This window comes from Dendrobates tinctorius, unplaced genomic scaffold, assembly GCF_039654945.1.
Source record: "Dendrobates tinctorius isolate UK_male_01 unplaced genomic scaffold, ASM3965494v1 ptg000128l, whole genome shotgun sequence".
In the NCBI taxonomy this organism is placed as follows: domain Eukaryota; kingdom Metazoa; phylum Chordata; class Amphibia; order Anura; family Dendrobatidae; genus Dendrobates; species Dendrobates tinctorius.
The window spans coordinates 19,584,584-19,728,762 of NW_027361796.1; the positions used below are offsets into that span (position 1 = coordinate 19,584,584).

Genomic DNA, 144,179 nt, shown 5'->3' on the forward strand with positions numbered 1-144,179 from the left:
TATTACTTAGGTTACTGGATGTAGCTTTTCCACTTTCTAGATTTAGCAATGCAGCAGAGCTGAGAAACCTAACCCCACCCTCGCCAAGCTCTCTATGTACATTATCTATAGACAATGAGCTGCTTATCACAGAAGGGGCGGGTCAGACTTGAAAGAGCATACCAGAGAGTCACAGCAAAGATAATTATGTCTTCACTCTAGCTAAACAACACCTCACAGCTTGATATGTGACACTTAGTTGAATTCTATTTTTTAACCCCTACCTCATGCTGTCCTTGTGACAGATTCCCTTTACGTAAGGTGTAATTCTCACCAAAGGCTGGAGCAGAGAGCTGATAACTCCTATGTGGGTGGGTGCCATACTGGATGGTACTGCAGGTCCAAAAAACCTAACTCTAAATGGTTGGATAGAACCTGTGCTGTACAGAGTTTCTGGTTCTGTAAGGGGGGCGACCGGACCGCGGGAATCTGCATGCCTGGTTGGGAACTGTTGAGGCTGCATCACCTGTTCCCGGGGGGAAGCCTGAGTGTGCCTGATCTTCTCCTGTTGCCTGGGGGAATTCCTGTGCGCTGCTGCAGCTCCACAGCTGGTAATCATTTTATCATAATGACCCTGAGACCCCTCATTAGGCTATCATGATGTTGTAAAAAATGTGAGGCCACAGATGAAAGCTTCTTACCCTTTAACAGATCTTTTTTGGCCGTACCTATGCTGGAAAGATGATGTTGCACACGACGTCTCAATTCCTGGGTAGTGTATCCAACGTAGTTTCGGACAGCTGCAAATTAAAGCATAAACAAGATTCCTAGTATGGCAATTAAAATAGGAGTAGGATCGAATTATTCCCAAAACATGTGGGAGAGAGATTCCACGGTCAACAATCATGTAACGACAAACGTTACACCTACCACAAGGGTAAGATCCATGGATATGACTCCCAGCATCAGTCTTAATGGTTGTTCATTTGAAATGGCTAGATACCAATTCATCCTTGAGGTTGTGCAATCTCCTAGCAACCATCTTGGGAGTAGTTGAGAGCCAGGGTAGAAGTTTAGGTTCGGTCAAGAGGATATGCCAGTTCTTTCTCAAAATACCATAGACATTACTCTACTGGTTATGGTGCGTTGTTATCAAGTCAATGGTACGTCTGGGATTCTTTTGCCTTGCCTTTAGGATTTCTTCTTGTATAGATTGTTGGGAATGCTGAAAAGCTTGCGATACAATCTTACATGGATAGCCCCTAGCCCGGAATCTGTGTGTCAGTTTTAATGACTCATCACAAAAGTCAGCAAAATTGGAACAATTTCTCCTCAGTCTCAAGAACTGTCCTTTAGGTATACTATTACGCAGATGAGCCAGATGGGCACTAGTATAGTGAAGTAAAGTATTAGCTGCTGTTTCCTTTCATTGCAAACCAGTAACTATATGATTATCCCTGATGATGATTTTTAGATCCAAGAAGTCAAGCATTGTGGGAGATATCTTCGAGGTCAATCTAATGTTCCAGGGATTATTATTGAGCTCGTTAACAAATAGCTCACAATCATCAGAAGTACCAGTCCAAAAAAACAAAATATCGTCAATAAACCTGTACCACTGGAGTACAAGATTCTGAAAAATGTCAAGTTTACGTACGCAACTCTCTTCCCACCACCCCATAAACAAATTTTCATACGAAGGTGCACATCTCTCACCCATCGCAGTCCCAGAGGCTTGCCTGTAATAGGCATGATCAAAAATAAAGTAGTTATTATCCAAGACCATTTTTAAGAGATCCAAAAGGAAAGAATCGTGATCCCTAACCCTACTCGAGTTTTGATCCAGAAAAAACGCAGCTGCTTGGATTCCCAATCTATGTTCAATGTTGGTGTAGAGAGACTCTATGTGAAGGGCTGCAATTAAGGTATTTGCCGGTATAACCAATTGATTAAGTTGTTCAATAAGATGCGCTGAGTCTCTGATGAATGAACCTAGGGAATAGACAAGAGGCTGTAGGAAGAAATAAAGATAGATGCAAGGCCTTTCAAATAGACCACCAATACCCGTTATTATGGGCCTACCTGCGGATTCTCCAGGCACTTGTGCACTTTTGGCAACATATAGAAAGTTGGCACCCTTGGTACATCAGTTGTAAGACATTCCTTCTCCTTCTTGTTAATGATTCCCAAACCAAAAGCTGTCAGAATGAGAGGATCAAGTTGCTTTTTGAATACCTCAGTAGGATCCGATGGGAGGACCTGGTAATGAGAGTCGTTCAATAATTGGCGCTTTGCCTCCCTGACGTACAGTTCCTTTGACCAAATCTAAACGTTACCTCCTTTGTCAGCTTCTTTGATGACAATGGAGTCTTGTTTTTCAGGATTTTGAAGACATCGCATCTCCTCCTTGGTCAAATTAGTTAGACACCATTCTTAGGTTTAAGGTTACGTATGTCTTTGGTAACAGTACCAAAGAATATTTGTATAACTGGGAAGAGCGAGAAAGTTGGGGTGGCCTGAGAGGGTAGGCGACCAGTATATCGGCGTGACTTACAGATCCCTCCTCACTTCAAGCAATTCCAATAAGTCACAGAACACCTGTCTGTCGGTATCAGGTAATGTGTCTAATACGGATTGTTGGTGGTAGAGAAGTTTAAACCTACAAAAGAGGTATAGATCCTTGGTAAGTTCAAATTTGTTAAGAGAATTTGTGGGTGAGAAAGAAAGTCCTTTCGAGAGTAAAGAGATTTCACCAGGAGATAAAGAATAAGAAGACAGATTGAGAATCTGCAGCTTACCAGATTCACTAGTGTCTCCATTGTGAGTGTCACCCATTAGTATCTCCTGTTGTTCCTCCTCGTATTCCTCCTGCGGCCCGGTGACCAATCTTGATTGTGCCTCACCCTCGGTCTTAAGGGCCTGTCACACTAAGTGATATCTCTAGCAATATCGCTATAACTTGTGACGTTATAGCGATATTGCTAGCGATATTGCTGTGTCTGATACTTACCTACGACCCGCTCCCTCGCTGCTTATCGCTGATCGCGTGAGAACAGGCTGGACTGTTTCTCGTCGTCAGCTTCCTGCGGCGCTTCCTGTGGAGAGATGAGCGACGAGCGTGGAGCCGGGCGGGAGGACGCAGGATCGCCTAGTGTGACAGGTAAGTAGCGACCCCCGTCCCCAGCGATGTCGCTGGTGAGATCTGCCTGTGTGTCAGCTCACTAGCGACCACTTAGCGATGCACCAGTGATCCTGACAGCGTCATATCGCTGGTCAGGATCGCTGGTGCATTGCTAAGTGTGACAGTACCTTTAGGCTTATGGGATTTGCGTCTCCCCCTCCTGTTGGGCCTTCTTGGTTTCTCACGTCTAAAGATAAAAAAATCACTTGAGACAGGCTCAACATGCTCCACTTGCTGACTCTCACTAGATAAGTTTGGGGCTGTTCTTCTAGTATTACCATGATGTGACCACCTGTACATTCTCTGACTCTCTGACTCCCGTTGAAATTTGTGCTTCTTGCCCTTAATGACCTCCTTCTCAAATACATTAATAGCAGCTTTCAGGCTTTCCCTAAAGGCAGCCACCTGTGACGCAAAACTCTTGCCCATGGACTGGCGCGTTAAAGGAGAGGAGGAGTGTAAGGGGAATGACCGGACTGTGGGTACCTGCATGCTGGGCATGTTGAGGCTGCATCCCCTGTTCCCGGGGGGAAGCCTGAGTGTGCCGGACCTTCCCCTGTTGCCTTGGGGAAGCTTGAGAGAGGCGGACCTTCCTGCTGACCCAGGGAGGTGGGGAGAGAGAAAGGAAAAGTGCGTGAAGCAGGGGGCTTTTGGCATGAACCTGGGGCAGGTGAGAGGAGCGCTGCAACCCATCTGTCATGATCTGAAGTGATCTGACAGTTTTAAAAGCACAGAGTGAACTTTTTTTCCTTTTGGCAAGTTGCCAAGGTGACTTGACTGTCCCCGGTGGTGGTTAGTGGTATCGCACCTTAGGTTTTCAGTTTAAAGGTCTCTGTAATTATGATTCAGGTGTGGGGCTCTATAAATGAGTCTCAGGGTGTGTAATCACTGCTGGTGATATTCATTCTTTCATGGATTCTGAGTTGGTGAGAGCCTGGTGGTAGGATGGAGCTGAGGAGGAGTCCTGTGCAGCTTAGCCAGGGGGGAAGAGTGTCAGCTATGGTGTCTGGACGAAGGGCTGGCATGGCGTGGTGGGGTCGCAGTGATGGTGTCAGCGGGAAGTGTCTGCATGGACTGGTGGAGTGGCGACTATGGAGAGTGGCACTCACCATGTGGGACTTGGCTGCTGAGCTGGACTCAAGCATGCTTGACTTCGTGTCAGAAGCTGAACTCAACTTTGGGACTCTGTTACTAAGCAGCAGCAACTGGTGGTGGACTCTGCTCCAAGGCTGCACTATGGTGAAGGATCCTATTATGGTGATGGATCCGGGTGGAGGAGAAGACGCACGCAGGTGGAGGGCTCTGTTGCAGGAACATAAGCACAGAGCATAAAGCTAAGTGGTGTCCCCCTGTATTGTCTCTTTCCCTCATGTGTGTTGTTAGTGCAGTGGTGGGATTAGTTTCCGCACCGACCAATTCCCTAGTGAGGGTTTAGGGTCAGGGCGAGCAAGGGCGTTGAGGTACGCATGCGGCGCCCGGTGCGGAACCAGCATAGGGAACGTTAGGAGTGCAGGGACACTGGCTCAGGGGAGCTCAGGAGGTCTCCAATTCCCTTTTCCCTATCGCAGGGCCCACCATTGTTAATGTTTACCAGGTCCCCCTTATTATTTAAATTCGCCGTACTGGAGGCGGGGTTTCCAGAATGTTTATTAACGTGTAATACCTAAATTCGCCAGGTGGAGGCGGTGTATCCATCTGCACGTTTTATTATTTAAATTCGCCCCACTGGAGGCGCTGTATCCAGGGTCACGTGTGTTATGGGTTCGCCTTGCGGTAACACCTGCGACCAGACACACAGTGACCATGACACCATCCCTCCAGAGAGAACCGGCGCTGCGACAGGCCCCACCACCTGCAGAGGGGCCACAGAAGGGAAAAGGGCCAGGCATGCTGCAGCAGACCAGAAGGACAGGGACTGCTGTGCTGAGGGGAGCTGTGTGTCCCGTAGTAGCAGCCAGACAGAGGAGTGCTCCGTCCAGGGAGCACCAGCATTGTGCAGTCCAGCATCCGCCATCTCCCGTAAGCAGCAGCGGAGACCAGACAGAGGGAGGTGCAGTGTGCCCGGTGACTACAGAGAGAGTTACAGTGTGCCTGGTGACTACAGAGAGAGGTGCAGTGTGCCAGTGACTACCAGGAAGCAAGACGCAGAACATTCCGTGTCCGTGAGTACAACACACGTGCCCCATAAGAGTGACCTGGGACAGGACAGACAGTTGCACCCTGACTGTGCCAGTAAATATTTGCCAAGCCACGTTGGGCTCTTACAGGATTGTAGCCCGTACCCTTGTCAGACACTACTGCAGGGACCAGTGAGTGCTTCGGTCCCAGAGCATCCGTACAGTGTAGGCCCGCGCCCAAGCACCACCATCGCTGACAGAGACTGTGAGGAGAGTCGTGCAGGGGCCACGTCGCACTCAGACAGTGCCGTGGCCCACGCTCCTCCGGCCACATCAGTATATGGACTAGGGTTCAGTGGAAGGTACTGGAGACCGATCGCTGCCACCAGAGGATGGAGCATTGAGACCCACAGGACCTTCCTGGAAAAGTCACCGTGCCAGCTGTTGTTGGCGCTATCCATTTCATGGACTTAGGAATCATTGACTCTCATCAAAACTGCCGTTACTAGAACCGTTATTCTTCACCTCCCCATATCCTTTGCCATTTATACTGTTTTATCCACTGTTTAACCCTTCACCTCCCTGCGTGGAGTACCCCCCTGTTAATTAAAACTGTTAACCCTTCCTCTGCTTCCTGTCAGTCACTGCATCCCGCGTAACTGCTATCTCACAGTTCCAATATCTTTTCTATCACCAGCATTGCCACAGAATTAATACTGGCGACAGAAACAGTTGCCGCTAGAGCAGGTCCTGATGGATATGTGACAATTACACTTCCAACTGTATCTTAGTCCTGAAAAGGGAAGACATTTTTTTAAATCAGTGACACATTGTGGGGCCATTATACTATTTGGAGGACTATATGAGGGCCATTGCACTATTTTGAGTTCTATGTGAGGACCATGATAGTATTTGGAGGGCTATGTGTGAGCCATGACATTATTTGGAAGGCTATGTGGGAACCAATTATACTGTTTGGAGGGCTTTGTTGGGGCCAATTATATTGTTCAGAAGGCTATGAAAGGGCCATTATACTGTCTGGATGGCTAGGTAGGGGCCAATTATACTATTTGGATGGCTATGTTGGGCGGCCATTATACTGTGTGGAGGACTATGTGGGATGATATAATATTGTTTGCAGGGCTAGAGTGGGAGCCAATCTACTGTATGTAAGCCATTATACAATGTGGAAGGTTGTGTAGAGGGTTGTGTGTGGGTCATTTTACTGTTAGGAAGACTATGTGGGTGCAATTGTATTGTTTGGAGGGCTAGTGGGGTATTTTATACTGTATGTGGCCCTTATACAGTGTAGAGGGTTGTGTGGGGTCCAACATACTGTGTGGAGGCATGTGAGAGCCATCATACTGTTTAGAGGACTAGTGGGGGCCGCTATACTGTGTGCAGGCTATTATACAGTGTAGAGGGTTGTGTGGCATCAATCATACTGTGTGGAGGCATGTGAGGGCTATTATACTACATGGAGGACCATTATACTGTATGGAGAGCCATCATACTGTATGAACCACATCTGCGGTAATTATGGCCAGATGTGGTATGTGTTTTTAAACCCTGTGCACTATGCAGCAACACACACAATCCCCCCGACGAAGCCCAGCGCGAAACGTGCGTTGGGGCTTGGGGACTGACATGCAGCGGACGTATGCCTCACATGGGAAAGCATGGTCACTACAGCACTTTCCCTTTCTTTGCATTAAGCACTTTATTAATGCCATGTATGTCTTTTTGTGCCCTGTATGACATTTATGGGACAGAGCGGCACTCTGAACACTACCTCTTGGAAGGCGGACAAAATTGACTGTGGTACTATTAATTTAGTGTGCTAAATTTGTGCTGGGGATTTGTTGGTTACTTTATGTACCATTGCATAGGCTTTCATTTATGCTGCTGTCACTCTGCTTCTGTGTCATTCATGCCACCTGATCATATTGTAATTTTATTACACTTCAATTTCTATGTATATGTATCAATAAAGAGTGTATATTTTTCACTATATTTACTTGTTTGAGTTTTAATTTTGGGCGTTATACTCCGTATATTCTATATAGGATTATAAATTATAGAGTGAAGAATATTGGGTATTTTCAAGTATTTTATTTATATGATGTGATTCACAATTGATTGTAAAAGTCATTAGAAAATTTTACATATACATTGGAATAGACAAGTCTACAATTACTACTTTTTTTCATAAACAACATGAGAAAATTTCAGATCTGGTTTAGTATAATCCTAGGATGCACTCTTGTTTTAACAAAAAAATATTCTAAGCTGCATTTTAATTTAATTTAATTCTGTAACAAAGTTTTATTTCAATTTGGGACAAATTTACATGCTCAAAGATAACACGTCTAATAAAGGAAATGGTGTTCTAATTATAGTACTAGACAGTTACTGTATTTTTGGCACATTAGAAGTGCGCTTCAAATTAATTGGTATGCACAAGAAAATCTTGCATAAAATTATTCCTGTACCTGTTGTTTTAATTCATGTAAATAAAATCGGTAACATGCCACATTAAATATGTGGACCAATCTGTTGCCTTCCTGTTATAGAGCAGAAATAGCTGAGCAGACTGATACATAGATTTGATATAAAATAAATAGAATTGTCAAATTGAACAACAGGGAGATAACACAGATCCTAAAGCTGACACCAATTTGTCACGAGAACACAGCTGGGGAATCACGCAGATCTCCCGGCTGGTACCAATTGTCAAGAATGAACACTTCACTGCCTCCGATCGCCAGGACAATTATGCAATTGATGAACGAGGTCAGTTATTGGGTACTCACAGTGAATGTATAGTATATACACATCTGATTCCAATGCATGGAATATACAGCTCTGGCAAAAATTAAGAGACCACTGCACAGTTTTATAAAAATCAGCTTCTCTACATGTCTGACAGCCATTCCATTCCAGTGTCAGTTGAATTCCAACCAGAGTACACCTCATTCTACTTAATGTGCTTCTGATTAGGTGATCACCTGAGCCAAATCTTATTTAACGAAAGTATAAAAAAAAACACTGTTGTGGTGTTCACAATCCTTTTGCATCAGGACAAGCTGGATGGCAAAATAAGTGCTAGTAATATCCCCAAAGTAATAGGAATGAAAAAATAACTTTTAACCATGCGAAAGGAGTTGAAAAGAAAAGTCTTGATTGAGGAAAAGAAGGGCTCAATTCTGGCTTTACTAGCAGAGGGATACAGTGAGTGTCATGTTGCCTCCATCCTTAAAATTTCTAAGACGCCAGTCCATTACAACAAGGTCAAGCAGCAGACATTGGGGACAACAAAGCTACAGACCGACAGAGGGTGAAAACGACTCTCCACTGACCAGGATGATCGTCATCTTATTCGATTGTCTCTCAGCAACCGCAGGATGACATCAAGTGAGCCACAAAAGGAATGGCAAATGGCAGCTTGGGTGAAGTGCATGGCAAGAACAGTTCATAACAGGCTTCTAGAGGCAGGGATCAAGTCATGTAAAGGTAGAAAAAAGCCTTTCATCAATGAGAAGCAAAGGAGAGCCAGGCTGAAGTTGGCCGAAGACCATAAAGATTGGACCATAGATGAATGGAGTGAGGTAATCTTCTCTGATGAGTCTATTTTTCATCTTTACCCCACACCTGGCTGTCTAATGGTTAGACGGAGACCTGGAGAGGTGTACAAGCCACAGTGTCTTGCACCCACTGTGAAATTTGGTGGAGGATTGCTGATGATCTGGGGATGTTTCAGCAAGGCTGGAATTGGGCAGGTTAATCTTTGCTAAGGACGTATGAATCAAGCCACATACAAGGTTATCCAGGAAAAACAGTTGATTCCTTCTGCTCAGGCAATGTTCCCCAACACTGAGGACTGTTTTTACAGCAGGACAATGCGCCATGCCACACAGCTAGATTAATTAATGTGTGGATGAAGGACCACCACATCAAATCCCTGTCATGGCCAGCCCAATCTCCAGACCTGAACCCATTGAAAACCTCTGGAATGTAATCAAGAGGAAGATGGATAGTCACAAGCCATCAAACAAAGAAGAACTGCTTACATTTTTGAACCAGGAGTGGCATACAGTCACTCAAAAGCAGCGTGAAAGACTGGTGGAAAGCATGCCAAGACTCATGAAAGCTGTGATTAAAAGTCATGGTTATTCCACAAAATATTGATTTGTGAACTTTTCCTGAGTTAAAACAATAGTATTGTTGTTTCTAAATGATTATGAACTTGTTTTCTTAGCATTATTTGAGGTCTGCAAGCACTGCATTTTTTGTTCCTTTGATCTTTTCTCATTTTCTGAAAATAAGTACAAAATTAAGTGCTTGGAAATTCGAAGGCATGTTGTCAGTAGTTTATTAGTTTATAGTTTATTAGCTTATTATTTTACTCAATAATATACCTATAAAGAGAAAAATCAGATAAACTGAAAATTTTGCAGTGGTCTCTTAATTTTTGCCAGCGTTGTATATACAGTTGTGCTCAAACACTGGCAGATTTTTTCTTTCTTGTTCTTTTTTCAGAAAACATGAATGATAACACCAAAACTTTTTCTCCACTCATGGTTAGTGGTTGGATGAAGCCATTTATTGTCAAAAAACTGTGTTTTCTCTTTTTAAATCATAATGACAATCCAAAACATCCAAATGACCCTGACCAAAAGTTTACATACACAATTTCTTAATATTGTGTATTGCCCCCTCTAACATCTATGACAGATTGAAGTCTTTTGTGGTAGTTGTGGATGAGGTTCTTTATTTTCTCAGATGGTAAAGCTGCCCACTCTGGAGGTCCTGTAAATTCCTGGGCTATCTAGCATGAACTGCGTGCTTGAGATCTCCCTAGAGATCTCCCTTGAGGTTAGCAGACTGAGATGGCCACTCCAGAACCTTCACTTTGCTCTGCTGTAGTCAATGACAGGTCGACTTCGCCTTGTGTTTTGGATTGTTGTCATGTTGTAACGTCCAAGTACGTCCCATGCGCATTTTCTGGGCTGATAATTTCAAATTTGACTCCAGTATTTGCTGATAACGTGCTGCGTTCAGCTTTCCTTCAACTTTGAACAAGTTTCCTTTGCCTTTGTAGCTCACACCAAAATATCAGCCATCCACCTCCGTGCTTTACAGTAGGAATGGTGTTTCTTGCATCATATGCCTTGTTGACCTTGTTAACGCTTATGGTTGTGGCTAAAAAGTTCAATTTTGGTCTCATCACTCCAAATTAGCTTGTTCCAGAAGTTTTGAGGCTTGTCTCTGTGCTGTTTTGCGTATTGTAGGCAAGAAACTTTGTGACATTTGCGCAGTATTGGCTTTCTTCTGGCGACTCGAACATCCCTGCCATTTTTCTTCAAGTGTCTCCTTATTGTGCATCTTGAAACAGCCACACTGCTAATTTTCAGAGAGGCTAGTATTTCAGCTGATGTAATTTGTGGGTTTTTCTTTCCATCCTGAACAATTTTCCTGGCAGTTGTGGATGAAATTTTTGTTGGTCTACCTGACCGTGGTTTTGTTTTTACAGAGCTCTTGATTTTCCATTTGTTAATCACAGTTTTAACATTGCTGACTGGCATTATCTATTCCTTGGATATCTTTTTGTATCCCTTTCCTGTTTTATACAGTTCAACTACCTTTAACCATTGATCTGTTGACAATTCTTTTGCTTTCCACAATCCTCACAATCCAGAAGCATCAGTGACAGGATGAAAGGTGCAAGAGTCTGTCTGGATCCCAGAAACTCACTCAGCTTTTATGCACACACACTGATTTCCAGCAAACAGGTCACAAGTGAGGATGTTACCTTTAGTAGCCATTCAAACCCATTTGTGTCAGCTTCTGTGCATGTTATCAGGTCAAAATCACCAGGGTTTGCAAATTTTTGATCATGGTCATTTGGATGTTTTGGGTTGTCAGTATGATTTAAAAAGAGAAAACACAGTAGTTTGACAATAAATGGCTTCATCCTACCACTAACCATGAGTGGAGAAAAAGCTTTGAAGCGATCATTCAAATTCTCTGAAAAAAGGCCAAGATAGCAAAAATTCTGCCGGGATATGTAAACTTTTGGGCACAACACTGAAGTCACGTGTATCGGCTGCACGGATCAGCACAAGCGCCGTATAGGTCTTATGGTTTATTGAAGGCAAACCACTCCCTTACTATGATTTAATTGGTGCGCTGGGGTATTTTATTAATTTTGGTGAACTTTGCGGTCACTGAGTAATTATTTTCCTATTTAGGTTGATTTGTTAATTATTGATATTTTGAGACTGCATTTATAAGGTTCATATGCATTCTGCTATTTGTGTGATTATTTGGGATCCATGAAATGTTACTAATTAATATTTGGGGTTTAGTCTTATTGTAATTTATTGGGCTCAGTATTTAATGTGATAATTATTTGCATATCAGTGCATTTTTCATAAAAGGCGTTTAATATCCTCCTACTGGGTTATTTTGTTGTTTTAAGTTTATTTTAATATTTATTAATAAAATAATGATTTTAATCTAATTTCTGGATCTTTTTATTGGCAACAATATGATATAAGTCCGTTTTTTGTATGATTATGCTTTGAAGTGCCAGTATGGAATGATTTTCTGTATGGACTAAATATGGACTATATATACTCACACCCCGGTAATGTCACTGCCAAACTCCACAATAAGAAAAGGAACTAGCTGCCATCATCAATTGTTTATATTCGCCAATTATATACCTGTTATAGATAGTCACAGTGTACACCATGTGCAGAATTATTAGGCAAGTTGTATTTTAGAGGATTCTTTTTATTATTGAATAACAACTATGTTCTCAATCAACCCAAGAGACTCATAGATATCAAAGCCTAATATTTTTGGAAGTTGGAGTGAGTTTTTTTAGATTTGGCTATCTTAGGAGGATATCTGTTTGTGCAGGTAACTATTACTGTGCATAATTATTAGGCAACTTAATAAAAACCAAATATATACCCATCTCACTTGTTTATTTTCACCAGGTAAACCAATATAACAACACAAAATGTAGAAATAAACATCTCTGACATTCAAAAACAAAACAAAAAAAATCAGTGACCAATATAGCCATCTTTCTTTACGATGACACTCAAAAGCCTTCTATCCATAAGAGTCTAAGAGTCGCTCTCATTTCATCAGTCCTTAAAACCTTAGAAATTCAGTCTTAAGATATTTCTTAGCCCAGTCTTGATGTTTTATCTTATGTTTCTTGTTGAAAGGTGGTCGTTTTTCAGCCTTCCTTACCTTGGCCATGTCCCTGAGTATGGCACACCTTGAGCTTTTTGATACTCCAGTAACATTGCAGCTCTGAAATATGGCAAAACTGGTGGCAAATGGCATCTTGGCAGCTTCACGCTTGATTTTCCTCAATTCATGGGCTGTTATTTTGCACCTTTTTTTATCAACACGCTTTTTGCAACCCTGTTGGATATTTGCCATGAAACACTTGATTGTTCGGTGATCATGCTTCAAAAGTTTGGCAATTTCAAGACTGCTGCATCCCTCTGCAAGGCATCTCCCAATTTTGGACTTTTCAGAGTCCGTCAAATCTCTCTTCTGACCCATTTTGCCAAAGGAAAGGAAGTTGCCTAATAATTAAGCACACCTTATATAGGGTTTTGATGTCACTAGATCACACCCCTCCTCATTACAGAGATGCAAATCACCTGATTTACATAATTGGTAGTTGGCTTTCAAGCCTATACAGCTTGGAGTAGGACAACATGTATAAAAAGGATGATGTGATCAAAATACTCATTTGCCTAATAATTCTGCACACAGTGTATGTCTTCAGGGATGCTGTTTACAGAGAAAGATGAATGAAACTATTACATTTTATATATTTATTCTAAAAAGTAGGCAGTGTTTATAAAAATGTACAAAGATGTTTCAAAATAGGAACAAAACAATACAGTGTATATAATCACATAAAATAAAAAGGAGTATCAAAAGAAAGTACTAAATCTGTGTCATGGAAATAGCATGAATTGTGGTGGCGTGGAGCATTCATTTTAGGGAAATAGTACAGAACCACAGCGCATTGTGTCTTCCAGAATTGTCAATGGCAAAAACTCAAAATCTGCTTTTATTGGATAAAAATCATGACCACATACCTCTCTTCGGTAAGCTCATATGGTGGCTGGCCATGGGATGTAGCTAGGGTTCCAAATTTAAACCCTTAGTAATCGAGCCAATTTTGACCTTAATGACCAAGCCAAATTTTATTATTCTGACCAATCTCACTTTATGAGGTAATAACTCTGTAATTCTAAGGCTAGTTTCACATTAGCGTTTTATAGCGCAGCGCACCGTGTGCTATCGGCCGCTTGCGCCCTGCTCCCCTATGTATAACACGGTGGGCACATGGTCTAGCGCTTGCATGCCTTCATCAGCATTTTCATGCGCTGCGCTTTTTCCAGGTGTGCGCTAGACGATACATGTTGCATTTTTTGTTCCGTCCCACCTCGACAAAAAAGCGTATGCGCACGGAATGCGTCAAAAAATCACATTACAGTCTATGGGGTCGCTGGCATGTGCTTGGTCATGCGTACGGCAGCGCTATTGAGCGCGTGCGATTTTTGAGTAAACAATGTCTAGACACTGGTTAAACCACCTCCTACACAAAGCAACATTGTTTGTGGGTTGTGGAGATAAAAGAAGAGGTGTTCACTGGCAGAACAATACTCTACAGATAGGCTGGAGGAGAGCAGACATCTACAGAAAAAGAGACAGAATTTTGATCCCAGCTAAAGCAGCAAGAATGTGAGTATTCTTAAACCTAATGTCTCCCTGTCCTTTAATGTATTATGTACTAATGCCTTTTATTTTTTTTTTATTGCAGCATGTCTTCTGGATCAGACTATACACCATCCCGGGAAGAAGTGGCCCAAGCAGAGTGTGATGTGAGTATCTTCCTTCCCTAGATTTTGGGTAAGTATAGCTGCTTTTATATACACATGTGTACAATAATTTTTGTTATTTTTCAGACATCTTTGGACACGGCATCTGAGTCAGAATTGCAGGAGCAGCCACGCAAGTAAATATTAACTTTTTTTTTTATTCTGCCTCTGTCTTGATTTTCATATTCAGTCTTTCTATGATAACACAGTTGTGTGGCATGCTGGATATTTTCAAGCATGGTACACAATTGTGTTATCATGCCCAACAGTGAGTGCATTGTGTATTGTATTGCTCTGTTGTGCTGCATTGACTATTGTCCCTGATGACACTGTTGTGTTTCCTGCTAGATATAATCTAGTATGAAATATAACAGTGTTATCATGGTCAACAGTGTCTGCATTGTGTATTGCATTGCTCTGTTGTGCTGCATTGGCTATTGTCCCTGATGACACTGTTGTGTTTCCTGCTAGATATATTCTAGCATGAAACATAACAGTGTTATCATGGTCAACAGTGTCTGCATTGTGTATTTTATTGCTCTGTTGTGCCACATTGATTATTGTCCCTGATGACACTGTTGTGTTTCCTGCTAGATATATTCTAGTATGAAACATAACAGTGTTATCATGGTCAACAGTGTCTGCATTTTGTATTGTATTGCTATATTGTGCCACATTGAATGCTTGCCATGTTCACTCAGATTTGCCTGGGGATTGTAGAAGTTGTATAACCTTTATTATCGCTCCAGTCTGCATTCAAACTCAAGCCACAGTGGTGATCCTACAAATAATATTTAGAGTCACATGGTCAGGGGTCATAAAGAGTGAAGGATGCTAGTGCATCCCCACATCACTATTTGTAACATCAGGCCAGGTGACACAAATATTAGTTGTATTATCTCCACTGTCGCTGTAAATTGAACACAAACTGGAGAGATGATAAAGCTCATAAAACTTGTGTGTTTGTATAGTCACCTGGTCAGGAGTACTAGTAAATTCATGATGCAAAAAACACAGCATCATAAATTCACTGGTACACCTGGGCAGTTGATTATTGTATTGGAGTGTGCACTCGGTACAGGTATCAAAACAGGATTTTTATTAACATACACACAAGAAAAAATCTTTACAACATTTGATCTTGCCATTCCACCCATCCTACATCTGAGATAAAGTAGACCGCAAATTGGTCCCTCATTTGGCCAACTTCAACGGATGACCTGAGAGGGTGCTGATTGAATTCAGGCAATGGGTTTGCAGCAGGTTCATCTAGTTCAAAGTTACGGTGCTCTTTAGCCATCACAAATTATGAAGAACCTCACACGCCTTCACCACCTCATCCACTGTTTCCAGTTTCAGATTAATAGCTGTGGTGAGAATTCGCCATCTGGAGACAAGAATACCAAAGGCACACTCAGCAGTTCTTCTTGCCCTGGTCAATCTGTAATTAAAGATTTTTTTGGTGTGGTCCAAGTCCCGGCTGGAGTAGGGTTTAAGCAGGTTTTGGCACATTTGAAAGGCCTCATCTCCAACCATTACAAATGGCTGTGGCGGACATTCGGTGATGGGAAGAGGCCGTGGCATGGGGAAATTGAAATGATTGCCATACAATCTCCATCCCATGTCTGAGTTCTTAAAAGCCTGGGAGTCATTCCCACGGCCAAATGACCCGATGTCCACTGCAACAAACACAGCCTGCATCCGCTATGGCCGTGAGTACTGTAGAAAAGTACTTTTTGTAGTTGTAGTACTCCGAGCCTTTTCTTTTGGGTTTGATTACCATCCACTGCTCCCAAACAGTTGGGGAAATTGCAGACTGTCAAGAATTTGTCAGCTATTTCCATCCACTTTTCTGCGGTGGACAGGGGCATAAATTCTGTACAGAGAACATTCCACAAAGCCCGGCAGGTGTCCGCAACAATTCCCGACAAGGTGGATATTCCAATCCGATACTGGAAGTGGAGTGAAAAAAGGCTCTCTCCAGTAGCCAGAAACAGAGAAAGAACAAAAATTAATATTCACGTATATGGCTTTTTAAAACAAACAAGCAAAAAAAATTCATGCCATAAAAATAATTCTGCAGCCTTTTGTTTACTACATGGCAGAACAATATTTCTGCCAGCTTTGGAATAGTACATGTCAGAACAAACAAAATTATGCAGGCATTGGTTTTGTAATACGTACCGAAATGTGACCAGGAGCCATTCCTCCGGAGGAATCGCACGACGGAGCTGTGTGTCCTGTCTCCGGATGGATTGTTGAACACGAGCAAGTAAATCCCTGAAGCTTTGTTGGGACATCCGGGTATAATCAGTAAATTTCTCCGGATTTGCCTGGAGCTCGCTGTAGAGGGTGTGGTACGCTCCACGGCTCTCCCGGAGTTCAATAATCGGATGTATCCACAAACGCCCCCACTGCCGTCTTCGCTGTCTCCCACTCTCCCTTTGTTGATGGGAATCAAATGCGTAAGCCTGAGCCATCGCGATGTCCAGATCCAAGTTAAAGTGAAAACTCTTCCAGCGCAGATCCATGTTGACAACAGAAAAAGCAAGCAAATGTGAAGAATTCGGCTGTAAACAGGGTCTATATAAAGAATTCCCTAAACACACGCCCACTGATGTCCCCATTAGTGGAGTCTGTTGCAAGAATTTTGCAAGGATTTTCTCCTGCGAAATGTGACACCTAGGACAACCCATGTGCATAAAAAATGCAAACGCATGGAAAAACGCTTGAAATCGCATACAAACGCTGCATTTTTTGTCATCATGCGCACGCTTATGCGATTAAATATCGCAGCGTTTACAAGTGTTTTCAAGCGTTTTTTCGTGCGTTTTATGTGCGCTCGAAACGCTGCGCAAAACGGCGCAAATGTGAACTTAGCCTAAGATTGTTTTTTAGTGAGATATTGTACTTCATGATAGTGCTAACAATTATTTGATGTGACTTGCGTTTATTTATGAAAAAAATGGAAATTTGGCAAAAATGTAGAAAATGTAGCAATTTTCAAAATTTTAAAGTTTGTGCCCTTAAATCAGAGAGTTATGTCACACAAAATAGTTCATAACCAATCCACATTGGGATGACATGAGGCTGGGCTTTGTGTAATCAAAAATTTGCCTTATCACTGAACATAATGTTCTGTGTAAACTGAGGGTCCTGTTCCAAGTTTTGTTTTGCCCATTCTGCAAATTCAGCACGCCGATCTGGGTCACCAACCATTCCCATTTTATTTAGGTGTATCCATATAAATGGCCCACCCTGTATATACGCACATACACTCCCTGCCTATCTAGCCCTGCAATCTATATACCCCTTAATTCATCCTTAGAAGGACTGTTGATTTAGCTGGATTTGTGTATTCTATTATGGTATACCCACACTAACTTATAAAGGGCGGGGACCCGAGCTCCCGTCGAATAATCCAGGAAATGCTCGGCGCTCGCCAAGTACCGCGAGTACAGCGATGCTCAGGCGAGTACCGAGCATTACCGAGTATGCTCTCTCATCACTAGTTGTCATACCTAATATTGTTTTGTTTTAGATTTCTCTTTTGTTCATTCACTTTGCATTTTTTAATTGATAAAAACATACTGTTCACACTACTATTCTTAGAAACCATTCTTACTTTGCTGCATTTTTTCCACACCAGCCTAAAACATTTGCACAGTACAGTATGTACTGTATCTGCTCAGTTCCTTGTGCTCTATTATCTGTTCCCTGCACAGGGAACTGTTTGTTTAATATAGCTGGTTCCCTTTAAGGCCTTATGCTCGCAACAGGGCATTGGTCAGCAGGGACGGTTCTACCCTCTGAATATAGGGCAAATATGTTTGTATTATGTGCTGATTTAGTTATAGCACCATCTAGTAGTGGCTGAATTTATAGCTGTGTCTTAAATAGCATTTATAGCCTGTGCCTTAATAGCAGAGTGTTGCATTGTGGGACTGAAGCAATGTATCTGGGATGAGGAAGATGCCATTTTCTTCTGCGTATTTCATAGGACACATGTTGTTTATTTGTCCTCCTGTAACTCCCCTACTTGAGTTGCTATCCGGTAAAGCATATCTGGTAAGATTAATATCTTTTCTTGCAATGCAGTGTTGTACAGTGTTGTATAGCAGCTAGTGCTCAGTAGATGTAATTAGACACTTGTGCATTCCATGTAAAGTTTGCATCACACTGTATACTTCATGTAATTGTGTTAGCTGTATGATCATCTGCCCAATACTTACCCATGTCTTTTGTATTCTTTATTGTTTTACCACATGTTCTATACTTTTCACCAATAAACAAGTTAGACTACAGAGAACAGTCTGCTTATTTTGGAAGATAGAAGGTGATTTATGCTGTATGCTAGATTGCACACCGTGTCAATGTGTATGAAGGCAGAACAGTAAAACAGATGCTAGACACCTGCGATAGCGAATACTACTTAAGGAGCCGCTTGTATCCACACCGCACTGCCTGCGGATACTGCAGCGGCCGCCATACAGTCACAAGTACTGAGAGTGCAGCCCGCCAACAAGTGCTTCATCTTTCCCGGCACGCAGAAGCCCGCCACGCATAGACTGTTTCCCGCCAGTATACACAGCAATACGCAGCTAAGCGCACAATGTCTCGAAACAGCACATCCTCACTCAAAATGAGGTCATGAGCAAGTTCTGGCAGGTCATCAATAACAGAGCTCTTTGCTGTCACTCGTGCCAAGGCCGAACGAGAGATGCATTTAAAGCTGAAACAGGCAGAGCAAGATGCAGAAACCGCACGTTTGCAGGCAGTGAGAGAGACGGAAGCCACACGTCTGCTGGCAGAGAGAGAGGCCGAAACCGCACGGCTGCAAGCCGAAACCGCAAGTCTGCAGGCAGAGAGAGGCCGAAACCGCATGTCTGCAAGCCGAAACCGCATGTTTGCAGGCAGAGTGAGAAGCGGAAACTGCACGTTTGCAAGCAGAGCTAGAAAAACTTGCGGCAGACAAAGAGACAGCAGCTGCAATAGCTAAGGCAGAGTATTTGGAAGCTATGAAGAATCCTGTTTCTGAGAGACACTGCCACATTCTCAGAACAGATCTAGAGCAGCAAGATCCAGCGCAGCACGTCGCAGAGTACGTCCGTCAACATTCCAGCGTGAATGACAGCCCTGACGCATCATATCAATCCGCCTATGCCGATTACCAGCGATCCAACCCCAAACTTCACTACCATAGACGAGAAGACATCCAGCACAGAGATGTCGACCGCAGCTACTGTTCCACTGAGAAGAAGGTACAGCTCCCATCCCGCCTTAAAGAGACACTTTCTTCACCAAGATGGTACTGTACAGACTATCCATAGTCAGAAGCATCTTACAGGTATGGTGATACACCACACAGTAGACATGACTGTAACACACCGGCTTGTACCAGTACTGACAGAGCCACCATGGACTTTGCAAAGTTCTTTGCCCACCGAGAACTGGTTACAAAAGGACTTGTAAAGTTTGCTGACAAACCCGAGAACTATAGTTCATGGTGAGCCTCGTTCCGGAACGCCATTCATGGTATGGACCTTTCTTGTAGTGAGCAGTTAGATCTCCTAGTAAAGTGGATCGGAAGTGAGTCGGTCGAACATGCCAAAAGACTGAGAGACATTAATGTAAATCATCCCCTTACTGGTCTACGTAAAGTGTGGGAAACACTTGATGAATGCTATGGACAGTAGAAGTCATAGAAAATGCTTTATATAAAAGAATTGATGATTTTCCTAAGATAGGACCTAAAGGTTATCAATAGCTTAGAGAATTGAGTGATTTATTGATTGAATTACAGGTTGCCCAGGAGGAAGGAGACTTGCCCGGATTGGCATTCTTAGACACCGCTAAGGGTGTCAATCCGATAGTACAGAAACTTCCTTACAACCTACAAGAAAAGTGGATTACATGTGGTTCACAGTATAAGCAAAATCATAATGTATCATTCACTCCTTTCATTGTAATTATTGATTTTGTAACCCAGCAATCTAGGATTAGAAATGACCCTAGTTTTGACTTTACTCTGTCGTATTCCACTGCCCCTGGTGTCAAACCCAGTAGGACACTTGTGTCAGTCCATAAAACTAACATTATTTCCACAGACCCTCCCCACAATGTGAATAAACCTCCTCCAGACGAGAGTAAGCCTCAGAATGTCAGTAAACATTGTCCTCTACATAAGAAACCACATCCTCTACTAAAATGCAGAGCCTCAGGGAGAAGTCTTTGGAGGATCGCAAAGGTTTCCTCAAGGAGAATAACATCTGCTTCAAATGTTGTGCCACAACCTCTCACTTCGCCAGGAACTGTGAAGCTAGCAGGAAATGTGCAGAATGCAGCAGCACGGATCACAATACAGCCATGCACCCTGGAGCAACTCCACGAGTGTTGTCACAAGCAGAGGAGCACGATGAGAAGCAGAAAGACACCGACTAAGACACCCCTGAGGTCAGCTCTAAATGTACGGAGTTCTGTAAGGGGCTCACAGGAGGAAGGTCCTGTTCAAAAAATCTGCCTTGTCTGAGTCTATCCTGCAGGCCGCAAGGACAAAGCCCTCAAGATATAATAATAATAATACATTTTATTTCTATAGCGCTGACATATTCCGCAGCACTTTATATTTCAGAGGGGATTTGTACAGACAATAGACATTACAGCATAACAATAATCACATAGATTATAGCAAATACTAAGAGGAATGAGGGCCCTGCTTGCAAGCTTACAATCTATGAGGAAAAAGGGGAGACACGAAAGGTGGGTGGTAACAATTGCCCTGATTGTTTGGACCAGCCATAATGTTAAGTGTGTAACAGTACAGACACAGAGGGCTAATGGATGTGTGGGAGGAACGGCCCCCGTCGAGTGTTCGGGCCGGAACCAGGGGAGCCGTCATCTGGGTTCCGGGGGAAACTGTCCCCGGGGGGACAGAATTCAGGGACGGACCGTTGTGATAGACAGATGGGCCAGGGGAGGGACCAATATAAAGGAGGTGGGGAATTCCCAGGACGATGAGTCAGCAGACTGACACAGAGACAGCAGGAGACCGTGGGAGTGGCTGAAAGCGAGAGCGACTCACCAATGCCAGGGAGGACGCTCACCAAGGACTCCAGAGGGAGGGTATCGAGGCGAATATCCGGGACTTGCTGCCCCATTCCAGCCTGCGGCCACTACGGCCCCAGTTCAACCCGCTGCCGCTGCCGCCTCCCCCCAGCCCGCAGCCTACCCGTGGTCACCCGCGGCCGCTGCTGCCTCGCTCCAGCTCGCGGCTGTGGCCTGTTCCCCGCCACCTGCAGCCGCCCTGTTCTCACCAGTGGCCGCGGCAAATACAGTACCGCTGGCGGCCACCACTGTCCTGCTTCGGTCCGCAGCAGGGGCCGGGCCTCCGCTGACCGCGGACTCCCTGTCGCAGCCGATAGCTGCGCAGGTGGCCTGTCATTCGCCACCACACATCGCTGCCGCTTGCCCCAGGCCAGGGGCTGTGGCCCAACCGTCCAAGGACTACGCCGGAGCCTGTGGGGCTCCAGTGTCAACAGCGCGCCAGAGTACGCGGAGTCTTCGTCATTGCCTCAGCAACTGGGCCCAGCAACTACTACGCCGAAAGACCACCAGCCCGAACGGCGAGGGACGTCTGGACGGCTACGTTGACTTTATAATTAAGGACCCATAGTCGGCCATACCGCGGCCCTATAGTGACCGGCTGTTGCCGGAAGTAGTCGTGTTCTACCCGTTTGTGTGTGCTTGTATAGAACCGCCTGCGAGGGCAACCTGTGTTACCCCTTTTGGTGATCAGGCCGGGACTGAGGAAAGTCCCCTCTAGTCTAATAAACGTTAATATAGAAAGCACCTAACTGTCTCAAGACTCGTCACTGCATCCTGCGTACCTGCAAACACCACAGTTGGCGTAGCCGGCAGGATGCAGTCTCCGAGCGCAGACGGTGGTGCGCCTGATCAGAGTGGGGCTGCGGGCGCTGCTGATGATGGGGGTCCCCGCTCCAGCATCTCCCTGGGGGCTATGCTAAGTAACTTGCCCCGGTTTTCTGGCTCCAATACCGTTGTGGAGCTGGACCGAACGTATGCAGGGCCTTTTCCGTATGCACCCCATGACCCCCAATTTAGAGGCTGAGGTGGCCCTTATGGCGCTAGATGGGGAAGCACAGAAGTCGGTTATGTTGAGACCCCCGGGGAATCACAACACCTTCGCCAGGGTCTTACAGATCCTGGAAGAGACCCACGGGGATCCGACAGACGTGGGGGAGTTGAGAACCCGGTTGTTCAGTTGGATGCAGGGGGAGGGGGAGACCATCACCCAGTATATGAACGCCCTCCAGGAGCTACACACCGCCATAGAAATGAAGGACGGAATAGGGGTAGGGCCCATCGACATTACCCTGCGTGACCTGTTAGTGACTGGACTCCGGGACCCGCTAATCAAGCAGGCATTGCGGGAACAGGTCCGAGTGAACCCACGTTTAGCCTTCTCCGAAGTGGGGAGTCAGGCCGGGTGCGAGAACAAGAGCAGGGGATGACGGTTCCTGTGGGGAAGGCCCGGAGCCTGGAGTCTTCCGTAAACGTTGTCAAAGAACCTCGATGGATCGAGGAAATGAGACAAGTACTGAAGAGTATCCGGGGTGAGCTGGCTGAAGAGAAGAAAAGAACGGAGCCCGCGCCCGGCCGACCTGGCTACAATTCCGGGCCCTGGGGGCCTCGCAATACCCGGGGTGGCCGAGCCTCACTGCCCTGGTGTTATGAGTGTGGAGAACTGGACCACTTCGCACAGGAGTGTCCGCGGCATGGGAAATACCCACCCCGGCGGACATTAAACTAGAGGGCTCCGGGCATGGGGGACGCCGCTCGGAGCCGGAAGCCACAACGAGGGGTGGTGGAAGTCCCGAAGAACTGGTCGCTAAGTGCCCAATAGAATGGGCCGAAGTCGAGGGTCGTGCTGTACGGTGCCTAGTGGATACAGGGCCGCAGGTAACGACCATGCCGGCAACGTACTTCCGGCAGCATTTCCCGGAAGCGGCAAGGCCCCAATGGTGGCTCATGATACGACTAGTGGCCGCAAACCAACTGCTGGTACCTGTCGCCAGGGTGGTGTGGCTCCAGATGACATTATGTGGCAAATCCCTCGACCGCCGGAGAGTGGTCCTAACCCAAGGAGAGACTAACGACCGTCATCCGATCATCTTGGGCGTGAACATACTGCGGGAGTTCGGCAATCTAATCCTCAACGATACCACGCAGGAGACCCTAAGTCAGTGGGGTTCTCGCACGGCCCAAAGGCAGGTCTTCCAGCAGTTGGGGCGGGAGGCGCAGGTACTCCAGGAGTTCCAGGAGGGTGAGGCGCTGGGCAAGGTCATCGCACCGGCGGCCCCTCCGCTCGTGCTTCCTCCGGGGCAGACGGTGGTGGCTCTGCCGATCCACGCCCCGATACCCCTGTAGGGCGTGGAGGTGCAGATGGAGCCATGTTACTCGGAGCGCCTGCACCCTGGCATCCTGGTGGTCCGCTGCCTGGCCACAGTGCGGGAAGGGACCGTCTTGGTACGTTGTGTCAACCTGGAAGATCAGGATATCGCCCTGAAGCCCCGGGCCAAAATGGCCAAACAAGTAAGGCCACTGGAGGAGATGCTGCCGGACCCCGCGGTCCAGTTGAGGGTGCAACCCGAAGATCCCTGGGCAGTGACGGTACGAACCCAACAGGCTGCTGCATCCTCAGCCCAAGAAAAAGGTCGAGTCATCCTGGAGAGAATGCGGGCCGAACTTTCCGGCCTAACGCCAGCCCAGCTTCTCAAAGTAGAGACACTTCTTGGACAATTTTACAGTGTCTTCGCCAGCCACAAGGACGACATTGGATATACTACGGCTATCATGCATTGGATCCCCACGGCAGGAGAGGCCCCCATCTGGGAGCAATATTGGCAAATACCTCCGCAGCTATACCAGGAAGTGAAAACTCTGTTAGCCCAAATGCTCCGGAAGGGGGTCATACAAGAAAGCCAAAGCCCTTGGGCGGCCCCTATTGTCCTGGTTCAGAAAAAGATGGCACTTTGCGTTTTTGCGTGGATTATCGGAAGTTGAACGCCTGCACCATCAAGGATTCATATCCACAGCCCCGCATAGAAGAGTCTCTGTCTGCCCTGGGGAACGCGACGTACTTTTCAACCCTTGACCTGGCCAGTGGGTACTGGCAAGTGCCGATGTCGGAGGAAGACAGGGCCAAGACGGCATTCATCCTTCCCATGGGACTGTTCGAGTTCAATCGGATGCCGTTTGGCTGGCCAATGCCCCGGGAACTTTCCAGCGCTTGATGGAGTGGTGTCTAGGAGACCTCAACTTTGAAGCCACGATGATATACCTGGACAATATTATCATCTACTCCGCCACGTTCGAGGACCACCTGAAGCGGTTGGGGCAGGTGCTCGGCCGGCTGCAGAAGTACGGGTTAAAGGTAAAGCCCCAGAAATGCCACCTGTTCCGCACCAAAATCGAGTACCTGGGGCATACCGTCTTGGCAGAGGGCGTCCGACCATCCCTGGAAAAGGTCGCTGCCATCCAGGGGTGGCCTACCCCCAAGACGGTGAAGGACGTGCGGGCCTTCTTGGGGCTGGCTGGCTATTACCGTCGGTTCGTGAAGAATTTTGCACGTCGAGCTCGAGCCCTGCAAGACCTGCTGAAGGGGGCTCCCGCCGGGGCAAATGGGCAGAAGATCCAGTGGCAGCAACCGCAAGAGGATGCGTTTCAAGATCTCAAAGCTGCTCTCTCGGACCCCCCGGTATTGACATATGCGTATTTCTCGCAACCGTTCATCCTGCATACTGACAGGAGCCTCCAGGGACTAGGAGCTGTGTTATCACAGGTGCAGGACGGCCGGGAGAAAGTGATCGACTATGGTAGCCGATCGCTGCACGACTCAGAACGCAACCCGGACAATTACAGCTCCTTTAAGCTCAAGCTCCTCGCGGTGGTGTGGGCAATGATGGAGCGGTTCGCAGAGTACCTGGCGGGCTCCGAGGTAATAGTGCGGACCGATAACAACCCAGAGAAGTCGAGACGATGAATTAGAGGCAGACGAGATGCCATTCGCCCTCACCACCGCTGCGCTTACAGTCCATACGCAAGAAGCGCCCCATCCGGGACTCCTAGGAGGGATGATGGAACAGCCCCGTGACAACTGGATCCAGGAGCAACAGGAAGATACAGAAATTGGACTCCTGCGCCGATGGGTAGCCACCGGTAAATTGCCCACGGGCTCACAAAGACAGACTTTGACCCAAGATATGTTGCTGATGTTGCGTCAGTGGGAAAAACTAGCCATCAAAATGGGACTTTTATATCGAAAAGCCATGTCACGAATCACGTCAGCTACGATATGGCAGGTGGTCGTGCCCAGAGCTCATCTCAACCAAATGGCCCGGGAAGCCCATAAAAAGGGGGCTCATTTTGGTGCTCAAAAGACTTTACAATGGCTGCAGCAAATAGTGTACCACCCACGCTTGCACGCTGCTGTAGAAGAAGTTTGTCGAACCTGCCGCGCGTGTGAGCTCGCTATACCCTCCGCACAACGAGCCCCGGTGCAAACTATTGTAACATCAGCCCCTATGGAGCTTCTTACCATGGACTATCTAACCATAGGTCCTGCCTGTCAGGGGTATGAACATTGTCTCGTTATGGTGGACCATTTCACCAAGTTTGCCGTGGTCACCCCCACCCGAGACCAAACAGCAGAGTCGGACGCCTATGCGATTTGTAAGAACTTTATTCAAGTGTACGGCTGTCCACAACTAATACATTCGGACAAAGGGGCGTGCTTTCTAGGAAAAGTCATGGAAGAGTTACACCATCTTTACGGTATCGATAAATCGCGGACTACGCCATACCACCCGTAGGGAAACGGAGCCTGCGAACGATTCAATCATACGCTAATCCAAATGCTGCGCACCCTGGAGAGCGACCGCAAGGCCCGCTGGCCTGAATATGTCCCCGAGCTGGTGTGGGTATATAACAATCGGGTGCATCGAGTGACTGGTTACACCCCCTACTCATTGCTGTTCGGACGGGAAGGCAAAGGAATTACGGAGGTGGAATTGAACCCGGAAGAACCCAAACCCTGGACCGGGGTATCCTCGTGGGTCCGGAACGGCACCGGCTGCAGACCCTCCACTGTATCGCCATGCAAAGCTCCAGGATCTAGAACACCAGGGGGAGCATTGCCCCCACCCATTGACTTTCAAACTGGGTATCGGGTACTAATACTTGATCAACGCCCCCAAAACAAGTTAGAACCACGGTAGGAAGTGAACCCGTACCGAGTGTTGCGCCGAATAAGCCCCGACGGGCCTGTGTACGAAATACAATACGAAGGAAACAGCGCGCCTCACACTCGGGTTGTGCACCATAACATGTTACGACCTTGTATGTCTACCGATCCCCCGCGGCACGAACCGACCCTCCAGGTCCCCGACCCCCTGCCCCCGGTCTGGGACCTGGATGACGACGAGGACTTCCCCGTCGCATCTGTGGGTCGCCCTAATAGTAGCACGACAGTAGACCCGGGCATCCCGCCAGAACCAACTATTCGACCACCCTCCACCACCCCAGAAGACTCCACTACACCCGAGCTTCGATGCTCCGAGCGGTCAACAGCTGGCAAACCCCCTGAACGTTATGAACAGGACCAGTTCATATGGCGACAAGGTCTGTCGTCCCAAAAAACTAACCCGAATCTACAAAAACCCTTGCCCGAGGACTGGCGAGCATACAGGGCGGGGGAGTGAGGGAGGAATGGCCCCCGTCGAGTGTCCGGGCCGGAACCAGGGGAGCCGTCATCTGGGTTCCGGGGGAAACTGTCCCCGGGGGGACAGAATTCGGGGACGGACCGTTGTGATAGACAGATGGGCCAGGGGAGGGACCAATATAAAGGAGGTGGGGAATTCCCAGGACGATGAGTCAGCAGACTGACACAGAGACAGCAGGAGACCGTGGGAGTGGCTGAAAGCGAGAGCGACTCACCAATGCCAGGGAGGACGCTCACCAAGGACTCCAGAGGGAGGGTATCAAGGCGAATATCCGGGACTTGCTGCCCCATTCCAGCCTGCGGCCACTGCGGCCCCAGTTCAACCCGCTGCCGCTGCCGCCTCCCCCCAGCCCGCAGCCTACCCGTGGTCACCCGCGGCCGCTGCCGCCTCGCTCCAGCTCGCGGCTGTGGCCTTTTCCCCGCCATCTGCAGCTGCCCTGTTCTCACCAGTGGCCGCAGCAAGTACAGTACCGCCAGCGGCCACCACTGTCCCGCTCCGGTCCGCAGCAGGGGCCGGGCCTTCGCTGACCGCGGACTCCCCATCGCAGCAGATAGCTGTGCAGGTGGCCTGTCACACACACCACTGCCACTTGCCCCAGGCCAGGGGCTGCAGCCCAACCGTCCAAGGACTACGCTGGAGCCTGCGGGGCTCCAGTGTCAACAGCGCGCCGGAGTGCGCGGAGTCTTCGTCATCGCCTCAGCAACTGGGCCCAGCAACTACTACGCCGAAAGACCACCAACCCGAACGGCGAGGGACCTCTGGACGGCTACGTTGATTTTATAATTAAGGACCCGTAGTCGACCATACCGCGGCCCTATAGTGACCTGCTGTTGACCGGAAGTAGTCGTGTTCTACCCGTTTGTGTGTGCTTGTATAGAACCCCCTGTGAGGGCAACCCGTGTTACCCCTTTTAGTGATCAGGCCGGGACTGAGGAAAGTCCCCTCTAGTCTTATAAACGTTAATATAGAAAGCACCTAACTGTCTCACGACTCGTCACTGCATCCTGCGTACCTGCAAACATCACAGATGCATAAAGCATGTGGGAGCATGATACGGGGAACCTGGTTATGGTAAAACTTTAGACTGTGCCATCCAGGGATAGATTAGGTTAATGTGTTGAGGCGGTAGGCCAGTCTGAATAAATGCATTTTCAGAGCACGCTTAAACTTGTGGGGATTGGGGACTAATCATATTGACCTGGGAAGTGCATTCCAAAGAATTGGCGCAGCACATGTAAAGTCTTGGAGACGGGAGTGGGAGGTTCTGATTGTTGAGGATGATAGCCTCAGATCATCAGCAGAACGGAGGGTGCGGGTAGGGTGGTATACTGAAACAAGGGAGGAGATGTAGGGTGGTGCTGAGCCATGGAGAGCTTTGTGGGTGAGGGTAATAAGTTTGTACTGGATTCTGGAGTGTATGGGCAGCCATACACAATCCTGGATGACCAAAGTAACAGGTCCCTAGCCAGGTCCATCTTCTTTGAAAACTTCAACTTTGTAGGCCCTCGTTCTCCCTACACCCTGAGGACATGTTCATGTACCATTGAGACAGTGGGGAGAAAAGCAACCAGATACAAGGTGGAGTCCATAGATGGCCAAACCAGCCTATCGCTACCAACCATCCTGGAGTGCAACCAGATTTCTGACAACAGGTCAGAAATACCTTCACAGGAGGTGACGACACATCACCCCCATCTAAAGCGTATGGCCCACCTGATACCTGAGATGGATCCAGGAACCCCAATAGCTCTACTTCTGGGAAGAGATATACTACAAGTCCACAAGGCTAGAGAATGTATAAACGGCTCCAGGAGAGGAACAGTCTGCTTATTTTGGAAGATAGAAGGTGGTTTATGCTGTATGCTAGATTGCACACCGTGTCAACGTGTATGAAGGCAGAACAGGGACTGTTGGGGTTCATAAAGTCTAAGGCCACATTCACACATTCAGTATGCTTAGTTATTTATGTAGGTCCCATAGAGAAACTTTGAGTGAATCCTACACTGTGAATAGGAAAATGTCATTGATTTTTGTACACTACAACCTATCTAGGTCTCACAGTTACTGGTGAATCGTCACAGCAGGATTTTCTACATATGCATGAATTAAGTAGTCTATTTCTGGTACCCCTCAGTTGCAACTCAAGGTGTCCCATGGACTATTTATGTACATGGAACCTTTGCTGTTATGTCTGACACTTGATAAGCTACAGTGATGTTGCTCTGCTATTTAGTTGTAAAATCACAAGTGGGTCACATGTTAGATAAACTGGGAGATTTCTACTTAGTTTCCATCACATCACAGTAAGTTCTATTCAGGTAAACTATAAGTGCACTTCAATCAAGTAAGATACTAAGACATCACAGGTGGGTTTTACAGAAGTGTTCTGAAATCACACTAATTATTCTGTCAGGTAAGCTACTGTGATATCATAATTACTTTTTCATCAGGCTAGCTGCTGACTTCTCAAGTAGGTTTTATTTAGGTAGGTTATATCATTTGTATTCCCATGAGGTACATTACTATGATGTCACATGAGTTTCAGTCATGTAAGCTGCTGTGACATTCAAATCAATAGGACACGGATGTGCAGTACCCTGCGGCAGCCACTACAAGAAGACAGAGCAGCTTGGCAGGTGCTTCCGAACGGCAGCAGCCACCGATAGCAGCTGGTCTGTGGGGGTGCCGTGTGTCCGACGGCTTCTGGTGGTGTGCCCATATAACTCCTCTCAACCTGGGATGGATTTTAACTGTTAACCCTATCCACAGGCTAACTAAACTGCTGCTGCATAAAGCATGTAACATCACATATAAAACAGTGTATTGCAATACAATAAAACAATAAATCTTAATTGAGAGTGTCAGGACAACTTCTCCCTTTGCAACATCAGAATTGTGTTAGCCACAGTGACATTACTCGTGGCAATGAACAGGAAAGCCACTATGATATCTTAATGGGTTTATTTTCGAAGCCAAACAGTATTATGAGCTCGACACAGATATTTTGTTAAGATTAGAGAAAACCAACAGGAAACATTGCTGTCTACTTTTTCTAATACTTATTTTACCCATTGAAGATTTGTTTTTCAGGTTATTATATGCTTAAAAAAAATGACTATTTGCACCCAAAGGACTTTTCAATTTCTTGGACATCGCTTTCTCAAATGTTGTAGCCCCTGTATAAAATAATAAAAGTATATCCTCACCTCCCACTGACCTCTTCACTTCCCACCATTTACTCACCCAGCACAGACATCGCTGGAACAGTGCTAGGTGTCCCAGTGCTCGTGGTACTTTGTTATGCCACGTGAGTGCTGCAGCCTAACAGCATAACAATGTCACGTTAAAGCTGATACACATGGCTGCCACATCACTGGAACAGAACTAGTGTAGGCGATTAGTACGAGCCTTTTTTATTTTTCCTTATGTAAGGAGATAGACTGGACCGCGGGAACCTGCATGCCAGGTCCGGAACTAGAAAGGCTGCATCCTTTGTTCCCGGGGGGAAGCCTGAGTGGGGCGGACCTTCCCCTGCTGTCTGGGGGAAGCCTGAGAGAAGCGGAGCTTCCCCTGCTGCAGGAGGGAAGGAGGAGAGAGACTGATCTTCCTGCTCACCGAGGAGAGCTGGGAAAGGCGCGTGCAGCAGCAGGGGGATAAAAGGGAAAAGCGCGCAAAAAAGGTCAGTCTGGCGCCGGCGCAGAGCAGTGCGGAGAACAGGGCAGAAAGCAGCTCGCAGAGCAGAGAACAGTGCGCTCTGCTTCCCCCCACCAAAAAGTATTGGTGTGGAGACGGGCTGTATAGAAGGAGCCCCCGTCGCCTGCAGAGTGGAGCTGTGCCATCAGAGCAGAACCGTACCAGCAGAGCAGAGCTAAGCCGAGTGCCGTACCCGGCGTGATAGTGAGTATCGCACACGCTCTGCTCAATAGTGACCGCACGCTTGACAGACCCCTGCATACAGGTAAACCGTTTGTGGACAACCGACTGTCAGCTTCCTGCTACCCTCCACGCTAGGAAGTGACCCTAGTGAAGGCAGAGACTGCACTGTGAGTGCGATGCACAGAGAGAGAGAGACAGACGGCTAGGACAGAGCCTCGCTACCAAGGACTTGTGTACACCGCGGAGCGAAGTCCCGTTCCGGCGGTTCCCCACACTAGACTCAGTACCGTGCTAGATAGGTTTGAGTACGGGAAATCTTCCTGCCTCTCAGAGACTTCACCAATACGTCCCATGCCACTGTTGTCTGTGCCACAGTTGGATCACCGCCTGTTACAGACCTCACCAAGACGTCACTTATCGCTGCTGTCGGTGCCACCGTTGGAACCCTGAGAAGCTGCACTCAAGAAGACTACAGACTGATAAGATTCACCTCTTTATTACTGAACTTTCATTCGTCCCTGACCTACCCTACCACTCTCCCAGTTCTGCCCCCATTCCTTATCATCACCCTACAATCCCTCACTCCCTGCGTGGAGTACATTCCCCTGTAAATAAACCTGTTAACCCTTGCTCTGCCTGCGTCCCGTCACTGCATCCCGCATTCCTGCTTGTTACCTTTACACTTACATTTAAGAAAGGGTCATCCAAGTAGTAGACAACCCCCATTAGTACTAGTGACATGACCTTACCATGTTTCTGTAAAGGTTCCAAGTTGTATGAAAGGTGCTACTCAGATATCAACAGCCAGAATAAAATCTTTCATTTGAAAGAAAGACACTGACACCTTTATTTGAAATAAAAATAAAAATGCACAGACATACTCACCTTATGCCTAATCCATTGAAGCTCATATCAACTGAAAGAGATAGAAAATAATAAACAACCATATCCCTCACATATCCCTTTAATAAAACTAGATTTTCTATCATATTCAAAGCATGTATCTCTTCATTAATCTCATAATTATAATTCTCTGGTTGTGGTGTTATGATATTGTTCAGAAGTGATATGCACTAATTAGGTATCAGGACGTATGCTAATTGATCATGCATACTGCGCCAATTGTTGACAGTGATGCAACCGCCATCCCCCACCATCTGGAACATACTGACTGGATCGTAATCGCTCCTCAAGTGTCTGGCGTGGAGCTGGCTTGAGAAAGTTCACCAAAGTTCAAACCTAATGAACCCGATGACCTCACTTATGGCATCAACCCCACAACCATCACCCCACTTGCTACCGCACCAGGGTAAGTGGGAAGAGCCAGGCAAAGCGCCAGAATTGGCTCATCTAATAGATGCGTCTTTTCTGGAGCGGCTGCGGGCTGCTATTTTAAGGCTAGGGGCAATATCCATGGCCCTTTACCAGTCTGAGAATACCAGCCCCTAGCTGTTTTCTTTAGCTTGGCTGGTTGTCAAAAATGGGGGAACCCAACTCAGTTTTTTTAATTATTTAAATAATTAAAAAGAAAAAAACGGCATGGGACCACTCTATTCTTGATAACCAGCCATGATAAAGCTGACAGCTGAGAGTTGCAGCCCATAGCTGTAAGTTCTGCCTGCACTGGTTATCAAAAATATAAGAGACCCCACATCATTTTTCTTTAAACTTATTTATTGTAAGCACAGGCATAAGCTGATGAGAGTAGTACTCTCATGAGCTGACACCTGTGACTGTTAGTAACCTTTTTACTGCCGGTCAAAGCTGCTGGCTCACACTGTAATCTGACAGTGTGGGAACCTCAGTGCTCTGACTGGCAATAATGATCTTACCGCTGATCTGAGCCGCTGGTGTTTCTTGCGCTGTCTTGCAGATGACAGCGTGGGAAATACTCGATGTTCGGGCTTCTGAACTCGGACAGTAACACGGACTTCCTGGAGAATTTTGTGCCCGTACACTAGGTGATCAGCATGGATGGGTTCTCCCATCTCTATCAGTGAGGTCTTATTCTTAATAAGCTAACCAAAAGGGCATCACTATCAGTACCAGGCCCATCACCGTCGTTACTCTTTAGGCAACGTAGAATGTCAGACAGGCCCTAACGAGGGTCGACAATACTTCCTGCTAGGCTGTAAATTCCAGATTGGTGGGTTACTCTGTACACTCTGCACATTGGCAGTCTTTGTTCCCTGAAACACAACCCCATTCTCCACTTTGCACCATACGTCTACACTGGAAGCGACGGCTCACACGAACGTCTCTATGTGGCGGCCTAGTCATCTATGTCTCGGCCCTGACTCTGCTTACTTGTCTCAGCCCTCCAGGCTCTGGTTTCTCCCGAGTCTTAATTTGGATCTGGTCTCTTTCGGATCTTCACTTGGGTCTAATCTCTCGATTCCTTTACTTGGGTCTGGTCTCTTTCGGGTTTTCAGTCGTGTCTGACCTCTCAATTCTTTTACTCGGGTCTGGCCTCTCCTAATGGCAGCTACAGTTGTGGCCAAAAGTATTGACACCCCTGCAATTTTGTCAGATAATACTCAGTTTCTTACTGAAAATGATTGCAAACACAAATTCTTTGGTATTATTATTTTCATTTAATTTGTCTTAAATGAAAAAAACACAAAAAGAATTGTCCTAAAGCCAAATTGGATATAGTTCCACACCAAACATAAAAAAGAGGGTGGACAAAAGTATTGGCATTGTTCGAAAAATCATGTGATGCTTCTCTAATTTGTGTAATTAACAGCACCTGTAACTTACCTGTGGCTCCTAACAGGTGTTGGCAATAACTAAATCACACTTGCAGCCAGTTGACATGGATTAAAGTTGACTCAACCTCTGTCCTGTGTCCTTGTGTGTACCACATTGAGCATGGAGAAAAGAAAGAGGACCAAAGAACTGTCTGAGGACTTGAGAAACCAAATTGTGAGGAAGCATGAGTAATCTCAAGGCTACAAGTCCATCTCCAAAGACCTGAATGTTCTTGTGTCTACCGTGCGCAGTGTCATCAAGAAGTTTAAAGCCCATGGCACTGTGGCTAAACTCCCTAGATGTGGACAGAAAAGAAAAATTGACAAGAGATTTCAACGCAAGATTGTGCGGATGTTGGATAAAGAACCTCGACTAACATCCAAACAAGTTCAAGCTGCCCTGCAGTCCGAGGGTACAACAGTGTCAACCCGTACTATCCGTCGGCGTCTGAATGAAAAGGGACTGTATGGTAGGAGACCCAGGAAGACCCCACTTCTTACCCCGAGACATAAAAAAGCCAGGCTGGAGTTTGCCAAAACTTACCTGAAAAAGCCTAAAACGTTTTGGAAGAATGTTCTCTGGTCAGATGAGACAAAAGTAGAGCTTTTTGGGCAAAGGCATCAACATAGATTTTACAGGAGAAAAAAAGAGGCATTCAAAGAAAAGAACACAGTCCCTACAGTCAAACATGGCGGAGGTTCCCTGATGTTTTGGGGTTGCTTTGCTGCCTCTGGCACTGGACTGCTTGACCGTGTGCATGGCATTATGAAGTCTGAAGACTACCAACAAATTTTGCAGCAAAATGTAGGGCCCAGCGTGAGAAAGCTGGGTCTCCCTAAGAGGTCATGGGTCTTCCAGCAGAACAATGACCCAAAACACACTTCAAAAAGCACTAGAAAATGGTTTGAGAGAAAGCACTGGAGACTTCTAAGGTGGCCAGCAATGAGTCCAGACCTGAATCTCATAGAACACCTGTGGAGAGATCTAAAAATGGCAGTTTGGAGAAGGCACCCTTCAAATATCAGGGACCTGGAGCAGTTTGCCAAAGAAGAATGGTCTAAAATTCCAGCAGAGCATTGTAAGAAACTCATTGATGGTTACCGGAAGCGGTTGGTCACAGTTATTTTGGCTAAAGGTTGTGCAACCAAGTATTAGGCTGAGGATGCCAATACTTTTGTCTGGCCCATTTTTGGAGTTTTGTGTGAAATGATCAATGTTTTGCTTTTTGCTTCATTCTCTTTTGTGTTTTTTGATTTAAGACAAATTAAATGAAAATAATAATGCCAAAGAATTTGTGTTTGCAATCATTTTCAGGAAGAAACTGAGTATTATCTAACAGAATTGCAGGTGTGTCAATACTTTTGGCCACAACTGTATAAGCCAACTCGGCTGCTCACATGACCATCCTGGTACATCCTAGGTAAAGGTGCTGACTCCTCCCCTTCTCGGCCCTCTCGGGCCTTTTATAAATTATTAACTACGCCACAGCTGTCACCTGACCCAGAATATTCTCCAATCTATTCCCCGAGGGAACATGTGCTTCACTCTTCAATTCTTACTAATGTAGTTTTTCAACAGATTCTTCACTTCTTGATACATCTGAGGCAGAATCTGATTATATCTTTCTCATGAGGAGGCTGTAATATTTCACGTAGGGATCTCATGCTGGATGGCCTCTGTAGACCCAAAGTCGTTATCATGTCTGGCAAACACTTCATGATATTGCCCCAACAGGTCTTCTACTTGTCCCACTTGTCTAGAGAAAACTCAGATTTTCTTCCATTTGCTCCAATATATCACAGCCATCTCTTTTCTTGTATTCTCTCTTTTTCTGGTCTATGGACACCAACAGTGTCCACAGATCCTCATCCACAGGAGTCAAGCTCACAGCATCGGATCTTGCTACACACAGGATATGAACAGGGATTGATAACTAATTGCAAGTTAATGTAGCCTCTTACTTTGTTCTATTTGCATTTTGTTTTATTTCTTTGGTTCTATCCAAGGTTTTGGGGTTTTGTTCTAATTATGCAGTTGTGGATATTGATGGGGATATTCCAAGGGACTACGTTTAGTATTGTTGCACTATGATAGTCTGCACTTGCACTTTATTTTAAATCTGTTTGAAATACTCTGGGTCCATTTAGCCTAAATTACACATATTATTTATGTTTTGTATTAAATTGATTTTGCACTTGCATTTTACTTATTATTTAAGTTGCATTGTGATACCTTAAATATTGTTTTCATAAAGTCACACATATTGCTCAATTCACTACCATTTCACAATGTATGTGCTGGCTCAGGCTTTCCCTGCTTTTTTAGCATATTTATTTTTAAAATAATATATCTTTAATAAAAACTAGATTTTTTAACATATGCAAAGCATGTATCTCTTCATTAATCTCAGAATTATAATTCTCTGGCTGTTTTGTTATGGTATTGTTCAGAAGTGATATGAACTAATTAGGTATCAGGACAAGTGTGCTAATTGATCATACAGACTGTGCCAAGTGTTAACAGATAGGCTGATTCAACAAGGCAGAAAACAAGGAGACAGTGGTACTTAAACCAACAACTGTTTATTTGATTAACACAATTAAAGAGGTTCATTGGGCACAAGATCAGGAAATAACGCCAACTGTGAAAAATGAAACAAAACAAGTTATATTGCAAGGAGAATACAGAAATTCAGATGAACAGAGTATAGACACACTATCGTTCTACTATTACCATTAAACAACTGCTGTTGTCGGTGAGGTTTTATTGTTAATATCCTCGCCCAAAGGGCGTCACTATAATTACCAGGCTCGTCGCTTTCATCACACTCTAGGCAATACAGAATGTCCCATAGGCCTTAACAGGGGTCAACGATACTATGCGCTAGGTCGCAAGTCCCAAATTGGGGTATTACTCTGCAACCTTGGCACGCTGGCCACCTTCATTCCCTGAAGTGCGCCCCAGTCCCCACTTACCATATGTCTACACTGGAAATGATGGCTCACACAAACGTTCCTCTACTGCGGCTTAGTTGCCTCTCTCAGCACTGACTCTGCTCACTCAATTCAGTTCTCCTGGCTCTGGTCTCTCTTGGGTCTTCACTCAGGTCTGATCTCTTGATTCCTTTACTTGGGTCTGGTCTCTCGCGGGTCATCACTTGGCTCTGATTTCTCGTGGGCTTCCATTTGGGTCTGGTCTCTTTTGGGTCATCACGCGGGTCTGATATTTTGATTCTTTTACTCAGGTCTTGTCTGTTGTAATGGCAGCTATAAACTGACCATACTGCTACAAATCCAGGTGCCAATTCCTCTCCTTCTCAGCCCTCCCGGGGCTATTCTAATTATTAACTGCGCTTCAGCTGTCACCTGACCTGGTGTCTCCTCCAATCTCATACCTGAGGGAACGTGTACTTCACTCTTCAGTCCTTACTAAGGTAGTTCTCTCTGCCTTCTCCTTTGTTATCATTTTTGGTCAGCAGATGGAAAGATTCACTAGCAGGCATTCAGTTTAGGCATTACTGTGTGTTCGCCCCTCCTATAGCATACAGAGGTGCATGGAACGTTCTCAAAGACAGATGCAGAATCCATAAACATTTTTTCCCTTTCTAGGGGAGAACAAGTCAGGGATTCTGTACAGGGATTCCATATGTTGTTACACCAAGAATGCATGTGGTCTGAAATATTAAAGTGTAGGTTTCCCATGTGCCATACAGAGTTTTGATGCACATACCTCTGTTATGTGCAAGAGGCATTAGAGTGATTTTTGATTAGTCTGATTACTGGGCAAAATTTTGGAGAGCCCCTGTAATTTCTGAGAAGTATACAGTGTTTTCTGTGGTAAAATATCCAGCATTTAACATGAATATTAGCCCTTGTTTTCTCCACAGACCTTCATAAAATGTAATGTAAAGGCAAATCTTTGTTTGTGCTAATAACAAAGAGGGAGTATCACTTTAAATGTTAAAACATCTCATTTAATTTTCTCCCTGTGCAGACTGCATGATAGGAATCTATTACTAATGCAGGCAAGCTGAACACTGCTTTTTCTTCATTACTCAGTGGTAAGTACTGGGAACATAATCAGAAATTCCACTACAAAGTGGATAAAAAAGGCTTGCCTTTAATTACAACCAGATGACACTGTCCATCTGTAGCTAGATAAATACAGAGAGAGAAAATAGTAAAGCATACTGTACTTACGTGTTATATAACTCCCACTGTCTGGCATGCATCGGAGTAAGAGTGTACTGAGTCCGTTCTGCCAGACCTTACACGAACCTCTTTTAATTCCCATGGACAAAGGTGTATCTAGGTTTTCTGGCACCCTGGGCAAGAATTCAGTTTGGTGCCCCCCCCAGTACATATGCAATTTGTACACTTAGGCCGGAGTAACACACAACGATAAAAAAATAGGTCCCATTTTTGACGGTCCCAAATCGCACAAATGTTTCCTGACCAGTGATCCGTCTGTCATCCGAATTTCCTGCGATGATCCGATTTTATTCGCATCTAAACATCCGTATGGGATCCGTCTGGCGATATTTTGTCGGAGGCTTGCAAAACGGACATATAATGGATCCCTATGGCAGGTTAAAACACAAAACGAAAGAATAGATAAATACACATAGAATACATATATGTATATATACATGTCATTGAGACACATATATACAGTATGCAAACACAGAAAGCAAGTGGAGTAACCATAAACCACAAAGAGAAAGTTGTGAATTATATGGAAAACACATCTTTATTAAATTTTAAAAATATCAAACATTTATAATACATGAGGTATTTCAGAGGATACAATCCAGAAAAAATAGACAGTGAAAAGTGCCCAAAAATAACAGGCAGTGGCAGGCAATGATACAAATATATACACCCACTGTATAGGATTCTAAATAGTAAAAATGAGCCAAAATGGCAGTGCAGCAACACTATACAGAGGTCCCAGACATGAAGAGTCACTGACTACATATCATGCAAACACCACAGGTGGGTAGGAGATGATAAGTAAAATCACCAAGGTCAAGGTCCAATATCATCATACATGGTAAATGATCTCTTACCCATAGTGCCACTATGCCCAGGTGAACGTCTCACCATTACCCCCGACGCGCGTTTCGCCATTTATCTTTATCAAGAACTATTTATCAATACTTCTGTATTTATTAATACATCCAAAAAAATCAATAAATTATATCTGTATGCCATTAATCTAAACCCATCCTTAAAAACAAGCCCTCATGCAGATACATAAACATGAAATAACAAAAAAAAGTTATGGCACTCAATGTGGTTTTCCAAACACAATGCCTCAAATAGTCTACAGCCCATTCATCATGCAACATTTACTACGTTTTCATTATATAGTAAATTATGCTGTGTGCATTGTCTAGCTATTTTCTCCATGGCTCCATATACAAATAAAATGTTCAAAGATCGCAGTAAAATGCTGTTTTTCTGGGAAATTCCATGTAGATTTTAGACATGTCCGACTAATTTATTTCCAGTAATAATGTCAATGAACTCGAGTGAACTGTAGGTTTGTTTCCTCTTTCTTTTGTATGTAGTTTATTAGTCCTATACCCTTAGCACATTTATGGTGTTTTGTTTGTTTTTCCTTCCAAGCAATGTTCTGTTAAAATACTGTATATACTGTAAAAAAATGGCAATGCAAGCAAATTCCTTCCCATGTGAAAGTTGCAATGGTCTGTTTATTTTGCGTTTTTCCCATAATATAATGTAATAATCCCTTCCCCAATAAATTGTAGTCAGCAAACAATAAAAAAAATTTTTTTTACATTGACATTATGACCATTTACATCCCTACAAAGCCACAGCACTACAACAACACTGGTGGACACAGATAGCAAAGGGCCCCTGTGTAAGAACAGTACATGGGCCCCTTGCAGCCCAAGATCTCCTAAAAACGCAAAATTGCACTTGCTTTGGAGGTATAAATGGTATAAATGTCCGCCCCTGTACTACAGGCTAACAAGGATGGCAGAGCATGTATTTCTTTTGCCAATTTTTTTCTTTCATATACCAGTAATCTTTATTTAAAAAAACCCTCCATATTAGTAATCTTGGAATTTTCACACTGGCTACTGCATTTTTTTAGACTCTTAAGGCCCCGTCCACACATAAAGATGCACCAGCGATCATGACAACGATACGACCTTGTGAGGATCGCTGGTGCATCGCTACATGATCGCTGGTGAGCTGCCAAACAGGCAGCTTCACCAGCGATCAGCACCAGCGAGGACGCTGGTCTCTAAGGTAAATATCGGTTACTAAGCAGAGCGCATCACTTAGTTACCCGATGTGTACATTAGAAACCTGCGTTCTCGCGCCGGGAGCTGCCAGCACGCAGGTTTCTAAGGTACACATCGGGTAACTAAGTGACGCGAGCCGCTTAGTAACCCGATATTTACCTTAGAGACCAGCTCCCAGCGCCTGCTTAGAGCGCTGGGAGCCACGCTGATCGTTGGCTCCCGCTGCCACACGCAGCGATGCGTGCTGGCCAGCGGGAGAGCAACAATAAAAAAATGGCCCAGGACGATGCTGCACGATCAGCAATACCCGGCGGGGGGGCCGGTCGCTGATCCCCGTCACACACAGCGATCTCGCTGGTGAGACCGCTGTGGCGTCACAAAATCAGCGATCTCGCTAGCAAGATCGCTGTGTGTGTGACGGGGCCTTTACTTTCAGTTCTTTCAGAGAGAGTTTACAGGAGTTTTCTTATCAGTAAAGGCAGTGTTATAACGACAGGTGACATCTAGGGTTAATAGTAGGGTCAATCTGCATTGGATAATCGCCACTGACCTGTAAATGCACTTGCTGGCATGACCGGTACAAATGGCATAGAGCAGCTTTTGCTTAGAAACTTTTAGGGTTGGTATCATAGTATCATAGAATGATAGAGTTGGAAGGGACCTCGTGTCCATCTCCCTGCTCAGTGCAGATTCACTAACCCATCTCAGACAGATGTCTGTCGAGCCTCTATTTGAAGAATTTCATTGAAGGAGAACTCGCTACCTCTTGTGGCAGCCTGTTGCACCCATTGATCACCCTCACTGTCCAAAAAAATATTTTCTAATATCTAATCTACATCTTCTCCCTTTCATTTCATTCCACTTCTTCTCATGTTTCCATGTGCCATGAGAATAAGGATGATGCCTCTACACTGTGACATCCCTTCAAATAGTTGTAGCCAGCTATTAAGTCTTCTATTAGCCTTTTTTGCAAATTAAACATTCCCAGGTCCTTTAACCGTTCCTCGTAGGACATACTTTGCAGTCTGCTCACCATCCTGGTAGTTTTTCTCAGAACTTGCTCCAGTTTTTCCAGTTGCAGAGGTGAAGGAAGCCACCAAAGAAGTGGGGCCTGAAGCAGATACCTCCTCGAGTGATGGAAACTCAACCAGTCCAGAGAATGGAAGAAGCGAGCTAAGGAGGATCAAGGAGATTATACAAGCCCATTTGAAGCAAGAGAAGCTTCAGAAACAGGCTGCTGAGGGCCGAGTGGTGCATTGGAACAAGAAATGCCCGAGCTCAGAGGCCGCCTGGCAGAAAGCCAGGCGATGAATATGGCAGCCCTGAAGAAGATGGAGCGGCAAGTGTCTGTTGTGGCCAATTGACTCGAAGAGGTGGAAGTCCGGCGATAGTCGAGGCCGGAAACTGAGCCAGGCGCTTATCTCGGTGCAGTGGAGAAGGGTGAGACTCCCTTGTTCAAGTGCCTTGAAGACGTTCCGGAAGACCTGAGGGAAGAATATGCAGAAGAGTCGGTGCATGATGACTTTAAGAAGGCCATGGAAGACTGTAGGGTGTACTGGTCCCCAGAAGCTAAACAGCTGGTGGTTCTGTCCACATCTGAAATCACGGTGGATCGAGTGGCTATCCTGAGGGTCAAGCACTTGAGGTGTGTTTGCATGAAGCGGTTGATCCTGTGGAAGAACTAAGCCGCTAGGCGGCTGCAGCTTTTGAGGAAAGCTCAGAATCTACTGGAAGATGTTGTCCAGGAGCCCAGTACTCTTCTGAGAGAAGTCATCAGGACAAATGGATGACTCATGCAGGAAATGGTAGATAAGATTGGGGTGACGAGAGTGAGAATTCCCAATAATAACGAAGACAAGATACCCAGGGAAGTGGGTATGGTTCTGTTCCTCATGGTCGAGACAGGCGAGAGTCTTGGCAATATGCGGATTCTCCTGACGTATAGGGTGCCTCACCTCAAAGAAGTACAGCAGTTAAGGCTGGAAGGAACAAAGATCGAGAAACAGCATCACTTCCAAAAATAGAAGCCATCTTTAAAGCATGGTACCCAACAGAGAGGTAATAGATGGGCCACAGCAGAAGCTAGAGACAGGTGGTGCAACAGGTCTCTAGGCAAGAGAGGAAAACGACATCTGAGAGCTTTCCGGAGACATCCTGAGGATAGTGGGCATACTATGTTGAGGGGTTGGGAATTCTCTGTTAAACCAATGCTGAGGGTGTTAGACAAGGGACCTAAGAGTATATATGACAATACCGAGTCAGACCTGACCGTAGATACACAAGGAAGTGAATCACACTGCTGTATTGACCGCAGGGGGTGGGGGAGGTATAACCAAGTCACGACTTGGGATTGTGAGAGTACGGTGATGGATAGTAGCTCTCTAAAGAATCAGGTGACGATGAGGGATCAGGTTCCAGGAGCCAATGCTTATAGTGGATGGAGTGGGTCCCCTCGACTGGTAGCTTGAGAAGTTAGGGACATCCTTTCTCAGGGCCCTGGACTGTGGTCATGTGTTCATCCCCACTGATTTGAACAGAGGGGGAGGGTATGTGATGTACCAACTAGTGATCTACTGAGAGACAGCCAGGTATGTATCCCACAGACAGATCTGAATCCAATACAGGTTGCTGGGTCTTGTAGTCTCACAAACCTGTATTTTAGTAAAGAGCTGGATTTAAGTGTTAACCAGAAAGTGTTGGGTGGGACTGGCTAACCACATACCTCCCAGATAGTGTGCTCCTGTGACATCAGGAAGGTCCTATATATTTCCCTGGTTGCACCACATGGGTGATGACCATATGTGAGACTGAAGCTGGCTGGAGCTCCTGAGAGTCCAGGGAGCACTGAGGGTTGGAACTACTGACAGGACCTATATGAATCCAGGGTGGGAAAACCTGAGAATCTGTTAAGCAGGTAACCGAGAGCCTGGGGAATTGTGACCTGATGGGCGTCAGGCATGGAACTGTATGAACATAACCACAACTGAAATGGACTATATGTCGGTGATGGGATGTTCAAATGCCCTACCATGATTTATGGAGGTGTAATAAACTGAGCATGGACTTATGTTTAGTGATCACTACATCACACCAGCCAGGCAAAACTGACAGCTGGCTATCCATGGCCCTTTCCTAGTACAACACCGGTGTGTTTGTACCTTGTTTCCCTGGCGTTACTCTGCATGTGTCTGCTTTAACCCTTTGCTCCTTTCTCCCTAATCAGCTGGGACAGGGCTGCCACTAGGAATTTCTGGTAAAATTTTTGGGGCCCCTTGAGACTCTGCCCAGGCTCCACCCCTCAAACTGTCCACAGTCCCACCACCGCTCTCTCTTGGAATAACTCTACTTCTCACCTATCACACATTAACAGTTCCCATCACAAGATCACACATATAGCCGGCAGCTTTTGTTTTGGCCAAAAGATTTTCTTAAGCCGCCACCATAACAGGGTAGACACTTTTGGTCAGGTCCTACTCAACTCTAACCTACTAAATATTTGTTAAAATATTCAATACAATTTAGGTATATTTTTATTTATTTTTCAATTTTTAAAATGACCAATAATATTACATACAAGGGACAAATACCACCACACCATGACCAGACCACATATTACTACCACAGTGACCGAATAATATCACATACAAGGAACAAATACCACTACACCATGACCAGACCACATATTACCACCACATGGTGACTGAATACTACAATACTGATCACTAATAAAAAAACACAATACTATCACCATAAGTGCCATTATACACAGGAGATCTGTACTTGGTATGCAGTGTCTATGTACATGTAATATAGTGATCAATGACATTATACACATGAGCTCTGTACATAATGCAGGTAATGTACAGGTAATGTACAGGTAACACAGTGACCACTGGTGACATTATACACAGGACCTCTGTATATAGTATACAGTGTATAGTGTCAGTGTATAGGTAACACACTAACTCACCAGTGATGTCTCTAGGTGAAGTGCTTCATCTTTGCTTTTCATCTTTCATCCAGCACAGACCGCCATCACGTCTTCCAGCCAGGGCTCGTCTCTGCAGGAAATAACACAGTTATCTAAAGCTCTGCTTGCAGAACACATTACTTATTTTTTCCCAACTTCTACATTACACCACATGAAGAAAAAAAGACAACAGTCTCACTCTGCACAGTAACAGGACCACCCATTTAAAACAGTATAGTCAAAAAATTAAATACATCACTGCAGTAATAATATCCCTTCATTAGCCCCTATAGTAATAATATCCCCCATCCTGACCCCCGTGTGTCTCATTCCTGGCTTCAGCCATATGTTCTCCCATCTCACCATTATGAGTATCCATTCTGACCCATATGTTCTCCCCATACTGCCCCATCTGTCTCCATTGTATTCACCCTGCCCCATGATCCTGTGCGATCTGTCTCCAACCCTGCCCCATCTGTCTCCAATCATGCCCCGTATCTCGCATTCTGCCCCATATCTCACATTCTGCCCCCTCCTGTGTCTCACTGTCACATTCTGCCCCCTCCTGTGTCTCACTGTCACATTCTGCCCCCATATCCTGCATTCTGCCCCAGTATCCAGCATTCCGCCCCAGCGTCCAGCATTCTGCCCCGTGTCGGCACCCATGTCTGCATTCTGCCCCAGTGTCCAGCATTCTGCCCCCATGTCTGCAATCTGCCCCAGTGTCTTGCATTCTGCCCCCGTGTCCAGCATTCTGCCCCATGTCCTGCATTCTGCCCCCATGTCTGCATTCTGCCCCATAGCCAGCATTGTACCCCGTGTCCAGCATTCTGCCCCAGTGTCCAGAATTCTGCCCCATGTCTGCATTCTACCCCCGTGTCCAGCATTCTACCCCCCGTGTCCTGCATTCTGCCCCATGTCTGCATTCTACCCCCGTGTCCAGCATTCTACTCCTGTGTCCAGCATTCTGCCCCAGTGTCCAGCTTTCTGCCCCAGTGTCCAGCAGTCTGCCCCCATGTCTGCATTCTGCCCATGTCCAGCATTCTGCCCCAGTGTCCAGCATTCTGTCCCCATGTCCTGCATTCTGCCCCCATGTCGGCATTCTACCCCCATGTCCAGCATTCTACCCCTGTGTCCAGCATTCTGCCCCCATGTCTGCATTCTGCCCCAGTGTCCAGCATTCTGCCCCAGCATCCAGCATTCAGCCCCAGTGTCCAGCATTCTGCCCCCATGTCCTGCATTCTGCCCCCATGTCTGCATACTACCCCCGTGTCCAGCATTCTACCCCCAGTGTCCAGCATTCTGCCCCAGTGTCCAGCATTTTGCCCCAGTGTCCAGCATTCTGCCCCATGTCTGTATTCTGCCCCAGTGTCCAGCAATCTGCTCCAGTGTCCAGCATTCTGCCCCCATGTCTGCATTCTGCCCCAGCATCCAGCATTCTGCCCCATCATCCAGCATTCTGCCCCCATGTCTTGCATTCTGCCCCTGTATCTAGCATTCTGCCCCAGTGACAAGCATTCTGCCCCAGTGTCCAGTATTCTGTCCCGATGTCTGCATTCTGCCTGTATCCAGCAATCTGCTCCAGTGTCCTGCATTCAGCCCCCATGTCTTGCATTCTGCCCCCATGTCTTGCATTCTGCCCCAGTATCCAGCGTTCTGCCCCAGTGTCCAGCATTCTGCCCCATTGTCTGCATTATGCCCCAGCATCCAGCATTCTGCTCCAGCATTCTGCCCCATGTCTGCATTCTGCCCCAGTGTCCAGCATTCTGCCCCCATGTGTGCATTCTGTCTCCATGTCTGCATTCTGCCCCCATGTCTGCATTCTGCCCCAGCATCCAGCATTCTGTCCCAGCATCCGGCATTCTGCTCCAGCATTCTGCCCCAGTGTCCAGCATTCTGCCCCAGTGTCCAGAATTCTCATCATTCTGCCCGTGTCCAGCATTCTGCCCCATGTCCAGCATTCTGCCCCAGCATCCAGCATTCTGCCCCAGCGTCCAGCATTCTGCCCCAGCGTCCAGTATTCTGCCCCGTCTCACAGTCTGCCCCAGGCCCAACGGATCGCCGCTCTCAAAAATACAAAAAAACAAGTTCTTACCTGGCCGCGCTCCAGTGACGAGGCTCCGTCCCTCCACGCAGCTCAAGCGCGCACTCGTCGGCGACTGACAGTGACGTCAGACGCCGGTGATGTGCGCACTGCAGCTGATGTCAGCTGCCAGCCTCTGATTGGCTGGCGACTGTTAACTATTGACGTGCGGGCCAGCGGGCCCGCATGTTAATAGCGTTTAGCTGCCTCAGCGCCACGCTAAGGGCCCGGTTTACCTGCCAGTAGGCACCCGGTGAGCAGAGGAGACCGGGCCCAATGCGGGCCCCCTCTGCCCACCGAGCCCCATATGCCAGTAAGGGCAGTAATGCCCTGATGGCGGCCCTGAGCTGGGATATTGTTGTCTGTTACCTGTATGCATGCTGCTCAGTTCCCTGCTCTGCTGTGTAGCCGTACATGTGTTGTAGAGTCTTTGCTCCGCTGCATGACCATCCGCATGTATGGTCCCTGGCTGCCGCTGTGGAAGCTATCCGCGGGTTGTGAGGTCCTCTGCAGCTGGTGCATGACTTTCCACGTGTGTCCAGGCTTGCAGCCACTGCCAGGTGGCTTAAGCCTCAGTTCCTGTGCTGGCCATGCTGTACTGTTTTTGTCTGTGCTTAGGGTGCGTGCGGCCACACCTTCCCTGCTTCTGTTAGGGGCAGTGTGTGCACTTGAATTGCTGTCCCCAGCCTATTGCTGAGGGCCAGCTCCTTTATAAAGTTCCTCTTTCCTGTTGAGCATTGCCAGAGCTTCACATTAGGTTCCTGAACCTAGCCATGTGTGTTTGGTCCTCCATGTTGCTCCTGGTCTGCCTTGTGTTCAGCTCCTATTCTGACTGTGATCAGTTCTAGGAATGCTGATTTTTTTTGTCCCTGGATCTGTGGTGTCTATGTGTTGGTACCAAAGTCTTGCCTTGCATATGGATTCCTGCTGTGTGAAAGCCATGAAGTCCTTCTGTGTCTTGAACCATGTACCTAGTGACTGTGAGTTTCCTGTAACCTGTGTCCTGTGAATAAACCTGTGTTCATCTGCTGATGATGGAGTCCGGTGTTCCTGCTGAGCGTCTACTATGCTGTGCTCTGCCTACTATGAGGTGCTAGCTCCATCCAGCCGTTGTCCAATCCTGAAGTGCTTGCACCATCCCGCTTGAGAGAGATGTTCTCCTGGTAAGCCTGTGACAGTTGACCATGGACTACATCAACCCATGATGACCTCCTGCCATCGTCTGCTAACCCGGGATGTGTGCCCTTCCTTGATGTGCGGAATCGGGAGCCTGGCATTGTGATGCCCCATCCCGTCCTCTCGTCCCCTTCCATCCTCGTCCGTGACACCTAGGCTATTAATATCAGCCCACAGCTGTCTGCCTAGCCTTTGCTGGTTATTAAATATAGGGGGGTCCCCCATATTAATAACCAGGAAAGGCTAAGTATACAGCTGTGAGCTGATATTAATGGACTGTAAACCTCCTTTATGAATATTGTCTTTTTTTCCAGAATATTAACATCAGGCCCTAGCCGTCGGCTTTCCCTCTGCTGATTAAGAAAATTAAGGGGGAACCCCACGTATTTGTTTTTCGATTACTTTTTTAATTGTCAACAAGAACAGTAAGATCATCTGAGTTCATAGCAGCTGTTCCTCTTGCTTTGCAAGTGCCAGTGCCGGACTGATGAACGCCCACGAGTCTGACACTCGGCACTCCAGCATTCAGCAGTCTGGCACTAGAGCTACCTTGAGATCCGGTGGCATGAACTCAGATAACCTTTCAGGCTACCACAGTTCACAGCCACTGGATCTCCCAAAAGCTGAGAGGCCCAGAAACCTCATAAGAAACTTTGAGGGACATTTGAAGGTTACTGAAATTTCAAGTTGCTGGAACACCTGAAGGCTGTGAACTAGCATTACCTTGGGAGTGTATTTTACTGTACTTGTTAATAAATAAAAATTTTTTTAAAAAAAACAGAGTAGGGTTCCCTGTAATATTCATAAACAGCTGGGGGAAAGCAGATGGCTGAGGGCTGATGTTAATATTCTGGGAAAGAGACAATATTCATAAAGGTTCCCATACTATTAATATCAGCTCACAGCTATATACTTGGCCTTTCCCGGTTATTAAAATCAGGCACCCGCCCCAAAAAATGATGTGCAGTTCCCCTGCATTTTTGATAACCAGTCAGGCAAAACTGACAGCTGTGGGCTGCAACCCTCAGCTGTCAGCTTCAGCAAAGCTGGTTATCAAGAATAGAGGGGTTACCATGCCATATTTTTCAATTATTTAAATAAATAATTTTAAAAACCAGCGTGGGCTCCCCCCATTTTTTGACAACCAGCTAAGGTAAAACAGACAGCTGGGGACTGTAATTTTCAGGCTGGTAATGGGCCATGGATATTGGCCAGCTAAGCCTAAAAATAGCAGCCCCCAAATGCCCCAGAAAAGGTGCATCTATAGTTGTGCCTGTTCTGGTGCTCTACCTGTGCTTATCCCACTTGCCCTGTGGCAATGGCAAATTGGGTTCATATTTGTGGGGTTGATGTCACCTTTGTATTGTCCAGTGCTTTTCCCACTGCGCTCATGCTGACGGCAGTGAGTTGAACTTAGTTCACTGACTGTGAACTCCTATAACCCAACTGAAATCACCGTGAGCATAAGAACTTTCTCACGTAAGAACTTTCTCGCAGTCGCAGTGAAGTCAGTCAGGTCATAGGAGTTCACCGCGAGACACTGAGCAGCAGTAGTGCACACTGCTCAGTGTCTCCGCTGGATGGCAGGCTGTATAGTCACATCATGCAACAATGCAGCCTGTAATCTAGATATAGAAGAGCTAGACCCATCAGAGGACAAATGGATTATTACCTTCTCAGTGGACAAGTAAGGAATATTGTTCAAAAGTAAGAAAAATCCAGCTCAACGAACTTGTGAACAAACTCTTTTCTTTATTCACCAAAAGTGCTCAGCAGAGGGTGAAACAGCATCAACTTTGACAGTTACATGATATGCGACATCATATCATGTAATGGTCAACGCTGATGCTGTTTTATCCTCTGCTGAGCACTTTTGGTGAATAAAGAAAGACATTTGTTCACAAGTTCGTTGAGCTGGATTTCTCTTGTTTTTGATTGTTCCACGCCTTGACACAGCATTTCCTGTGCTCCGAATACCTAAGGATGTCCATTACAGTGAGCTGGACTTTTTTCTAAGGAATATTATTATTTTAACTCTGTTAAAGGAGACCATGGCTTCTGTGCACTGGGCAATGACGTGAGTATGGTTTAATTTAGATTCATTTAAGGAAACTGTGTCAATCTTCAATGAAAGGACTTTTTCTGGGTGTGTGTTTACTTACAATATACAGTCATGGCCAAAAGTATTGACACCCCTGCAATTCTGTGAGATAATATTCAGTTTCTTCCTGAAAATGATTGCAAACACAAATTCTTTGGTATTATTATCTTCATTTAATTTGTCTTAAATGAAAAAACACAAAAGAGAATGAAGCAAAAAGCAAAACATTGATCATTTCACACAAAACTCCAAAAATGGGCCGGACAAAAGTATTGGCACCCTCAGCCTAATACTTGGTTGCACAACCTTTAGCCAAAATAACTGCGACCAATCGCTTCCGGTAACCATCAATGAGTTTCTTACAATGCTCTGCTGGAATTTTAGACCATTCTTCTTTGGCAAACTACTCCAGGTCCCTGATATTTGAAGGGTGCCTTCTCCAAACTGCCATTTTTAGATCTCTCCACAGGTGTTCTATGGGATTCAGGTCTGGACTCATTGCTGGCCACCTTAGAAGTCTCCAGTGCTTTCTCTCAAACCATTTTCTAGTGCTTTTTGAAGTGTGTTTTGGGTTATTGTCCTGCTGGAAGACCCATGACCTCTGAGGTAGACCCAGCTTTCTCACACTGGGCCCTAAATTATGCTGCAAAATTTGTTGGTAGTCTTCTGACTTCATAATGCCATGCACACGGTCAAGCAGTCCAGTGCCAGAGGCAGCAAAGCAACCCCAAAACATCAGGGAACCTCCACCATGTTTGACTGTAGGGACCATGTACTTTTCTTTGAATGCCTCTTTTTTCTCCTGTAAACTCTATGTTGATGCTTTTGCCCTAAAAGCTCTACTTTTGTCTCATCTGACCAAAGAACATTCTTCCAAAATGTTTTAGGCTTTTTCAGGTAAGTTTTGGCAAACTCCAGCCTGGCTTTTTTATATCTCGGGGTAAGAAGTGGAGTCTTCCTGGGTCTCCTACCATACAGTCCCTTTTCATTCAGATGCCGACGGATAGTACGGGTTGACACCGTTGTACCCTCGGACTGCAGGGCAGCTTGAACTTGTTTGGATGTTAGTGGAGGTTCTTTATCCAACATCCGCACAATCTTGCGTTGAAATCTCTTGTCAATTTTTCTTTTCCGGCCACATCTAGGGAGGTTAGCCACAGTGCCATGGGCTTTAAACTTCTTGATGACACTGCGCACGGTAGACACAGGAACATTCAGGTCTTTGGAGATGGACTTGTAGCCTTGAGATTCCTCATGCTTCCTCACAATTTGGTTTCTCAAGTCCTCAGACAGTTCTTTGGTCTTCTTTCTTTTCTCCATGCTCAATGTGGTACACACAAGGACACAGGACAGAGGTTGAGTCAACTTTAATCCATGTCAACTGGCTGCAAGTGTGATTTAGTTATTGCCAACACCTGTTAGGTGCCACAGGTAAGTTACAGGTGCTGTTAATTACACAAATTAGAGAAGCATCACATGATTTTTCGCACAGTGCCAATACTTTTGTCCACCCTCTTGTTTATGTTTGGTGTGGAATTATATCCAATTTGGCTTTAGGACAATTCTTTTTGTGTTTTTTTCATTTAAGACAAATTAAATGAAGATAATAATACCAAAGAATTTGTGTTTGCAATCATTTTCAGGAAGAAACTGAGTATTATCTGACAGAATTGCAGGGGTGTCAATACTTTTGGCCATGACTGTAACTATAGGATTAGTACTGGATAGGCTTCTTATAAATGCCTCTCCATTACTACCCCATGGGCTTGATGACACCGGACAATACAAAGGTGACATAAACCCCACAAATATGAACCCCACATGCCACCGCCACAGGGCAAGTGGGAAGAGCCGGGCAAAGCGCCAGAACTGGCACATCTAATAGATGCACCTTTCCTGGGTGGCTGCGGGCTGCTATTTTTAGGCTTGGGGTTGCATTATTCATGGCCCCTAACCAGCCTGACAATACCAGCCCTCAGCTGTCTGCTTTAACTTGGTTGGTTGTCAAAAATGGGGGGAAGTCCATGCAGATTTTTTAGCTATTTATTTAAATAATTAATTAAAAAATACAGCGTGAGGCCTCCTCTAGTCTTGATTACCAGCCTTGCTGAAACTGACATCTGAAGGTTGCAGCCCGAAGCTGTCAGCTTTGCCTAGTGGGTTATGAAAAATACAGGGGAACCCCACATAAATTTTTAAAATTATTTATTTATAGCTCAGGAAGTGGCTGATGAATACTGCCATCAGCTGCCATCTGCTCTCGTTAAAGTTGAATACAACTCTCAAATTTGTCTCCTGCTAGCGGGATAGTGATATGAGCTGTCTTCACTTTGGCACCCAGTACTAGAGAACTGTGCGAACAGTACCGTTGGTTCCCAAGCGCCAGAACATGTCACACTGATGACACACAGATATCATCCATGTGACATCACCGTGCACATGTGCGGGACGTTTTGCGGCCCGTGCTGCAACCGGAAACACTGACGTCTGAAAGAGCCCTTAGTGAACTCGATCATTTACTGAACTTTGGCCAACTTTTGACAATTTTTAGGGAAAAAGCTTGGGAATCCGAACAGGAATCCAAATGTGCAGTGTTTGTGCTGAATTTGAGATTGGCAAACGTTTTCCAAACGAGTTCGCTCATCTCTAGTGCCTGGTACTGAAGCTCCTCTTATGAAGTAGAGTGGACCCTTCATTGTGCTGATCAACGGGAGCCGTGGGTGAAACCTCATTATCAGGACTCTACTGTATATGCTAAAATTAATATTTTTACCTAATTTCTATTTATTGTGCAACTGAAAATGCTCGGTCTTTGTCCCTAATCATAGCGAAAACATAAGTTCATAAAAAACTGAAATTGTGACGTATGTTTAGTGTGAAATAACACGTGACTAACCCCATCCCGTTAAAAAAAAAATTCAAAAAACTTGCATATGAAAGGTAGACTCACCCTGATTGATGCACTAGCAGGATGCAGCAGGCCTCCATTGATAAAGGCTTAGGGCAGCACAGGTACAACCCACTGATGAAGAAAGCCAGTATCCAAAGAAAAAAGAGGAGCTGGCTGCCTAGTGTTAAAAATGCACACAGATAAGGCTTGCATAGGACCTCAGTCACACAGTGCGGTGCAAAGTGTCTGAACAGCCTATTGATCACATCCATAGTATTAGCAGGCGGGCTGTTTTGCACTATATAGGCAGCGGAATGACATGTTGCACCTCTGCATAATGTCCAGCAATGGCGTCTCATCCATTATCAGGTTGTCTTGCTCTGTCAGGCTCCTCCCATTTGTGGGCGGAGTCACTTCCTTCTGCTCCACCCATTTCTCCACATTCTACTGTAAGGATGGGAGTTTCTTTGCCCGCACCCATTTCGGGGCAAATACTATTCACAGGGGGACATGGTCTCCTTCCTTTTGGCATCAAATCTCTTCCATGACACACACGAAAGGTGGCACCATCCTCAGCTTTCGTGCCAATGGCACCATCTTCTCGGCAGAAGTCAGTGCCATCTTTAAATCATCAACAGCCGCCATCTTTGACTCTTTCATGGCGGTCATCAATCCACAAATCCTGGGAATCCTCTCAGTCTTGCAATTGCAGAGCTGCTGGGGTCGATCCTGCTGACTATGCCAAATGTAACAAGGTGGCACAGGGTGGTAGTCATGGGCGAGTCTACTAGGTCACAGTCAATGAGGACACCACCCCCTTACACATGAAAAGACAGATAAAGTCCCAACCCTGTGGCACAGTTAGTTACCTCTGGCACGTCTGCTCTCCACACTGGAACGGCATCCTCTGGATGCAACACACGTCACACTTCGTACCAACAGTGGCAAACTTTTCATAAAGATGAGATAGATGAGATAACACTTCCTGCGCTTTCCTTTTCCAGATATTCTGCAGCATTAACTTCCATCCGATTCCTGGGAGCACACAGTCCTTTGGTGGGCACTGTAAGGCAGCAACCAGTGTCAAAGGTAGGGGTCACTGTTTGTTCTCCCTAGGGTGTGCACAGAGGCGTATTGTGGCCATGAGGGGGCATTGCAGTCGCAGGCGCTGCTATGATTGCAAAGGTAAAGCAGTGACCGATGTCACAGGTAGTAGTCACTGTTCTCTCCAGGATGTGTACGGAGGCGTATGAAGGCCATAGGAGTGCATGGCAGTCATGGACATAGCTGGAACTGCAATGCAGACTAAAAATAAAAAAAAAGTGTTAACCTTGGACATGCTAGTGTCCAAGGCAGATGTAGGGAAAACCTACTCTGGAATGTTGTGTTATGAAACAGACTGCAGGATGGTAGCAATGCACCACCACCTCCTTACAGAACCATGGAGACGTGCAAATGGCATATTTTCAGAGACAAGGCACAGGAGCCAGAAGTGGTGGTTGATAGGTAACTAAGGACACTTTCGGTACTCACCAAGAACAATGGAAAGCACAGCTAGTCCTACCAGTAGGAAAAGAAGGCCTAATGGGAAAGGATGATCACGCATGTCAAGCAAACATACTGCCTGTAAAAAGCCATATTGAAAAAGGTATATACAAGGTGCTATCTATTAATAAAGAGCACTATGCAACCATTTAAATTAGGCAAATGATGTGTGCATGTCAAGTAAAAATATGATTTCCATTCTTGTGGGTGAATCCAAGCAGCGTTGTTAATTACCGATCAACAGAATGTCTTTTCCACGTCTCATGGCACTCCAATAGTTTGGTGAGTGTCCTACCTTCTATATCACAGACCTTATTGCACAATTCATCTATACATTTTGCGATAAAGTTTCCTTTTGTCATACAGCAGGAGTACCAATGTGGATTTTATCCTCCTGAAACAAAGAACAGGTGATAGCAATTAGTCTAAGTCAGAGGTGGGTAATTAATTTTCCTGAAGGGGCACGTGAGAGACTGACAGTTGTGGTGGGCTGAACCGAACTGAAATTAATTAATTATGGTCAATATTAATATTAACATATTAAGTTTGCTTACATCCCCCTTTATACAGAATAAGCCCCCGCACAGCCTTCCTATATACATCATGAGTCCCACAGAGACTTCCAATTTACATCAGGAACCCCCACACAGCCTCTCTAAATCCCACATATCTTCCCTATACATAACATGAGCCCCCATACAGCCTCCCTACATAGTATGACCCCCACACAACCTCCATATATACAGTATGAGAACCCACCCAGTCTCCCTATATATAGCATGAGCCCCCACACAGCTTCCTTTTATAGAGCATGAGACCCCACACAACCTCCCTATATAAAGCAATAGCCCACACAGCCTCGCTATATATAGCATAAGCCACACAAAGCCTTACTATATACAGCATGAGCCCCACACAGCCTCCTTATATACAGTATGAGCCCCACACAGCCTCGCTATATACAGCATAAGCCACACAAAGCCTTACTATATACAGCGTGAGACCCATACAGCCTCCCTATATAAAGCATGAGCCACAACATAGCCCCTATATACAGCATGAGCCCCCACACAGCCTCCCTATGTATAGCATTAGCCCCTACATAGCCTCCTATATACAGTATGAGCACCCACATAGTATCCCATTTACAGTGAGCCCCAGCAGTTTACTAAATACAGCATGAACCCACAAAGCCTCCTAAATACAGTGATCCCCATTAAAACCCCATATATTCAGTATAAGCCCCTATATAGTCTCTTATATATTATATGAACCCTAACATAGCCCCCTATATTCATTATAAGCCCCCACATAGCATCCTAGTGCATATACTGTACATGTAAAAAATAGCACATATACATTGATAAGAAAAAAAACACATACCTTGCTACCGTTCTCCCAGCACTTTGTTCCTATTTCCGATGCAATAAGTTTCAGCAGCAGCAGTGTGATGAAGTGACATCATTGCGTCTGCTATCTCACACGCTGATTGGTGGAAGAAAGAACCATCAGTCCCTCCTCCACCAATGTATTCATTGCTGTCTGCATCCTGAAGATGCGGATAGCGATGTCAGTGAGACGTGGTGGCTGGGTGGACGTATGGTGCGACCCGTGGACCACTGTAAAGAAAATAGCTTCTGTGAAAATCCTTGCTTATGTTCTGCAAAAAAAACAACATTTATTAAAATGTGTTAATTTGATGCTCAGTGCACCCTTAGCATGGCCAAAAGGCTCAGTGCACTGTTCCACCCACTGTCAAAGTCAATGTTGTCGGTCATCAGTGAGGGAGGCATGGCATGCAAAACCAATGAGCGGAAAGATGAACTGAGCCTCTTGGCGACACCAAGGGTGCATACAGCTACTTAATTAGAATATTTTATTAAACATCAGTTTCTCCAGAAAAGAGGCAATCGTTATGTTTTGTTGGTCCACCTGCTTTTTGAATTTGATCACAGATTCTTAATGGAACTGAGATCTGGATAATTTCCTGCAAGAGCGGACACAGACAGAAAAGTACCCCTACGGGCCCTTTGCAGTTCAACCGCTCATCATAATACACAATTCCACCTGCTTTAAAGATGGAAGTGGTCCCCTTAACTCTTGGGCTCTTGTGCAGCTTTCACAGTCACCAAAGAAAATATCTACCCCACAGTCCTTTGCAGTCCAATCCCTGTACTTTCTGAAAAGTTACTTTTTCTAATGAAGACCCCTTCAGACTGTTTAGGACATTCAGAATGCCTAGAGATGAAAAGGTAAGCGCTACCAATAGTCCTTTCTTATGCCAATGGTAAAGAAAACTGAGAACATTCAAAAGTATTGTTGCTTTTTCTTCAATAGAGTGGGCTAACTTACAATTTTGACTAAGAATAAAGAATGGTATCAAGACATCCTCCAAGAACAACTTCTCTTAATGATCCAGGCTCAAGTTAGTGAAGAACAATTTTTTTTCTAGCAAGATGGATCACAAGGTCACAAGGCAAAAGTGATAGCTAAGGGGTTCAGTGAACAAAATGTTAAGTTTTTGGGTCTATGGCCAGTAATCTCCCCAAATCTAAATCCCATTGAAAACCTGTGGTCAATCCTCAAAAAGTGGGCGGATTATCAAAAACACAGAAATATGGGGAAGAATTCCAAGCATTAATTAGACAAGAATGGGTAGTCATCAGTCAGGATTTGGCCCAGAATCTGTTATCCAACATATCTGAGCGAATTTATATACTGTATATATTATTTTCCCCCTTCATTTTTCATTTTTACATGGAAATGATGCATTATCAATAGTACTAATATTATAACACATGATTGCTTCAACAAATTTTTTGCGATGATCTCATACTGTGCGAGTGTAAGCAGAAGGACCGGGCTAGGGGTACCTTTCTTGCGCCGGGTCCAGAACTGTCGGGGCTGTCTCATCTGTTGTCCGGGAGAAAGCTTAAAGAACCGGACCAACCTTTCCACTTGGCAGCAGGGAGCGTGTCTGAGGCTAAAAAGCAAAAGCTCACGCGGAAACAGGCAGACTTGGCGGGAACTGACAGCGCAGCAGGATGAGGTGAGTGTTCTGTCCCTCGAGCACTGTAGCAGTGCAGGCCCACACTCCAGCATCCCTGCTGCCGCCCACAGAGACTGTGAACAGAGACGTACTGGGTGCCTGTTGGCCCCTGCATAGCAAGGTGGCAAACGCTCCAGGCTCGTGAGTACCGTGCACGTGCCACCTAAGAAGGACCGGGTGTGTGACCATGAACTGTATCCTGACCCCCCCGGTGAATATTTGTCAGGCCACCTTGGGCTCCGACATTGTTGTGGCCTGTGCCTTACCCTCCACAGTACCTGCTGGACTAAGGATCCAGCAGAAGGTATCAGAGACTCGCTGCTTCTGGAAGGACTCAGCTCGTTGTTTTCAGGACTACACCGGATTAACCCTGTGCTGACCGTTGCTGGCTCCAACGCTTGTTTCATGGACTCTACAGTCTGGAAGTCGTCAGCTTGGATAAGTTATACCTTAAGAACTGCTACCGTCATTTTCCTCTGCATTTTCCCCAACCGTATATCCTTTATTACCTACTACCTGCATTATCCCTGTTTAAATCTTTATCTCCCTGTGTGGATTACATACTTGTTAAAGTAAAATACTTTAACCCTTGCTCTGCCTCCTGTCCATCACTGCATCACGCAACATGCTCACACTTGGTTTAGTCGGAATGATCCAGTCCACCCGCGCAGAAGGGTCAGACCAAGTGGTTGGGGGTGCCCCTAGGACCAGCATATCCCTAGGGGCGTTGTGGAGCAACCTCCCCAAATTTACAGGGAACAACACTCTGCTATGGGAATGAACTGAGCGGGTCAGGGGAATGCCTTGATGGCACTGGACGGGGAGGAGAGGAGTTCCGTCATGCTTCGGCCCCCTGTGAACGAGACACTTTTGACAAGTTCTGGAAGAAATGCATGGAGACCCCACAGACGTCAGAGAGTTGTGCATGCAGTTGTTTGGCCATGTTGAAAGGGAAGGGGAGATTGTGACCCACTACATGAACGCGTTGCAGGAGATGCACGCTGTGATTGCTAAGCGAGATGGCGTAGGTGTAGGCCCTCCTGATATAGTGCTGCGAGACCAGTTAGTGGCAGACCTTAGAAATGCACTGCTGAAACAGGCCCTGTACGAGCGCTTGCGGGTAAATCCACACTTGATTTTTCTAGAAGTTGGAGGTGAAGTGCGCGCACGTGAGCAAGAGCAGGGGGTGACAGCCTCTACGGGGAAGGTCCAGAGCAGGGAGGGATTTATGCCACTGGACATCAAACCAAGTTGGGTGAGAGAACTGCGGAAAGAGATTCAAGACATGCGTGAGGAATGGTCTGACTTGGGGAAGAAACCTTCGGTCCCACCGAACCCCTCTGGGGGCAGAACTGGCCCTGAACCTCTTTGGGAGATGAGAATGCCTCACATGGAAAAACAACCCACCTGTTACAATTGTGGGGAGATTGGACATTTTGCTAGGGGATGTGCCCGGCATGCTAAATCCCTACAACGCCGCCCGGAGCCTGAGCAGTCAAGAGGGACAGTAAGAAGTCCCACAAGTTTAGCGTCTCTGAGTCCTCTTGTTTGGGCCGAAATGGATGGTCTGGCTGTTCGCTGATTAGTTGACACCGGCTCTCAAGTAACCATGATGCATGAGACATACTTCAGGTGTCACTTCCCCAAGATGATACGGACTGAATGGGGCCCAGTGATCAGGTTGACTGCTGCTAGTCAGTTACCCATCCCTGTCGCAGGGGTGGTCTGGATGCAAATCACTGTGTGTGGCAAAAATGTAGTCCGGAAAGGAGTGGTGCTGACGGCTGGAGACACTGACAAAGGCCCTGCTGTGACTCTGGGGATGAACGTATTGAAGGAGCTCGGAAGTCTCTTGATCAATGAGTCAACAGATGTGTTTCTGAAAAAGTGGAGCCCTCACACCCCTCAAAGGAAAGTATTCTAACAGCTGAGCCAGGTGGCTCAGGCCCAAGAGACCTCAAGCAAAGGAAAAGCATTGGGAAAGGTGCTCGTCCCATCTGCAGCCAAACTTATTTTACCACCAGGACAAACTGTGCTTACTCTGCCCATCTGAGTCTGTACCCCGCTGGAAGGAGTTGAAGTTCAGATAGAACTGGCCTTTATGGAGCAGCGATGGGTGGCCTGGATGGCGAAGTACCTTTATAAGAGGGGAGTTGAGAACACACATGCCGACGCCCTATCCAGAGTGACACATGAGCGACCTGGACCTAACCGGGATGGAGAGTTGGAGGCTGAAGAGATTCCTGAATTCCATAACTCCGCCAGGATGGTGGCGGCCACGCTGCAACAGGTCTAGGCAGCACCCAAAGAATACACCCTGAGACGATCCCATGACAAGTGGGTACGACTCCAATAGGAAGATGAGGAGCTCTCTCAGATGAGGCAGTGGGTGGCTCTAAAACAACTTCCCAATCAAAGGGAGAGAGACGCCCTGTCCCCAGGGACTCTGCAGATCCTTCGACAGTGGGAAAGGCTCCAGCTCCAAGACAGTCTCTTGTACCGGAAGATGAAGCTGAACCAAGAAGTGGGGGCCACATGGCAAGTGGTACTCACTGAGACACTACTCAAGGTGGCTACGGAGGCTCATGAAAGAGGGACCCACTTTGTCCCAGAGAAGACATTCCAGTGGCTACAGAAACTGGTCTATCACCCTTGAATAAAGGCTGCGCTCGAGGAGGCCTGTCAGCAATGTAGAAGCTGCGAGTTAGCTAAACCTCTGGAACAGAGAGCTCCCACGCAGACCATCGTGACTTCGGCTCCCCTAGCGGTAGTGATGATAGATTACCTAACTATCGGCCTGGCTCACATGGGATACGAACACTGTCTAGTGATGACTGACCACTTCACCAAGTTCGCCGTAGTGAGTCTGACCTGAGATCAGACTGCTGAGTCAGTGGCCCAGGCCATTTGCAGGGGCTTCATCCAAGTGTACGGTTGTGCGAAGAGGATTTTCTCTGATCAAGGCGTCTGTTTCCAGGAACAAGTGATGAAAGAACTGTATTGGATGAACCATATTGAGAAATCTCAGACAACGCCTTACCATCCCCAGGGAAATGGGGCCTGTGAACCGTTCATTCGAACCTTGATCCAGATGCTGAGGACGTTAGAGGACGACAGGAAAGTCCGCTGGCCTGAGTTTGTGGCTGAACTAATCTGGGTGTACAATACACACCATACACCCTGCTGTTTGGCCGACCGGGGCGAGAAATCACTGAACTGGAGTTGAATCCACAGGCGGACTACCTTGGGTTCGAGAACATCGTCATCGTTTACAGACACTACATCGGCTCGTGCAGACCAAGTTTTGGGAACTAGAAACTAGAATATCCTAAGGTGACTCCCCTGCGAGGGACAGCTCTTAAGGTCGGAGACCGTGTGTTAGTCTGAGACAAACGCCCCCGAGGCAAGTTGGAGTACCGGTGGGAGAAGTCGTCAGATTGGATAAGTTATACCTTAAGGACAGCTACCGTTATTTTCCCCTGCATTTTCCCCAACCGAATATCCTTTATTACCTACTACCTGCATTATCCCTGTTTAACTCTTTATCTCCCTGCAGGTAGTACATACTTGTTAAAGCAAAATACATTAACCTTTGCTCTGCCTCCTGTCCGTCACTGCATCCCACAACCTGCTCACACAAGTCTGCAAGTTTCACATCCACATTTCTGAACGCCATCAAAATAAGCAAAAAGCTAAATCTGTAACATTTTCATATGTGTAAAAATAAGCAGGCCTTACTGTAAAAGTCATGTTACAAGTACTAAGTTGAATGCTGTACCACTACTTAGTCACCAGTTTATTTGCTAAAAGACTCCCTCCTGTGGATCACACTGGCATGATTCATAGAAATTTAAATGACCACTATTCTTCCAGAGACAACTGCAGACCACAATGGAGTCTGTGTATACCAGCACTTCTATGGGACTATTGATAATAACCAAAGCCCTGACTTTATTTTGATTGTTGGGGCCCTATTGAGTGTTAGTTTTTTGATACTGTATCTATTAGCTACAGACATAAATCTAATATATAAAGCTCAAGTGTGTGTATGTGTGTATGTCCGGGATAGGCATCCGCACCGTCGCAGCTACAGCCACAATATTTGGCACAGTCACACGTCTGGACCCCGAGAGTGTCCTAAGCTATGTTGTGAGGTGAAATTTTAACTCCGCGCATTCCAATTCACCAAACAATTTTGCCCCTATCTACATACTGGGGAAAAAGTGTGTGCGTATCAAGCCCCGCCCCTCATTATGATGTCACAATGGTTGCCATGGCGTTGCTGATGTCATCATAGGTTGCAAGCCCCGATGCGCATTATGATGTCATAATGGTTGACTATGGGATGGAGGATGTGTGATGGGTATATGGGCACTGGACTATGGGATGGAGGATGTGTGATGGGTATATGGGCACTGGACTATGGGATGGAGAATATGTATGATGGGTATATGGGAACGGGACTATGGGATGGTGGATATGTATGAAGGGTATATGGGCACGGGACTATGAGATGGAGGATATGTATGATGGGTATATGGGCATTGGACTATGAGATGAAGGATGTGTGATGGGTATATGGGCACTCGAATATGGGATGGCGAATATGTATGATGGGTATATGGGCATGGGACTATGGGATGGAGAATGTGTATGATGGGTATATGGGCATGGGACTATGGGATGGAGGATGTGTGATGGGTATATGGGCACTCGACTATGGGATGGAGGATATGTATGATGGGTATATGGGCACGGGCCTATGGGATCGTGGATATGTATGATGGGTATATGGGCACGGGACTATGGGATGGAGGATAATTATAATTTGCTATAACTAACCACAGTCAGTTACTATGCCCGGGCAGCGCCAGGCTCTTCAGCTAGTAGTATATAAAGTAATATTTATTACATACGATAACTATGAGGTGAGGTGGAAAATTGATTGCAGTTAACATGAAACTGCAGCAGATGGGTAATTTACTGCATAAAGAACATCATTTTCAAAGACAGAGAGGAGCAGTTAATTTTATTCACCCATTGAATGATTTGTGTAGTTCCCTACTTTACGCTCTAAGGATCTATAGCAGATTATGGACAAGTGCTTCTCACTAAATTATAATTTCACCAAAAAGTTAATTTATTTCAGTTCTTCAATACAAAAAATTAAACCGTATATTATATACAGGGTGGGCCATTTATATGGATAAACCTAAATTAAATGGGAATGGTTGGTGATATCAACTTCCTGTTTGTGGCACATTAGTATATGGGAGAGGGGAAACTTTTCAAGATGGGTGGTGACCATGGTGGCCATTTTGAATTCAGCCATTTTGGATTGCATCTTTATAAATGGCCCACCCAGGTGTATCCATATAAATGGCCCACCCTGTAGAGCCATTACAAACAGAGTTATTTCAAGTCTTTATTTCTGTTAAAGTTGATGATTATGTCTTACAGCCAATGAAAACCCAAAACTCATTATCTCAGTGAATTAAAATACTTTATAACATCAGCTTGAAAAATGATTTTAAAATCCAAAATGTTGGCCTACGTAAATGAATGTTCAGTAAATGCACTCAATACTTGGTCGGGGCTTCTTTTTCATCAGTTACGGCATCAATGTGACGTGGCATGGAGGCAATCAACCTGTGGCACTGCTGAGGTTTTATGAAAGCCCAGGTTGCTTTGATAGTGGCCTTCAGCTTGTCTGTATTGTTGGGTATGATGTCTCTCATCTTCCTCTTGACAATACCCCATAGATTTTCTATGGGGTTAAAGTCAGGTGAGTTTGTTGGCCAATCAAGCACAGCGATACTGTTGTTTTTAAACCAGGTATTATTGACAAGTGGAGGGCACAGCCAAAAATAACAAAACAGCAAGGGTTCACCAAAGATGTACTCAAAGTGATCAATGAAGCAAAAGGGGAAAGAAGTACATCCAAAAAATGGGAACTCCAAGACAATCTACTAGCAAAATATATAAATTTTATTCATGACATGTACACAGAACAGCACAAACACATAAAAACAATTAAAAAGCACAAAGAGCAATCATGTCACAATCATGAAATACTGACATAGTGACTCTCCCACAGCAAAACCCCCCTAACAAGGTGTATAACAGGCCATCTCAGATGCAATACAGCAATATATATATAGTAACCATGAATAATTTATGAGGCCTACAAATACAAAAAACAACGCTATTCACAGCACCATGTGAGCAAGAGGGCATATGGTTAAAGAGGTTGAGGATACATCCCTGAATGACAGAGTCTCAAATGAAATATACACTATTAACCAAAGATTTCAAATGCCTTACTATGAAAAAAGAGGTCTAATAGCCTCTAAACTAGCAAACATAAAAAAAGGAACATACCAGAGGATACCATGCCCATTGAGAGCTGAATGAATGACCTGGGGGGTAAAAGAGTGGGGGGAGCAAACCCCACGCCTATCGCCACATGCTGTGTGACTTCTTCAAGGGAGGATAGAGCGCTGAGGAAGTACATGAATCACATCCTTATATACAAAGAGAACACATGTTGTATAATTAGTTAAATCAGTACTCACCCACAAGGTGGAGAACGTGGCATGGTCGCGGCCATCTTGTCGGCATATGTGGACAGACAAATAAAGTTATTCAAGAGGCAAATCAAAAGCCATGACATCACTGAACAGAACCGCACCTGCGTCGTGAAGGCAGCAAAATATGTGGGCGTGTTGAGCATGTAATTAATAGGCAACTCGGCGATGACATGGCCAGTCAGGTCAACGCCTGCGCAGTGGAAATAACAAATCGCGACGTCACCAGAAACATCAGCGCCTGCGCAATAAGAGCAAGGGTATAGACACACCGGACATATCGTTGCCAGGCGATTCAGCAATGACATCGCCAGTCAGGGCGGCGCCTGCGCAGTAGAGGCAGAAAATCATACAGACATGTTGGGCATGTCATTGCCATATGGAGTCCAATATGGGGGACTTACATATTGCCATAGATAAAGTACCGCAGGTGCTTAGAGGTTCTTTCTCGCATATTTTGATTGCAGCCAGGTTACCTCTGGTGGCTAGGTGGAGGGGGATGAGTTTGCCATCCATAAAAGAGGTAATTAAGAAAGTTAATATACATTGCCAATATGAATTGGTGTTGGCTCATTCCATCTCAGCCAAAAAGAGAATTCAGGGTATATGGGATCCATGGCTAGATAGACAGAGGTCAACCCCTTTCCACTGAAGATGTAATACCTTATTTGGCCTTATGAAACTTACATTATTGGGATTATGTCATCATGCTTTAACCAGGGAGTTTCCGTGATGTCACTGTGGGGTGGTGAAGAAGGCATGTTTTAATGAGTATACGTAAAATGTGTACAGGTACCTATTGTATTCTGTTATTGCATGTGTTTATGGGTTTTGTTTGACCCTTTGTGTGTTCAAAAATTTTCTGGAAATTTAAATAAAAATTATTGGTTACAAAGAACAACCTCTTCTAGAGCCTGGATGCTGGATGGAGAGTGATGCTTAGGGCTCGCTCACAGAAGTGTATAAATCGGAAAAGTGCAATGCGAGAAAATATTGCATGCACTCACACCAATGTTATGTAATGAGACAGTGATCATCTGCGATTTTCTTCATAGCCCTAATTAACCTGAGAAACAAATCACAGCATGTTGCGATTGGATGTGAGAATTGGAACACACTCACCAATCAACTCACTGGGTGCGAGAAAAAAATCGGACGGTCTTTGACCATGAATATGCCATCCAATTTTACGCACACATCTCAAAGGAACCAAGAAAACTCTTCAGCCAAGTACAGTAAATTCACAGCCAGAACCCTCAGAATAGATGGATAGATATCCTGTAGATATATAATTTCAGAAGTTCCCTACATATTTTAAATTAGTACTCTTTAGTGCCTTTCATGTGGAGTTTATTCTACAGCTTTTTAGGCTTATTTAACCTAATAAAGAAATTATTTAAAAAAAATGACAAGGGGTCCCCCCTATTTTTGATAAGCAGCAAGGTAAAACAGACAGCTCAGAGCTGATATTATCAGGGTAGTAAGGTTCATGGATAATGGGCCCTTCCCAGCCTAAAAATCCCAGCCTGCAGCCGCCACAGCAGTGGTGCATCACAATAGATATGCCACTTCTGGCACTTTGCTTGGCTCTTCCCAACTGACCAAGTGCGGTGGCAATCAGGGTAATGGTAGCTGCGGTTGATGTCAACTGTGCTTTGTCAAAAATCACAACTGGCATTAAGCCCTGAAGTTAGTTGTTCTGCCCTCTGATATAGGGCAGTCTGTTTTGTATTATGTGCTGGGTTATTTATAGCACCATCTTGTGGTCGCTGAATTTATAGCATTGTTTTTGATAGCATTCAGCGGTCTCCCATTCTTCTTCGACCGCAGAGGAGCCTGCTCAGCAGTCCCGACGCTCTGCTCAGACCAGCTCTGTGGGTCTGGCTGTTACTGCCACCTCTGGGCCAGCAATAGCAACGCAGGCTGCTCAGCAGCAAGCCACTCCTGAGGCTAAGTCCTTCCATCGCTCCACTGAGCATGCTCACGGGACGATCTCCCATTGGAGATCGGGAGTCACATGTACAGGTCCTTCTCCAGATCTGATTGGTCCATCACAGGGATTTGGAAGCTTCCGGAAGGTCTCGGCTATAAAAGGTTCGCATGAATGCTCGGCCATGCGTTAGTATAGACTCTAGTTGCTACATGTGTGAATGATGACGAATGCATGGAACTGCGAATGACTCATTAAGATTCCCCGCCCTCTGATAATACGTGTGTGGACAGGGAACTAGAGATAGAGTCAGCGCCAGTCAGTGACAAGCTACAGGCCACGGTGCATATCATTCCACTGTAGTAGCGTCCGATAGCGTGGCCCATTACAGGGCATTATCGTACCGTGGCAGTGTCTGTCGCCTCGCTGCAGTTTTTGGCGTTCGCGGCTGCGACGCCGCACGCACGGTCGGTCTTTAGGGTCGCTGTCTCTATGTCTTGGGCCAGAGTCCTGTGACCGTATACCGGGCGTGCATCTCGCTGAGCTCTGTGAGCTTGAACAGGCTCAGTATTTGTGTTTAGTGTAACAGAGCCCGCCCAGAGCACACCGGGTGACGTTCAACCCGCGTGAGTTACACTGCCATATTGTGCGTCCGCCATTGCTTAGCAGCAGCATAACACCTCTGCACGGTGGACCCCGGGCGGCGAACGAACCTACTATTATTTTATAATTTGGTGCGTTCCGCCAGCCCTAACATTATACTAGCGCCAGGGTCTGGCTAGTAATGGCGGATAAGCAGCAGCTACTGCAGCACATTTGGCAGTTGGAGGGCAGGTTGGCGGCTCTCAAGAGTCCAACCTCAGTTACTGCGGCCGCTGTTCAGGCAGTCGCAGAGGCTGTCTCTCATGTGCCCACGTCCACTCCTGCACCGACATTATCCTGTCTCCCATTGCCCGACAAGTTTTCGGGTGACAGTGCCACCAGTAGGGGTTTCGTGAGTCAGTGCTCTATCCAGCTTGAGTTACTGGCTGCGCGATTCCCTACAGAGAGGGCTAAGGTGGGGTTTATCATCTCCCTCCTATCGGGCAGGGCGTTAGAATGGGCCACGCCACTGTGGGAGCGTGGTGACCGCGTGGTTCTGTGCGCTCCTCATTTGGTAATATCCCTAAAGCAGGTCTTTTTGGGGCCACGGGTCACTCACGACACCTCTCTCCAGTTATTAGCTCTAACACAGGGATCCCTCTCGGTCAGCCATTATACCGCCCACTTCCGGACACTGGCTTCTGAGCTGGAATGGCCTGATAAAACACTCATCACTGTGTTCTGGAGAGGTTTGGCGGAGCACGTCAAAGATGCTCTAGCTTCCAGGGAGGTTCCCGTAAGCCTGGAGGAGCTGATTTCTATTTCCACTCGCATTGATCTCCGTTTTACAGAGCGCGGGTTGGAACGTGCTCAATCCAGACAGAGGGTTAGGTTGGCTCCCACCTTCTCTAAACCTCTTGAACCCCCCGCTCAGGGAGTTTTATCTCCAGAACCCGTGGAGGGGTCTCACACCGGTTCCAAGTCGCGCCCGGTGCGGACCTCCGCGCGCTGTTACCAGTGTCGACAGTCCGGTCACTCGGCTAACAGTTGTCCTCAGCGGTCGAGAAAACAATCACGTCCAGTGGTAGCTGGAGGGGGCCTACTTGATATGGGAACTTTCTCCTCCAAGCCGGCCTTCCGAAGGACGTTAGAGAGTGGTGCTTCCACCTGGGAGGTAGAGGTCTGCGTGGACTCCGGAGCAGAAGGGAACTTTATGTCCTCGGCCTTCGCCCAACAGCACGCAATTCCGTTGGTGCCACTTTCTCACCCCGTGACCATGAGAGTGGTCAACAGATCGACCTTACCGTCCCAGATTACCCACCAGACAGCACCCCTTGGGCTCTCAATCCCACCATCTCACCGTGAGACGTTGTCCCTGCTCTTTATGCCAGAGGGCATCGACCAGGTGCTCCTCGGAGTTCCCTGACTCCGTTGGCATTCCCCTCACATAGAGTGATTATCGGGGAGAATTCTGGTCTGGAGCAAGGACTGTGAAGGAAGGTGCATGGGGGGCAGCATCCAAGTAACCTCTACGGAAGTGCCCGCGGGTCTCTCCGCGCTTCCCACACACTACCAGCAGTACGCGGACGTCTTCTCTAAAAAATTGGCAGAGACGCTTATGCCGCATCGCCCCTACGACTGTCCAATAGACCTTTTGCCTGGCACGGAACCTCCTAGAGGCCGCGTGTACCCTCTATCCCTCCCGGAGATGGAGGCCATGTCACAAAATATCCAGGAGAACCTGGCAAGAGGTTTTATTAGGAAGTCGGTGTCACCAGCAGGGGCAGGGTTCTTCTTCGTACAGAAGAAGAGTGGAGAGCTATGTCCCTGCATTGATTACAGAGGTCTCAATGCTATAACCGTGAAAAACAAGTACCCCCTTCCCTTGATCTCTGAGTTGTTTGACAGGTTGCGAGTGGCCTGGATCTTCACTATGTTAGATTTACGGGGGCTTACAACCTGATCCGCATAAGGGAAGGGGATGAGTGGAAGACAGCCTTTAATACCAGGGATGGCCACTATGAGTATCTGGTCATGCCCTTCGGCCTCTGTAACGCACCAGCTGTCTTCCAGGACTTCGTAAATGACGTCTTTCGTGATATGCTCTCCACCTCGGTGGTGGTCTATCTGGATGACATCCTTATCTTCTCTCCAGATTTGACCTCTCAACGGAGAGACGTCTGCAAAGTCTTTGACGGTTTGTGGGCGAATTCTCTCTTCGCCAAGCTGGAGAAGTGTTAATTTGAGCAGGAGTCCTTGCCATTCTTGGGCTATATTATCTCAGCCCAGGGGTTGGCTATGGATCCTGCCAAATTGCAGGCAGTAATGGACTAGCAGGAGCCCCACTCTCTTAGAGCGGTGCAGCGTTTTCTGGGCTTCGTTAATTATTACCGCCAGTTTATTCCCCACTTCTCCACGCTGGAGGCTCCATTGGTCACCCTCACCTTAAAGGGAGCCAATCCAAAGATTTGGTCGGAACAGGTCTCCGCGGCCTTCTCGTCTCTTAAGGCCCATTTTGCTGGCGCTCCTATACTCCATCGTCCCGATGTGGATAAACCTTTTATCCTAGAGGTGGATGCCTCGTCCGTCGGTGCAGGAGCAGTCCAGAAGGATGCTCAAGGTCGGAAGCATCCCTGCTTCTTCTTCTCTAAGACCTTCTCACTGGCGGAGAAAAACTACTCCATCAGGGACAGGGAGTTGCTGGCAATGAAGTTGGCCTTTTCCGAATGGAGACAGCTCCTGGAGGGAGCCCGGGTTCCCTTTCAGGTGTAGACCGACCAGAAAAACCTGGTCTATTTACAAACGGCCCAGCGCTTGAACTCTCGTCAAGCTAGGTGGTCGCTCTTCTTCTCCCGCTTCCGCTTCACCTTGCACTATCTGTCTGGTGAGAAGAACGTCCGGGCTGATGCTCTCTCTCACTCGGTGGTCTCAGCGGAGGAGGAGGAGGCTGAGCCTTGGCTAATCGTCCCCACTGAGAGCCTGAGGACCGTGGCCCCGGCCACTCTCGAGTCAGTGCCACCGGGCAAGACCTTTGTCCCTTCCCGCCTGCGGCCAGAGGTTCTCACGTGGGCACACGCGTCCAGGGTGGGTGGTCACTTTGGCAATAAGCGGACCAAGGAACTCCTGGCTAGGACTTATTGGTGGCCGCACATGGCTCGGGACATGAGAGTATATAGCAAATTGGCTTGGATATTTTTTGCAGAGGATAATAAAACTTAACTTTTAATCACAAGTTTAAAACCTGTATAGTGAAAAATGTGGTGCCATACATAAAATAATAGTGCCAGTGCAAAAGTGCCAATAAAAACAAGTTGTATGAGACGCCTTATTTTATCCAAATATAGAAGGAATATTTCTCTTTTTTGTGTCTATATGTGACCAGGTATTATTATTCCAGACGTATTAACCATATAACATCTCAACATATATATAAACCGACACTTTTTAGTTCTTACAGTATCCAATTTAGGAAACTATAACATTTCTTGTTTCCATTTCAAACCTTATAGAACAGTTATAGAGACAAGGCGAATCAATAAGGAGAAAATTAACTCTCCACCTCCAATATATCTATATTATAGCCGCATATTTTAGACCAAAATGAATCATAAAATACACTCATGGAGTACAGTATATTATATTGCCCTTTATTCCACAATATTACTACCTAATAAACCCTCTCATGGTGCATTATTATGACATTATACTCATCTCATGTGTATTAGTCCTATACACCGATGCCTGTATATGCGCTCTTGTATGGGAGGCCCCCACTCTTAGCATATCCTATTGTCTGCATTCATCTGGGCGGCCTTTTTCATACACCGTTTTCCCAACGCGTTTCATCTATTCAGGACTCATCAGGGGAGTTTGTGGAGTTCAATCAGACACATAGCGCGCAGGTATCACCTCTCTTTACTTTATAATAACTGAGCACCACATGGTAACCTAACAGTTTCCGGACGCCGAGTACCGTACTTCCGGTCCCTCCATATGCAATGGGCCATCGCCGTCTGCATGCCCCACTTCCTGGGCTCGGCTTAGGGCCATACGCGTCACATCCGGTCTCGGAGATACAGCGTCATCCCAGCATCACTCACATGACCCATAGTGTCCATGACAACCTGACGCTGCACCTCCTCACCCGGTCGCATTTCTGCCATATGTCTTACGTATAGTATTAGTGTAGCTTATCTCCACAATACTAAAAACGGCTGCATCCAGGTTTTAAATAATTTATCTTATTCAGACTTGTTTGTTGCTGAATACCCTAATAATGGGCACATTGCTTGGATTCCATAACCAACTTTTTCGTTCACATTTACAATAGGAAAAGGACAAAAGGAACGTGTCTACAGAAAAAACACCCAGAAAAAATATTATATGAGAATCCTACAATTGGGGTCGTATAATCATCTGGTATGATGTACAGTATAGGTATTATAATCATCTAATATGTTGTTGCATGCTGATTAGGGACACCACGGATCTTCTTGCTTATAGAAAAATAGAAAGGGTGCTCACTAGGTATCTCCCTAATGATCCCTCACTAACTACTCCCTACCTCACGCGGAGGTTGGCACCCTAAAATCCTGCGCAAGTGGCGCCCCCACTCAACGGCGGCTCTCCCTATTAAAAAACACCCTGTTATTCCCTCCCTACAAGAAGGAAGAAAAGGAGAGTGTATCGTTTAGTCCATTAGGGTACACTGTTTGTAGGGTAAAAATCCAATATGTTTCTCTTTGGAGGATATATTTATCCCAATCACCTCCTCTCTGATTTCTGGATACCTTTTCGATACCTATAAAGCTGACCATCTTTAGATCTCCCTTATGACTCTGGTTAATATGATTGGCTACTGGAGTATCACGTTTATTGATGGTATCCCTATGATGCTCTCCTACCCTTACTCTGAGTTCTCTCTTTGTCTTGCCGACATATTCTAAACCGCATCTGCACGTCATCTTATAAATTACCCCTACAGATCTGCAGTTAATGAATTGCTGGATGGGGTATATTTTTTTTGTGATATTGCTACAGAATTCATTATTTTTTTCAATCGACATACAGTATTTGCAGCAACCACATTTAAAGCATCCTTTTGGTTGGGTGCCCAACCATGTGGCGCTGTCAACACATTTTGGGGCAAAATGGCTACGGACCAACCTATCTTTCAACGAACGGCCCTTCTTATATGTAATCTGTGGGTGATTAGGAATAATTCTTGTGAGGTCCTGATCCATACACAGAATCGGCCAGTGTCGATTTATTATTTCTTTTATATCTTTGGCTCCATTACAGTATTTTGTGATGAATCTTGTAGTACCTTCATCCTTAGTTTTCTGCGAAGGGATAAGTAGATCTTTTCTATCCCTAGCCAGAGATGTCCTATATGCATTCCTTAAAATCCCATCCGGGTACCCCCGTTCTAGGAAACGTGATCTCAAATCATCAGCTTGCAACTTATAGGTATCTCGATCTGAGCAATTCCTTCTCATTCGAAGGTACTGTCCTTTAGAGATGCCTTTTTTCAAGGGAACTGGGTGGTTAGATTCCCATCTTAAAAGTGAATTAGAAGATGTAGGTTTTCTATATGTTTTTGTTAGAAGGCGACCATTCTCACCCCGTTCAATAAGGACATCCAAAAAGGGTAATCTGCAAGCATTGACCTCACAAGTAAAACTAAGGCCCAAATCGTTCTTATTAAGGCCTTTAACAAAGTTACAAAAACCATTCTCATCACCCTTCCAGATTACAAAAACATCATCCATGTAGCGAAGCCACAGGACAATGTTTTCTTCCGCCACTTCTGAATATTCTCCGAAGATGGCATTTTCCTCCCACCAGCCCAGGAGCAAATTTGCATAAGATGGTGCACAGGGGCTACCCATCGCGGTGCCCCTGAGCTGGTGGAAGTACTTGCCATCAAAAAGAAAATAATTTTTTGTTAGGCAAAATTCAAGGGCCCTCATCACAAATTGATTGTGTTCTGTATATTGTAGACCTCTCGTTCTTAGATAGTAGTCCGCAGCCATTAATCCCTTCTCATGGGGAATCGATGAGTACAGAGCCTCTACATCGATTGAACCCAAGATCATATTGGTGTCCAATTCAATGTTATCCAGTTTCAATAAAAGATCCGTGGTGTCCCGTGTATAGGAGCTCAAAGAGACCACAAAGGGTCTCAAGATTTTATCAACATATAAACCCAAATTTTGGGTTAAACTCCCAATTCCAGAGACTATAGGTCTGCCTCTCAATGGTACTAGACCCTTGTGTACCTTTGGTAGAGCATAGAAAGTTGCTACTACCGGGTGTACAGGGATTAAAAAATCTCTTTCATTTTTATCAATTAGCTTTAATTGAAATGCCCCATCAGCCAAAATTTTTAGTTCTCTAAGGTATAGTTCTGTAGGGTTACGTTCAAGTATCTCGTACCCCATGGATTTCTGTAGTAGAGAGTAACACAAAGTTCTATATTGGGCAACATCCATTATCACTGTGTTACCACCTTTATCTGATGTTTTAATTATTCTGGTGGTATCTCTCTCTAATTCAAGCAGACCATCCATTTCCATTTTGGTAAGGTTACGGGGTCTTCTTTTCTTAGATTTTTCCAATTCTAGCAAGTCTCTGGACACCAAATTAGAGAATACATCTATAGCACTTATATCATTATTACTTGGTGGCATACGTTTGCTTTTATTCTTGAAATCCGTAAATGGACCCTCACCATATTCGTTGGGGTCTACATCCCCCAAATGATACAAAAATCTGACATCTCCCAAAAGATCCTCATCAATGCCTAATTCAGTGCAGCTTTTTTTATCGACATTTATAAAGTATTTCTTCCATTTTAGTCTACGTATAAACAAATTAAGGTCCTTTATGGCTTCAAAACATACAAAATCAGAGGTTGGAACGAATGACATACCTTTACTTAATACCGCCATTTGTTCATTGGTGAGGGGTTTTGAGGAGATGTTGATAATTTGATTATTCACACGGGGTTCCGGGTATTGAATCGACTTCTCAGTGGGTAGTTTGAATCTAAAAAATGTCCCCTCTGTGGTGAACCCCGACCTGCCCCTCTACCTCCTCGAAAACCACTTCTACCTCTGGGTCTCCCTCTATTGTTTTTAAATCTGACCTCGGAGTCGGAGTATTCGGCCTCAGAGGATGAAATATCCGTTTCCTGTTGTCTATTTGGTTTAGTATTGGTAACCGTATAAGCCTTATTATCCCGGAACTCCTGTAGGTCTCTTATAAAGTATTTATGTTTTCTTTCTTTTAAGTGATATTGAAATTTTTCAATGATATTCTGTAAACTAATTTCTTTTACAGAGAATTCTGTTTCTGCCGAAAAATTTTTTGTGACCTCTATTTGCTCCTTAAGACGTTCATTAATGGAGTTTAGCATAGATTTCTCTTCTTCTAAGAGTATTCTCATTAGCCTTAGTGAGCTATCTGTAGCTTCCTTTTCAAGCTTAGCTAACAAGGCTGCACTTTTATATCTATAACCAAAATTAGTAGATATCCTAAGATGTCTAGGTACTATGCCTGCCTTTATATAGTTTTCCAAACTTTGAACCTCCCACCAAGATGTAATTTGTTCTTTATATATTTTGGTGAGTTCTTTAAAAGCTGCATTAAATGATGGTATATATTCCTTCTGCGTGAAAACACCATCCGAAAAAACGTCCCTCGGGACATGAGAGAATACATTCAGGCCTGGGTCTCTTGTGCTCGGAACAGGTCCTCTAGGCAGAGGCCGGCTGGGTTACTGTACCCCTTGCCGGTGGCAGACAGACCCTGGGAGATGGTTGACATGGATTTTGTGGTCTGCCTGCCCAAATCCGGTGGCATCATGGTCATCTGGGTGGTCACTGATCATTTTTCTAAAATGGTGCATCTGCCCGTGGTCTCGCCGCGCTGTTCATAAAGCACGTATTTCGTTTGCACGGTATGCCGGACAAGATAGTTAGTGACCAAGGTCCCCAATTTGCGTCTTGGTTTTGGAGGGAGCACTGCAGTCTACTCAGTATCGAGCTAAACTTGTCGTCCGCCTATCATCCCAAGACGAACGGGTTGGTTGAGAGAGCTAACCAAACTCTGGTCACATACCTGTGACATTTTGTCTCAGCCAGGCAGGATGACTGGGCATCCTTACTACCGTGGGCTGAATTTGCTCTGAATAATGCAGTGGCTGATTCTACTGGTCTTATAGAGGCCTGATCTAAGGCCACGAAAATTCTTCTGTTCCTAGTGTCATACAGAGAAAACCAAAAGCAAAACACAAAACAAATATCCTGGAATAAAAAAGTAAAAAAATATATTGCAAAAATTGCATGAAGGTAGTAATAATAGTAATAATAAGGGTATTTAGTTAACATAATTTTGATCAAAATAATGTAGAAGCCATCCCGCCACGTCACGGCAACCCTTGTGGGACAGTCCTAACTCTTGTATTTAAAACCTTTCCACTTGTCAAGTGACGTAAATGTGAACAAGGACAGAGGGACTGAACCACCAGTAATAGTATAGGCCAGACAGGATGGATTTTCCAACTCAGAAACAGGGCGGTCACACCCTTATATGCACAGAATGCACAATGAAACAAATGGGAAACTGGGTCTGAGCAGAAAAAGTAAATTAATGTGCATGCAAAATGTAATTGCATATGAACACATGACCTTTACACAGAGAAAACCAAAAGCAAAACACAAAACAAATATCCTGGAATAAAAAAGTAAAAAAATATATTGCAAAAATTGCATGAAGGTAGTAATAATAGTAATAATAAGGGTATTTAGTTAACATAATTTTGATCAAAATAATGTAGAAGCCATCCCGCCACGTCACGGCAACCCTTGTGGGACAGTCCTAACTCTTGTATTTAAAACCTTTCCACTTGTCAAGTGACGTAAATGTGAACAAGGACAGAGGGACTGAACCACCAGTAATAGTATAGGCCAGACAGGATGGATTTTCCAACTCAGAAACAGGGCGGTCACACCCTTATATGCACAGAATGCACAATGAAACAAATGGGAAACTGGGTCTGAGCAGAAAAAGTAAATTAATGTGCATGCAAAATGTAATTGCATATGAACACATGACCTTTACACAGAGAAAACCAAAAGCAAAACACAAAACAAATATCCTGGAATAAAAAAGTAAAAAAATATATTGCAAAAATTGCATGAAGGTAGTAATAATAGTGATAATAAGGGTATTTAGTTAACATAATTTTGATCAAAATAATGTAGAAGCCATCCCGCCACGTCACGGCAACCCTTGTGGGACAGTCCTAACTCTTGTATTTAAAACCTTTCCACTTGTCAAGTGACGTAAATGTGAACAAGGACAGAGGGACTGAACCACCAGTAATAGTATAGGCCAGACAGGATGGATTTTCCAACTCAGAAACAGGGCGGTCACACCCTTATATGCACAGAATGCACAATGAAACAAATGGGAAACTGGGTCTGAGCAGAAAAAGTAAATTAATGTGCATGCAAAATGTAATTGCATATGAACACATGACCTTTACACAGAGAAAACCAAAAGCAAAACACAAAACAAATATCCTGGAATAAAAAAGTAAAAAAATATATTGCAAAAATTGCATGAAGGTAGTAATAATAGTAATAATAAGGGTATTTAGTTAACATAATTTTGATCAAAATAATGTAGAAGCCATCCCGCCACGTCACGGCAACCCTTGTGGGACATTCCTAACTCTTGTATTTAAAACCTTTCCACTTGTCAAGTGACGTAAATGTGAACAAGGACAGAGGGACTGAACCACCAGTAATAGTATAGGCCAGACAGGATGGATTTTCCAACTCAGAAACAGGGCGGTCACACCCTTATATGCACAGAATGCACAATGAAACAAATGGGAAACTGGGTCTGAGCAGAAAAAGTAAATTAATGTGCATGCAAAATGTAATTGCATATGAACACATGACCTTTACACAGAGAAAACCAAAAGCAAAACACAAAACAAATATCCTGGAATAAAAAAGTAAAAAAATATATTGCAAAAATTGCATGAAGGTAGTAATAATAGTAATAATAAGGGTATTTAGTTAACATAATTTTGATCAAAATAATGTAGAAGCCATCCCGCCACGTCACGGCAACCCTTGTGGGACAGTCCTAACTCTTGTATTTAAAACCTTTCCACTTGTCAAGTGACGTAAATGTGAACAAGGACAGAGGGACTGAACCACCAGTAATAGTATAGGCCAGACAGGATGGATTTTCCAACTCAGAAACAGGGCGGTCACACCCTTATATGCACAGAATGCACAATGAAACAAATGGGAAACTGGGTCTGAGCAGAAAAAGTAAATTAATGTGCCTGCAAAATGTAATTGCATATGAACACATGACCTTTACACAGAGAAAACCAAAAGCAAAACACAAAACAAATATCCTGGAATAAAAAAGTAAAAAAATATATTGCAAAAATTGCATGAAGGTAGTAATAATAGTAATAATAAGGGTATTTAGTTAACATAATTTTGATCAAAATAATGTAGAAGCCATCCCGCCACGTCACGGCAACCCTTGTGGGACAGTCCTAACTCTTGTATTTAAAACCTTTCCACTTGTCAAGTGACGTAAATGTGAACAAGGACAGAGGGACTGAACCACCAGTAATAGTATAGGCCAGACAGGATGGATTTTCCAACTCAGAAACAGGGCGGTCACACCCTTATATGCACAGAATGCACAATGAAACAAATGGGAAACTGGGTCTGAGCAGAAAAAGTAAATTAATGTGCATGCAAAATGTAATTGCATATGAACACATGACCTTTACACAGAGAAAACCAAAAGCAAAACACAAAACAAATATCCTGGAATAAAAAAGTAAAAAAATATATTGCAAAAATTGCATGAAGGTAGTAATAATAGTAATAATAAGGGTATTTAGTTAACATAATTTTGATCAAAATAATGTAGAAGCCATCCCGCCACGTCACGGCAACCCTTGTGGGACAGTCCTAACTCTTGTATTTAAAACCTTTCCACTTGTCAAGTGACGTAAATGTGAACAAGGACAGAGGGACTGAACCACCAGTAATAGTATAGGCCAGACAGGATGGATTTTCCAACTCAGAAACAGGGCGGTCACACCCTTATATGCACAGAATGCACAATGAAACAAATGGGAAACTGGGTCTGAGCAGAAAAAGTAAATTAATGTGCATGCAAAATGTAATTGCATATGAACACATGACCTTTACACAGAGAAAACCAAAAGCAAAACACAAAACAAATATCCTGGAATAAAAAAGTAAAAAAATATATTGCAAAAATTGCATGAAGGTAGTAATAATAGTAATAATAAGGGTATTTAGTTAACATAATTTTGATCAAAATAATGTAGAAGCCATCCCGCCACGTCACGGCAACCCTTGTGGGACAGTCCTAACTCTTGTATTTAAAACCTTTCCACTTGTCAAGTGACGTAAATGTGAACAAGGACAGAGGGACTGAACCACCAGTAATAGTATAGGCCAGACAGGATGGATTTTCAGAGGGACAGAGGGACTGTCCCACAAGGGTTGCCGTGACGTGGCGGGATGGCTTCTACATTATTTTGATCAAAATTATGTTAACTAAATACCCTTATTATTACTATTATTACTACCTTCATGCAATTTTTGCAATATATTTTTTTACTTTTTTATTCCAGGATATTTGTTTTGTGTTTTGCTTTTGGTTTTCTCTGTGTAAAGGTCATGTGTTCATATGCAATTACATTTTGCATGCACATTAATTTACTTTTTCTGCTCAGACCCAGTTTCCCCTAGTGTCATACAGTAGGGGACCTGACTTTAAAATAGTTTGTAGGATCTAGTTTGTTATAGAGGCCTGATCCAGAGGCCATAAAAATTCTTCTGTTATTATTGTCATACAGTAAGAGACCTGACTTTAAAATAGTTTGTAGCATCTAAGGTGTTATAGAGGCCTGATACATAAGTCACAAAAAATTTGTTCGTTCCTAGTGTCATACAGTAAGACATCTGACTTTAAAATAGTTTGTAGCATCTAGTGTGTTATTGAGGCCTGATCCAGAGGCCACAAAAAATTCTTCTGTTATTAACATGATACAGTAAGGGACCTGACTTTAAAATAGTTTGTAGCATCTAGTGTGTTATAGAGGCTTGATCCAGAGGCCACAAAAGATTCTTCTGTTATTAACATCATACAGTAAGGGACCTGACTTTAAAATAGTTTGTAGCATCTAGTGTGTTATAGAGGCCTGATCCAGAGGCCACAAAAAATTATTTTGTTCCTAGTGTCATAAAGTAGGGGACATAACTTTGAAATTGTTTGTATCATATCTTGTTTGTCATATAGGCCTCATCCACACTCAAACATTTTTTTTCTGTGACTAACATGATACAGCACGCCATATTTCAACTTGGAATTTACTGTAGCTGAAATTCAGATGTTTGCAGAGGTGGTGCAGAGTTTAAAATCTAATTTTTTGTTGCTAATACTGTGCTCCTACCACACAATCTGAGCAAAATGACTGGGAAAAAGTGAGGCCGTGGTGGAACGGGAGTTAGGCTTGGTGTTCAAGGTGTTCGTGAGGTAGGTGGTAATGTTTGGGTAAGCACTAGTAAAGCAACGCCACGTCCTATGCAAAGACAATTGACAACTTATGTTACTAGACAGGCTACACCACTACCTTTCTTTGGCAGACAAACAGAGGTACGCCTTGGTTGATGAGGCCCAGAAAGAGCATGTGCTCAAGTGGATGGCAAGCGCAGCTTCAAGTGGCCTCTCCTCCTTTTCCTTCATTTCAACATCACACCCAGTACAGTCCACAGAGGTGGCACCCAAATTCCCCTTGCTTCCCCCCACGCTCCAACTATCCAACCGTTCAACTGATTATACGGAACCAAAGATGGATGAATCTGAAGAGCTGTTCACACATTCCATGCCATGTTCATGTTCAGAGGTGTACTCAAAAGCTTCGCAGAATCAAGAGGAGGAAATCTACACCGATGCCCAAAATTTTTTTAGTTTGGATCCGTGGCAGGGCGAAGTACGGTCCGAACAGTATCCTGACCCTTGTCATCAGACATTAACCCCTGGGGGGGAGGTGATCCTGATAAGATTCAGATATCTGAGGCTCACGCAGACTGTACTGTGCTGTCAGGGCAAGAAGAGGAGAAGGCGTGAACATAGAGGCACACAGCTGAGTAGGTCAACTGAGGAGGAAAACGAGGAGGTTACGTTGCGCCGTAGGTCACAGGCACATAGTGATGCAGCCACAATGAGCAATGCATCCTCATCCAGACCTGTGCCTGTGAAAATCAGTGTCCATGGGTCTGAAGCTCCCAGGAGTGGTAAGGGTTGCCTAGCCTGAGCCTTTTTTGACTCTGCAAAGGATGAGACAAGTCACGTAATCTGCCAACTCTGCAAAAAAACTGAGTTGAGGTAAAAAGTGCAATAATTTGAGTACTACATGTATGAACATGTGCAATCAACATGCTTTACTGTGGGAATCCCACTGCTCAAAAATGTGGACCAGCGGACCTCAACAACCATCAATCGCATCTGCTGCTTCTTCCTCCTCCTCTGTTACCGTGCCAACTATTGAAACGCAGGTCTTCGACCGCAGAACCTTGGGTTCTTTACACACTGAGAGCCCGCCTTCAGCTATAACGGAAGTGGACATGCCAGCTCTTTTTAAACGATTTTAGAGAATGAGCACAACACAAGTTTCTCAATCCACCATAACATTTCCGCCAGCACCTCTCTCACGGTCCAGCAGTTTATCAGGTTCACCGTACTCCGCCCTCTCTCAGCACTGAAGCCAGCCCACAGTTCTGCGGTTGTGGTCATGTAAAAGACTGTTTCCTCCTACGCATGACAAAGCTAAGAGGTTGAACTCCACCATCTCCAATCTGTTGGCCACAGAAATGCTGCCTTTCCGCCTGGTAGATACAGTTTCCGATAGCTGATGGCCATCACAGTCCCCCAGTACCAAGTACCCAGTCGCCATTACTTTTCTAAGAAAGCTGTGCCTGCCCTGCACCAGCATGTTGCAGACAACATCACCCTTTCCTTGACAAAATCTCTGTCTACTTGGGTGCATTTCACCATAGACAATTGGACGAGTAAGCATGGCCAAGGGCGGTACATCTCGCTGACTGGGCACTGGGTGACTCTGGTGGCTGAGGGGACAGGCGCTGCTCCACAAGTCTGGGAATCCACAAGGCTTGCAGGACAAACCTCCACATTTAACACTTCCTCCACTGCTTCTGCCTCCTCTATCTCCTCTAGGATCTCCACCTGTTCCCTCAACCTCTGCCTTAATGAGACATGCGCGTTCCAATAGTGCAGAGTGAATCCCCACCACCTCCATACTGCGCAGCCAGGGCTCACCACAATAAAGCAGTATTAAAATTGATATGCCTTGGACATCGCATTCATACCGCTGAAGAGTTGTGGACAGCTCTCTAGACTGAGTTTGATCAATGCCTGTCTCCGCTGAACCTTCATCCAGGGAAGGCCATGTCTTACGGCGGCAGCCCTATGGCAAGGCAAGCTCACACACGTGCCTTGATTGGCTCACGTCCTCAACCTGGTGTTGCAGCGTTTTCTCCAACACTATCCTGGCCTGGGTGAGCTGCTCCAGGAAGCACATAAGCTGTGTGCTCATTTCCTCTGTTCGTACCCCTCTGGTCATCAACTTCCATCGATACAGAGGTCTTTGTCCATGCCAGTTAACAGGTTGATATGTGATGTGCTGACACGATGGAATTCCACTCTTCACATGTTTTTAATGCAGAATATCATGCCTATAATTGATCAAAGCATAGGACTTTAGTCCAAGGGGGACAACTCAATACCAAAGCACACAGAGATACAAATGAGTTCAAAAAATGCCCCAAAATATTATTTTTTGATAACTTTGTTATCAAGCATAGCATACACACAGAATACTATCTTGTGCAAAAAGGTATAAATATTTTATTAAGCAGTTACTTTTCTTAAAATATCAGTAAGTACAAAATATGAGTCAGTATATGGTGGAAGACTACATGACCAGACCACCCGGTAATAATGATGTGATCGGATGAACAATAGCTAGCAGGAAAGGGTTAATTAGAAAGAATTTCCCCAGGTTCATAATTAGGTACACAATCTAAGACTACTCATCTATACATATACATAAAGTGCCCTATCAAAGGAAAAATTCCTATGTGCAAAATTGCAAGGCTTAGTGGCCAATTAGGTACACAGTCTAATACTACTCATCTGTACATATACATAAAGTGCCCTATCAAAGGAAAAATTCCCATGTGCAAAATTACAAGGCTCAGTGGCCATCCAATTAACCCCACATAATGGTCCTGAGACCTATCATTCAGCCATCAGTGCATATCACAAGTTTTCTTACCCATAATGTTAAACAGGGGGTCCCGCCAATGCTCCTACGCGTTTGGCACACACAGGGCTTCCTCGGGGGGCCGTATGGCTAATTGTGAGGCTGAGGGGTCTTTTATAGGGATCCTAGTATCGGTGTAGATTTGGAAATAGGTGCGTACGACCATTAAACGCTGGCGCATGCGCAGTGGATACGGCAGTCCCGCCGAGTCACTTCCGGCCATCCCGGAAGTCGGTGCACGTCAGAGCTCACATGGGTGTCATGGGAACCCGACATTACGCCGACACCGTGAGGATTCCTTTCACAGCGCTGCAGGCACGTCCACCACACAGACACAGGACAGTGCATGCCATTACTATTCTCAATACCAAGCATATAATATAGGCGCAACCATTGTTATTTAAAGCACAGCTGTAGGCAACAAACAGCAAAATCAAATAGGTTGCATACAATCTGTAAAGAATTTTTACATACAGTGGTATATGAAATGTACATGCAAAAACATAACACCAAAGAAGATCAGTCAAATCTGAATCAATGATCTTCTTTTTCCAATGAAATAGGTCCCAATGTTCAGCACTTGAAGATACAAGCATACTTTCAAGGATCAAGGTAAAAAGATTAATATTTACTAAAACTGATAAGAATAAAAAGGAGAAAAAATACAACAGTTTAAAACCACCCAAAACCAATTAAAACAGAGAAACCAAAGGACAATTACATTATTTATTAGAGGAATGGTGAGAAAGTTAGTTTTTCATTGAGGCAATGTGGAGTCATTGTATCAAGCAGAACAATCCATCGACATTCCAACTGTGCTAGTTTTTTCTTCATATCCCCACCCCTAATACCACAATGGACCCTGTCAATCCCCCGAACTTTTAAACCCGATGGATTTGAATCATGGTATAGTTTAAAATGTTTGGGGATGGTTTTAAGGATAGATGGATCAATAATTTCCCTAGAAGCCAGAATGTCCCTAACATGCTCTCGGGTCCTGACATGTAGTTCTCGCGACGTCAGGCCCACATATATCAAATTGCAAGGGCATGTCGCATAGTATACGACATACCGCGTATTGCAAGAAACATACGTTAGGATACGGTATTCTTTTTTTCCATCAGAAGATAAAAAGGATGTTTCCCGTGTGATGTTGCTGCAGGCACAACATGAGCCACAGGGATAACATCCCCGACGTTGTCCCTGTATACAAAAGAGATTAGGGGTAGATGCCACATAGTGGCTTTTAACTAGAAGGTCCCGCAAGTTTTCCCCCCGTCTTGCTGTCATAAGCGGATGGTCAGGCAAAATCTGACTCAAAATCGCATCTGTTTTGAGCACCGGCCAATGTTTCTGAAGGATCCGGCGCATCTCGGACCATTGATTGTTAAAGGTTGCGATATAACGCAGCGGTTGATCACCACCAGTGTTGCGCTCAGATCCACATAAAAGCTGGCTACGTGGAGTACCCCGGGCACGGCGGTATCCTTTCTTTATACACCTATTACTGTACCCGCGCTCACGGAACCTGGAGCTCAGGTCGCGAGACCGGTCCTCAAAGGCCTCATCCGTAGAACAAACCCGTTTCATGCGCAGGAATTGTTCTGTTGGTATGGCTCTTATGGTCGATGGGGTATGGGCAGATGTAGCATGCAGCAAAGAGTTGACTGCAGTTTCCTTGCGAAAGATGTCAGTCTGAATTTTTCCCTCCCTATCGACCATAATTTTCACATCCAAAATGTCAATGACTTTTGCATCAATCTTGTGTCAATTTAATGTTGTATGGGTTCTGATTTAGCTCTCGGATGAAGCCCAGAAAGCCAGCCTCGGTACCCTGCCAAATCAAAAAAAGGTCATCAATAAATCTGTACCAGCACTGCGCCTGGGATGCGGCCGAGGCGCTGCCGCCGAAAACCTCTCGCTCCCAGTACCCCAAAAAGAGATTTGCGTACGACGGCGCACAGGCCGCACCAATCGCATTGCCACGATGCTGCAAATAAAACCTGTCTTTAAAAGTAAAAAAATTGTGTGTCAAAATAAAGTCTAAGAGATCCAGGATCAGTGAGCGCAGGGCAGGATCATAATTGCTCATGCCCAGGAAATACTCCACCGCCAGTAAACCATCTGAATGGCGGATACTCGTGTAGAGTGATTCAACATCTATAGTGGCTAGATGCATATCTGAGTCAACACATAATCCGTTGATCTTCCTCAGAACGTCCGTAGTGTCTCTGACAAAGGAGGGCAAGGACTCAACCAGTGGCTGCAAGTAATGATCTATAAACTTGCACATGGGGTCAGAAAGCCCTCCAATGCCAGAGACAATCGGATGCCCCGGAGGTACCAGTGGATTCTTGTGCACCTTTGTTAGTAAATAAAAGGTAGGAGTAACTGGGTACTTCACCATCAGACCATCAAACACCTTTTTTGGGATCATGCCCAATGTTAGGGCATCATCCAGAATCTTAAATAATTCACCCCAGAATTTCTCCACGGGATTACTATGCAGCTGGAGATACGCCTCTCGGTCTCTTAGCTGCCGTAATGCCTCTTTTTCATACATCCCCACTGGCCAAATCACCACGTGCCCCCCCTTATCTGCTGGTTTAATAACAATTTTCACAAGGCTGCTCAACTCCCTAATAGCATCGTTCTGTGCCCTGGTGAAGTTACAGCCACTCTTACTTCTTGAGAGGTTCTTAAAGTCCCCCAAGACTAATTTGTTAAAGATATCAATCTGTGGATAAATGGAGAAGGAGGGGAACGTGGTCGACCTAGGTAAAATGGATGCAAGAAAAGTACCTGTGTTCAGGGGAGTTGCTCGTGTTTCGAGTTCCTCTAAAGCGACCAAGGCTTCTTGCTCTTGGATAGTAGACAGGTCCATGCACCCCTCAGGTTTGTGATGAAGTTTACGCAGGACCACTTTTCTCAAAAAGAGTTGCAAGTCCTTCATCGCTGAGAAGAAATCGAAAGAGTTAGTGGGAACAAATGTCAAACCCTTGCTCAAAACCTTAGCTTGAGCCTGGGTAAGAATGTGACTAGATAAATTAATTACCTCAAGTACATTTTTAGATTTCTTCTCCACTGACTGGGGTGGAGTCAATTTTCGCTTGTTTTGTGTCTTGCCCTTTCTTATAAAAGGTTTGGCATATCCCAATCTCTCATTCAAAGGGAATGAAGGGGAAGTGCCCACAGGCCCATCCTCATCCATAGATGATGCTGATGAGAATGAATTGCGGTGAGTTTTGGAAGCCACTCGTACCGATGGCTGTTTTTTCCTCCATCTGTACACTCTATCAGTCGAATAATCGGCCATATCCCTGTGGTATTTTTGGGTTTTAGAAGCTACAATGTCTTTTTCTCATTTTGTAAAATCCTCTTCTAGCTCCTTATTCATTTTAACTAGGGCATCGCTTGTTAATTTAGCCCGGAGATCTGCCTGGACAGAGCCAATTTCCACTTCCAGTTGGTTCAAAATTGTCTCATTATTTTTTATTAAGAGGCCCATATATCCCTTTGAGCAATTGGAGGACAACTCCTCCCACTGTCTCCTGAAGATTTCGTCATCAATGGAAAAAGACGGAAAGACCTGTACCCGTAAACCCCGGGATATCAGGCCCTTATCCACATACCGTTCCAAAAAGGATTTATTCCACCATAACCTCGTTTTTTTGTTTAATAAATTTTTTAACTTAACAATTAAGTCCTCAGTTTCTCTAGAGTTGACAGCCACACTCTGGTCTCCACCAAACACCTCATTTAATTTTGTCAGCCACGCTTTTTCGCGGGTCTTATGATCGATGTGATCAGGCAGATGAGCTGTGAATATACACAGAAAGACATAGATTTTAATGCAGAATATCATGCCTATAATTGATCAAAGCATAGGACTTTAGTCCAAGGGGGGCAACTCAATACCAAAGCACACAGAGATAGATACAAATGAGTTCAAAAAATGCCCCAAAATATTATTTTTTGACAATTGTGTTATCAAGCATAGAATACACACAGAATACTATCTTGTGCAAAAAGGTATAAATATTTTATTAAGCAGTTACATTTCTTAAACTATCAGTAAGTACAAAATATGAGTCAGTATATGGTGGAAGACTACATGACCAGACCACCCGGTAATAATGATGTGATCGGATGAACAATAGCTAGCAGGAAAGGGTTAAGGAGGAAGAATTTCCCCAGGTTCATAATTAGGTACACAATCTAAGACTACTCATCTGTACATATACATAAAGTGCCCTATCAAAGGAAAAATTCCTATGTGCAATATTGCAAGGCTCAGTGGCCAATTAGGTACACAGTCTAAGACTACTCATCTGTACATATACATAAAGTGCCCTATCAAAGGAAAAATTCCCATGTGAAAAATTACATGTTGCAGCAACTGTGGCAACAGCAACGAGCCCTGATGTAGTATGTCATGTCGTATAGCCTGGGCCAACGCAGTACGGATGTGGCGCATATCACATTTACAGAGTGGGCACTGACTAAGGACCTCTGCACCCTTCTGCACGGTTTTGAAATGGCTAATAAGATGGTTAGCGCTGACGACACCGTCATCAGCATCACTATTACGGTCATCTATATGTTGGAGCAGACTTTGAATAGCCTGCGATAGGAGATGGTGGTCCCAGAAAAAGAGGAGGAAGCAGAGGAGGATGAGGAAGGGATAACATTGTCTCTAAGTTCAAGACTGTCGTCACACAGGCGGGTGCAAAGTGGAGGGTGGATTACTGTGATAGAAGGGTTCTGGCGATAACAAACTGTTATCGAAGGTACAAGATCTGAAGAACAAATGGAGGAGGAAGAGGTGATGGGCGAGCAACTGTCAGATGAAAAGGATAATCCTCCGGTCTCTGTTGTTCATGGTTGGCGGGAGGGGATGGAGGAAACGAGCCTCATTGTTACCCAGCCACCAACACAGCATGGGCTTGGACGTCATGGTAGAGCACGGCATATGAGTGCCTTCTTGCTGCACTATCTGCAACATGATCCCCATATAGTTATTATTAGGAATAATGCTGACTACTGGGTTGCCACTTTTGTTAGATCCATTTTATAAAACCAAATTTTGCCAGATCATTCCCACCCTAGAAAGGGACCCGCAAATGCTGGAGTATCGAAACACACTTTTACACAACCTTAAGAGAGCTTTTCCCAAGACAGCAGTGAAGCACACAGTTTGCATCGCAACTCTACACTTTCAACCTCCAGCACGTCAATTCGTCAACGCCAAAACATTATCAGCAGCAGTGGTAGAAGTGGAAGAAGCAACTTCTGTGAGTCCTTTCACACTTTTTTAGACCAACTCATGCACCAGCAAAACAGAGTTCAAGTCTTACTCGTGGTGAACGAATGGAGAGGATGGTGCAGGAGTATCTAGAACTGAATATAAATACCATCAGGGAGGGTTTGGACTCTTTCACAATTTGGTCTTCCAAAATGGATGAGTGGCCTGAGCTCGCCTCACATGCCTTGCAGGTTTTATTGTGCCTGGCAGCCAGTGTTCTCTCAGAAAATGTCTTCAGCGCTGCTGGTGGTGTCCTGCTAATAAGTGCAGCCAGCTGTCCCTTGATAGTGTAGACTGCCTAACTTTCATCAAGATGAACAAGTCATGGATCTACTAGGACTTTTGCACCCCAAGCAGACTGAACAGACTAGTTGATATTGCATCTTTTTCTGTGATGCATTAATGTCATGTGACTGCACTCTGTGATATGGTGGCTTCTATGCCTACTGTGACTACTGCTGCTGATGTTAACACAAATTTGTGGAAATGTGAACAGTCATAGTTGGTCTACATCTGGTGGGTTAGCTGTAGAGGAAGACGTCTAAGTCCCAATTATACTATTTCTATTCTCGTGACAGTTATTCCAATTCGGTGGTGTCAGGCCTTAATTTATTAAAATGTTAACACTCCTCATTGGGTGTCCATCTGCTGGATTGGGTGTAGTGGAAGACCTGTCGGTCTCTTTTATACTATCTATCCTGTGGTGAAATTGATGTCACTTTTGTGGTGTCTGCCAGTAATATTTGGAAATATGAACACTCCTGGTTGGGTGTCCATCTGCTGTATTGGGTGAAGTGGAAGACTTGTTGGTCCCTATTATATTATTTCTACTGTGGGAAAATTGATGACACTTCTGTGGTGTAAAACCCTCATTTGTTTAAATGTTAACACTCCTGGTTGGGTGTCCATCTGTTTGATTGGGTGTAGTGGGAGACCTGTCGGTCTCTATTATACTATCTATACTGTGGTGAAATTGTTGCCACTTTTGTGGTGTCTACTAATAACTTTTGGAAAAGTAAACACTCCAGGTTGGGTTTCCATCTGTTGGATAGGGTGTAGTGGAAGACCTATTGGTCCCTATCATACTGTTTCTACTCTCGTGAAATTGATGCCACTTCTGTTGTGTAAGGCCCTCATTTGTTTAAATGTGAACACTCCTGGTTGGGTGTCCATCTGTTGGATTGGGTGTAGTGGAAGACCTGTCGGTGCCTATTATACTATTACTACTGTGGTGAAATTGATGCCACTTTGGTGGTGTCTGACAATAATTTTTTGAAATGTGAACACTCCTGATTGGGTTTCCATCTGTTGGATAGGGTGTAGTGGAAGATCCGTCGGTCCTTATTATACTATTTCTACTGTGGTGAAATTGATGTCTCTTTGATGGTGTCTGCCAATATTTTTTGGAAATGTGAACACTCCTGGTTGGATCTCCTTAATGCATGTTGCCTGTAGAAGTAGGCCTCCGACACTGTCAGGCCTCCACCTCCTTGGACTCAACCACCCGTGTTACTATCCTTAAATTTTTCTGACAATGGTAATCTACAAAACTGATATTTGTGCCACCTGAGTGTTGCATGTGGTATCAGGGCTCCCAGCAAAGGGAGCCTACACCGATCCCTCACCCACGTCGTCTTACTGTGGCGTTCAATTGAAAGCTGTAAATGCTGTCCCAAACTTTTGGCAGCACTTGTGGCCATTAAAAGGTGTTGTGCATGCATTTGTTTTTGCCTCCCATTGAGCTGAATGGAGTTCGGTTATGTTCGGCGAATATTTGACAAATTAATCGGCGAATATTGCAAATTCGGCAATTGTAATCTGAACCGAACATTGACATATTCGTTCATCCCTGCCCAGCACTTGCCTGGGTTCGAAGGGTGCTGATGGTGGCCCTGGATTGCATTATTAGTTTTGTAAACTAGCTTCAAGTTACATAGAGTATTTACAGTATGTAAAAGATTATGTTACAATAAATCGCATATGGATTGCATGTGGATGGCAAACGCCATGGATGTGAGGAAAAAAATTGCATTCTCGGATTGCATTCGCATTATACATGCAATAATGTCAAGATTTCACTCGGACAACTTTTGGGTCTGAAAATCTGAGTGATTTTTGATACGATCATGTGACTCCAGCTTTATCTTGCTTCTTCAGAACACTCCAAAGGTTCAGATCAGGAGACATATTTGGCAACTGAATCACTTTCATACTGTTCTTCTTCAGAAATGCAAAAGATATGTGTTTTGAATGATTGTCATGTTGGAAAAGTGCACATCTACCAAGGGCACTGAGTGATGCTAGCATCTTCTTTTTCAATATCTGTGAATTCATGATATCATCAATGCAATGTAGCTCTGACTCCAACACCAATAGCAATCATAAAGCCCTGCATAATGATACTGCCCTCCCCCCACGTTTCACTGCAGTTAGAAATAACCCACATCTAGCAAGGGCACTGAGTGATGACATCTTTTCTTTCAAGATGGAGCAGTACATCTATAAAGTCATGATGCCATCAATGAAATTTAGCTCCCTGACACCAGCAGCACTCATGCAGCCCCACATGAGGACACTGTCTCCACCATGTTTCACTCTAGGCACCATCTATCCAAAATTCAAAACCCGTAGGCTTTCATATTAATAAAATATGTTGTGCCCAATAGAGTTTTGTAGTTTCCCTTATGCTATGCCACTGGTTGATAACTAAATAAATTGAGCAAACTGAGAGTCAATTTTAGCCCACGAAACTCTGGGTGTTTTGAAATTCTAGCAATGTTCTAAGCCAAAACATAACATGTACTGTACATGTAGCGTAAAATGCATTTTTCCTTTTAAGAACCCTGTCAAATAGTGTTTCTCATTGTAATTATTCATTAGGCTTTTTTTCTTTTGCAACATTGCTTGCTCAAGAGTGCTCTGAATGTGACCTGTTCGCTGCTTACTAACGAAGGACATAACCTTTAGAAGATAAAGAAAGATCACTAAATATTCATATGTACTACTGACATTTCTGTTAGAATAAGAAATAATGTAAGCCGAGATGTTCTTCCGTAAGTGCAGAACCTTCTTCTATGCTATTAAGCATTCCTTTGTTAGAATAGAGTTTGTTGATAGGAACTCATCCAAAATGCCTTCAATTTCCAACCCCACTCAGATAACCATTTGAAATGTTACCCATCTACAGTATGTTGTTCTAGCACTAGTAACCAAGCCACTGCCAATGTTAAGTTACATTGTGCAGACTACTTCACTGCATAACTCCTTTGCTATCTATTTTACACTAGAGGCCTGGCAGCATTTACGGCTAGGTACTCAGATACGGTACACCCCATTGAAGGCCCTTTAGGCTGAGTTCACACGTGGCGTTTTTTCGCGTTTCCGCGGCGGTTTTAACCGCGCGATTTTGCTGCGAAAAATAAGCATCCCATGCATTCCTATGGGATTCCGCAATGCTGTGCTAATGCTGCGGTTTTTACCGCGGCGGAATCGCTTCGCGGTAAAAACCGCAGCATGCTCATTAATTTTGCGGAATCGCGGCGATCCCGCACCCATAGGAATGCATTGTTCCGCCTACTTCCCGCATGTGGCTGTGCACACCATGCAGAAAGTAAGCAGAACATTTGCGGATGGTACCCACGGTCCGGAGGAGAGGAGACTGTCCTCCGGGCTTTGGGTACCATATCCCTGTAAAAAATAGAATTTAAAATAAAAAATATTGTTATTCTTACCTTCCGGCATCCCGCGCAGCCTTCCCGCTTCTCTCCACGCTCTCGTTCCCAGTAATCCTTTGCGAAAATGCCCGCGATGACGTCCGTTCTCGCGGGATCGTGAAGTCTCGCGGTCATTCGCTCGACGTCATCGCGAATTACCGCAAGACATCGCGATCCCGCGAGAACGGACGTCATCGTGGGCATTTTCGCAAAGGATTACTGGGAACGGATGCGCGGGATGTCGGAAGGTAAGAATAACACTATTTTTTATTTTTTTTTATCTTTTACTACTGATGCTGCATAGGCGGCCTCAGTAGTAAAAAGTTGGTCACACTTGTCAAACACTATGTTTGACGAGTGTGACCAACCTGTCAATCAGTTCTCCAAGCGATGCTACAGATCGCTTGGAAAACGCTAGCATTCTGCAAGCTAAATACGCTTGCAAAATGCTATTTTTTCCGCGGGAAAATCACGGGAATTTAAAATGCGATTTTCCCGCGTAATGGAATTCCAGAATTCTCGAGGTAATTTCCGCGAGAGTTCCGGTACGTGTGCATATAGCCTTATTATTCCACAATAACAAACAATAACATGTTAATTTACCTTTAATCTTCATCAGTCATGCTACCACTGTGACTAAGGCAACCATTACACACAGCAACCATTGCTTAAACAGGTTTTACAGCACTTTTTATGTAGATGACTTAATCTTAGGATAGTTAATCAATATGATCAGTTTGTTATACCCGCAGAGGCAGCATTTTAAGAGAGCTTGTCAGAAAGTTTAACCTCCAAAAATCATTTATATGACTGTGTAGCCCTGTAAAATATAAGCCAGTTGATCCCATTATGACCCATATGCAGGACCATATTTGGTGTTCATGCTGCCCTAGGCATTTTAAATGGTCGTGCCCCTTACTGGTAAGTTCCACTAAGGATTTTAGCACACGTCTTTTCAGAAGGATCCACTCTGCAATACACCTAAAAAAAGCACTAAATAAATGCTAAATATTATAAATATATGAACTGCAATGTAACAACTTGCTGTTCTTATATTTAGTCTCAAGCTTCTTTAAAGTGAGCCTGTCAGCAGGACTGTGCTCAGTAACCTACAGACAGTGTCAGGTCGGCGCTGTTATACTGATTAAAATGATACCTGAGGTGATGAAATCTGTCTTGTGGTTGTTGTTTATTCTTTATTTGTAGTTTTCAGTTAATGATATGCTTGTGCTTTGGGGCAGCCTGTGGGGGGTCTGCATGTTGTGCTCTGATTAGCTATTCATAATGCAGACTGCTGACAGGTCACAGATCCCTCAGTGACTTCCCCCAATTTTACATACTGCATAGAATTATGGTTTGAAAATAAAAATTCACATTTATCATGCAGGCGGCGGCACCTGCGCTGTAGCATGATACAATGAATAATATGCCTGTTTTCATGTTATTTAGACAAATAGATAGGAGACCAGCACTAAATACTGACAGCGTGCTCTGTTCTGTGGCGGCTTAAAGCACACTGCAGGTGCCTACCATGGTGGTTAATTATCACCGGGATGGGGCGCGCGTACACACGTTGCTTTCATCATCCGAACGCTGCGACGCACATGTGGCTGAAGTCGGAATGTGCTGACACTGCTCTGTGTCAGCAGAGAACGTGCACACTGCTCTCCCGCCCCTGGCCCTAGTAGCGCTGCATATATATATACATACACAGGGTGTTACAGAACCCCCCAGCACCCCGAATAGAAGATGCCTGTATGATAGGTGTAATGTGAGATGTATGCCTTTAATGCAGCAACCGACCGGCTGCCCCCCTGGGCAGAAGTAAATGGGATATCCCACTTCTGACCTCCCCCCACCTTTGTAAATCCCACGGCTTTTGTAATGTACGTCTGGCATCTTAATTGGAGCCTGTTATCTACTGGCCCGCCACATATTGATTGTGCTGCCCTCTCTATGTATATATATTCTGAGACCGATGAGTAAAATGTGGTCACACTGGAAATACGTGGAGAAGCAGTGATCTTTTATATGCTCCCATGTTATAAAGCCTTTCGAACCAGCGTCCTTCATTCAGAAGTGAGGAAAAGCAGAGTGGACCTCCTGAGAAACGGGGAGGTAATGTAAAGAGGTATTACAGCACAGAAGACCCCGTTACACTGGTGTCAGAAGTGGGATTTGATACCCCGTCTATAGGAGTAAAGGACTGAATGGAAAACAACTACCAGAAGTTAAAGAGGAATACATTAAAAGACCTGGTGGAAGCTTGAAGGTTAATCGCCAGCAACAAAACAAAAGCGGATTTGATAGCAGCCATAATGGAACACGACAGTGCAGCGCCTCCCAATGTGAACGTGGAAGAGACTGAATTCCAGAGGGAGGTAAAGAGCAGACTGGCGTTCTATGACCCAAACCCTGCAGTAGAGATCGTACGATAGGTGCTGGCTGATGTGCGTACTGATCTGAAGGAAAAGATGGCCGAGCGGACCAGGCTAGAGCTAGCCAAGATGGAGATGGCAGAGTGGACCAAAATAGAGCTAGCCAAGATAGAGCTAGCAAAGATGGAGATGGCAGAGTGGAGAGAGGATAGTCAGCGAGCAGGGGGAGCTCTGGCCTCCGCCCTGGTACCGTCAGCAGTAAGCCACAAAAAAATCCAGTATAATGCCTTCCGACAGTTGAGGGAGGCAGAGGAAGACATTGATGGCTTTCTGCAGGACTTTGAGCGGCAGTGTGCCCTTCACCAAGTGAAGCTGGAGGATTGGGTTCAGGTTCTGGCCAGCAAGCTGATAGGAACTGAAGGAGTTAAATTGAGTTCTGTCTATGTTTCATTCTCTTGTTTAAAACCTTATCTGTTCTTCGAGGAGATGTCTCAGACATCTCCCTTGTGAACCAAGGTCAAATACCTCTGCTTTTTCGCCTAAGTGACTTTCTTTGTAGAAAACAAGTTGTAAAATCATTTGTACTGCGCATGTCTGTAAATGTCTAAATTCTTTACTATAAAAGACGGAAGCCTAACTGATAAGCCAGAGGCGTCTTGGAGGCATCCCGAGTGGTATCATACAGCCGTGTCTGTGTTATCCTTCTCGACGGAGCAATTGATTAGAGACATATGGTGCTTCACACCTAAGAACATCGGTCCTTCAGATGAAAGAGTAATCTGAGGGATCCCGACAAAGCTGATAGGTCAGAGCAGCGGACGCCTATCGCACGGTACCTGATGAGAACTGTATGGAATATGAGCGGGTCAAAGAAGTGATCTTGGCCCAGTATGCGCTGACACCAGAGGCATACCGCCAAAAGTTCCGCGGACTTATGAAACAGGTAACAGATATCCATGCTGAATGGGCCTGTAAACTACGGCGGTCACTGCTACAGTGGGTACAAGGGAGCCAAGCAACCACTAAGGAGGACGTCCTCCAGCTCTTCTTGTTAGAGCGATTCTTTACTGGACTATACCCCGAGACACAAGAATGGCTTCAGGACAGACGGCCAATGACTCTTGAGGAGGCCGCTCGTCTGGCCTATGAACATCATGATTCCAGGAGGTCTCAGTTGTCAGGATCAAAGACTGTCACTAGGGGCCCTCCCATGGGTCTGGAGGCCCCTAAACCACAGAAGATTGTCGGGGGATTGGCTAAAACCCTGGCCTACCAGAGTCCCCCTGGGGCACGATGCTACACCTGCCATCAGCTGGGCCACCTGCAAAGACAATGTCCCAACCGGACTCAGCGTACCCAGTGGCCAAAGGCGGGAACGGCTACCGTCAACCGTGCCGCTGTACACGATTACCAGGGCGAAGCTGACCCGGCATTGGGGGCTATGACTAATCCGGTGATGCAAGAGATGGAGGAAGTGCTGCATGAAGTAGACCCCGTGCAGGCAGCCCGGGCAGATAATCGACAACAGCATCAACAGGCGGTGTGGGTTAATGGGAAATGTATTAAGGGACTAAGAGATTCTGGAGCAACTTTGACCCTTGTGAAGCCTCATCTCATCCGGGACCAAGAGAAGACGGACCTGACAGTGGCCATCCGTGTAGCAGGGGGAGCCATACATCGACTGCTCACTGCCAGGATTCACCTGAACTGGGGAGTCGGGGATGGCCTTGTTGAGGTTGGCCTGATGGAGGATTTGCCTGCAGACGTCTTGCTGGGAAATGACTTGGGGCCCATGTTGTCTGCATTCTCGGTCGCCCCTCTGGCTGAGACCTATCCTGTGACCACTCGGAGACAAGCTCGAGCTGCGGAGGTGGAATCACACTCAAAGGAGGCCCAGGTAAGACACCCCAGCCCTACACGTATTCCCATAGCCAGACACATTTCTTGGGCCACCCCAGCTGAGTTTAAAAGGGAGGTACTTGACGATCCCTCATTACAGGGGTATCGTGGGAAGGCACAGGAGGGGAGAGGAGTACTGGAAGGGGAACAGTTTGTATGGCATCAGGGACTCCTCTACCGGGTTACAGAGCAGAGCAACACAGGGACGAGCCCCACTATAAAACGACAGCTGGTAGTTCCCAAGAAGTATAGGCAGGAGCTACTGCGAATATCTCATGACATACCCTTAGCCGGGCACCTCGGCGTCAGTCGCACCAGGCATCGTCTGACACAAAACTTCTTTTGGCCGGGGGTAACCTATGATGTTCGTCAGTACTGCCAGACCTGTGACAGTTGCCAGCGCATTGGCAAGAGGGGAGATCACTGCAAGGCCAAACTACACCCCCTTCCCATTGTGGAGGAGCCATTTAGCCGAGTAGCGGTCGATCTGATAGGGCCGTTAGCCAAACCCAGTTCGTCAGGGAAAAAGTATATATTGACAGTGGTAGATTATGCCACACGGTATCCAGAGGCGGTTGCATTACCTATCATACTGGCAGAGACAGTGGCGGCTGCCCTGCTCCAGGTTTTCTCACGGGTTGGATTTCCCCGCGAAGTTATGTCGGACCAGGGTACCCAGTTTACAGCAGAGGTGACCAACCAACTGTGGAAGCTGTGCGGCGTAAAGTCCATTAGAAGCGCCCCATACCACCCGCAAACCAATGGGTTGTGTGAACGTTTTAACGGAACATTAAAACAACTCATTGGGACTTTTACCAGGTCCTACAGGGACTGGGAGAAATTCTTGCCACACCTCCTGTTTGCCTATCGGGAGGTGCCCCAAGAATCCACAGGGTTCTCCCCGTTCGTACTGTTATACGGGAGGCGGGTAAGGGGACCCCTAGACTTAGTGTGAGAACACTTGGAAGGAGAGGGAACCATAGAAGGGATACCTATTGTGCCCTATGTGCTGGAATTCCGGGAAAGCCAACAGGAGCTGACTCAGGCTGTACATGGGAACATGCAGGCGGCCCAACGGCGCCAGCGCGTATGGTACGATCGGAGGGCCAGAGAACGCACCTTTGAGATAGGACAGAAGTTCCTGGTGTTAGAACCAACTAGGCAGAACAAGTTCAAAGCTGCATGACAGGGGCCCTTCCAGGTAGTGGGGAAAATAGCCGACACCACCTACAATGTCGCCGATTGTGACGACCCCAGGGTTATCCGCATGTTCCACGTGAATATGCTGAAGCCCTACCGGGAGCGCCCTGAAGAGGTAGTAGCCATCTGTGCACCCGAAGCAGAGGATTTAGCAAGACTCCTCTTGCCTGATGTCTTAGGGGAGAGGACTCAGTCTAAAACATGGGACCAGGTACACTTAGGAGAAAACCTAGGGCCCCGGGAGAGACAGCAGGCGGAGGCATTGTTGAGGCAGCGACAGAGGATGTTTTCAGAGAGACTGGGGTACACCCGCCTGGCACAACACAAGGTTGAGACCCAGGATCAGACCCCCCTGAGACAACAAGCTGACAAAAAATATATACAAAAAGGGTTGAGCATAAACCGACTTACTGAAAAAAACCCTATTAAAATGTAACTTTTAAGTACCTTTAAAAAACCTTAATCCTGATTTTTGATACAAATATCCCCCGTTCCATGGGCTAACTGGGCTTCCAGCTTTACTAGAAAATAGATGATAACTTGCAGATGAAACTGATCTACCCAGTCAAAAAGCCAGTTAAATGTGTCTGGCCAGATATAACAAACTGCAACAGGAAAAAATTCCTGCAAGAACAGCCCATAAGAGCCTCAAAAAAAGAAAAACGAAAAGGGGAGGGACAAAAACAATATGTACAAGACTGATATGTAGTGCTGCACACTAATTACAATTACACTCAGCCGATGTGTGGAAAAGAGTGATCTGGCCCTATAGATAGCTTGACCTACCTAGGTGTGGAGTTTGGCACCCTAAGAAATACGAGAATGGCGCCCCCGCTTGTGCGTCGGCTATCCCTATTCTCCTATATCTTCCTATAAGACGCAAGATCAGAAAAAGAGAGCCAGGTGGCCTGTATCCACTTGTTTATGAGATCTTCATGGATGCAAAAGAGTATTTCATACAATCAGATATAGGTGTTCAGAAAGAGTAAAGGGTCCATGCAGCCTAAGTTACTTCACACCACTCACATTAGATAAGTATTAGATAAATTGTATGATACAACCTCAAAGTCCCTACCCCCCAAAAAAGAAAAATCCACTAAAAGAGATATGCAGGAATTTTTTCCTGTTGCAGTTTGTTATATCTGTCAAGATACATTTAACTGGCTTTTTGACTGGGTAGATCAGTTTCATCTGCAAGTTATCATCTATTTTCTAGTAATGCTGGAAGCCCAGTTAGCCAATGGAACAGGGGATATTTGTAACAAAAATCAGGATTAAGGTTTTTTAAAGGTACTTAATGAAAGTTACCCCCTGAGACAACCCCCCTTCCGCGTCCGAGTCTGTACGAGAAGGGATGCGACAAGAGATACAAGAGATGTTGCGTTTAGGGGTCATTGAAGAGTCAGATAGTCCCTGGGCATCCCCCGTAGTGTTAGTACCCAAGAAGGATGGGACTACCCGGTTTTGTGTAGACTATCACAAGCTAAATGAGAAAACGGTGACGGATGCGTATCCCATGCCGCGTGTGGATGAGTTGTTAGACAGGCTGGCGGGGGCAAAGTATTTGACCGCCATCGATCTATGCAAAGGCTATTGGCAGATCCCCCTAAGTCCTGACGCTACTTCCAAGTCTGCATTTGTCACCCCGTTCGGCTTATTCCAGTTTCGAGTTATACCATTCGGGATGAAGAATGCCCCTGTGACCTTCCAGAGGCTGGCTGATCGGCTTCTGGATGGTCTCCAGGACCATGCTTGTGCCTACCTTGATGACATCGCCATCTACAGCGCGACATGGGATGAGCATCTAAATCACCTAGAGACAGTATTGGACAGGATCCACAAGGCCGGAATCACCTTGAACCCTAGCAAATGTCATGTGGGCAAAGCAGAGGTTCAGTATTTAGGACATTGGGTGGGAAGTGGGAAACAGTGACCAGAACCTGCCAAGATTGAGGCAATAACCAAATGGCACACCCCATGCACTAAAACCCAGGTCATGGCGTTTCTAGGGACAGCCGGGTATTATAGGAAATTTGTCCCCAATTACAGCAGCGTAGCCAAGCCCTCACTGATCTGACCCGTAAGAACCTCCCCCGCCAGGTAACCTGGACCCCCGAGTGTGAGGAAGCTTTCCGCCAGCTAAAGGACGCCTTCACAAATACCCCGGTATTGGCCGCACCTGATCCAACTAAACGTTTCCTTGTTCACACAGACGCTTCTATGTTTGGATTGGGGGCAGTGCTGAGCCAAGTCGGGCCAGACAGTCAAGACCACCCGGTAGCTTACCTGAGTCGGAAACTATTACCCCGCGAAGTAAGCTATGCGGCCATCGTGAAGGAGTGCCTGGCAGTAGTGTGGGCACTCAAGAAGTTACAACCATATTTGTATGGACGACAGTTTTCCCTCCTAACGGACCATAATCCCCTAGTGTGGCTTAATTGGATCTCTGGAGACAACGCCAGATTACTGCGGTGGAGTTTAACCCTACAACCTCTAGACTTCACCATCCACTACAGACCCGGCAAACAAAATTGTAACGCTGATGGACTAAGTCGACAAATGGAACTTGTACCAACCCCATAGACTTTGGTCATCCCCAAACCGATCCGTTAAGGATCAGACTGTGTATGTCGATCACGTCGCTGAAAAGGGGGAGCCGTGTTACAGAACCCCCCAGCACCCGAATACAAGATGCATGTGTGATAGGTGTAATGTAAGATGTATGCCCTTAATGCAGCAACCGACCGGCTGCCCCCCTGGGCAGAGGTAAACGAGATATTCCACTTCTGACCTCCCCCTACCTTTGTAAATCCCACGGCTATTGTAATGTACGTCTGGCATCTTAATTGGAGCCTGTTATCTACTGGCCCGCCACATATTGATTGTCCTGCCTGCCCTCTGTATGTATATATATTCTGAGACCGATGAGTAAAATGTTGTCACACTGGAAATACGTGGAGAAGCAGTGAGTTTTTATATGTTCCCATGTTACAAAGCCTTTCTAACCAGCGTCCTTCATTCAGAAGTGAGGAAAAGCAGAGTGGACCTCTTGAGAAACGGGGTGGTAATGTAAAGAGGTATTACAGCACAGAAGACCCCGTTACACAGGGGTTGGACAAAATAATGGAAACCCCTAACGTTTTAGCAGCATAATCTTCGAACATGTTATAAACATGCAGACTGTGACATATAGTAATGTTTTATAGTTGATTATTTGTGATATGTGTATGTAAATTAACTGTTTGTTTTGCAGAATTGTAAGAACATTGATGAAAACCTGATACCAATGGCAGACCTCTCGGATTTTCAAAGAGGCCAAATTGTTGGTGCTCGTATGGCAGGCACTAGTGTAACAGAAAGTGCCCGAATGCTTGGCGTGTCAAGAGGTACTGTCTCCAAAGTAATGACTGCGCTTGAAAGAGAAGGAAAAACGTCCGCAGCAAAGTACAGGTCCGGCCGAAAGTCGAAGTTGACTGAGAGAGACCGTCGGACTCTAAAGCGAATTGTGAGAGAGGATCGAAAGACCACGGCTCCGAAAATCACTGCTGAGCTCAATGAACACCTACAGAACCCAGTTTCCACAAAAACTGTTAGTCGGGAGCTGCACAAATCTGGATTCCACGGAAGAGCTGCAATTAGAAAACCGCTGCTTTCAATGACAAATGTTTCCAAGCGTTTAGAGTGGTGTAGAAACCTCCAGAATTGGTCCCTTGAGCAGTGGAAACATGTGATATTCTCAGACGAATCATCATTTACCCTATTTCCGACCTCCGGCCGAGTGTACGTTTGGAGACAGCCGAAAGAAGCATTCCATCCAGACTGCCTTCTCCCAACCGTAAAACATGGTGGAGGTTCTGTGATGATCTGGGGTGCTATTTCATGGAGATCCGCTGGGCCAATGATATCCCTTCATGGAGTAATTAACAGCCGCGATTATTTTGGCATTTTGGGCGACCAAGTGCATCCTATGGTTCAAGCACTGTTCCCAGAGGGGAACGCCATCTTTCAGGATGATAATGCACCAATTCATACAGCTAGAATCGTTAAAGCATGGCACGAGGAACATTGAAATGAAGTTGAGCATCTCATCTGGCCCCCACAATCCCCAGACTTCAACATTATTGAGCATTTATAGCTGATTTTAGAGATTCAAGTTAGACGTCGATTTCCGCCGCCATCGTCGCTCAAAGAACTGGAGGGTGTTTTAACTGAAGAATGGGCTACAATTCCTTTGGAAACAATTCACACCATGTATGAATCCATACCTCGGAGAATTGAGGCTGCAGTCGCCGCAAAAGGTGGACCTACACCATATTAACCTAACTTTTGTTGATGTTTCCAGGTGTTTCCATTATTTTGTCCAACCCCTGTATATTGTAACGCAGCGCTCAGTGCGTGTGTTGGGGGATACTCACTTGGCAGCAGATTAACATGGTCAGGCATGGGTTTTTCACACAAAACAGTCCATACGGTTTGTTTACACGTCATAAACCGCCCCGTAAGCCAGGTTGTACATCACCGGCTTACACATAGTCCATTACTTTATCACATAAGATTTACCAAGCATTCACTAGTTACGCCTGACTTTCTCCAGTCACCGGGTGACCGCACAGTTCAGTAACTGACCTTTGCCAGCACACACAGTTCTTTCCCTTTACCCGGGGTTACCTCTCAGGAGCTCCTGCTCCACAGACTGACCTCCTCTCAGCCCTGGTTCCTGGGGAAGCTGCTGAACTGGGATCACCGTCCTTGTGTCCAGTGCACTACCGACAGTCCAGATCCTCAGACGGAAGTTAGCTCCCCCAAACACAATGCCTTCACAGACTCCTCAAACACACGTGGCCTGCCTGGGTGCTATTCAGGACATTCCTCCAACCACCCAGCCCACCAGGTCCAGGGCCTCACCGGATGCCATTCAGGGATCTGATCCTACACCCAGGATCTCCCAACACACCGGCCTCCAGGTCCAAGGTCCCACTACTTGCTCCAGGAATCCGATCCTACTCCCAGGATCTTCCAACACAGACCTTCCTGGACCCTGCACCCTGAACCATTCAGTTACATACACTCCCACCATGTGACTAGACCTCAGTCACATTATATGGTTGTAACCACCCCCCATGGATGGGGGGGTGCATGTGTGGTTAGTCAATTCCCACCCAGCTCTCTGACTAACCCTATAAGCCCCCTTATAAGTTTTCCATAGCAAACACTTGTGGAACTATAAGTCCCAGCATAACCATATCATTTTGGGCTTACAGCGCAGAGAACCTCTGCGACACATACCGTGCATTGCAATAATACCAGACCCTAATTCACCATCATAATTATGCCTCCAAGCGCATCCTGAAGCACACACACAACGCCCCCTAGCTGTAACAGGGGTCAGTGCGTCACTATATACAGTATATATATAAATCAAGAAAAAAGGGCAGCACTACCAAAATAATATAGTAGGTGCAAAACCTATTCAGCAGTGTCCAAACAGCCAAATAAACAAAAGGAAAAAAATAGGCAGCACTCAAATTAAATGTGAAAACATTGGATACTTTACTGATCCTCAGGTGGCCACCTGAGGATCAGTAAAGTATCCACTGTTTTCACATTTAATTTGAGTGCTGCCTATTTTTTCCCTTTTTTTCAGTATATATATAATATAGAACAAGCAAAGTGCCAAATACCTTAGTAGCAAAAAATGGCGGAGATGTATTAGGGTATACCGCCATATTAGTAAACATTCCACTCCGTATACATAATTACCAAAAGGAGTAACAGATTCTGATAACATAAAAATAAATAATAATTTTATTCAATCACAATCGTTATAAATACAGTAGAAAAGCATGCATATCAGGATAGGGGGTGAGGGGTAGCATGCATACCAGGATAGGGGGGTGATAGGACCATGCATACCAGGAAAGGGGGGTGAGAGGACCATGCATACCAGGATTGGGGGGTGAGGGGACCTTGCATATCAGGATTGGGGGGTGAGGAAACCATCAGGGGCGTAACACCTGCGGTCGCAGGGGTCGCAGCTGCCCCTGAGCGCTTAGTACCCTGACTGGTGTATGGAGCCCAATGAGCAGAGGGGGCCTGTCAGAGAGGCACCATGTCAGCGCTGACTCCCCCGCCGCTGCATTGAACTATACCGGCGTCTATGACGCCGGTACAGTTCAAAGCAATGATGGAGGAGAGCGTCAGCTGACGCACCCTCTCCCATCATTCCCCGCTCTGCCTCTGACACAGCGGGTGCGCGATGACGTCATCGCGCACTCACTGTGTATCAGGAAGAGCAGGAGACAGGAGTCGGGAGCAGCGCGGGCACGTGGAGAAGGTGAGGAGTGTTTTTTTTTTTTTATGCAACAGTACAGCCAGGACTGTGGGGTCATTCTCGGAGAGGGAGGCTGTGCCTTATACCATGCGGGGCTGTATTGCATACCATGCGGTGCTGTATACCATGTGGGGGTGCTGTGCTGTATACCATGGGGGTGCTGTGCTTTATACCATGGGGGGTGTATACCATGCGGTGCTGTATACCATGGAGGGGTGCCGTATACCATGGGGGCTATATACCATGCGGTGCTGTATACCATGGGGGGTGCTGTGCTGTATACCATGGGGGCTGTATACCATGCAGTGCTGTATACCATGGGGGGGTTGCTGTGCTGTATACCATGGGGGCTGTATACCATGAGATGCTGTATACCATGGGGGGGTGCTGTGCTGTATACCATGGGGGGTGCAGTGCTGTATACCATGGGGGGCTGTATACCATGCGATGCGGTATACCATGCGGGGGGATTCTGTGTTGTATACCATGGGGGGTGCTGTGCTGTATAACATGGGAGGCTGTATACCATGCGGTGCTGTGCTCTATACCATGTGATGCTGTGCTATATACCATGTGATGCTGTGCTATATACCATGTGGTGCTGTGCTATATACTATGCGGCTGTGTTATATACCATGGGGGGTACATTATATTCTATGGGGGAGGCTGTGTTATATAATATGGGGGGCGGCATTATATTCTATGGTGTAGCAAGTCAGACACCTGCCCTCTGCTCCTTTCATTCTCTATGTGGGGGTGGAGTTATGGGAGCGGTGGGGCTGTGGACAGTTCGAGGGATGGAGCCTAGGCTGGTCTCAAGGGGGCCCTGAAAATATCAGGATTGGGGGGTGAGGAGACCATGCATATCAGGATAGGGGGTGAGGGGACCATGCATATCAGAATTGGGGGTGAGGGGACCATGCATATGAGGATAGGGGGGTGAGGGGACCATGCATACTAGGATAGGGGGTGGGGGACCATGTATATCAGGATTGGGGGGTGAGAGGACCATGCATACCAGGAAAGGGGGGTGAGAGGACAATGCATATCAGGATAGGGGGGTGAGGGGTAGCATGCATACCAGGATAGGGGGGTGAGGGGACCATGCATATCAGGATAGGGGGTGAGGGGTAGCATGCATACTAGGATAGGGGGGTGAAAGGACCATGCATACCAGGATAGGGGGGTGAGAGGACCATGCATACCAGGATAGGGGGGTGAGAGGACCATGCATACCAGCATAGGGGGGTGAGGGGACCATGCATACCAGGACTGGGGGTGAGGGGACCATGGATACCAGGATAAGGGGGTGAGAGGACCATGCATACCAGGATTGGGGGGTGAGGGGACCATGCATACCAGGATAAGGGGGTGAGAGGACCATGCATACCAGGATAGGGGGGTAAGAGGACCATGCATACAGGATAGGGGGGTGAGGGGATCATGCATACCAGGATTGGGGGTGAGGGAACCATGCATAATGGGATAAGGGGGGTGAGGGGTCCATGCATACCAGGATAGGGGGGTGAGGGGACCATGCATACCAGGATTGGGGGGTGAGGGGACCATGCATACTAGGATAAGGGGGTGAGGGGACCATGCATACCAGGACGGGGGGTGAGGGGACTATGCATACAAGGATTGGGGGTGAGGGGGCCATGCAGACCAGGATTGGGGGATGAGGGGTACCATGCATACCAGGATAGGGGGGTGAGGGGTACCATGCATACCAGAATTGGGAGGTAAAGGGTGTCATGTATACCAGGATTGGGGATGAGGGGACCATGCATACCAGGATTGGGGGGTGAGGGGTTACCATACATCCTACGATAGGGATGAGTGGGACCATGCATACTAGAATTGGGGGGTGAGGGGACGATGCATACCAGGATTGTGGGGTGAGGGGACCATGCATACCAGAATTGGGGGGTGAGGCGACCATACATACCAGGATTGGGGGGTGAGGGGATCATGCATACCAGGATTGGGGGTGAGGGGACCATGCATACCAGGATAGGGGGGTGAGGGAACCATGCATACCAGGATAGGGGGGTGAGGGCCCCATACATATCAGGATAGGGATAAGGGGTACCATGCATACCAGGATAGGGATGAGAGGGTACCATGCATACCAGGATTGTGGAGTGAGGGGACCATGCATACCAGGTTGAGGAATGGGGTGCCATGCATACCAGGATTGGGGGGGTGAGGGGACCATACATACCAGAATAGGGATGAGGGGGCCATGCTTACCATTATAGGGATGAGGGGGCCATGCATGGCAGGATAGGGATGAGGGGTACCATGCATACCAGGATAGGGATGAGGGGTGCCATGCATACCAGGACAGGACGGCCCCCCGAGGAAGCCAAAGCGAAACACGCGTTGGGGCTGCGTTTTCCAGGTACATGAAAGAGGGACTATGGGTGAGATTGGCCTCTTGTTTTTTACCTGCTATTTGAAAATTTAGGCTGGTTTTGCAGTCTTTTTTGCAGCCATTAAATTCATATTGAATTACTCATACTCATTACAGCGATTTATGGCAGTAATATTTGAACTTTATTATTAACCCCCATGTGACAGTATAATCTGGCTACATTTTGACATTTGGGGTTCTTTTTGGCTGCAATAGTGATATAGTCATAATAAATGCCATCTATATGTTTTATTAAAGACCCGTGTAACATATTCTGTTGTTTGTGCCTTCCCCTCTTTTTTCATGAACCCCCTATGTTTTGTCTATACATGAGATTTTATGGATTGCTATTTATGTGAATAAAATATCTTCATTTTTGGATTTACACTCTGTCCTTTTTGTATATCAGGATAGGAGGGGGGCAGCACATACCAGGAAGTGAGACCATATACCAATAAAAATGCTCGCCACCCGGGCGTAGTATGGGTTCAATAGCTAATATATATATATCAGCACTTTGTAGGGCAATAATACTATATAAGGGGGATTACATATGTAGGGCTGTCATAATATATATGTGTTATTAGATGTGTGGGACCTTCATGCTATATATGAGGGATTACATGTGTGGGGGTGGGGCTATCATACTATATATAGGGGATTAGGCTGTGTGCACACGCTGTGGATTTTGCTGCGGTTCCACAGCGGTTTTGGCCGCTGCGGGCCCGCAGCAGTTTTTGCTGTGGTGTACAGTACCATGATTCCCTATGGGAATCAAAAAACGCAATGCAGATGGTGCGGAATTTTCCGCGCGGATTATCTGCGGTTTTCAATCCGCAGAAAGAATTGACATGTCAATTCTTTCTGCAGATTCCCCTGCGGTTTGCCATCTCCTCCATTGAGGAGATGAAAAACCGCAGGGCAAAACCGCAGAGCAATCCGCAGGTAAAACCGCAGGTATTTTGACCTGCGGTTTCACCTGCGGATTTTACAAAATCCGCGCGGATGAATCCGCACCTAATCCGCAGCGTGTGCACACAGCCTTACAGGTGTGGGGCCATCATACTATACAGTACAGTGGGAAAAAAAGTATTTAGTCAGACACCAACTGTGCAAGTTCTTCCACTTAAAAACATGAGAGAAGCCGTAATTGACATCATAGGTAGACCACAACTATGAGAGACAAAATGAGAAACAAATCCAGAAAATCACCTTGTCTGATTTGGCAAGATTTATTTTTCAAATTATGGTGGAAAATAAGTATTTGGTCATTAACAAAAGTTCATCTCAATATTCTGTTTAATATCCTTTGTTGGCAATGACAGAGGTCAAACATTTTCTGTAAGTCTTCACAAGGTTGGCACACACTGTTGGTAGTATGTTGGCCCATTCCTCCATGCAGATCTCCTCTAGAGCAGTGATATTTTGGGCCTGTCGCTGGCAACACAGACTTTCAAATCCCTCCAAAGGTTTTCTATGGGGTTGAGATCTGGAGACTGGCTAGGCCACTCCAGGACATTCATACGCTTCTTACGAAGCCAATCCTTCGTTGTCCTGGCGGAGAGCTTGGGATCATTATCATGCTGAAAGACCGATCCATGTTTCATCTTCAATGCCCTTGCTGGTGGAAGGAGGTTTGCACTCAAAATTTGCACCGAGCTGCTTAATTGTTGCAGATTCAGTCTTCCCAGCCTGGTGCAGGGCTACAATGTTGTTTCTGGTGTCCTTTGACAACTCTTTGGTCTTCACCATAGTGGATTTTGGAGTGTGACTCTTTGAGGTTGTGGACAGGTGTCTTTTATACTGATAACAAGTTCAAACAGCTGCCATTACTACAGGTAATGAGTGGAGGACAGAGGAGCCTCTTGAAGAAGTTACAGGTCTGTGAGAGCCAGAAATATTGCATGTTTTTACATGACCAAATACTTATTTCCCTCCATAATTTGAAAAAACAAATCTTGCCAAACCAGACAAGATGATTTTCTGGATTTATTTTCTCATTTTGACTCTCATAGTTGTGGTATACCTATGATGTAAATTACAGGCCTCTCTCATCTTTTTAAATGGGAATTGGTACTTTAATATGTTGCTAATAAAATGAGTTATATTTTATTGGACTGTTTTGATCTCTCTTATTTCTGATCTACTGCTATTCATGAGATTGTCCTGTAGATTTAGACCCGGAGTACCACTTGGTGTTGGGTTTACTATATATATTATGTTTTCTGTTCTTTGGATTGTGTTCTCTTCCTTAAGGGCCTGTCACACTAAGAGATATCGCTAGCAATATCGCTATAACTAGTGACGTTATAGCGATATTGCTAGCGATATCGCTGTGTGTGATACTTACCTACAACCCGCTCCCCCGCTGGTTATCGCTGATCGCGCGAGAACGTTCAGGACTGTTTCTCGTCGTCAGCTTCCTGCGGCGCTTCCTGCTGTGAAGACGAGCGACGCGTGGAGCGGGGCGGGAGGACGCAGGATCGCCTTGTGTGGCAGGTAAGTAGCGACCCCCGTCCCCAGCGATGTCGCTGGTGAGATCTGCCTGTGTGGCAGCTCACTAGCAACCACTTAGCGATGTACCAGCGATCCTGACCGCGTCATATCGCTGGTCGGGATCGCTGGTACATCGCTAAGTGTGACAGTACCTTTAGTCTCTGCAGGACCTGACAGACAGCTCTCCCGTGTGTGGGCAAATCAGAAGAGAACCCTAATATGTTGTCCCAGTAAACCACCACAAATGGAAGATATTGTTCACCTGTTCTTGTAAGAATGTTTGGGCATTACAGAGCCCAAACGGCATCACGCGGTACTCATATAATGACCATCCTAGGTGTTAAAAGCAGTCTTCCACTCGTCACCCTGGCGTATTTGGATAAGGTTATACGCCCTCGCAGGTCAAGCTTAGTAAAGACTCTGGAACCTTTGAAATGATCAAACAGCTTTGATATGAGGGGCAGAGTATATTTATTTTTGATCGCTATCTTGTTGACACCCCTATAGTTAATACAGAGACAAAGTGAGCTATCCCTTTTCTTTACAAAGAAGAATCCTGCTTCCAGATAAATCCTCCCGGGTAGGTCCTCTTTGATCTATTTGGACATGGCTCAGGTCTCAGCCTGGGACAGAGGGTAGATACAGCCTCATGGCAGAGAAAAGCCAAGAAGGAGGGCTATGGGGCAATCATACAGCCTGTGTGGAAGTAGCGTCTCTGCCTGCTTTTTATCAAAGACATCGGTGTAAGTCCAATAAGCAGGAGAAAGCCAGGTAAATTAAATGAAATAGCCGGAAGTCGAGCAGGTCGAATAGGGACAAGACATCTCTCGTGACAGGCCTGGCCCCAACAGAGTACTTATCTGGATCTCCAATCCAAGACAGGCTCGTGTTTTCGTAGCCATAGCAGGACCAGGACCCGAGGATGGGACAGACCTGAAAGTACATACAAAGGGATCTTCTCTGAGTGCCACATGCCTACCCAAAGTCCCAAAGGCTAGGAAACTAAAAGTACGAACTCAGAAGGAGGTCTTCCATCCACGATCAATACCACCAAAGAATTCTATAGACATTGGATAAGGATCTGATACCGCTCCACAACGGCCTAGTGAATAAAATTTCCTGCGGAAATGGAGTCCAGATAGGCCAATTCAACTAAACAGATGTTGCCACAGGAGGTTTCCCTGGCATAATCTGAGGAGGGAGTATGCTACGGAGGAAATACGGCCAGACTCAACAAAAACCTTGCGGAAGGCCTCAAGAAACATCTGAAGATTAGAGACAAGATGATCCCCTCTCTTCCATAGGGGATTGAGCCATGCCAGAGCTTTGTCAGTAAGATGGGACATGAGAATGCCACTTTGGCCCGATGGGAAGCAAACTGATGTACCAAGAGCTCAAAGTGCAGCTTGCATTGATTAAGGAATCAAATTCATACAGTAGGATCACTGTCCTAATGTGGTTGAGCAAACAGATGGGGTCCAGAACCAGGAACATAGCTGGTAGGCTGTTAATTCACAGCTAAGGTTGCCACAGCTGGACAAGGGCGGATGTGGCCGCCGATGTCAGCGTGTCCAAGCGGGTAGTCACTGTCCGCAGATAGCTCTTGTCCTGCTGATCTTTCTACCGGGAGACCTCCTGGTTCAGGTCGGAGACAAAGGAAGATTGAGAACCAGCAGACTACATGGCCTAAGCAATCTGTAACGGGTATAGTGGTGAAACCACTGTGCAGTGGTCCGAGGATAGCCTGAAGGGGCGTTACTAAGCAAACACCTAACTCTTCGCTAGAGCCCCTGAAGGTGTGTTTAGACTTGGCTCCAGATGGACGCCAGGTTCTACTCCAGGACTGACCCTTAAAGGGGCAGGAAGTGGGAACGGCCAGGAATGAAAGAACTTTGACAATCACAGGCAGGCATGGCAGGAATACTGGACAACAATGCAGGTGTAGATAGTTATGGCTGGTATACAGACTGGCACTGCAGGTGAAGGAAGGTACAGCTGGTATACACAGTGGCACGGCAGATACATGCATGTACGGCTGGTATACAGACTGGCATGGCATGTGCAGGCCTAAATCAACACATTCCCATAGCATATGCATCAGATGGGCCCCATTCATAGCATATCTCAGACATGAGCCTTCAGTCCAAGCCCCAATTTTAAACAATATATTAGGTGTCTTATATACCCTGTGGATAAGGAAAATTTGGGACATTCTTTGGGACTCAGATATAGTATAGGTGTTGTTTCTAGTATTTCTTTCCATTGTTCTTCAGATATAGGGCCAACATCCTCTTCCCACTTTGACCTGACCAACATGGGATGCTTATCTAGATATAAGGGTAATAATATCCTGTAAATGGAAGAAATAAGGCCCTTTGTATTAGATGCTGTAGCGATTAAATCTAAGCTATAGTGATTAGTGATATCTACCTTATTAGTCTTAATTTGTGTCTAGAAGGCATGAAAAAGCTGCAAACATTGATAGAAGGCTCAATGTGGAATGCCAAACCCAGAGCGAATATGATCAAAACTTTGGATTGATCCGTCACATATATTTGGGTCAATAGCAAAATCCCTCTGAGTTTCCATTCTCAGAAGCCCTCTAGTTTAGCTATTTCATTTAGCTTAGAATTGTGCCACAGAGGGGAATAATTTGTGAATCCCTTGATATGGAGAATGTCCTTGCCCCATCCCAGATTTTTAGATCAAATTTAGAATGTGATCCATTGACTCATTTTTCCCTGAGAAAACAAGCCTCAATAGCTAATAGTGGTATCTCCCATTTAGTGCCCTCCTTTATTAGCTGGCCCAAAGCTCTGCAGTGGTCAGTTGTACCCCAGCCCTGAAACTGCTGTAGCTGGGAGGCTATAAAGTATAACCAAACGTTTGGAACTGCTAGGCCCCTATTATCCTTTCCCCTTTGCAGGGTTTCAAGTTTAATTCTGGGTTGCTGTATTTTTCCAGATGAGTTCCCGAAAGAGCCCATGTATTTTATGAAAGAAAGACATAAGAAACCAGATTGGAATATTATGAAGAAAATAAAGGAGTTGTGGCATTAGGATCATTTTCAAAAGATTACTTCTTCCCACTGGAGACATCAGGAGGCGACACCATGTCTCCACCTTAGACCTAAATTTTAACAGCATGGGGCTAAATTATGTGAATGAAAATCCTGAGGGTTAGCAGAGACTATTACCCCCAAATATTTAAAAGAATTTACTATTTGAATTTGTGTATCCTCCAATGAGTATTCCTTTGGAAGAGGATCAACAGGCATAAGTACCAATTTGCTCCACTTAATTAGAAGGCCCCACGATTTCCCATATGTTTTAATTATGTCCATTACTGGTCCTATAGAAGTGCCTAGGTCCCCAAAAAAAGAAGCATATCATCCGCATATAGAGAGATTTTCAACTCCATTGACCCACACTGAAAGCCAGAGATTGCAGGATTATTTCGTATCAAACAGGCAAGTGGCTCTATGGCTATTGCAATAAGAAGGGGTGACAGGGAAAATAACACTTTTATTTTTAAGGGCACCGTGTGGGGATGCAGAAGACTGGAGAAGAGAGGGAAGAGAGAAGTCTGCAAAGAAGAGCTGTGGATGTGAAAAGTCATCATGGCGTCTGGTCAAGATGGAGACAACAAGAAATGACTCCGAGATGATGTCACCTATAAGGTACCTGGATGTAAACGTGTGATACTGCCTGCGTTTCATCAGAGTTGTGGTTCCAGTATGGTTCGCAGTCTGATAATGACTGGAAACAACAATTCCCGACATCTCGTTATCATTGTTTAAGACATACTGGGAGTTGGAGATTCATGAAATAGAAATGTATATGGGCCTGACTTCACATTGCAACTGATTGCTGTCCTGATGTTGGTTCTGGTGATCAATTCATGTACTAATGGTGGTTGTAGTGACGTATAGATGTACTGATGATGGTGCTGGTGTTATATTTATTTACTGACTGTGGTTCTCATGATGCATTCAAGTACTGATGGGGGTGCTGGTGATTCATTAATGTAATGATAGTGTTTCTGATGATGCATTCATGCACTGATGATGTTCTGGTGATGCAGTTATCTACTGATATTCATGTACTGATGGTGGCTCTAGTGACCTAGTTATTTACTGATGATGGTTCTGGTGCCATATTTATGTACTAGTGATGGCTCTGGTGTTATATTTATGTAATGATGATGATTTTTTGTTTTGTATTCATTACTGTTCTGGTTATGAATAAGTCACCAGGACAATCATCACTACATGGAAACATTAAAAGAACCACCATCCGTACATGAATACGTCACCAGAACCACTATCAGTACAGGAATACGGCACCAGAACCACCATAAGTTGTGTTGCAAACTGCATTTGTTGCATAACACACGTAAAATACATAGGTATTCTTTTATTTAAATGGGGTCTGTTCAGTTTCTGTTAGGAGAGCCACCAAATACTTGACACCTTAATTGAAACCAAACAGTCCCCATTATAGTTAAGCTACATTGGTTTCCATGACCGTCCTTGGATCTGACATTTAAAATATAGGATGTCAGGAAGGAATAGTTATTTGCCCCTAATATTGTGTAAATGTTTCACAAACAATGAATGAATTTATAAAAACATATGCACAAAGGCGCTGGTTCCTACGTGATAAGGCCTGCAGCTGCAAATATAGACAACAACCACCCAATTTGTCCAACAGTAAAAGTCTCTGAGGAAGGAATCCGGTGATTCCGAAACGCGTAAGACAGTTTTTTGGTCTTTTTTGCGCTCACTAGCCAGTCACGTGGTGCTCCGCGTGACCGTGACGTCACGCAAGGTCCTGCACGTTTTGCTACCTTGCCGGCTTTTGAATTCTATTCGCGCGGTTATACTCGCTGGGTGTCGGCGGCGGTCACGCGATTAGAAGGACGCTTGCTACCGGCCGGAGCAGCGTCCAATACCTGCATTCTCCAACTGAGCTTTAACGTTCTAAAGCCTACCACCGTCAGTATCACTACTGCTTGCAGCGTCACCTCTGCATCGGGACCCTGCTTGAGGAAGGAGTCTTCTATTAGTTCCTAATTCATCCGAACGAAGGTATCGTTATATACATTTTGTGAACCAGTTCCACTGTGGACATTTCTTTGCAACGTATGAACGGTATTACCCCTGGTGTGAGAAGGGGAGAAGTGTCTTGTATGTGTCTATACACTGTGTGAGTTTATACACTGTTTGTTCAGTATTTATCCTGCTAGCGCAAATTACCTATTTTTATTAAATGAATGAATTTATACCTAACTTTGAAAATATACTCCCAATATACTCCCTGTTGAGCCTTACCCCTAAAGTACATCACTTTTTTTTACTTTTGCTGGTATTTGTGGGTGAAAAAAGTAACATTTCTATTGAAAGTATTCTCCAGAACTAGTTAGTTAACACACCATAAGGGAAGGAGAGGGGCGTAAGGAGACTTGTTACTTTAGTCTCTGGCCCATTCCTTTACCTGTCGGCCGAGGGTTCATCGTGAGGTGGGGGCACCATCAGCTTAGTTTGCCTAGGGAACCAAAATACCTTGTCCCGGCCCTGCTACACTATCCCGCTTACACTTTCACCTCTCCATGCTGTCCTCCCATGATTCCACCTCTCCATGCTGTCCCCCATAAGCTGCCATCTCCCCATGCTGTCCCCCCACACTTCCACCTCTGTCCTGTCCCCCATAAACCTAAACCTCTCCACACTGATCCCCATTAAGCCTCCACCTCTCTACGCAGTCCACCATAAGTCTCCACCTCTCTATACTATGCCCCCTCTCACAATATTCCCCCTACTGACCAATAATATGCCCTCACAGAAACATCACTCCCCCATCCCCTTTAAATTAACAGTCCCGTACATTGAAACTTCAGCTACTCCATAGAGCGCTTACTGAGCCCTGCTGGCTCTGCAGTAATAACATTAGTGTGAGGAGGTCAGTAGTGTGATGAGGTCAGTAGTGTGATGAGGTCAGCACTGTGATGAAGTCAGCAGTGTGATGAGGTTAGTAGTGTGATGAGGTCAGCAGTGTGATGAGGTCAGCAGTGTAATGAGGTCAGAAGTGTAATGACGTCAGTAGTGTGATGAGGTCAGCAGTGTGATGAGGTCAGTAGTGTGATGAGGTCAGCACTGTGATGAGGTCAGCAGTGTGATGAGGTCAGTAGTGTGAAGAGGTCAGCACTGTGATGAGGTCAGCAGTGTGATGAGGTCAGTAGTGTGATGAGGTCAGCAGTGTGATGAGGTCAGCAGTGTGATGAGGTCATCAGTGTGATGAGGTTAGTAGTGTGATGAGGTCAGCAGTGTAATGAGGTCAGCAGTGTAATGAGGTCAGAAGTGTAATGACGTCAGTAGTGTGATGAGGTCAGCAGTGTGATGAGGTTAGCAGTGTGATGAGGTTAGCAGTGTGATGAGGTCAGTGGTGTTATGAGCTCAGCTGTGTGATGAGGTCAGCAGTGTGATGAGGTCAGCAGTGTCATGAGGTAAAAAGTGTGATGAGGTCAGTAGTGTGAAGAGGTCAGTAGTGTGATGAGGTCAGCAGTGTGATGAGGTCAGCAATGTGATGAGGTCAGCAGTGTGATGAGGTCAGTAGTGTGATGAGCTCAGCAGTGTGATGAGGTCAGCAGTGTGATGAGGTCAATAGTGTGATGAAGTCAGTAGTGTGATGAGGTCTGCAGTGTGATGAGGACAGCAGTGTGATGAGGTAAGTAGTGTGATCAGGTCAGTAGTGTGATGAGGTCAGTAGTGTAATGAGGTCAGTATTGTGATGAGGTCAGTTGTGTGATGAGGTCAGTAGTGTAATGAGGTCGGTAGTGTGATGAGGTCAGTAGTGTGAAGAGGTAAGTAGTGTGAAGAGGTCAGTAGTGTGATGAGGTCAGCAGTGTGATGAGGTCAGCATGGTGATGAGGTCAGTAGTGTAATGAGGTCAGTAGTGTGATGTCAGCAGTGTGATGAGATCAGTAGTGTGATGTCAGCAGTGTGATGAGGTCAGTAGTGTGATGAGGTTAGTAGTGTAATGAGGTCAGTAGTGTGATGTCAGCAGTGTGATGAGGTCAGTAGTATAATGAGGTCAGCAGTGTGATGAGATGAGGTCAGCAGTGTGATGAGGTCAGTAGTGTAATGAGGTCAGCAGTGTGATGTCAGCAATGTGATGAGGTCAGTAGTGTAATGAGGTCAGTAGTGTGATGTCAGCAGTGTGATGAGGTCAGTAGTGTAATGAGGTCAGTAGTGTAATGAGGTCAGTAGTGTAATGAAGTCAGTAGTGTGATGTCAGCAGTGTGATGAGGTCAGTAGTGTGATGAGGTCAGTAGTGTAATGAGGTCAGTAGTGTGATGTCAGCTGTGTGATGAGGTCAGTAGTGTGATGAGGTCAGCAGTGTGATGAGGTCAGTAGTGTGATGAGGTCAGCAGTGTGATGAGGTCAGGAGTGTGATGAGGTCAGTAGTGTGATGAGGTCAGCAGTGTGATGAGGTCAGCAGTTTGATGAGGTCAGTAGTGTGATGAGGTCAGTAGTGTGATGAGGTCAGTAGTGTGATGTCAGCAGTGTGATGAGGTCAGTAGTGTGATGTCAGCAGGGTAATGAGGTCAGTAGTGTGATGAGGTCATTAGTGTGATGAGGTCAGTAGTGTGATGAAGTCAGTAGCGTGATGAGGTCAGCAGTGTGATGAGGTCAGTAGTGTGATTAGGTCAGTAATGTGATGAGGTCAGCAGTGTGATGAGGTCAGTAGTGTGATGAGGTCAACAGTGTGATGAGGTCAGCAGTGTGATGAGGTCAGTAGTGTGATGAGCTCAGCAGTGTGATGAGGTCAGCAGTGTGATGAGGTCAGTAGTGTGATGAGGTAAGCAGTGTGATGAGGTCAGCAGTGTGATGAGGTCAGTAGTGTGATGAGCTCAGCAGTGTGATGAGGTCAGCAGTGTGATGAGGTCAGTAGTGTGATGAGGTCAGCACTGTGATGAGGTCAGCAGTGTGATGAGGTCAGTAGTGTGATGAGGTCAGTAGTGTGATGAGGTCAGCAGTGTGATGAGGTCAGTAGTGTGATGAGGTCAGCAGAGTGATGAGGTCAGCAGTGTGATGAGGTCAGTAGTGTGATGAGGTCAGCAGTGTGATGAGGTCAGCAGTGTGATGAGGCTAGTAGTGTGATGAGGTCAGTAGTGTGATGAGGTCAGCAGTGTGATGAGGTCAGCAGTGTGATGAGGTCATCAGTGTGATGAGGTTAGTAGTGTGATGAGGTCAGCAGTGTGATGAGGTCAGTAGTGTGATGAGGTCAGTAGTGTGATGTCAGCAGTGTGATGAGGTCAGTAGTGTGATGTCAGCAGAGTGATGAGGTCAGTAGTGTGATGTCAGCAGGGTAATGAGGTCAGTAGTATGATGAGGTCATTAGTGTGATGAGGTCAGTAGTGTGATGAGGTCAGTAGCGTGATGAGGTCAGCAGTGTGATGAGGTCAGTAGTGTGATTAGGTCAGTAGTGTGATGAGGTCAGCAGTGTGATGAGGTCAGTAGTGTGATGAGGTAAGCAGTGTGATGAGGTCAGCAGTGTGATGAGGTCAGTAGTGTGATGAGGTAAGCAGTGTGATGAGGTCAGCAGTGTGATGAGGTCAGTAGTGTGATGAGCTCAGCAGTGTGATGAGGTCAGCAGTGTGATGAGGTCAGTAGTGTGATGAGGTCAGTAGTGTGATGAGCTCAGCAGTGTGATGAGGTCAGTAGTGTGATGAGGTCAGTAGTGTGATGAGGTCACAGTGTGATGAGGTCAGTAGTGTGATGAGGTCAGCAGAGTGATGAGGTCAGCAGTGTGATGAGGTCAGTAGTGTGATGAGGTCAGCAGTGTGATGAGGTCAGCAGTGTGATGAGGTTAGTAGTGTGATGAGGTCAGTAGTGTGATGAGGTCAGCAGTGTGATGAGGTCAGCAGTGTGATGAGGTCATCAGTGTGATGAGGTTAGTAGTGTGATGAGGTCAGCAGTGTAATGAGGTCAGAAGTGTAATGACGTCTGTAGTGTGATGAGGTCAGCAGTGCGATGAGGTTAGCAGTGTGATGAGGTCAGTGGTGTAATGAGCTCAGCAGTGTGATGAGGTCAGGAGTGTGATGAGATCAGTAGTGTAATGAGCTCAGCAGTGTGATGAGGTCAGCAGTATCATGAGAACAGTAGTGTGATGAGGTCAGTAGTGTGATGAGGTCAGTAGTGTGATTAGGTCAGCAGTATGATGAGGTCAGCAGTTTGATGATGTCAGTAGTGTGATGAGGTCAGTAGTGTGATGAGGTCGGTAGTGTGATGACAGCAGTGTGATGAGGTCAGTAGTGTGATGTCAGCAGTGTGATGAGGTCAGTAGTGTGATGTCAGCAGGGTAATGAGGTCAGTAGTGTGATGTCAGCAGGGTAATGAGGTCAGTAGTGTGATGAGGTCAGTAGTGTGATGAGGTCAGCAGTGTGATGAGGTCAGTAGTGTGATGAGGTCAGTAGTGTGATTAGGTCAGCAGTGTGATGAGGTCAGCAGTGTGATGAGGTAAGCAGTGTGATGAGCTCAGCAGTGTGATGAGGTCAGCAGTGTGATGAGGTCAGCAGTGTGATGAGGTCAGCAGTGTGATGAGGTCAGTAGTGTGATGAGGTCAGCACTGTGATGAGGTCAGCAGTGTGATGAGATCAGTAGTGTGATGAGGTCAGCACTGTGATGAGGTAAGCAGTGTGATGAGGTTAGTAGTGTGATGAGGTCAGCAGTGTGATGAGGTCAGCAGTGTGATGAGGTCAGCAGTGTAATGAGGTTAGTAGTGTGATGAGGTTAGTAGTGTGATGAGGTCAGCAGTGTGATGAGGTCAGCAGTGTAATGAGGTCAGAAGTGTAATGACGTCAGTAGTGTGATGAGGTCAGCAGTGTGATGAGGTCAGTAGTGTGATGAGGTCAGCACTGTGATGAGGTCAGCAGTGTGATGAGGTCAGTAGTGTGATGAGGTCAGCACTGTGATGAGGTCAGCAGTGTGATGAGGTCAGTAGTGTGATGAGGTCAGCAGTGTGATGAGGTCAGCAGTGTGATGAGGTCATCAGTGTGATGAGGTTAGTAGTGTGATGAGGTCAGCAGTGTAATGAGGTCAGCAGTGTAATGAGGTCAGAAGTGTAATGACGTCAGTAGTGTGATGAGGTCAGCAGTGTGATGAGGTCAGTAGTGTAATGAGGTCAGTAGTGTAATGAGGTCAGTAGTGTAATGAAGTCAGTAGTGTGATGTCAGCAGTGTGATGAGGTCAGTAGTGTGATGAGGTCAGTAGTGTAATGAGGTCAGTAGTGTGATGTCAGCTGTGTGATGAGGTCAGTAGTGTGATGAGGTCAGCAGTGTGATGAGGTCAGTAGTGTGATGAGGTCAGCAGTGTGATGAGGTCAGGAGTGTGATGAGGTCAGTAGTGTGATGAGGTCAGCAGTGTGATGAGGTCAGCAGTTTGATGAGGTCAGTAGTGTGATGAGGTCAGTAGTGTGATGAGGTCAGTAGTGTGATGTCAGCAGTGTGATGAGGTCAGTAGTGTGATGTCAGCAGGGTAATGAGGTCAGTAGTGTGATGAGGTCATTAGTGTGATGAGGTCAGTAGTGTGATGAAGTCAGTAGCGTGATGAGGTCAGCAGTGTGATGAGGTCAGTAGTGTGATTAGGTCAGTAATGTGATGAGGTCAGCAGTGTGATGAGGTCAGTAGTGTGATGAGGTCAACAGTGTGATGAGGTCAGCAGTGTGATGAGGTCAGTAGTGTGATGAGCTCAGCAGTGTGATGAGGTCAGCAGTGTGATGAGGTCAGTAGTGTGATGAGGTAAGCAGTGTGATGAGGTCAGCAGTGTGATGAGGTCAGTAGTGTGATGAGCTCAGCAGTGTGATGAGGTCAGCAGTGTGATGAGGTCAGTAGTGTGATGAGGTCAGCACTGTGATGAGGTCAGCAGTGTGATGAGGTCAGTAGTGTGATGAGGTCAGTAGTGTGATGAGGTCAGCAGTGTGATGAGGTCAGTAGTGTGATGAGGTCAGCAGAGTGATGAGGTCAGCAGTGTGATGAGGTCAGTAGTGTGATGAGGTCAGCAGTGTGATGAGGTCAGCAGTGTGATGAGGCTAGTAGTGTGATGAGGTCAGTAGTGTGATGAGGTCAGCAGTGTGATGAGGTCAGCAGTGTGATGAGGTCATCAGTGTGATGAGGTTAGTAGTGTGATGAGGTCAGTAGTGTGATGAGGTCAGTAGTGTGATGTCAGCAGTGTGATGAGGTCAGTAGTGTGATGTCAGCAGAGTGATGAGGTCAGTAGTGTGATGTCAGCAGGGTAATGAGGTCAGTAGTATGATGAGGTCATTAGTGTGATGAGGTCAGTAGTGTGATGAGGTCAGTAGCGTGATGAGGTCAGCAGTGTGATGAGGTCAGTAGTGTGATTAGGTCAGTAGTGTGATGAGGTCAGCAGTGTGATGAGGTCAGTAGTGTGATGAGGTAAGCAGTGTGATGAGGTCAGCAGTGTGATGAGGTCAGTAGTGTGATGAGGTAAGCAGTGTGATGAGGTCAGCAGTGTGATGAGGTCAGTAGTGTGATGAGCTCAGCAGTGTGATGAGGTCAGCAGTGTGATGAGGTCAGTAGTGTGATGAGGTCAGTAGTGTGATGAGCTCAGCAGTGTGATGAGGTCAGTAGTGTGATGAGGTCAGTAGTGTGATGAGGTCACAGTGTGATGAGGTCAGTAGTGTGATGAGGTCAGCAGAGTGATGAGGTCAGCAGTGTGATGAGGTCAGTAGTGTGATGAGGTCAGCAGTGTGATGAGGTCAGCAGTGTGATGAGGTTAGTAGTGTGATGAGGTCAGTAGTGTGATGAGGTCAGCAGTGTGATGAGGTCAGCAGTGTGATGAGGTCATCAGTGTGATGAGGTTAGTAGTGTGATGAGGTCAGCAGTGTAATGAGGTCAGAAGTGTAATGACGTCTGTAGTGTGATGAGGTCAGCAGTGCGATGAGGTTAGCAGTGTGATGAGGTCAGTGGTGTAATGAGCTCAGCAGTGTGATGAGGTCAGGAGTGTGATGAGATCAGTAGTGTAATGAGCTCAGCAGTGTGATGAGGTCAGCAGTATCATGAGAACAGTAGTGTGATGAGGTCAGTAGTGTGATGAGGTCAGTAGTGTGATTAGGTCAGCAGTGTGATGAGGTCAGCAGTTTGATGATGTCAGTAGTGTGATGAGGTCAGTAGTGTGATGAGGTCGGTAGTGTGATGACAGCAGTGTGATGAGGTCAGTAGTGTGATGTCAGCAGTGTGATGAGGTCAGTAGTGTGATGTCAGCAGGGTAATGAGGTCAGTAGTGTGATGTCAGCAGGGTAATGAGGTCAGTAGTGTGATGAGGTCAGTAGTGTGATGAGGTCAGCAGTGTGATGAGGTCAGTAGTGTGATGAGGTCAGTAGTGTGATTAGGTCAGCAGTGTGATGAGGTCAGCAGTGTGATGAGGTAAGCAGTGTGATGAGGTCAGCAGTGTGATGAGGTCAGAAGTGTGATGAGCTCAGCAGTGTGATGAGCTCAGCAGTGTGATGAGGTCAGCAGTGTGATGAGGTCAGCAGTGTGATGAGGTCAGCAGTGTGATGAGGTCAGTAGTGTGATGAGGTCAGCACTGTGATGAGGTCAGCAGTGTGATGAGATCAGTAGTGTGATGAGGTCAGCACTGTGATGAGGTAAGCAGTGTGATGAGGTTAGTAGTGTGATGAGGTCAGCAGTGTGATGAGGTCAGCAGTGTGATGAGGTCAGCAGTGTAATGAGGTTAGTAGTGTGATGAGGTTAGTAGTGTGATGAGGTCAGCAGTGTGATGAGGTCAGCAGTGTAATGAGGTCAGAAGTGTAATGACGTCAGTAGTGTGATGAGGTCAGCAGTGTGATGAGGTCAGTAGTGTGATGAGGTCAGCACTGTGATGAGGTCAGCAGTGTGATGAGGTCAGTAGTGTGATGAGGTCAGCACTGTGATGAGGTCAGCAGTGTGATGAGGTCAGTAGTGTGATGAGGTCAGCAGTGTGATGAGGTCAGCAGTGTGATGAGGTCATCAGTGTGATGAGGTTAGTAGTGTGATGAGGTCAGCAGTGTAATGAGGTCAGCAGTGTAATGAGGTCAGAAGTGTAATGACGTCAGTAGTGTGATGAGGTCAGCAGTGTGATGAGGTTAGCAGTGTGATGAGGTCAGTGGTGTTATGAGCTCAGCGGTGTGATGAGGTCAGCAGTGTGATGAGGTCAGCAGTGTCATGAGGTAAAAAGTGTGATGAGGTCAGTAGTGTGAAGAGGTCAGTATTGTGATGAGGTCAGCAGTGTGATGAGGTCAGCAATGTGATGAGGTCAGCAGTGTGATGAGGTCAGTAGTGTGATGAGCTCAGCAGGGTGATGAGGTCAGCAGTGTGATGAGGTCAATAGTGTGATGAAGTCAGTAGTGTGATGAGGTCTGCAGTGTGATGAGGACAGCAGTGTGATGAGGTCACTAGTGTGATCAGGTCAGTAGTGTGATGAGGTCAGTAGTGTAATGAGGTCAGTATTGTGATGAGGTCAGTTGTGTGATGAGGTCAGTAGTGTAATGAGGTCGGTAGTGTGATGAGTTCAGTAGTGTGAAGAGGTAAGTAGTGTGAAGAGGTCAGTAGTGTGATGAGGTCAGCAGTGTGATGAGGTCAGTAGTGTAATGAGGTCAGTAGTGTGATGTCAGCAGTGTGATGAGATCAGTAGTGTGATGTCAGCAGTGTGATGAGGTCAGTAGTGTGATGAGGTTAGTAGTGTAATGAGGTCAGTAGTGTGATGTCAGCAGTGTGATGAGGTCAGTAGTATAATGAGGTCAGCAGTGTGATGAGATGAGGTCAGCAGTGTGATGAGGTCAGTAGTGTAATGAGGTCAGCAGTGTGATGTCAGCAATGTGATGAGGTCAGTAGTGTAATGAAGTCAGTCGTGTGATGTCAGCAGTGTTATGAGGTCAGTAGTGTGATGAGGTCAGTAGTGTAATGAGGTCAGTAGTGTAATGTCAGCTGTGTGATGAGGTCAGTAGTGTGGTGAGGTCAGCAGAGTGATGAGGTCAGTAGTGTAATGAGGTCAGCAGTGTGATGAGGTCAGTAGTGTAATGAGGTCAGTAGTGTAATGAAGTCAGTAGTGTGATGTCAGCAGTGTTATGAGGTCAGTAGTGTGATGAGGTCAGTAGTGTAATGAGGTCAGTAGTGTGATGTCAGCTGTGTGATGAGGTCAGTAGTGTGGTGAGGTCAGCAGAGTGATGAGGTCAGTAGTGTGATGAGGTTAGCAGTGTGATGAGGTCAGCAGTGTGATGAGGTCAGTAGTGTAATGAGGTCAGTAGTGTGATGAGGTCAGTAGTGTGATGTCAGTAGTGTGATGAGGTCAGCAGTGTGATGAAGTCAGTAGTGTGATGAAGTCAGTAGTGTAATGAGGTCAGTAGTGTGATGAGGTCAGTTGTGTGATGAGGTCAGCAGTGTAATGAGGTCAGCAGTGTGATGAGGTCAGCAGTGTGATGAGGTCAGTAGTGTGAAGAGGTCAGTAGTGTGATGAGGTCAGTAATGTGATGTCAGCAGTGTGATGAGGTCAGTAGTGTGGTGAGGTCAGCAGTGTGATGAGCTCAGTAGTGTGATGAGGTCAGCAGTGTGATGAGGTCAGCAGTGTGATGAGGTCAATAGTGTAATGAGGTCAGTAGTGTGATGTCAGTAGTGTGATGAGGTCAGCAGTGTGATGAAGTCAGTAGTGTGATGAGGTCAGCAGTGTGATGAAGTCAGTAGTGTAATGAGGTCAGTAGTGTGATGAGGTCAGCAGTGTAATGAGGTCAGCAGTGTGATGAGGTCAGCAGTGTGATGAGGTCAGTAGTGTGAAGAGGTCAGTAGTGTGATGAGGTCAGTAGTGTGATGTCAGCAGAGTGATGAGGTCAGTAGTGTGAAGAGGTCAGTAGTGTGATGAGGTCAGTAGTGTGATGTCAGCAGTGTGATGAGGTCAGTAGTGTGGTGAGGTCAGCAGTGTGATGAGGTCAGTAGTGTGATGAGGTCAGCATTGTGATGAAGTCAGTAGTGTGATGAGGTCAGTAGTGTAATGAGGTCAGTAGTGTGATGAGTTTAGTTGTGTGATGAGGTCAGTAGTGTAATGAGGTCATCAGTGTGATGAGGTCAGCTGTGTGATGAGGTCAGTAGTGTAATGAGGTCAGTAGTGTGATGAGGTCAGTTGTGTGATGAGGTCAGTAGTGAGATGAGTTCAGCAGTGTGATTAGGTCAGTAGTGTAATGAGGTCAGTAGTGTGATGTCAGCAGTGTGAAGAGGTCAGCAGTGTGAAGAGGTCAGTAGTTTAATGAGGTCAGTAGTGTGATGTCAGCAGTGTTATGAGGTCAGTAGTGTGATGAGGTCAGTATTGTGATGTCAGCAGTGTGATGAGGTCAGTAGTGTAATGAGCTCAGCAGTGTGATAAGGTCAGCAGTATCATGAGGTCAGTAGTGTGATGAGGTCAGTAGTGTGATTAGGTCAGCAGTGTGATGAGGTCAGCAGTGTGATGAGGTAAGCAGTGTGATGAGGTCAGAAGTGTGATGAGCTCAGCAGTGTGATGAGCTCAGCAGTGTGATGAGGTCAGCAGTGTGATGAGGACAGCAGTGTGATGAGGTCAGTAGTGTGATGAGCTCAGCAGTTTGATGAGGTCAGCAGTGTGATGAGATCAGTAGTGTGATGAGGTCAGCACTGTGATGAGGTCAGCAGTGTGATGAGGTCAGTAGTGTGATAAGGTCAGCAGTGTCCCCAAAAAAAGAAGCATATCATCCGCATATAGAGAGATTTTCAACTCCATTGACCCACACTGAAAGCCAGAGATTGCAGGATTATTTCGTATCAAACAGGCAAGTGGCTCTATGGCTATTGCAATAAGAAGGGGTGACAGGGAAAATAACACTTTTATTTTTAAGGGCACCGTGTGGGGATGCAGAAGACTGGAGAAGAGAGGGAAGAGAGAAGTCTGCAAAGAAGAGCTGTGGATGTGAAAAGTCATCATGGCGTCTGGTCAAGATGGAGACAACAAGAAATGACTCCGAGATGATGTCACCTATAAGGTACCTGGATGTAAACGTGTGATACTGCCTGCGTTTCATCAGAGTTGTGGTTCCAGTATGGTTCGCAGTCTGATAATGACTGGAAACAACAATTCCCGACATCTCGTTATCATTGTTTAAGACATACTGGGAGTTGGAGATTCATGAAATAGAAATGTATATGGGCCTGACTTCACATTGCAACTGATTGCTGTCCTGATGTTGGTTCTGGTGATCAATTCATGTACTAATGGTGGTTGTAGTGACGTATAGATGTACTGATGATGGTGCTGGTGTTATATTTATTTACTGACTGTGGTTCTCATGATGCATTCAAGTACTGATGGGGGTGCTGGTGATTCATTAATGTAATGATAGTGTTTCTGATGATGCATTCATGCACTGATGATGTTCTGGTGATGCAGTTATCTACTGATATTCATGTACTGATGGTGGCTCTAGTGACCTAGTTATTTACTGATGATGGTTCTGGTGCCATATTTATGTACTAGTGATGGCTCTGGTGTTATATTTATGTAATGATGATGATTTTTTGTTTTGTATTCATTACAGTTCTGGTTATGAATAAGTCACCAGGACAATCATCACTACATGGAAACATTAAAAGAACCACCATCCGTACATGAATACGTCACCAGAACCACTATCAGTACAGGAATACGGCACCAGAACCACCATAAGTTGTGTTGCAAACTGCATTTGTTGCATAACACACGTAAAATACATAGGTATTCTTTTATTTAAATGGGGTCTGTTCAGTTTCTGTTAGGAGAGCCACCAAATACTTGACACCTTAATTGAAACCAAACAGTCCCCATTATAGTTAAGCTACATTGGTTTCCATGACCGTCCTTGGATCTGACATTTAAAATATAGGATGTCAGGAAGGAATAGTTATTTGCCCCTAATATTGTGTAAATGTTTCACAAACAATGAATGAATTTATAAAAACATATGCACAAAGGCGCTGGTTCCTACGTGATAAGGCCTGCAGCTGCAAATATAGACAACAACCACCCAATTTGTCCAACAGTAAAAGTCTCTGAGGAAGGAATCCGGTGATTCCGAAACGCGTAAGACAGTTTTTTGGTCTTTTTTGCGCTCACTAGCCAGTCACGTGGTGCTCCGCGTGACCGTGACGTCACGCAAGGTCCTGCACGTTTTGCTACCTTGCCGGCTTTTGAATTCTATGATGAGGTCAGTAGTGTGATGAGGTCATCAGTGTGATGAGGTTAGTAGTGTGATGAGGTCAGCAGTGTAATGAGGTCAGAAGTGTAATGACGTCTGTAGTGTGATGAGGTCAGCAGTGCGATGAGGTTAGCAGTGTGATGAGGTCAGTGGTGTAATGAGCTCAGCAGTGTGATGAGGTCAGGAGTGTGATGAGATCAGTAGTGTAATGAGCTCAGCAGTGTGATGAGGTCAGCAGTATCATGAGAACAGTAGTGTGATGAGGTCAGTAGTGTGATGAGGTCAGTAGTGTGATTAGGTCAGCAGTGTGATGAGGTCAGCAGTTTGATGATGTCAGTAGTGTGATGAGGTCAGTAGTGTGATGAGGTCGGTAGTGTGATGACAGCAGTGTGATGAGGTCAGTAGTGTGATGTCAGCAGTGTGATGAGGTCAGTAGTGTGATGTCAGCAGGGTAATGAGGTCAGTAGTGTGATGTCAGCAGGGTAATGAGGTCAGTAGTGTGATGAGGTCAGTAGTGTGATGAGGTCAGCAGTGTGATGAGGTCAGTAGTGTGATGAGGTCAGTAGTGTGATTAGGTCAGCAGTGTGATGAGGTCAGCAGTGTGATGAGGTAAGCAGTGTGATGAGGTCAGCAGTGTGATGAGGTCAGAAGTGTGATGAGCTCAGCAGTGTGATGAGCTCAGCAGTGTGATGAGGTCAGCAGTGTGATGAGGTCAGCAGTGTGATGAGGTCAGCAGTGTGATGAGGTCAGTAGTGTGATGAGGTCAGCACTGTGATGAGGTCAGCAGTGTGATGAGATCAGTAGTGTGATGAGGTCAGCACTGTGATGAGGTAAGCAGTGTGATGAGGTTAGTAGTGTGATGAGGTCAGCAGTGTGATGAGGTCAGCAGTGTGATGAGGTCAGCAGTGTAATGAGGTTAGTAGTGTGATGAGGTTAGTAGTGTGATGAGGTCAGCAGTGTGATGAGGTCAGCAGTGTAATGAGGTCAGAAGTGTAATGACGTCAGTAGTGTGATGAGGTCAGCAGTGTGATGAGGTCAGTAGTGTGATGAGGTCAGCACTGTGATGAGGTCAGCAGTGTGATGAGGTCAGTAGTGTGATGAGGTCAGCACTGTGATGAGGTCAGCAGTGTGATGAGGTCAGTAGTGTGATGAGGTCAGCAGTGTGATGAGGTCAGCAGTGTGATGAGGTCATCAGTGTGATGAGGTTAGTAGTGTGATGAGGTCAGCAGTGTAATGAGGTCAGCAGTGTAATGAGGTCAGAAGTGTAATGACGTCAGTAGTGTGATGAGGTCAGCAGTGTGATGAGGTTAGCAGTGTGATGAGGTCAGTGGTGTTATGAGCTCAGCGGTGTGATGAGGTCAGCAGTGTGATGAGGTCAGCAGTGTCATGAGGTAAAAAGTGTGATGAGGTCAGTAGTGTGAAGAGGTCAGTATTGTGATGAGGTCAGCAGTGTGATGAGGTCAGCAATGTGATGAGGTCAGCAGTGTGATGAGGTCAGTAGTGTGATGAGCTCAGCAGGGTGATGAGGTCAGCAGTGTGATGAGGTCAATAGTGTGATGAAGTCAGTAGTGTGATGAGGTCTGCAGTGTGATGAGGACAGCAGTGTGATGAGGTCACTAGTGTGATCAGGTCAGTAGTGTGATGAGGTCAGTAGTGTAATGAGGTCAGTATTGTGATGAGGTCAGTTGTGTGATGAGGTCAGTAGTGTAATGAGGTCGGTAGTGTGATGAGTTCAGTAGTGTGAAGAGGTAAGTAGTGTGAAGAGGTCAGTAGTGTGATGAGGTCAGCAGTGTGATGAGGTCAGTAGTGTAATGAGGTCAGTAGTGTGATGTCAGCAGTGTGATGAGATCAGTAGTGTGATGTCAGCAGTGTGATGAGGTCAGTAGTGTGATGAGGTTAGTAGTGTAATGAGGTCAGTAGTGTGATGTCAGCAGTGTGATGAGGTCAGTAGTATAATGAGGTCAGCAGTGTGATGAGATGAGGTCAGCAGTGTGATGAGGTCAGTAGTGTAATGAGGTCAGCAGTGTGATGTCAGCAATGTGATGAGGTCAGTAGTGTAATGAAGTCAGTCGTGTGATGTCAGCAGTGTTATGAGGTCAGTAGTGTGATGAGGTCAGTAGTGTAATGAGGTCAGTAGTGTAATGTCAGCTGTGTGATGAGGTCAGTAGTGTGGTGAGGTCAGCAGAGTGATGAGGTCAGTAGTGTAATGAGGTCAGCAGTGTGATGAGGTCAGTAGTGTAATGAGGTCAGTAGTGTAATGAAGTCAGTAGTGTGATGTCAGCAGTGTTATGAGGTCAGTAGTGTGATGAGGTCAGTAGTGTAATGAGGTCAGTAGTGTGATGTCAGCTGTGTGATGAGGTCAGTAGTGTGGTGAGGTCAGCAGAGTGATGAGGTCAGTAGTGTGATGAGGTTAGCAGTGTGATGAGGTCAGCAGTGTGATGAGGTCAGTAGTGTAATGAGGTCAGTAGTGTGATGAGGTCAGTAGTGTGATGTCAGTAGTGTGATGAGGTCAGCAGTGTGATGAAGTCAGTAGTGTGATGAAGTCAGTAGTGTAATGAGGTCAGTAGTGTGATGAGGTCAGTTGTGTGATGAGGTCAGCAGTGTAATGAGGTCAGCAGTGTGATGAGGTCAGCAGTGTGATGAGGTCAGTAGTGTGAAGAGGTCAGTAGTGTGATGAGGTCAGTAATGTGATGTCAGCAGTGTGATGAGGTCAGTAGTGTGGTGAGGTCAGCAGTGTGATGAGCTCAGTAGTGTGATGAGGTCAGCAGTGTGATGAGGTCAGCAGTGTGATGAGGTCAATAGTGTAATGAGGTCAGTAGTGTGATGTCAGTAGTGTGATGAGGTCAGCAGTGTGATGAAGTCAGTAGTGTGATGAGGTCAGCAGTGTGATGAAGTCAGTAGTGTAATGAGGTCAGTAGTGTGATGAGGTCAGCAGTGTAATGAGGTCAGCAGTGTGATGAGGTCAGCAGTGTGATGAGGTCAGTAGTGTGAAGAGGTCAGTAGTGTGATGAGGTCAGTAGTGTGATGTCAGCAGAGTGATGAGGTCAGTAGTGTGAAGAGGTCAGTAGTGTGATGAGGTCAGTAGTGTGATGTCAGCAGTGTGATGAGGTCAGTAGTGTGGTGAGGTCAGCAGTGTGATGAGGTCAGTAGTGTGATGAGGTCAGCATTGTGATGAAGTCAGTAGTGTGATGAGGTCAGTAGTGTAATGAGGTCAGTAGTGTGATGAGTTTAGTTGTGTGATGAGGTCAGTAGTGTAATGAGGTCATCAGTGTGATGAGGTCAGCTGTGTGATGAGGTCAGTAGTGTAATGAGGTCAGTAGTGTGATGAGGTCAGTTGTGTGATGAGGTCAGTAGTGAGATGAGTTCAGCAGTGTGATTAGGTCAGTACTGTAATGAGGTCAGTAGTGTGATGTCAGCAGTGTGAAGAGGTCAGCAGTGTGAAGAGGTCAGTAGTTTAATGAGGTCAGTAGTGTGATGTCAGCAGTGTTATGAGGTCAGTAGTGTGATGAGGTCAGTATTGTGATGTCAGCAGTGTGATGAGGTCAGTAGTGTAATGAGCTCAGCAGTGTGATAAGGTCAGCAGTATCATGAGGTCAGTAGTGTGATGAGGTCAGTAGTGTGATTAGGTCAGCAGTGTGATGAGGTCAGCAGTGTGATGAGGTAAGCAGTGTGATGAGGTCAGAAGTGTGATGAGCTCAGCAGTGTGATGAGCTCAGCAGTGTGATGAGGTCAGCAGTGTGATGAGGACAGCAGTGTGATGAGGTCAGTAGTGTGATGAGCTCAGCAGTTTGATGAGGTCAGCAGTGTGATGAGATCAGTAGTGTGATGAGGTCAGCACTGTGATGAGGTCAGCAGTGTGATGAGGTCAGTAGTGTGATAAGGTCAGCAGTGTGATGAGGTCAGCAGTGTGATGAGGTCAGTAGTGTGATGAGGTCAGCAGTGTGATGAGGTCAGCAGTGTGATGAGGTTAGTAGTGTGATGAGGTCAGTAGTGTGACGAGGTCAGCAGTGTGATGAGGTCAGCAGTGTCATGAGGTAAAACGTTTGATGAGGTCAGTAGTGTGAAGAGGTCAGTAGTGTGATGAGGTCAGCAGTGTGATGAGGTCAGCAATGTGATGAGGTCAGGAGTGTGATGAGGTCAGTAGTGTAATGAGTTCAGCAGCGTGATGAGGTCAGTAGTGTGATGAGCTCAGCAGCGTGATGAGGTCAGAAGTGTGATAAGCTCAGCAGTGTGATGAGCTCAGCAGTGTGATGAGGTCAGCAGTGTGATGAGGTCAGTAGTGTGATGAGCTCAGCAGTTTGCTGAGGTCAGCAGTGTGATGAGGTCAGTAGTGTGATGAGGTCAGCACTGTGATGAGGTCAGCAATGTGATGAGGTCAGTAGTGTGATGAGGTCAGCACTGTGATGAGGTCAGCAGTGTGATGAGGTCAGTAGTGTGATGAGGTCAGCAGTGTGATGAGGTCAGCAGTGTGATGAGGTTAGTAGTGTGATGAGGTCAGCAGTGTGATGAGGTCAGCAGTGTGATAAGGTTAGTAGTGTGATGAGGTCAGCAGTGTAATGAGGTCAGCAGTGTAATGAGGTCAGAAGTGTAATGATGTCAGTAGTGTGATGAGGTCAGCAGTGTGATGAGGTTAGCAGTGTGATGAGGTCAGTGGTGTAATGAGCTCAGCGGCGTGATGTGGTCAGCAGTGTGATGAGGTCATCAGTGTGATGAGGTCAGTAGTATAATGAGCTTAGCAGTGTGATGAGGTCAGCAGTGTCATGAGGTAAAAAGTGTGATGAGGTCAGTAGTGTGAAGAGGTCAGTAGTGTGATGAGGTCAGCAATGTGATGAGGTCAGGAGTGTGATGAGGTCAGTAGTGTAATGAGTTTAGCAGCGTGATGAGGTCAGTAGTGTGATGAGCTCATCAGCTTGATGAGGTCAGCAGTGTGATGAGGTCAATAGTGTGATGAAGTCAGTAGTGTGATGAGGTCTGTAGTGTGATGAGGACAGTAGTGTGATGAGGTCAGTAGTGTGATCAGGTCAGTAGTGTGATGAGGTCAGTAGTGTAATGAGGTCAGTATTGTGATGAGGTCAGTTGTGTGATGAGGTCAGTAGTGTAATGAGGTCAGTAGTGTGATGAGGTCAGTAGTGTGAAGAGGTAAGTAGTGTGAAGAGGTCAGTAGTGTGATGAGGTCAGCAGTGTGATGAGGTCAGTAGTGTGATGAGGTCAGTAGTGTAATGAGGTCAGTAGTGTGATGTCAGCAGTGTGATGAGATCAGTAGTGTGATGTCAGCAGTGTGATGAGGTCAGTAGTGTGATGAGGTTAGTAGTATAATGAGGTCAGTAGTGTGATGTCAGCAGTGTGATGAGGTCAGTAGTATGATGAGGCCAGCAGTGTGATGAGATGAGGTCAGCAGTGTGATGAGGTCAGTAGTGTAATGAGGTCAGTGTGATGAGGTCAGTAGTGTAATGAGGTCAGTAGTGTGATATCAGCAGTGTGATGAGGTCAGTAGTGTAATGATATCAGTAGTGTAATGAGGTCAGTAGTGTAATGAAGTCAGTAGTGTGATGTCAGCAGTGTGATAAGGTCAGTAGTGTAATGAGGTCAGTAGTGTGATATCAGCAGTGTGATGAGGTCAGTAGTGGAATGAGGTCAGTAGTGTAATGAGGTCAGTAGTGTAATGAAGTCAGTAGTGTGATGTCAGCAGTGTGATGAGGTCAGCAGTGTGATGAGGTCAGTAGTGTAATGAGGTCAGTAGTGTGATGAGGTCAGTAGTGTGATGAGGTCAGTAGTGTGATGAGGTCAGCAGTGTGGTGAGGTCAGCAGTGTGATGAGGTCAGTAGTGTGATGAGGTCAGCAGTGTGATGAGGTCAGAAGTGTAATGAGGTCAATAGTGTGATGAGGTCAGCAGTGTGATGCCAGTAGTGTGATGAGGTCAGCAGTGTGATGAAGTCAGTAGTGTGATGAAGTCAGTAGTGTAATGAGGTCAGTAGTGTAATGAGGTCAGTAGTGTGATGAGGTCAGCAGTGTAATGAGGTCAGCAGTGTGATGAGGTCAGCAGTGTGATGAGGTCAGTAGTGTGAAGAGGTCAGTAGTGTGATGAGGTCAGTAGTGTGATGTCAGCAGTGTGATGAGGTCAGTAGTGTGAAGAGGTCAGTAGTGTGATGAGGTCAGTAGTGTGATGTCAGCAGTGTGATGAGGTCAGTAGTGTGGTGAGGTCAGCAGTGTGATGAAGTCAGTAGTGTAATGAGGTCAGTAGTGTGATGAGGTCAGCAGTGTAATGAGGTCAGCAGTGTGATGAGGTCAGTAGTGTAATGAGGTCAGTAGTGTGATGTCAGTAGTGTGATGAGGTCAGCAGTGTGATGAAGTCAGTAGTGTGATGAGGTCAGCAGTGTGATGAAGTCAGTAGTGTAATGAGGTCAGTAGTGTGATGAGGTCAGTTGTGTGATGAGGTCAGCAGTGTAATGAGGTCAGCAGTGTGATGAGGTCAGCAGTGTGATGAGGTCAGTAGTGTGAAGAGGTCAGTAGTGTGATGAGGTCAGTAGTGTGATTTCAGCAGTGTGATGAGGTCAGTAGTGTGAAGAGGTCAGTAGTGTGATGAGGTCAGTAGTGTGATGTCAGCAGTATGATGAGGTCAGTAGTGTGGTGAGGTCAGCAGTGTGATGAGTTCAGTAGTGTGATGAGGTCAGCAGTGTGATGAGGTCAGCAGTGTGATGAGGTCAGTAGTGTAATGAGGTTAGTAGTGTGATGTCAGTAGTTTGATGAGGTCAGCAGTGTGATGAAGTCAGTAGTGTGATGAGGTCAGTAGTGTAATGAGGTCAGTAGTGTGATGAGTTAAGTTGTGTGATGAGGTCAGTAGTGTAATGAGGTCAGCAGTGTGATGAGGTCAGCTGTGTGATGAGGTCAGTAGTGTAATGAGGTCAGTAGTGTGATGAGGTCAGTTGTGTGATGAGGTCAGTAGTGAGATGAGTTCAGCAGTGTGATGAGGTCAGTAGTGTAATGAGGTCAGTAGTGTGATGTCAGCAGTGTGAAGAGGCCAGCAGTGTGAAGAGGTCAGTAGTTTAATGAGGTCAGTAGTGTGATGTCAGCAGTGTTATGAGGTCAGTAGTGTGATGAGGTCAGTTTTGAGATGTCAGCAATGTGATGAGGTAAGTAGTGTGATGAGGTCAGCAGTGTGATGAGGTCAGTAGTTTGAAGAGGTCAGTAGTGTGATGAGGTCAGCAGTGTGATGAGGTCAGTAGTGTAATGATGTCAGTAGTGTGATGTCAGTAGTGTGATGAGGTCAGCAGTGTGATGAGGTCAGTAGTGTAAGGAGGTCAGTAGTGTGATGAGGTCAGTTGTGTGATGAGGTCAGTAGTGAGATGAGTTCAGCAGTGTGATGAGGTCAGTAGTGTAATGAGGTCAGTAGTGTGATGTCAGCAGTGTGAAGAGGTCAGCAGTGTGAAGAGGTCAGTAGTTTAATGAGGTCAGTAGTGTGATGAGGTCAGCAGTGTGATGAGGTCAGCAGTTTGATGAGATCAGTAGTGTGATGAGGTCAGTAGTGTGATGAGGTCAGTAGTGTGATGTCAGCAGTGTGATGAGGTCAGTAGTGTGATGTCAGCAGTGTGATGAGGTCAGTAGTGTGATGAGGTCAGCAGTGTGATGAGGTCAGCAGTTTGATGAGGTCAGTAGTGTGATGAGGTCAGTAGTGTGATGAGGTCAGTAGTGTAATGTCAGCAGTGTGATGAGGTCAGTAGTGTGATGTCAGCAGTGTGATGAGGTCAGTAGTGTGATGTCATCAGGGTAATGATGTCAGTAGTGTGATGAGGTCATTAGTGTGATGAGGTCAGTAGTGTGATGAGGTCAGTAGCGTGATGAGGTCAGCAGTGTGATGAGGTCAGTAGTGTGATTAGGTCAGTAATGTGATGAGGTCAGCAGTGTGATGAGGTCAGTAGTGTGATGAGGTAAGCAGTGTGATGAGGTCAGCAGTGTGATGAGGTCAGTAGTGTGATGAGCTCAGCAGTGTGATGAGGTCAGCAATGTGATGAGGTCAGTAGTGTGATGAGGTAAGCAGTGTGATGAGGTCAGCAGTGTGATGAGGTCAGTAGTGTGATGAGCTCAGCAGTGTGATGAGGTCAGCAGTGTGATGAGGTCAGTAGTGTGATGAGGTCAGCACTGTGATCAGGTCAGCAGTGTGATGAGGTCAGTAGTGTGATGAGGTCAGTAGTGTGATGAGGTCAGTAGTGTGATGAGGTCAGCAGTGTGATGAGGTCAGTAGTGTGATGAGGTCAGTAGTGTGATGAGGTCAGCATAGTGATGAGGTCAGCACTGTGATGAGGTCATCAGTGTGATGAGGTTAGTAATGTGATGAGGTCAGCAGTGTGATGAGGTCAGTAGTTTGAAGAGGTCAGTAGTGTGATGAGGTCAGTAGTGTGATGTCAGCAGTGTGATGAGGTCAGCAGTGTGATGAGGTCAGTAGTGTAATGAGGTCAGTAGTGTGATGTCAGTAGTGTGATGAGGTCAGCAGTGTGATGAGGTCAGTAGTGTAAGGAGGTCAGTAGTGTGATGAGGTCAGTTGTGTGATGAGGTCAGTAGTGAGATGAGTTCAGCAGTGTGATGAGGTCAGTAGTGTAATGAGGTCAGTAGTGTGATGTCAGCAGTGTGAAGAGGTCAGCAGTGTGAAGAGGTCAGTAGTTTAATGAGGTCAGTAGTGTGATGAGGTCAGCAGTGTGATGAGGTCAGCAGTTTGATGAGGTCAGTAGTGTGATGAGGTCAGTAGTGTGATGAGGTCAGTAGTGTGATGTCAGCAGTGTGATGAGGTCAGTAGTGTGATGTCAGCAGTGTGATGAGGTCAGTAGTGTGATGAGGTCAGCAGTGTGATGAGGTCAGCAGTTTGATGAGGTCAGTAGTGTGATGAGGTCAGTAGTGTGATGAGGTCAGTAGTGTGATGTCAGCAGTGTGATGAGGTCAGTAGTGTGATGTCAGCAGTGTGATGAGGTCAGTAGTGTGATGTCATCAGGGTAATGATGTCAGTAGTGTGATGAGGTCATTAGTGTGATGAGGTCAGTAGTGTGATGAGGTCAGTAGCGTGATGAGGTCAGCAGTGTGATGAGGTCAGTAGTGTGATTAGGTCAGTAATGTGATGAGGTCAGCAGTGTGATGAGGTCAGTAGTGTGATGAGGTAAGCAGTGTGATGAGGTCAGCAGTGTGATGAGGTCAGTAGTGTGATGAGCTCAGCAGTGTGATGAGGTCAGCAGTGTGATGAGGTCAGTAGTGTGATGAGGTAAGCAGTGTGATGAGGTCAGCAGTGTGATGAGGTCAGTAGTGTGATGAGCTCAGCAGTGTGATGAGGTCAGCAGTGTGATGAGGTCAGCAGTGTGATGAGGTCAGCACTGTGATGAGGTCAGCAGTGTGATGAGGTCAGTAGTGTGATGAGGTCAGTAGTGTGATGAGGTCAGCAGTGTGATGAGGTCAGTAGTGTGATGAGGTCAGTAGTGTGATGAGGTCAGCAGAGTGATGAGGTCAGCACTGTGATGAGGTCATCAGTGTGATGAGGTTAGTAATGTGATGAGGTCAGCAGTGTGATGAGGTCAGTAGTGTGATGAGGTCAGTAGTGTGATGTCAGCAGTGTGATGAGGTCAGTAGTGTGATGTCAGTAGTGTGATGAGGTCAGTAGTGTGATGTCAGCAGAGTAATGAGGTCAGTAGTGTGATGAGGTCATTAGTGTGATGAGGTCAGTAGTGTGATGAGGTCAGTAGCGTGATGAGGTCAGCAGTGTGATGAGGTCAGCAGTGTGATGAGGTCAGTAGTGTGATGAGCTCATCAGTGTGATTAAGGTCAGCAGTGTGATGAGGTCAGTAGTGTGATGAGGTCAGCAATGTGATGAGGTCAGCAGTGTGATGAGGTCAGTAGTGGGATGAGGTCAGTAGTGTGATGAGGTCAGTAGTGTGATGAGGTCAGCACTGTGATGAGGTCAGCAGTGTGATGAGGTCAGTAGTGTGATGAGGTCAGCAGTGTGATGAGGTCAGCAGTGTGATGTGGTTAGTAGTGTGATGAGGTCAGCAGTGTAATGAGGTCAGAAGTGTAATGACGTCAGTAGTGTGATGAGGTCAGCAGTGTGATGAGGTTAGCAGTGTGATGAGGTCAGTAGTGTGATGAGGTCAGCAGTGTGATGAGGTCAGTAGTGTGATGAGGTCAGTAGTGTGAAGAGGTCAGTAGTGTGATGAGGTCAGCAGTGTGATGAGGTCAGCAGTGTGATGAGGTCAGTAGTGTAATGAGTTCAGCAGTGTGATGAGGTCAGCAGTGTGATGAGCTCAGCAGCGTGATGAGCTCAGCAGCGTGATGAGGTCAGCGGTGTGATGAGGTCAATAGTGTGATGAAGTCAGTAGTGTGATGAGGTCTACACTGTGATGAGGACAGTAGTGTGATGAGGTCAGTAGTGTGATGAGGTCAGTAGTGTAATGAGGTCAGTAGTGTGAAGAGGTAAGTAGTGTGATGAGGTCAGTAGTGTGATGAGGTCAGCAGTGTGATGAGGTCAGCTGTGTGATGAGGTCAGTAGTGTGATGAGGTCAGTAGTGTGATGTCAGCAGTGTGATGAGGTCAGCAGTATAATGAGGTCAGCAGTGTGATGAGGTCAGTAGTGTAATGAGGTCACCAGTGTGATGTCAGCAGTGTGATGGGGTCAGTAGAGTAATGAGGTCAGTAGTGTGATGTCAGCAGTGTGATGAGGTCAGTAGTGTAATGAAGTCAGTAGTGTAATGAGGTCAGTAGTGTAATGAAGTCAGTAGTGTGATGTCAGCAGTGTGATGAGGTCAGTAGTGTGATGAGGACAGTAGTGTAATGAGGTCAGTAGTGTGATGTCAGCAGTGTGATGAGGTCAGTAGTGTGATGAGGTCAGTAGTGTGATGAGGTCAGCAGTGTGATGAGGTCAGTAGTGTGATTAGGTCAGCAGTGTGATGAGGTCAGCAGTTTGATGAGGTCAGTAGTGTGATGAGGTCAGGAGTGTGATGAGGTCAGAAGTGTGATGTCAGCAGTGAGATGAGGTCAGTAGTGTGATGTCAGCAGTGTGATGAGATCAGTAGTGTGATGTCAGCAGGGTAATGAGGTCAGTAGTGTGATGAGGTCATTAGTGTGATGAGGTCAGTAGTGTGATGAGGTCAGTAGCGTGATGAGGTCAGCAGTGTGATGAGGTCAGTAGTGTGATTAGGTCAGTAATGTGATGAGGTCAGCAGTGTGATGAGGTCAGTAGTGTGATGAGGTAAGAAGTGTGATGAGGTCAGCAGTGTGATGAGGTCAGTAGTGAGATGAGCTCAGCAGTGTGATGAGGTCAGCAGTGTGATGAGGTCAGTTGTGTGATGAGGTAAGCAGTGTGATGAGATCTGCAGTGTGATGAGGGCAGCAGTGTGATGAGGTCAGGAGTGTGATGAGGTCAGTAGTGTAATGAGTTCAGCAGTGTGATGAGGTCAGCAGTGTGATGAGCTCAGCAGCGTGATGAGGTCAGCAGTGTGATGAGGTCAATAGTGTGATGAAGTCAGTAGTGTGATGAGGTCTGCAGTGTGATGAGGACAGTAGTGTGATGAGGTCAGTAGTGTAATGAGGTCAGTAGTGTGAAGAGGTAAGTAGTGTGAAGAGGTCAGCAGTGTGATGAGGTCAGCAGTGTGATGAGGTCAGTAGTGTGATGAGGTCAGTAGTGTGATGAGGTCAGTAGTGTGATGTCAGCAGTGTGATGAGGTCAGTAGTATGATGAGGTCAGCAGTGTGATGAGGTCAGTAGTGTAATGAGGTCAGCAGTGTGATGTCAGCAGTGTGATGGGGTCAGTAGTGTAATGAGGTCAGTAGTGTGATGTCAGCAGTGTGATGAGGTCAGTAGTGTAATGAAGTCAGTAGTGTAATGAGGTCAATAGTGTAATGAAGTCAGTAGTGTGATGTCAGCAGTGTGATGAGGTCAGTAGTGTGATGAGGACAGTAGTGTAATGAGGTCAGTAGTGTGATGTCAGCAGTGTGATGAGGTCAGTAGTGTGATGAGGTCAGTAGTGTGATGAGGTCAGCAGTGTGATGAGGTCAGTAGTGTGATGAGGTCAGCAGTGTGATGAGGTCAGCAGTTTGATGAGGTCAGTAGTGTGATGAGGTCAGTAGTGTGATGAGGTCAGTAGTGTGATGTCAGCAGTGTAATGAGGTCAGTAGTGTGATGTCAGCAGTGTGATGAGGTCAGTAGTGTGATGAGGTCAGTAGTGTGATGAGGTCAGCAGTGTGATGAGGTCAGTAGTGTGATGAGGTCAGCAGTGTGATGAGGTCAGCAGTTTGATGAGGTCAGTAGTGTGATGAGGTCAGTAGTGTGATGAGGTCAGTAGTGTGAAGTCAGCAGTGTGATGAGGTCAGTAGTGTGATGTCAGCAGTGTGATGAGGTCAGTAGTTTGATGTCAGCAGGGTAATGAGGTCAGTAGTGTGATGAGGTCATTAGTGTGATGAGGTCAGTAGTGTGATGAAGTCAGTAGCGTGATGAGGTCAGCAGTGTGATGAGGTCAGTAGTGTGATTAGGTCAGTAATGTGATGAGGTCAGCAGTGTGATGAGGTCAGTAGTGTGATGAGGTCAGCAGTGTGATGAGGTCAGCAGTGTGATGAGGTGAGTAGTGTGATGAGCTCAGCAGTGTGATGAGCTCAGCAGTGTGATGAGGTCAGTAGTGTGATGAGGTAAGCAGTGTGATGAGGTCAGCAGTGTGATGAGGTCAGTAGTGTGATGAGCTCAGCAGTGTGATGAGGTCAGCTGTGTGATGAGGTCAGCAGTGTGATGAGGTCAGCACTGTGATGAGGTCAGCAGTGTGATGAGGTCAGTAGTGTGATGAGGTCAGCAGTGTGATGAGGTCAGTAGTGTGATGAGGTCAGCAGAGTGATGAGGTCAGCAGTGTGATGAGGTCAGTAGTGTGATGAGGTCAGCAGTGTGATGAGGTGAGCAGTGTGATGAGGCTAGTAGTGTGATGAGGTCAGTAGTGTGATGAGGTCAGCAGTGTGATGAGGTCAGCAGTGTGATGAGGTCATCAGTGTGATGAGGTTAGTAGTGTGATGAGGTCAGTAGTGTGATGAGGTCAGTAGTGTGATGTCAGCAGTGTGATGAGGTCAGTAGTGTGATGTCAGCAGTGTGATGAGGTCAGTAGTGTGACGTCAGCAGGGTAATGAGGTCAGTAGTGTGATGAGGTCATTAGTGTGATGAGGTCAGTAGTGTGATGAGGTCAGTAGCGTGATGAGGTCAGCAGTGTGATGAGGTCAGTAGTGTGATTAGGTCAGTAGTGTGATGAGGTCAGCAGTCTGATGAGGTCAGTAGTGTGATGAGGTAAGCAGTGTGATGAGGTCAGCTGTGTGATGAGGTCAGTAGTGTGATGTCAGCAGTGTGATGAGGTCAGTAGTGTGATGAGGTCAGCAGTGTGATGAGGTCAGCAGTTTGATGAGGTCAGTAGTGTGATGAGGTCAGTAGTGTGATGAGGTCAGTAGTGTGATGTCAGCAGTGTGATGAGGTCAGTAGTGTGATGTCAGCAGTGTGATGAGGTCAGTAGTGTGATTTCATCAGGGTAATGATGTCAGTAGTGTGATGAGGTCATTAGTGTGATGAGGTCAGTAGTGTGATGAGGTCAGTAGCGTGATGAGGTCAGCAGTGTGATGAGGTCAGTAGTGTGATTAGGTCAGTAATGTGATGAGGTCAGCAGTGTGATGAGGTCAGTAGTGTGATGAGGTAAGCAGTGTGATGAGGTCAGCAGTGTGATGAGGTCAGTAGTGTGATGAGCTCAGCAGTGTGATGAGGTCAGCAGTGTGATGAGGTCAGTGGTGTGATGAGGTAAGCAGTGTGATGAGGTCAGCAGTGTGATGAAGTCAGTAGTGTGATGAGCTCAGCAGTGTGATGAGGTCAGCAGTGTGATGAAGTCAGTAGTGTGATGAGGTCAGCAGTGTGATGAGGTCAGTAGTGTGATGAGGTCAGTAGTGTGATGAGGTCAACAGTGTGATGAGGTCAGTAGTGTGATGAGGTCAGTAGTGTGATGAGGTCTGCAGAGTGATGAGGTCAGCACTGTGATGAGGTCATCAGTGTGATGAGGTTAGTAATGTGATGAGGTCATCAGTGTGATGAGGTTAGTAGTGTGATGAGGTCAGTAGTGTGATGAGGTCAGTAGTGTGATGTCAGCAGTGTGATGAGGTCAGTAGTGTGATGTCAGCAGTGTGATGAGGTCAGTAGTGTGACGTCAGCAGGGTAATGAGGTCAGTAGTGTGATGAGGTCATTAGTGTGATGAGGTCAGTAGTGTGATGAGGTCAGCAGTGTGATGAGGTCAGTAGTGTGATGAGGTCAGCAGTGTGATGAGGTGAGCAGTGTGATGAGGCTAGTAGTGTGATGAGGTCAGTAGTGTGATGAGGTCAGCAGTGTGATGAGGTCAGCAGTGTGATGAGGTCATCAGTGTGATGAGGTTAGTAGTGTGATGAGGTCAGTAGTGTGATGAGGTCAGTAGTGTGATGTCAGCAGTGTGATGAGGTCAGTAGTGTGATGTCAGCAGTGTGATGAGGTCAGTAGTGTGACGTCAGCAGGGTAATGAGGTCAGTAGTGTGATGAGGTCATTAGTGTGATGAGGTCAGTAGTGTGATGAGGTCAGTAGCGTGATGAGGTCAGCAGTGTGATGAGGTCAGTAGTGTGATTAGGTCAGTAGTGTGATGAGGTCAGCAGTCTGATGAGGTCAGTAGTGTGATGAGGTAAGCAGTGTGATGAGGTCAGCTGTGTGATGAGGTCAGTAGTGTGATGTCAGCAGTGTGATGAGGTCAGTAGTGTGATGAGGTCAGCAGTGTGATGAGGTCAGCAGTTTGATGAGGTCAGTAGTGTGATGAGGTCAGTAGTGTGATGAGGTCAGTAGTGTGATGTCAGCAGTGTGATGAGGTCAGTAGTGTGATGTCAGCAGTGTGATGAGGTCAGTAGTGTGATGTCATCAGGGTAATGATGTCAGTAGTGTGATGAGGTCATTAGTGTGATGAGGTCAGTAGTGTGATGAGGTCAGTAGCGTGATGAGGTCAGCAGTGTGATGAGGTCAGTAGTGTGATTAGGTCAGTAATGTGATGAGGTCAGCAGTGTGATGAGGTCAGTAGTGTGATGAGGTAAGCAGTGTGATGAGGTCAGCAGTGTGATGAGGTCAGTAGTGTGATGAGCTCAGCAGTGTGATGAGGTCAGCAGTGTGATGAGGTCAGTGGTGTGATGAGGTAAGCAGTGTGATGAGGTCAGCAGTGTGATGAAGTCAGTAGTGTGATGAGCTCAGCAGTGTGATGAGGTCAGCAGTGTGATGAAGTCAGTAGTGTGATGAGGTCAGCAGTGTGATGAGGTAAGTAGTGTGATGAGGTCAGTAGTGTGATGAGGTCAACAGTGTGATGAGGTCAGTAGTGTGATGAGGTCAGTAGTGTGATGAGGTCAACAGTGTGATGAGGTCAGTAGTGTGATGAGGTCAGCAGTGTGATGAGGTCAGCAGTGTGATGAGGTCATCAGTGTGATGAGGTTAGTAGTGTGATGAGGTCAGTAGTGTGATGAGGTCAGTAGTGTGATGTCAGCAGTGTGATGAGGTCAGTAGTGTGATGTCAGCAGTGTGATGAGGTCAGTAGTGTGACGTCAGCAGGGTAATGAGGTCAGTAGTGTGATGAGGTCATTAGTGTGATGAGGTCAGTAGTGTGATGAGGTCAGTAGCGTGATGAGGTCAGCAGTGTGATGAGGTCAGTAGTGTGATTAGGTCAGTAGTGTGATGAGGTCAGCAGTCTGATGAGGTCAGTAGTGTGATGAGGTAAGCAGTGTGATGAGGTCAGCTGTGTGATGAGGTCAGTAGTGTGATGTCAGCAGTGTGATGAGGTCAGTAGTGTGATGAGGTCAGCAGTGTGATGAGGTCAGCAGTTTGATGAGGTCAGTAGTGTGATGAGGTCAGTAGTGTGATGAGGTCAGTAGTGTGATGTCAGCAGTGTGATGAGGTCAGTAGTGTGATGTCAGCAGTGTGATGAGGTCAGTAGTGTGATGTCATCAGGGTAATGATGTCAGTAGTGTGATGAGGTCATTAGTGTGATGAGGTCAGTAGTGTGATGAGGTCAGTAGCGTGATGAGGTCAGCAGTGTGATGAGGTCAGTAGTGTGATTAGGTCAGTAATGTGATGAGGTCAGCAGTGTGATGAGGTCAGTAGTGTGATGAGGTAAGCAGTGTGATGAGGTCAGCAGTGTGATGAGGTCAGTAGTGTGATGAGCTCAGCAGTGTGATGAGGTCAGCAGTGTGATGAGGTCAGTGGTGTGATGAGGTAAGCAGTGTGATGAGGTCAGCAGTGTGATGAAGTCAGTAGTGTGATGAGCTCAGCAGTGTGATGAGGTCAGCAGTGTGATGAAGTCAGTAGTGTGATGAGGTCAGCAGTGTGATGAGGTCAGTAGTGTGATGAGGTCAGTAGTGTGATGAGGTCAACAGTGTGATGAGGTCTGTAGTGTGATGAGGTCAGTAGTGTGATGAGGTCTGCAGAGTGATGAGGTCAGCACTGTGATGAGGTCATCAGTGTGATGAGGTTAGTAATGTGATGAGGTCAGCAGTGTGATGAGGTCAGTAGTGTGATGAGGTCAGTAGTGTGATGTCAGCAGTGTGATGAGGTCAGTAGTGTGATGTCAGCAGTGTGATGAGGTCAGTAGTGTGATGTCAGCAGGGTAATGAGGTCAGTAGTGTGATGAGGTCATTAGTGTGATGAGGTCAGTAGTGTGATGAGGTCAGTAGCGTGATGAGGTCAGCAGTGTGATGAGGTCAGCAGTGTGATGAGGTCAGTAGTGTGATGAGCTCATCAGTGTGATTAAGGTCAGCAGTGTGATGAGGTCAGTAGTGTGATGAGGTCAGCACTGTGATGAGGTGAGCAGTGTGATGAGGTCAGTAGTGTGATGAGGTCAGTAGTGTGATGAGGTCAGTAGTGTGATGAGGTCAGCACTGTGATGAGGTCAGCAGTGTGATGAGGTCAGTAGTGTGATGAGGTCAGCAGTGTGATGAGGTCAGCAGTGTGATGTGGTCAGTAGTGTGATGAGGTCAGCAGTGTAATGAGGTCAGAAGTGTAATGACGTCAGTAGTGTGATGAGGTCAGCAGTGTGATGAGGTCAGCAGTGTGATGAAGTCAGTAGTGTGATGAGGTCAGCTGTGTGATGAGGTCAGTAGTGTGATGAGGTCAGTATTGTGAAGAGGTCAGTAGTGTGATGAGGTCAGCAGTGTGATGAGGTCAGCAGTGTGATGAGGTCAGTAGTGTAATGAGTTCAGCAGTGTGATGAGGTCAGCAGTGTGATGAGCTCAGCAGCGTGATGAGGTCAGCGGTGTGATGAGGTCAATATTTTGATGAAGTCAGTAGTGTGATGAGGTCTGCACTGTGATGAGGACAGTAGTGTGATGAGGTCAGTAGTGTGATGAGGTCAGTAGTGTAATGAGGTCAGTAGTGTGAAGAGGTAAGTAGTGTGATGAGGTCAGTAGTGTGATGAGGTCAGCAGTGTGATGAGGTCAGTAGTGTGATGAGGTCAGTAGTGTGATGACAGCAGTGTGATGAGGTCAGCAGTATGATGAGGTCAGCAGTGTGATGAGGTCAGTAGTGTAATGAGGTCAGCAGTGTGATATCAGCAGTGTGATGGGGTCAGTAGTGTAATGAGGTCAGTAGTGTGATGTCAGCAGTGTGATGAGGTCAGTAGTGTAATGAAGTCAGTAGTGTAATGAGGTCAGTAGTGTAATGAAGTCAGTAGTGTAATGTCAGCAGTGTGATGAGGTCAGTAGTGTGATGAGGACAGTAGTGTAATGAGGTCAGTAGAGTGATGTCAGCAGTGTGATGAGGTCAGTAGTGTGATGAGGTCAGTAGTGTGATGAGGTCAGCAGTGTGATGAGGTCAGTGGTGTGATGAGGTCAGCAGTGTGATGAGGTCAGCAGTTTGATGAGGTCAGTAGTGTGATGAGGTCAGGAGTGTGATGAGGTCAGAAGTGTGATGTCAGCAGTGAGATGAGGTCAGTAGTGTGATGTCAGCAGTGTGATGAGATCAGTAGTGTGATGTCAGCAGGGTAATGAGGTCAGTAGTGTGATGAGGTCATTAGTGTGATGAGGTCAGTAGTGTGATGAGGTCAGTAGCGTGATGAGGTCAGCAGTGTGATGAGGTCAGTAGTGTGATTAGGTCAGTAATGTGATGAGGTCAGCAGTGTGATGAGGTCAGTAGTGTGATGAGGGAAGAAGTGTGATGAGGTCAGCAGTGTGATGAGGTCAGTAGTGTGATGAGCTCAGCAGTGTGATGAGGTCAGCAGTGTGATGAGGTCAGTAGTGTGATGAGGTAAGCAGTGTGATGAGGTCAGCAGTGTGATGAGGTCAGCAGTGTGATGAGGTCAGGAGTGTGATGAGATCAGTAGTGTAATGAGTTCAGCAGTGTGATGAGGTCAGCAGTGTGACGAGCTCAGCAGCGTGATGAGGTCAGCAGTGTGATGAGGTCAATAGTGTGATGAAGTCAGTAGTGTGATGAGGTCTGCAGTGTGATGAGGACAGTAGTGTAATGAGGTCAGTAGTGTAATGAGGTCAGTAGTGTCAAGAGGTAAGTAGTGTGATGAGGTCAGTAGTGTGATGAGGTCAGCAGTGTGATGAGGTCAGAAGTGTGATGATGAGGTCAGTAGTGTGATGAGGTCAGTAGTGTGATGTCAGCAGTGTGATGAGGTCAGTAGTATGATGAGGTCAGCAGTGTGATGAGGTCAATAGTGTAATGAGGTCAGCAGTGTGATGTCAGCAGTGTGATGGGGTCAGTAGTGTAATGAGGTCAGTAGTGTGATGTCAGCAGTGTGATGAGGTCAGTAGTGTAATGAAGTCAGTAGTGTAATGAGGTCAGTAGTGTAATGAAGTCAGTAGTGTGATGTCAGCAGTGTGATGAGGTCAGTAGTGTGATGAGGACAGTAGTGTAATGAGGTCAGTAGTGTGATGTCAGCAGTGTGATGAGGTCAGTAGTGTGATGAGGTCAGTAGTGTGATGAGGTCAGCAGTGTGATGAGGTCAGTAGTGTGATGAGGTCAGCAGTGTGATGAGGTCAGCAGTTTGATGAGGTCAGTAGTGTGATGAGGTCAGTAGTGTGATGAGGTCAGTAGAGTGATGTCAGCAGTGTAATGAGGTCAGTAGTGTGATGTCAGCAGTGTGATGAGGTCAGTAGTGTGATGAGGTCAGTAGTGTGATGAGGTCAGCAGTGTGATGAGGTCAGTAGTGTGATGAGGTCAGCAGTGTGATGAGGTCAGCAGTTTGATGAGGTCAGTAGTGTGATGAGGTCAGTAGTGTGATGAGGTCAGTAGTGTGATGTCAGCAGTGTGATGAGGTCAGTAGTGTGATGTCAGCAGGGTAATGAGGTCAGTAGTGTGATGAGGTCATTAGTGTGATGAGGTCAGTAGTGTGATGAAGTCAGTAGCGTGATGAGGTCAGCAGCGTGATGAGGTCAGTAGTGTGATTAGGTCAGTAATGTGATGAGGTCAGCAGTGTGATGAGGTCATAATGTGATGAGGTCAGCAGTGTGATGAGGTCAGCAGTGTGATGAGGTCAGTAGTGTGATGAGCTCAGCAGTGTGATGAGGTCAGCAGTGTGATGAGGTCAGTAGTGTGATGAGGTAAGCAGTGTGATGAGGTCAGCAGTGTGATGAGGTCAGTAGTGTGATGAGGTCAGCACTGTGATGAGGTCAGCAGTGTGATGAGGTCAGTAGTGTGATGAGGTCAGTAGTGTGATGAGGTCAGCAGTGTGATGAGGTCAGTAGTGTGATGAGGTCAGCAGTGTGATGAGGTCAGTAGTGTGATGAGGTCACCAGTGTGATGAGGCTAGTAGTGTGATGAGGTCAGTAGTGTGATGAGGTCAGCAGTGTGATGAGGTCAGCAGTGTGATGAGGTCAGCAGTGTGATGACGTTAGTAGTGTGATGAGGTCAGCAGTGTGATGAGGTCAGTAGTGTGATGAGGTCAGTAGTGTGATGTCAGCAGTGTGATGAGGTCAGTAGTGTGATATCAGCAGTG

General features: G+C 46.0%; 1 long non-coding RNA gene across 1 annotated transcript; it reads left to right on the top strand.

Annotated features, from left to right (window-relative positions):
• The first annotated feature begins 14,143 nt into the window (after positions 1–14,143).
• LOC141047606 (uncharacterized) lies at positions 14,144–110,712 on the top strand. Its single transcript, XR_012219851.1, has 3 exons — positions 14,144–14,204; positions 14,289–14,338; positions 110,519–110,712. It is a non-coding gene; the product is annotated as an uncharacterized lncRNA (long non-coding RNA).
• The last annotated feature ends 33,467 nt before the right edge of the window (positions 110,713–144,179 follow it).